Source organism: Oreochromis aureus, linkage group 7, assembly GCF_013358895.1.
Source record: "Oreochromis aureus strain Israel breed Guangdong linkage group 7, ZZ_aureus, whole genome shotgun sequence".
Taxonomy (NCBI): Eukaryota; Metazoa; Chordata; class Actinopteri; order Cichliformes; family Cichlidae; genus Oreochromis; species Oreochromis aureus.
Window position 1 is genome coordinate 62,113,481 of NC_052948.1, and position 124,006 is coordinate 62,237,486.

Sequence of the window (124,006 nt, forward strand, 5' to 3'; positions counted from 1 at the left end):
CATGTGTATATATGTGTGTGTGTGTGTGTGTGTGTGTGTGTCCAGAGTTCAGCTGAGACTGTGTCCTTCGCCCTGCCAGGCTAAGTAAACAGTCTTCCAGCCAACCCAGGTGGCCTTGAATAGAATGGGAAGAACAGTCTCCACACAGTCGTTATCACGGTGTTGTTGTTCAGCTCCAGCCTTGAGACCACAGCTGGAGCCAAAGGGGTATCCGCATGAAGTGATGGTGGTTTTTACTTTAGTGCAAACAACTCATATGAATTTCAAAGCTGTTCTAACAGTCCAACACTGGTCTCTCAATCTCCCGTTGGAGAGCCGTGAGCTTTCTATGATGTTATCCAAACTTACGTTCCGTGATGTTGTCATTCTTGTGCTCAAAGAGCAGGTTCTGAGAACTCACGACCGCAGTGCGCTTCCCAAGATGTAATCCAGTTTGCACTCAGAGGTCTTGTTCTGAGTATTCACGGCAGCCGTAAGCTTCTCCAAGATCTTATCCGTGCTGCACTCAATGAGCCCATTTTGAGAAACTCACGCCTCGTCCCATCGTTTCAATCCCAGCGGGCAGCCTTGTGGGGGTTTGATCAGCCGATTCCGCTTTCTTTAATCTTTGATAAGCCAGGGCCAAGCCAGCTCCGATCAGCCAGAACCCTGTTATCATGGTTCCGCATAGGTAGATATCTTCAGCACTCAGGCTCACCCGAGCCCAGACTTCTCATTGATAAGGGGTGTCAGTTGTATTCAGAGACCAGTTGATCAAATCCATAATTCTTCTTTTAGGTTTTAGAGAACAGACTGTGAGAGAGTGTTCCAGGGAAAAGTAATACAAAAAACACGAGACTAGACAAGGACACAAGAGGCTAAGCAGGGAAGCTAAGGGAGAGGAGGAGGAGGAGAAAAAAAAGTGTGACCGCCTTCGTCAAGAGCAAGACAAGAAAGTGGAATCGGAAGAACTGTAGATTTTGACCAGTTAATTGAATAATCTGAAACTCTTGAAAACCAGTTATTAGTGTAATTACCTCAGAAAGGTTGGTTTGTGAGTTTTGGAGGAAAAGTAACACATCATCCACATCGAGACTGATTTTATGTTCTACGTTCTTACATTTTATGCCATTAATTGTTGTAGCCTGTCTAATTGCTGCTGCTAGTGGTTCGATGAAAATTGCAAACAGTGAAGGGGAGAGTGGGCATCCCTGCCTGGTGCCCCTAGGAGACAGAAGCTGGAGGATGTCTGGTCATTTTGTTCTGACACAAGCTGTTGGGGAATTATATAATATTCTTAGCCAGTTTATGAAAGAGTTTCCAAAACCAAATTTGTGTAAAGTTGCAAACAAAAATTTCCAGTTAACTCTGTCAAACGCTTTTTCTGCATCTAGAGAGAATATTGTAGTTTCAATGTTTTTACTGTATGAGTAGTCTATTAAATTAAGTAATCTATGTGTATTTGTTGATGAGTGCCTACCTTTTATGAAACCAGTTTGGTCAGGATGAATTAAGAGGGGGGTTATTTTCTCTAGTCTCTTCGAGAGAGCTTTGCAGATTATTTTGAGGTCTACATTTATAAGGGATATTGGACGATAGCTTGAGGGAAATACAGGGTCTTTGCCTGGTTTTAGCAAGAGACTAATGTTGGCAGAATTCACATTTGGTGGTAGTCTGCCATTTTCCTTGATTTCCTGCAACATTCCGTGGAATACTGGTGCCAAAATTGTCCAGAATTCTTTGTAGAATTCTGCAGGGTAGCCGTCTGGACCTGGAGCCTTATTATTGGGCATACTTATCAGGGCTTCCTGGAGTTCACCTGGCGTCAGTGGCGAATCCAGTGCCATTGCTTGACTGTCTAGTAACTTTGGAAGAGTTACGTTGTCAAGAAACTGATCAATTTCTCCGGCTCTTCTTAAGGCAGGGGCTCTGAGTTACTCGTCACTGGAATATTGAGTAACTCTCATTAGTATTGCCTGGCTCTATAGCAATTCTGTTGTTCCTGTGCTTGCCTTCGACTAACCCTCGTCTCTGTAAACAGGTTTATTTGGATCGCCCTTTTTGTGACCCCTGGACCCCGTGAGTGAAAGTGAGCTGCTTGTGTGGACATTGTTTGGACGAGGAGCTGAGCGAGTACGAAGACGTGTGTTTCCCCAACCTGTTGACCCCCGGGACCCTGGTGTTTCTCCCCCTTCCCGTGTATATAGCGCACCAGAGTGAATAATAAAGATCTGTTTGAACCGTGCTTTCTCAGTCTGCGCCTGAGTCTGTTCCACCACTGTGACAGCTCCACTCCAATTTCTCTCTCTCCACCTTGTGACCAGTTGCTCCTTCCACACACTGCTCGGGGAACACAGGGATGGGTCCGGGGATTCTGCATACAAAGAAACGCGCGTTAATATTCTGCGCACGGGCACGAGAAACTTTGGCTTAGAACTTGTTACTGACGAGAGTTTAACAACGATCCAGCGCCAAACAGCAGACCTTTCCCCTCTTAAAGACCAGCTGGTCTTGATGAGGTCCAGGTGTTCCCAAAACAGGAAGGTGTGGGCAGAGGGCGTGAATCCACCATGAGTTCCGCCCCGGCAAAACAGGAGAGAGACAGAGAGAGAGCGAGAGAAACAGAGAGCGAGAGACGGGAACATAATGATCAGCGCCTTGCTGATCCCCCAGGTTGTGACATGTCCTTGTAATTCTGCTCCTAAAGCACAAAAACTTGAACAACCAGAGACAGAAACAAAGCAAGATGGTGTCTTCTGATGTTTTTACCACCAACTCCTCTCTTAATGTCGGCACATGAAGTAGGAAAGTAGATCATGAAATAGCAGTGTGAGGCCGGCAGATCACATCCTCCAGTGCAAGGGGAGTTTTTGATGTCCATCACAAACATTAATGAAGAAAAATAGTTTCACTTTTCATTTAAACTAAGTGTTGAAGACTTGTTTTTAACACAGGGATTATAAATGTGCATCCTGTGAGCCAGAACCACCAGTGGTTCCAGTTTAGCCTGCAGGATGCCTTAGCAAAGGATGGAGATGTATTTATAGCTCTTGATACATTGTTTGAATCCTAAAGACATAGTTAGTCATAAAAGACTGCACAAGTAAACCACTGTGATCTGCAATCTGTAATGAAAGCAGTGGAAATTTACTTTATTTCAAATGTTCTTCTGACGTCACAGATGAGACATTTTATACTGTGGATAATTGTTTTAGCTTTTTTAGCTTGGGTCTGTTTTGACTCTTAACGAAAGATAAAAATATTGTGTTTTATCTACAACTTGAAAAATGAAAACTGTTCAGCTGTTCATAGGAGAGATTTCTTTGTTGGCATGATACAAAAACAGCCTTAAAGGTAATCTTCACAGACACAGAGATGACAGGCTCTGACGAATGCTTGAGTTAAAGAATATATCTGAGATCAGTACTTATGAAATTGATTGTATACAAGACAGGAAAAAGCCCATCCAAACCCCTGAGCATGATGAAATGCAGCACGCAGAGGCAGGTGAAAGAACAAAAGGTGAGCACAAGAAACAAACAGATGACCTGACAGCTGAAAAGGAAGACGCAGGACTTTATACACATGTGTGGAACAGATGAAGCAGACAATCACGGAGGGCCCGAGTGGAAGCTCCGCTATATGTTACTGTAGGGTCTTTACCTCAAAATATAAAGTACATTGAATTGAATTGAACTGAATTGAATTGAATTGAATTGAATTGAACTGAATTGAATTGGATTGGATTGAATTCAAATGAACTCCCTCATCAGTGTAGTATATATCATGCATATCCAAAAAATACATAAAAGTATGCAGTACTTGGTTACTTATAGCATTGTATTGCTATTATTGTCGAGACCCCTTTATCTATAGCTGACCTTTGCCTTTGCTCGTGAGCTCTGGGTGGTAATAAAGCAAATAACTGTGATGCTCTTGTACTCCACCAGGCTACTGCACCTGGACTTCCACAGAACGATCTAAAAGAGGCAGACTGGAAGCAGTGCAGAGGTGCACAAAGAGACGACCTTGAAGGGAAATCAAGTCTAAAAAATAGGTATGATTTTTTTTATTTGTATGGGCAGTTTTCCACTTTGTAACCACACATTCTATTTTTTCTAAGAATGTTTTGGGCAGGAGAAGTTGGAAAAGGTTACCAAAGATACTGTAAAACATATCCTTCAGTCACTTTGCATATAAGCTCTCACATTCAGTCTGAACACACTTTCATACATCTGACTGGAAGGTTTATGGCGTTAATTTGCTAAACTGGATTAACATTGGCACATCCCAGCTTATCATGAGAGCTGACATGAGATTTTAACCCTTTTTGTTGTGTGCACATACAAACTTTATCCTTTTGGAAAATTTCAGGTTCAGCTCACTTTAGCTCCGTCTTTTTGAGTTTACTTCACCGTAGCACCATTACAATCACGTTAACTGTTTTACTTTCTGTGCAGCTGATCATGGACTACGCTGAACGTATCTTGACGCTTACCACAACCATCAAAAATCAGAATCAGAATACTTTATTGATCCCTGGGGGAAATTATTTTTCGTTACAAAAAGATGGCTGACACTATTAAGTCCAATAAGGAGCGCTGCAGAATAATTGCAGACAGAGTCCAAGCTGTGGAAAGGCTGGTTTTAAACATCACACAGAGTGATCCAAGCCAAATCTCTGATGCGGTAAATGAAACTGAAGGAACTTTACACCAGCTTGAATTCTGCCAAGGATCTGATAGCAAAATTCTCTCAAACCAAGTCTGTTAAGACCTTCTTTAAGGCTGGAAGCATTGAAGAAAAGTTCAGCGAGGTGAACCAAAGGCTCACAGAGAACTTCCAGGTCCTTTCTGGTGCTCTGCAGATTGAGCAGACCAACATGCTGCAAAAGGTGTATGAAGCTGTTTCAAGACAAAATACTGAGGAAGAGGTTTGCAGTATGATGGCTAATACTAGTCTCACACCCCCGATGTTTCCCCCTTCTCCAGTGTCACGCCCCCTATATCCTGAGCTTTCTCCCACACCTTTGTCCAGTCCTACAAGTCTTATACTTCCCTCCATGCCAGTGTCTGCACCTTTTGCAGCCCAGCCTCTCTACAATACTACAACATCTCCCTTTATCGTTACCAACAACGTAGCCTCCACACCTGTTATTCAAGCCGTTTCCCAAGGTCCAGTCACCGGCAACGCGAACACCATGCCCGTAGAGCTGGGCGATAGAACGATAACGATATGTATTGCGAAATAACTTTTTCTCGATAGAAAAATTAAACTATTGCGATAGGCCTCATCTCTCTTGTCCTCTTAAAAAAAAAAAAAGAACAGCCAATCAAAATTAGGTAGCGCAGAGCCGAACCAATCACAGCCACAGCGTCACGTCACTTGACTTGTTACGTACAGCACAAGTGCCAAGGCGCACATGTGTGTTTGTTTGGGAAGCAGCCAGCCAGGCTGCCCAGGTAATGGAGGAAATGAGTTTGCCAACTAGAGAAAAATCAACCGAGAGCGTGAGCAAAGGTTACCGAAGAAAAAACAGATGATGGTTCCAATGCTGGAGAGCTTGTCGAACGGAAGGGCCACAGAAGTTCCGTAGTGTGAAGGTATTTTGGCTATTTCAAGTCTGACAAAAAACAGAGTAGCGCGCACTGTAAATTGTGCCGAAAGCAAGTCTGGAAATAGAATAAAGCGGTGCATGCTCAATCTCTGACTGAAAGCGCTAATTCGTCATTCGGCTTTTGTCAGACTAAAGTAACTGTTAAAACTGTTTGAAAAGCTAAGCTATACAACAAGGAGAGATCGAGAATTTCCTTTTAGTTCTCAGTTTATTTGATATTGACAAAAGTTAGTCAATTTTGTCTGTTCTTCTGTAAAACAAACTAAAATTTATTTTTAGAATTAAAATTTTGTTTCTAAGTGGAATTGACAATTTAGTGGTCTGTTTTGTTTGTTCTATTTTGAAACTTAAACGCTTTAGCCGCTGCCTTTTGTGTAGTTTGCAATATTTGCCTTTATTTATCTGAAACTGAAGTCTCATGTTCCTTAAGTACATCTACCCTGTTGAACTTATTATGGGAAATAAATATTTAAATCAAAACAAGCTGCTGATTATTTCACATTTTACTTGTGAGCAACGGCACATTTAAATCTTACAAATATAGTTATTTGGCTTATATCGTGATATATATCGTTATCGCCTGAAATGAAAAAAACATATCGTGATATGAAAAAATCTTATATCGCCCAGCTCTACATGCCCGTCATCAGAACTGTTCGCTCAAAACCCACCAGCTCATGTGGTCAAGAAGCCATTTTAAGCTAAAACAACACAAAGGTTTCGCTAAGGAAGTTTGTTTCACTTGTTTACAGTTAAGAATGAAACTAAACATAAGACTGGAGTCAAGGTCAATTTGGGACCATCTTGCAATGGGTTCACATAAAATCCACACGAGTGAGGCAATTCACAGTTTTATATGTGAATTATATAACGTTAAATTACTATTAAACAAATGACTAAGTATTTTAGACTTTAGTTTACTTTAGCAATATTCCATATAAATCAGGTATCATACAAAAATAAAAATAGCTTCAAATACAGTCATGACAACAAAAGAATATGACTTTAAGGACTTAACAACATTACTTCAGTTATAGTACACCAGCATCTCTGACACATTAGCACTAAGGGAACACTGAATGACCTGCTGGTTTTTGTCCATAAAACTACTCATCTAAGATTACCACAAAGTAAAAGATCTCTCAGCAAAATTATGCAACATTTTAGGCACTATTGCCCCGATCAAATCAGTGAGCTGGGAGTTCTACAATTGTTACTTAAGTATATTGTGTTTTATGAAAAATTAAAATTGTTGAGCTGCTGACAGGAGAACTTCTTTGCTTCCATAATGCTAAAACAGCTTTACCTTTCTGGCAGTCTTACAGACACAGTGAAGACTGATTCTGAGGAATGTGTGACTTAAAGATCATGTCAGAGATCGACGTTTGTGTGCAATCGCAAGGTAGAAAATCAACATATTTCAGATTGTGAACACCAGCAGTCTTCTCCTGCTTCTTCCTCCTGCTCCTTTCAGGGGTCTCCACAGCAGATAATCTGGCTCTGTGTTCCCCCATCCCCAGCATCTTCCTCTCACACATCAAACCTCTGCATGTCTCTACATCAGTGCTTCCCAAACTTTTTCCAGCCACGTACCCCTTGAGACATGTCACCCTCAGCCGCATACCCCCTGCTACGAACGACTCTTAGTGTCTATAAATACATTGCAATACCGCACGCATAAAAATAAATACTGCAGTCGATTATTTCTCACCACCAAATGAATTTATTAATATATTTCAGTAATGACAGAATTTTAATAACGAACTTTACTATTTAATACTAGCAGTTTGTATCAAAAGATTTATTAGAATTCACCGTTTTGTCGAGAGCATAAAGGCCATATATGAACTTTCATTAAAGAGAACTTTATTTAATGTGATGGATGTGCTTGAGCAGAGGCACACAGCTCTTCAATGTTTGGCTAAATTTGGGAAAGGCTGAGTCTTAAATCGTTTTCCACACAAAGTCTTGCTCTGTATTTTGTTTTCATGTTTATTAAAGCAGAAAATCCCCTTTCGCGTAAGTATGTGGTGGCGAAAGGCATCAGAGTCTTGACAGCGCGCTTAGCCGTCTCTACATCCATGAATCTCCACCGAGGTTTTCCTCTTTTCCTCCTGCCTGGCAGCTCTGTATTCGTCACCCTGCATTCAATAAATTCAATGTCGCTCATTCTCAATTTTTACTTATCTTAGCTCATGATGTGGATTTAGAGAGTTTCTATCAATCTGATTTTCACTGAAGGACACTCCTCTTCACACAGCAGTGTCATGCCTGTTGTTGAAAACTGGAATGAAATGAAAACTCACTTTTGTTAAACATTTATATGACCTGCACGACGTTGTCACAGGACAGAGAGGTGCCACAGTGACCGCCCCCTGCTGGTCATTCTGCGTTTTTATACTCTGTATAATTCATCCTCTGCCTCAAACAAGCCGTCTTAACTCCTTCAGCTTTAAGCCACTTTTCTTATGACTGGCTGCCCTTCAGAAACTCAAGGTTTAAACAGGAAGTGGGTGTGGCTTGTGTGCCTGAAATTACCATTCTCCCTCATTAGAACATCATAGAGATCCAAGAGTAGAATAAATGTGTTCAAGGAAATGGCTCCTTTTAATTTTCGTTAAATAAACAAAATCTAGACTAAAAATAATACAGCTTACATTTCTATGATAAACATATCTGATCAACATATTTGGAGGACACACTGCAGCCACATGGTCCCTCACCTCCAGCTCCACCTCAAAGCTCTTCAGAGGAACTGACAGAGATACAGAATTACCATGAATACATAAACCATACGTGTTTTACAACCAGCTGGCTCACAGATTATTTTATCTGTTTATTTTGTCACACTTCAATGATCCTACATTTAGCGCTTCTCAGCCTCCTCACATAGCCTAAACTTATTTCTAGCAGCCAATCAGAATCCCCCAAAGGACACAGCTGGTGGTTGGTGGTTAAAAGGAGTGGAAACATATCCAAACCTCTACAGGTATGTCATCTGGACCAACTACCTGTCCACTCTTCATCCTCTCTACTCTTCATGCTCTTCATAGCTGTCCTAACTGCCTTTTTACCGATTCTGCCCATCCTGATTCACTAACTTTCCTCCATTTGTTATCCTCTTTCTATAATTTTCTCGACTCATCAGCTCATCAAAGTACTCTTTCCAACACCATATACTAACTGAACAAATATACTAACTGAACAGTTTAATGACTCTAATCTGCTGCACATCCATTCAGACTCAGGCTTTCTGCATGGCCGGTTGATACAAGTCCTTCCTTTCCTTCCTTACTGTCCAACCTCACATGAACATCACATTCATTATAAGGATTTTCCTTTGCCATCGCTCTCATTGCCAAGTCTCCCAGTAGTGCTGTCTACTTCCTTCTTTTTCAGCCTCTTCCTTTAAATACTTTACTGTACTTCCACCACCAAGTTTCCTTGCCTTCTCTCCTCTGTCCAGAGAATACGACAAACACCTTCTTGGCAGTTTCCCTCACCACTCCAGCTGTACTTTCCCAGCACACAACAACCTTGTTGTTTATTCCTGCATGACTGCACGTTCTTAATAAGATGACAGGAGAATATAGTTACTTCAGTAAAATTATTAATATGACATTAAGATAATACATTACAAGTAAGAAGCTGACATTTAAAATCCTAATTAAGTAAAAGTTTGCATGTTATCATGAGTATTATATTTATCTTTATTATTTTATACTTTATAAATATTATCAGCATAAAACTCTGGAAAACTTTGAGTAGTTTAGCAGCCTAGCAGAATTGTGACAGTGAGTAGAACTGAATATGAAGTAAAAATATGAGCCTTTTTATTGTAAATATTAACATAATATTTAATTATCTGTTACACAGCTTTTTCAGATGTTTTGGGGGAAAAAGAAGGTTTGTAAACCAACCACATTTAATGAGCAACACATTCACAAAAAGATGAGCAGCCCAAGATGTCTTAAGGAAAATAATAGGAAAGGTTTTCCACATTTATTACATCTACAGATCAAGGTCGATCTATGAAGGCACAAACACTTCACCTGCAGTCTGATTTGGACATTAAACAATACGACTGACAAAATTATGAACTTTTATTTTACTGCATATTGATTGAGGAAGCCATATCCTTCCACTGTTTACTAAAATATGTCTGCAGTTTTCTGTGTAAAACAGTTTTAGATGTTCAGAGTTAAGTGTCATGCCTGAGATACTCGCTCACAGATTTGCAGTGACTTGTTAGCAGACTCTAAAGAGCATCTGGGGAATCTGCTGCTGTTACCTACAACGAGCCAATCATGAAGGCAGTCCTCTCCTCAGGGACCTGCTATTGTAGCGCCTCTACTCAGGATCAGTTCAATATCAATTCAAATAGAGACCCTCGACATCTAACTAGGTTCAGAAGGAGGTTTTAATTTGGGACTCACAAAATGAGTTGGCTTGGAAGTGAACAACTGGCACCTTTATTGCCTCAGTACAACTCATAAACACATACAATCACAGTCAACCAAATTGCACACTAACAGTGCTTTTTAAGGGTGAATAGATGTAAATCAAAACAAAATAAAATAAGACACTGAAACGAAAAATCTTACACTGGACTGTATCAGAGCACTCTTGAGTTAATAAACAAATTAAAAACCTTCCTGAAGTCTGAATTGTCCTTTAAAGTTTGTTGAAACCCAAACAGGCGTACTGTAAGGGAAATGTCCCTGTGCAGACCCTATTACCTACTGCCCAGGAAGGACTAACAGTGCATAGGCTTATCTGAAATTCAAGGTAGGGCTTGAATCAGTTCTTCTGGCAATTCCCATAATCCGATCGCATGGCTGGTCACACCATTTCACCATCATCCAGGATCTCTTTTGGACTGGGCTCGCCATCAGTGGTTCTCCAGAATCCTTCCTAGCAGTTCAAAAAACAATCAACACAAACAGTGCACACCCATGAATTTCCATTGCATTTTGTGCTCATTAACCTCTTTTCCTCCAAAAGGATATTATCAAATATTATCCAAATACTTAAGAATCTACTTGGATTCCAAATGTATTATTAACAAATGGTATTTCTTTTAGCTTTATCAAGTAACCACAGTTACAGTTACAAATTATTTTATCACAATTATGTCAGAGTAAAGAACATAAGCAGCTGAAACAGTAATAACCACTGTTTACAATGAAAGTTAGACTTATTATTCTTACATCTTAACAAGCAAATGCAACTTAATTTACAGTTCAAATACTTTTAAAACCTGAAATGTGCTGTTTCTATTAAAACTGAACCATTTTAATACAGACAGAGCAAGTACTTATATTTGAATACCTCCCTGATTGTGATGTGGCTTGGGGGGCACATAGCAGCTAGCATCACACCTAGCATCGGCAGTAACATCTGTAGCTTAAAACGTTCAACACTTACACCACACTGTATGAACAACGAGATAAATAAAACGACACATAGCTCCCGACTGTTTGTTTTTCAAAGGTTTCTCAGCTTAATCGGCTAGTAAAATAAGCTTAACAGGAAGCTAACGGAAGGATTTGACTCACCGGGAATTTCCAACACTGACGTTATTCCCTTATTGGTCAGAGTTCGGGGCCTAATAAAAGAGTAGTTTAGTAGCATTGATATGTAAAAATAATTTGGTCTCATTAACTGGTTTGCAGCACCGCACACCGAGATATTTTCTGCCCGTGCTCACACACACACTTGGAGGTCATTTGAGGGAAGCTCTCACAGGAAGAGACAGACAATGCTTCCTGCGCACGAGACGCAAGGTCGTCGTACCGCAAGACTGCATTAAAGCGCCCCCTTGTGACAATAGTAGGCTATAGCTTTAGATGACAAAACGGGGTTTGTAGCCCTGAATGTCGCACAGGTTACACTGTGCTATCAAGTTGATTGACCATTACACAACTTAAATTTAGTCCCAACTTATCACATATGATTAGGTGGTGTATTTGTGAATCAATACAAGTTTGTGACATGTTCTTTTAAACGACTCAAGCTAATAAATAAACAAGACACTGTGCTACATCGAGAAATATAGAAACCAGGTTCATTATTGCTGCTCAACAGTAGCCGGGGGTGGAGCTTAGCAAATGCGTCAGACGCTTTTAGAATGCTTTTTGTTCAAATGAATGTTGTCATAGCATTTATGGGAAAAACACATTTTGAAGAATGCTGGCAGAGCTGGTACATGCACTTTGGATTACAGAGGAGGAAAAGAGAGGAGAGGAAAGAAAGAAAAGATTATTTTCAGAGGTAAGGACCGCTTGGCAAGTGACAATTGCTAAAGTGGAATTATTAAGGGGACATGCAGTGTCCACGTTAATGTTAAACTTTTCTAAACACAGTGTGGAGGGACCTGTACACTGTTGGTCTTCTAAGGTACCTTCTTCCTGCATAGTGTGAAATGCTTTAAAGAGTAGAATTTGATATTCGCTGCATGTATGTACATGTACATGGGTGCTCACATTTATAATTCCTTTGTCATACTATTAATAGATTGAAACCTTTTGAAGATTGCAGTAAGGACCGCTCGGCAAGTGACATTTGCTAAAGTGGAAATGTTAAGGGGACATGCAGTGTCCACGTTAATGTTAAACTTTTCTAAACTCAGTGTGGAGGGGACCGGAGTGTTTTTGTGGCGTGGGAGTGGCGTAATCCTGTGCGCGTGCAGGAGCAGCTCGGAGTGGCGTAATCTGATGCGCGTGCGAGAGGTGGCCCGGATTGAGTGGTGGGCTGGGTGTGGCCCCCTCTCGTGCGCGTGTAGGAGGGGCTCGGGGTGGCGTAATCTTGTTGCGTGTGCGAGAGATGGGCCAGTGTGGCAATCTCTTGCGAGCGTGCAGGAGGAGCTCGGAGTGTGAGGTTCAATGCTGGAACGTTGAACCTCCTCCCCCCCCTCCCGGACCAGGTTATGGATCGTTCCTCAGTGGGTTTGTGAGAGGTGGCCCGGATTGAGTGGTGGGCTGGGTGTGGCACCCTCTTGCGCACGTGCAGGAGTAGCTCAGAGTGTGAGGTTCAACGTTCCAGCGTTGAACCTCCTGAATCCCCCCTCCAGGACCAGGTTAGATGCCTTCTCGCGCACGTGCAAAAGGGCTCTGGGTGGCGTAATCTTGTGCGCGTGCGAGAGGTGGTCTGGATTGAGGGCGGCTGGGTGTGGCACCCTCTCGCGCGCGTGCAGGAGGGGCTCGGGGTGGCGTAATCTTGTGCGCGTGCGAGAGGTGGTCCGGATTGAGGGCGGCTGGGTGTGGCACCCTCTCGCGCGCACAGGAGGGGCTCGGGGTGGGTAATCCCGTATGCCTGCGAGGATGGGCCGAATAGGAGCAGCGCCCTTTCACGTAGACTTTCCTGAGTGCACGTGTGAGAGGTGTTCCGGATTAAGTAGGGGCTGGGTGTGGTGCCTTCTCGTGCGCATGCAAAGGGGCTCTGGGTGGCGTAATCTTGTGCGCTTGCGAGAGGTGGTCCGGATTGAGGGCGGCTGGGTGTGGCCCCCTCTCGCGCGCGTGCAGGAGCAGCTCGGAGTGGCGTAATCTGATGCGCTGCGCGTGAGAGGTGGCCCGGATTGAGTGGTGGGCTGGGTGTGGCCCCTCTCGCGCGTGTAGGAGGGGCTCGGAGTGGCGTAATCTTGTTGCGTGTGCAAGAGATAGGCCAGTGTGGCACTCTCTTGCTGCTGCAGCAGGAGGAGTTCGAGTGTGAGGTTCAACGCTGGAACGTTGAACCTCCTCCCCTCCCGGACCAGGTTATGGATCGTTCCTCAGTGGGTTTGTGAGAGGTGGCCCGGATTGAGGAGTGGGCTGGGTGTGGCACCCTCTCGCCCATTTGCAGGACGAGCTCCGAGTGGCGTAATCTTGTGCGCGTGCAAGAGGTGGCCCGGATTGAGTGGTGGGCTGGGTGTGGCACCCTCTTGCTGGCTGCAGGAGTAGCTCAGAGTGTGAGGTTCAACGTTCCAGCGTTGAACCTCCTGAATCCCCTCTCCAGGACCAGGTTAGATGCCTTCTCACGCACGTGCAAAAGGGCTCTGGGTGGCGTAATCTTGTGCGCGTGCGAGAGGTGGTCTGGATTGAGGGCGGCTGGGTGTGGCACCCTCTCTGCGTGCAGGAGGGGCTCGGGGTGGCGTAATCTTGTGCGCGTGTGAGAGGTGGTCCGGATTGAGGGCGGCTGGGTGTGGCACCCTCTCGGGCGCGTGCAGGAGGGGCTCGGGGTGGCGTAATCTTGTGCGCGTGCCAGAGGTGGCCCGGATTGAGCGCGGAGTGGGTGTGGCACCCTCTCGCGCGCACAGGAGGGGCTCGGGGTGGGTAATCCCGTATGCCTGCGAGGATGGGCCGAATAGGAGCAGCGCCCTTTCACGTAGACTTTCCTGAGTGCACGTGCGAGAGGTGTTCTGGATTAAGTAGGGGCTGGGTGTGGTGCCTTCTCGCGCGCGTGCAAGAAGGGCTCGGGGTGGCGTAATCTTGTGTGCGTGCGAGAGGTGGTCCGGATTGAGGGCGGCTGGGTGTGGCACCTCTCGCGCACGTGCAGGAGGGGCTCGGAGTGGGTAATCTGATGGACGTGAGAGGTGGTCCGGATTGAGTGGTGGGCTGGGTGTGGCACCCTCTCACGTGCCCAGGAGGAGCTCGGAATGGGTAATCCCGTATGCCTGCGAGGATGGGCCGAATTGTATATGATGACGTGGGAGTAGCGCCCTTTCGCGCATGTGTGAAAGGGCGCTACTCCCACGTGTTTTTCCTGTCCCTGCAGGAGCAACAGGAACAAGGAGTAGCAGGACCTGCCGGAGAAGTATGAGCAGCATTCGTCACCTGATGCAAGAGACAGGAGCAGCAGCCATCATTAATAAATGCAACTAGGGCTGGGCTATATCATACCATTCATGGTAATACCGGTGTAATTTTGGGCAACGATAGGAAAATGAAATATCGCGATAGAATATGGGTAAAACGCGCATGCGCAGTGCCTTTGTTTACATACGCACATGGCGGCGACGCAGAATGAGAAGAGCGAAAGTGGATCGTTAAATGAAACGAATGAACCAGAACGGGTTTGTAAAAATGCTGCAACTTCAGTGGTGTGGAACTGGTTTAGCTTTCGTCCGTCAGATACACAACAAAGCACTATTTTTGGTAGCGCATGCTAGCGGGCCGTCGTTATTACCGTGTTGTTTGGAAAATACGCCACACTTAAAATCAATCCTTTGATTTTTCTGAAAATCGACAGTGCCCCTTATAATCCCGCGTGCCTTATGTATGAATTCTGGTTGTGTTTACTGACCTCGAAACGATTTTATGTGGTACACGAAAATCTGTCAAATGTTTTAGTACGACTTTGCTAAGCTACGAACCCGCACCGCTTCATGGATTGTCGGAGCATTACGGCTAAGGCAGGAGCCTCGCGGAGTGATATGTACTGTGCTTCAACATAATATTACCGTATTGTGTGTGTATAACCTCTTTTTAAGTTTTGTGGATATTATACATGGTTATGCTGAGAATATGTCGGCCAATTTACACTGGAAATGCCTTTTGGTTAAACTGTCAACAAGGAATTTGCACTGTTAAATTTTTACATAACTTTAATGCACATAATAAATAGCTGCTTGTTTAAGTGAAAATACATTGATGAGGTTTTTTGCACTAATAAAGTTGTGGAGTTGTAAAGTATTTTGTCTAGTGTCAATTATATCGTCAGTTATATCGTTATTGCAAATTTTCAAATGTATATCGTGATAAATATTTTTGGTCATATCGCCCTGCTCTAAATGCAACATCATATCAAACTAACAAAATCTATACCAATCTGTATCATTCATAAAGTTGAAGTTGTGTCAGTGTTCTTCAGTGTTCAGCACTTCCTCAAAACATGAAGAAATCCTTTCTCCTTACAAATATCTCTGGCTCACAGTTTTATGACAACATGATTCTTTGATTAAAACTCATTGTTTAATTTTATTGGTAAATATTGACCCTTGAACCACATCTTCACACTACAACAACACTGGGCTCTTGGCCCACGCACCTGTGTGATTGTCGCCACCTGCTGCTGGATCTGGCTGATTCTCCCATTTGCTATTTAATGCAGTGGCACTGAGCAGTTCGCCGCTCGAACGTTGACCCTCCTGAATCCCCCCTCCCAATGTTACCTCTAAGCTGTGCGCGTGCGCAATTGCGCACTGCTGGCACGGTCTCTGCGCACAGAAAATCTGCATTGCGCACAAAAAAAAATCTAACCTGAATTGAAATTAAAATTAGAACTTTAACAATTCTGTTTTGCAGTGTTAGTCAGTAAGTGACTGGCTGCTCCCGTATGGGATTAGAACGATGCCACCTTATCCCATAGCCCAGCCAATAATGCGATTCACATTCGTATATACGCAGCTAATCAACGTCGTTGACAGGCCACGACAGCGTCTTTATGTGCCGACACCGGAGTTTATCTAGCAAAGCGGCGTGGCTGATGTGGAGTGAAGCCACGTTAATGACAACGTGTACAAACATTGGAGATGTGAGCAGGACAGAGAGAACAATTGACGGGAAAAGTGTGGACTTTATACCAGTTTTTAAATTGTGTTGATAGGCCACGTAAACAGTAGCGGTTTTAGATACGGGCGACACGGGCGGTTGCCCGGGGCGGCATCGTGGTGGGGGGCGGCATCACGGGCATCGGCAAAAAAAAAAAAAAAAAAAAAATGCTCGTACTCATGCTGCCCCGACGTCATGCCAGCGCATATTGGGAATGGCATAGGCACCGATCGGTTTTCTATCGCCCATTTGCTGGGAGTAAGGGCGCCCTTCGTTTGCGAGGTGCGCTTGCTGCTTGAGGCGCAGAGAGGAGAGGGCGGGGCGGCGGGGGATTCTCTGACCGGCTGGAGCAGCATCTAATAACCAACTCGCAAAATAAAACAAAATAAAAACAAACCAACAAACACGAAAACACCAGACATCATGATACAGACTTATAATTTACACCGATGTTTTTTCGAAATTCTATACGCAAAAAGTGAGCGCAAGAGCCCTCGGTGCGCCTGCTCGCTGCTGAAGTCAAAGTAAACTTTATCGTCATCTCCGCTACATACAGTCCAGTATATAGAGAGACGAGACGACGAGGCTCCAGTTACAGCAGTGCAAGTAAACAAACAATAAATATAAGAAGAGTAAGAAAATAAATATACACTTTAGGACTCGGGGTAAAGGGATCAATAACAATTTAAAATTTACAGTTTGATGATTTAAAGTCTCACACACAACCCGTCGAAAGGGGAGGGGTCGGCTGCTTCCAAATAGAGCACACTTCATTCATAATGATGTAAATCCAAGCCCATTATGTTTTCATGATTTGAATCCTGGGTTGTGTGAAATCTCAGAAATAACCCCTAGACAAAGTGAATCTGTGAACTAAGGTGTAGGTGTGTTAGATCATGTTGTGGTGATCCTCGGGTTGAGGGGTGGGTGTTCATACTGGAGTGCAAAATTAAAACCAATGGAAGATGGACAAGAAAAGTTCAAAGCCATCAGGTGCTCAGTTTAGAAAAAAGAGAAAAGAAGAAGAGGAGAAACGAGCAAAAGATACAGGTAAACAGATGTGTCATTGGATAATGGCAGGTCATCCTGAAACAATCAGAATCAGAATACTTTATTAATCCCTAAGGAAATAATGTGGGTTACAGTTGCTCCAAGAAGAAATGGTAAAAATAGTAACAGTAACAGACTAAACTCCAAACAATACATTATGTTACAGATTTTAATATTAATTATTGTCAATTGTTGATTTGTCCTGTTCTCATTGTATGACGAATTATGATGGCTGTTTGGTAGCCGTTTGCATACTATGCATACCCTCTCTCTCTTCATATGTGTGTGTGTGTACAACAGCTTTATGTTAATGTACAATCCTTAATATGTTTTGTCTGTGTGTGTGTGTGGGGCGCCAGAGGGAGTGTTCGCCAGGGCGCCAAACAGGCTAGGACCGCCACTGCACGTAAAACCAGAGTTATGATAAAAATATCTACAATGTTTGTTTTTTTCCTGAATACTATCGTTGTTTATATTTACTGCGGGAAGAAACGGTAAAAACCACGTTTTATAAGGAAAACGCTCTCCGCATGTGAGCAAAAACAAAACCAAAACACCCCTATTCCTATTGGTGGAAAAATGTGCAATGTGGACCAATCAAAAAATGATATGGCAACGTGGCATCTAGTTGTTTAGGAAGGGGGGGGAAGTTTTAGGAGTGATGGCGGTGTTTTGAGATGTGAGAGATTTGCAACGTTTAGCACAAATCTTGTGTAGTTAGTGTGTAGTTAGTGTGTAGTGTAGTCAATAGTTTTGTTGTGTGTGTCAGAACAATGAGGCGGCTGCTGAATGTTACAGGTGTTACAGGAGTGATACATCTCCTGTTGTCAGGCCTGCAGGTATCAGGCTGTTGTTCTCCTTTATCTCATAGTGGACAGAAATTATTTTTTGGAGTGGCACAAATAATTTGTGTGGCATCAAATTTGATGCAGAACAGCTGATTGTTCTGTAAATAGTTTGAAATGTTTATTTAAAAAACCGCCTTGGCTGCATTATTAGGTAAAGAGCTGCAAAAAACTCAGTTACTTTTTTGAAGAAGTAACTATATAATTAATTGCCCAACATTGCTCATTATATACTGTATTTTGCAGACAGAGAGTTACAGGACTCTCTCCCAGACTACAGACTCAGACTCATAATACAAGTCAGCTTCATATATATATATATATATATATATATATATATAGGGATGGGTACCGGTGTCCGGTGCCATGTTCTGACATAAACGGTAGTAACCAGACCGAAAAGCAGCGCACATTTCGGTGCTTTATTTCGGTGCTTTTTTTTTTTTTTTCCTGAGCCAATTCTAGCCAATCATTTTACGTTTCCGAGGATAGTAGGCGGGCCAGGTACGCACGTTCTTTTAGAGCAGAGCTACAGATTAAAAATGCCCAAGGCAAAGCGATCAAAAGTCTGGCAGTACTTCTCAGCAAAGATGCAAACTCAGCAGCCTGCAACAAGTGCTTTAAGCTGATACTGTGATACTGTCAAAGGAGGTAACACCTCAAATCTGATGAAACACCTGGCGACGCATAGCGTTTTTTAAAAGCCGAGAAATGCTCCGTGTTTGATAGCTTACTGCGAGACCTCACACCGAGCACATCTACTGCGGGTGTGGTGCCTGTTATCGGACCGGAGTTAGCAACATCCCCCAAAACCCGAAGAGTAGAGTCCTGGCCCCTAGCCCTGTCAGCGTAGCAGAAATGATGAGGATGATGATGGCAGCAGCAGCCGTTCTCCTCTGCGTGAGTAGCTTCATGTTGTTCGTGTGTAATTAACGCGTTGAGTAGGCTAACCACGTTATTACATTAATGCATGTAAGGTGAACTAGCAAACACCATCGTAGTTAAATGCGGCTGTCTTCTTGTTTGATGGCAGATACTCCCTTCACCCTGGCCAAAAGGCTAAAATGACCAAAGAAAAGTGGAAAACAGCTAAACATGAGAGGTTTTGGACAAAGTTTGTATTTTTTTCCATTGTTTAAGCACTGCTTCCAGCCAAGAGTGATACCATATATGCCCTATAGCTGAAGAAAAGGCTTACATTGTTATCTTTTACAAAAAACTGCTAAACATGAGAGGTTTTTGGACCAATTTTGTGTTCTCCATTCTTTAAGCACCGGTTTGAGCACCGTTTAAGCACCGGCACCGTTTCAAAAGTACCGGTTTGGCACGGTATCGGATAAAACCTAAACGATACCCATCCCTATAGATATATATATATATATATATATATATATATATATATATATATATATATATGTGTTAAAAGTCCGCTTGGTCACTTTAACTGTTTAGACTACGTTACCCATGATGCACCTCGGTATCTGTACTTCCGGTTGGGAACGTGCTCGGCGCAGTTCTGCACAGATGAGAGGTGTGTCGGAGGTGTCAGAGGATTAACGTTTTTCCTTGCATTCCTGTGTGTGTTAACCCTGTGTGCGTGCTTATCATGTGAGTATTATAAGATGAGAGTGATGATTGTTTGACTTTATCGCTGTAATCTGCTCTGTGTAATTTGCTACGTAAGAAGCTAGTCCCGTTGCTATCGCTAAGCTACGTTGTTGGCCTACTACAGGCAGCCTTGGTTGCAGCTGATATCTCATTTAATATACAACCTACGGTCAAGCATTGTGGTTGGAGGTGGATGTAACTATTTACTGTGTTTATTATCTGAATCGTCGTAATCTGTGGAGATCCTGTTTGCTAATGTTTAAACCAGCTAGAAATTCATTTATGGTCTTAGGGTGCCATCTAGTGGCCATGAGGTTATGGCAGATCATATAACCTTATGCTGGAAACCCACAGTGCTGTATAAGCGGTACCCTGCTATTCATAGGGGTTAATACAAATGTTTGTTCTTTCTGTTGACAGATGACCACACACTCATATACACACTCACACTCCCTTTACCTGCATGTGAATGCTGTAATGCCATCGCTTCCCCACCAAAGCTGTACATCCTGTTGATGTCATCTGCCACCTCCTTATTAAAGTTATTTGAACTACGTCACTGTGGAGTACCATTCCTTCTGACCGAGGACGACTCAGTTGAAGCGTGATCGGCAATCAGTGCAAACATATATTACAAGTGGTCCTTCGAGCCGGATCGCCTTGGCTGAGTTAATGAGATGGCAAACCCTCAGGATAGAGGTGCATCAAGTAGCCCCCGTCCAAAGCGGGAGAAGAAACTTCCGGGACATCTGGTGGACTATGAGCACAACCTAACTGAGCCACCCGAGCCATCTAGAGCTCCAAGTAGTTCAAGCAGCTCCGATAATGAAGAGGAAGAGAGATGGCAGAAGATGGAATCAGTCTGGAACAGTGTCCTCCAACATATGACTCAACTGCAAGTGTCTATGGAGGAAACTCGTGGAACACTACTAAAGCGGGTGGAGCGTTTGGAGCAGGCTTCTAAACCTGGCAGTCCTCTTCCCCCAGAAACAGGAGCGTTAGAACAACGCCAACCTATTTCCTCCATAACAGAAGTTGCACCACTACAACCTAGCAGTGAGGTGTTACATGAGACCACAGAGCCACTAACTGTGCCAGTAATGCCCTCAGAGCAGGACACCACAACACCTGTGAACATGCTGACGCCAGTGGAAACGTCTGCTCCATCACCTCCTCGTAAAGTGAGCCTTCACACTCAGCCAGTGCTGCACCCTGCCACTTATGTAGCCGCATCGACGCCACTTAGGAGACCTGAACGATGCACTGCTGAACCCTTCTCACGTCAGCGATCGGAACATCATCTCCTTATAAACAGGCCAGACCAGGTGCAGCTATTACATCCTGCATCCCCAGCTGATCAGCCACTACAACCTGCTCATCTTTCAGTACACCAGCTATCACAGCCTGTGGACTCAGTGAGTCTGCGGCAGACGTCACATCCTGCTGCTCCCGTCTTCCAAGCCAGACATCCAGCTAATCCTGTGTACTTGCAGCAACCACCACATCCTGCTGATCCTACCTACCAACCTTCACGTCCACCAGAACCTGCGACCCAGCCATCACAGTGGGCAGAAGCTCATCGCCCTGTGCCCAACATACTGCATCCTGAAGCATTGCCTGATCCAGCTGGCAAATACTATGTTCCTTATCCCTCAGGAAGTAATTATTCATCATCTTCCGCTGCTGAACACCATAATCCACAGGTGGCCACAACTTCCCCAGCAGGAACGCCTCTACCAAACCTGATGGAGATGATGGTGGCGTCTTCATATGGCATTCCAAAGCCTAAGCTGGTGATCTTCAGGTCGGGCAGAGAGAGTGACTTCGCCTTATTAAAGAAAGGGCTGGACAGCACCTTAGGGCCACATTCTCATCTGGGAGAAGATTACAAGTATCAGGTTCTACTAGATCATCTAGAGCATCCCAGCGCCCTACAGGTAGCCAAGCGCTACATTCACGACCGCACTCCCTACACTAGTGCAATGAGGGCGCTAGAGCAGAGGTATGGACAGCCAAGGCAGTTAGTCCAACGTGAGCTTAGCACTATATTAAACTGCCCCCTATTAGAACCGGGACTCTCAAGCTATTGAAGACCTGTCTCTGTCTGTGTCCAGCCTGGTCGGGCTTCTCAGTACCATGGATGAAGTAGCAGCCAGTGAGCTCCATTGTGGTTCACATGTGGACAGACTGCTTACCAAGCTCCCCCTGAACTACAGAGACAGCTTCATCGAGTACTGTATCACCCGGGGGATCATCCGCACTGGCAGCAGCCGAACGTACAACATGTACGACTTCTCAGAATGGCTCGAACGGAAATCCCAAGTCCTTCAGCTATCCAGACAAGCCTCTCAAATGCCCCCTGACAAGCCACGTCCAGAGAAAACCCTACTCAAAGCCTCAGCAGGGCTCAAGCCACACAACAAATCTGCGTCCATCTACTACGGCCCAAATCCAGCCCAAGCCAAGCTAAAACAAGAGGGAGAATCTACAGCTCCGGATCCGACAGTCCAACCTAAGAAGAGACAGAAGTTCAAACCTTATTGTCCATACTGCGAAGGGACAGAGCATTATCTGAATGGCTGTGATGGATTCAAAAGGCTAGACCTCAAAGCTATGGCTACCTGGATTACCGAGAAGGCCAAATGCTGGCGCCAGGGCGTAAACATTCTCCAGAGCAGTGTACTCTGAGGAAGCCGTGCAGCACCTGTGGTGACCAGCATTTGTCGGTGCTCCATGACCTGGTTGAGGCCAAGAAGCGGGACCCTAACATACTAACTGTGAGTACCAGTATGGTTTACCTAGACTATTCAAGTCACTCAGGTCGAGTTATGCTTAAGGTAGTACCAATTCAACTACATCATGGTGGCAAATCTCTGGACACATTTGCTGTGCTTGATGACGGCTCAGAGAAGACTGTTGTGCTTCCTGCGGCAGTCAAATCTCTAGGTTTGGAACAGGAGGAAGCAACACTCTCACTAAGAACTATCCGTCGAGATGTAATCCAGATGGAGGGAGGCTTTGTCTCATTTCAGGTGTCACCAAGGGCTAAGCCCAAAGTGAGGTACAAAGTAACACATGCCTTCACAGCCGACCAGCTGAGTCTAGCTACTCAGTCATGTCCAGCTGACCAGCTGAAGAAGAAGTATCTTCACTTGCAGAAAGCCCAGATTGAAGGATTCAACCAGGTCCAACCTTTGGTGCTGATTGGCTCAGATAACGCTCATCTCATCACCCCTGTCCGCCCTGTCCTTCGGGGTCGCCCAAAGGGCCGGTAGCCGTCTGCACCAAGCTCGGATGGGCCATCCAGGGGCCGCCAGTAGTATGCCTACATCTGAGGGGACCTGCAGTGCCTGAACATGTGCCTTTCTCCTGCAGAGGCCCTGCATCAAGATGTGAAGCGTTTGTGGCAACTAGATGCTTCCCCCTACAGGACAGAGAAGGAGGTCACACGGTCGAAGGAGGACAGAGAGGCGGTAGCTATGTTGGAAACAAAGTTGCCAACAGAGTTCCCGGCATGCAGCGAGGCAGAGCTCAGGAAGACTGCATTCTGTGGGCACGCTTCTGTATCCCCGACCTTACCGGATCCAACACAGTATGCCACACTAGATGAGCTGATTGCTGCTACACATCGGATCCTGCACGGGCGGCCGACACTCCCTATTACAGCAGCGGAGCAACTAGAAACCAAGACCATGCTGCTTCGCTCGGCTCAGACTGACAGCTTCCCAGAGGAGGCCCGAGCCCTCCAGATCGGTCACCCAGTCCACTCAGACAGCCGTCTTAGCGTGCTGTCCCCTGAATATGACAGTCTGACCAGTCTCATCAGAGTCGGAGGCCGCCTCCGTCGAGCCGCCGACTTAGATCCAGACAGTGTTCATCCCATTGTGTTAGCAGCTGAACATCCCCTGACCAAGCTCATCATAAAAACTTATGATGACCAGCTCCTTCATCCAGGTGCAGAGAGGCTGTTTGCGGAAATACGGCGCACCTATTGGATTCTCAGAGGACGTCAAGCCATTAAGAAACACCAGCACCAGTGTGTGGACTGTGTGGAGGAGATGGCGCCTCACCTTCTACACCAAAATGGCTGACTTACCTTCATCACGGCTGAGACTCTATAAGCCCCGTTCTGGTCAACGGGCGAGACTGTTTTGGGCCGCATACACGATAAAGATAGGTCGAGAAGAGAGAAACGCTGGGGAATTATCTACAAGTGTCTTACAACCAGATGCGTGCACCTCGATCTCCTCCCTAGTCTTGACACCGATTCCTTCCTTATGTCATTACGCCCGATTTATCGCATGCGCCGAGGAAAGCCATACGAGATGTGGTCTGATCGAGGGACCAATTTCAGAGGTGGTCACAGTGAACTCCAAACGGCGTTTGAAAACATGGAGCCTGACCTCAAGCAGCAACTAGCCAAGCAAACTATCAACTTCTGCTTCAATCCCCCACACTCTCCTCATTTCGGAGGAGCCTGGGAAAGGGAAATCAGAGCAGTGAAGTCAGCTCTGCAAGTAGTCCTGAAGGACCAAGTTGTGGCCGAAGAAGTCCTACTCACAGCCCTCATAGAGATTGAGGGCATTTTGAACTCAAAACCACTCGGCTATGCATCAGCTGACATAGCTGACCCAGATCCCATCACACCAAATCTTCTCTTGATGGGGCGGCATGATTCAGCACTGCCCCAGGCAGTTTACGGCCCCTCAGGTACTCTTTCAACCAGAAGATGGAGACACAGTCAGGTCATCAGCGACCACTTCTGGAAGCGGTTCATACAGAACTATCTCCCAGGACTGCAACTCCGACAGAAATGGAGGAAGTCCACTGACAACATGGCCGTGGGACAAGCTGTTATGATTGTGGACGCTAATCTGCCTAGAGGCCTTTGGCCTGTGGGTACCATTTCCCAAGTTTTTCCAGGGACTGATGGCATTGTCCGAGCTGCCGAAGTCAAGGTTAAAGACAGTATCTATGTTCGCCCGGTAACTAAGCTGGTGGAACTTCCCAAAGTTCCTGAGGACTCAGATGATACTGTTTCAAAATAGAAGGACTTTAGCATGTGTGTATTTCCATATAAATACAGGGGCGGCTGTTAAAAGTCCGCTTGGTCACTTTAACTGTTTAGACTACGTTACCCATGATGCACCTCGGTATCTGTACTTCCGGTTGGGAACGTGTTCAGCGCAGTTCTGCACAGATGAGAGGTGTGTCGGAGGTGTCAGAGGATTAACGTTTTTCCTTGCATTCCTGTGTGTGTTAACCCTGTGTGCTTGCTTATCATGTGAGTATTATAAGATGAGAGTGATGATTGTTTGACTTTATCGCTGTAATCTGCTCTGTGTAATTTGCTACGTAAGAAGCTAGTCCCGTTGCTATCGCTAAGCTACGTTGTTGGCCTACTACAGGCAGCCTTGGTTGCAGCTGATATCTCATTTAATATACAACCTACGGTCAAGCATTGTGGTTGGAGGTGGATGTAACTATTTACTGTGTTTATTATCTGAATCGTCGTAATCTGTGGAGATCCTGTTTGCTAATGTATATACCAGCTAGAAATTCATTTATGGTCTTAGGGTGCCATCTAGTGGCCATGAGGTTATGGCAGATCATATAACCTTATGCTGGAAACCCACAGTGCTGTATAAGCGGTACCCTGCTATTCATAGGGGTTAATACAAATGTTTGTTCTTTCTGTTGACAGATGACCACACACTCATATACACACTCACACTCCCTTTACCTGCATGTGAATGCTGTAATGCCATCGCTTCCCCACCAAAGCTGTACATCCTGTTGATGTCATCTGCCACCTCCTTATTAAAGTTATTTGAACTACGTCACTGTGGAGTACCATTCCTTCTGACCGAGGACAACTCAGTTGAAGCGTGATCGGCAATCAGTGCAAACATATATTACAATATATATATATATATATATATACATACATAAAAGAAAGTTGTGTTTTCAAAATTGGAGTTCAAGTTATTTTTACTTCCAATAGTGTTAACATACTACACAGGTCATGAACAAGATTTTTTAAAATTTTCATTGTAAGTGGGCTAAAGCAGTTAATTAAAAGTAGTCAAACATAAATGTAAATGCTGTGATTTGATTATTTTAATAAACCATGTAACTTGGATGGATTCGATGCTGGCGTAACCACAGTGCACACGTCTGCTGTTGCTCACAGTGGTTTGTGTGTTCACTCAGACACATGAAAAATTAGAGGAAAATTGCCCCCTCCCTGACCAGGTTACGGTCCTTTCCTGAGTTTCCGGTGTGTGGCAGCGTTTGTGCTGAAGAGAAAGCGTGTGTGTTGATACCCCCCTCTCCCTGGAGCCCTGGACCCCCTCCCAACTAACTGTACATACATATAGCACTGAGGTGTTCTCCGTTGTAAATAAATGTCTTCTTTTGTTTGCAAAGAACTCTATGTGTAAGTCCGTCCGGTAGCCATGACAGTGTTGTTCAGAAGAAAAAGGAAAAGAAGAAATCTACATGGGCCAAATCTGAGTGAGGCTAGTTTGTTTATTAAGGATGTGCTTTGTTTCATACAGTCAAACAAAAACAGTTTATTATGCTTTATTTAGTGAGGAGGAAAAGATTTGGGTTTATGTTTAAAGGGGGAAAGAGTTGCTAAGGTGAAGTAAAATCAAATAAAGACAATGTGGAAAGGGAACATGATAAATGTCAGTGTTACACATTTAAAATATACCACCATTCGTCTGTGTTTAAGTATCCTAATATCTTAGACTGTATTTAAATACACTGAGATATTAAATGAAAACGATCCAGCACTTACGTACAGATATTTTTCACTCCATCAGACACTTGTGTTAAACAGATCCTTTAATTTTAGTGCACGTTCTGTAATGTAAGTACAGAAAATTAAAAAAGTAGCTCTTCTGATGACATTTCTGGGGTCTCCTCCTCCTGTGTGACCAGTCATAACATGTATCAGCTGCTCGCTATCATAGATGGTGTCCAGAAACAATAGGGACTTTCTAAATAACTGCCAAACTTTCTGTGGAAATCCTTTTCTTGTTGTGTCTGTGTGTGTATGAGACAAAGAGACAGTTAGCTTCGCTTCACATGAGTGTTCTTTCTGAAAAAGTTCTAAACTTTGGTCACTTAATTTGAAAATTTAAACTCTTAATCTAATCCATATTAATTCTATGTGAAATTAAATATTAAATTGAGTGTTTAGAGCAGTCTGAAGCCTCAGTATTTAGGTTAAAGGAAATACTTGTACAGACACAGACCTTTAATTTTTTTAAGTGTGTGGCTAAAACACGGCTGACCACTTTTGCTACACTTGCTGAGAGACTGAAACCGTTATTAATCAGGAAGCCTCCATCCCCCACAGTGATTTCTACTTCTGCTTCCAGGATAAAGCAGTGTCATCCAGGCCTGTCAGAGGAGCACAGAGGACCAGGCAAGGCGTGTTTATCTGTCAGACAGAAACAGGAAGCAACGAGGAGCAGTGCCACAGTTCAAGGCTACAGAGGCGGTTTCATTTTCTTATAGCATTCAAGCTCGGCACACACCTGCACAAAGACAGGCAGACTGGATTTCACAGGTAAACTAGCTTTCTGCTTTCCTCTTATCTTTCTCTCACAGCAGGTCTTTTCCCATTTGATGACTCTGTGAAGAAACAAGTTTAAACCTTTACAAAAATCTGCACTTCCTGCTCTGTAGTGATTCTGTTGTGTGTATGTCAGGATGTGTGTCTACTCCAGGGTCGTTTTTTCTTGTTCTTTGATTTTGTTTAAACTGAACTCTCAGTGAGAATTTGAGGGAAATCTTCTCTGTGAGTTTCCGCTGCAGCACAGTTTTAACTCCTTCACAGAGGAAGAATGAGGGGGACTACGTCAAAGTGTTGGACACCTGTTACTTTAAGATTTCTGTTTGAGGCTGGATCAGTTTAAGAATAAAGATCACGGTTCAGGTAAACAAAAATCATTAGGTATTGTGTAAGAGCAGTCAAAACAGAGAAGTTAGAGAAATCCAGAGGGACTACATTTACAGGCACGCCTGTGGTTAAGTCTGAAAAAGTCTAAATTAATTCAATAGTTTTCATTAGCCATTTTTAAAATGATGATTGGTTTCTTCATTTCAGTTTAGTTTTAATTCATTCCAGACTCTGGAAATCGATGCGTCAAGTTTCTCTACAAAAAAATACTAATGCTTAAGGAAAAGATTCTAGATCGAAGTTAGACCTGTTTGATTTTTTCTTGTTGCTTCAACTCATTAATAATAAATAATATTGTACTCTACTTTGATTTTTTTTTTCAGTTTCAGTTTATTCTGTATAAACTATCCATCCTCTCTGTCTCTTTAGCTTGTCATGGACTTTGTAGATCCCATCCTGTCCATCGCCTCACAGATCTATGACCTGGTTGAGAATGTGAAGGCCAATAAAAAGCGCTGCCGACGTGTTTGTAACCGAGTCAAAGCCTTGGAGGAGCTGGTGAAGTCCATCAAACAGACGTCTCCAGAGGTAGAGAAAGCTCTGAGAGAACTGTCCGTCACTCTTCAATCAGCACAGGAACTTATCAGAAAATATGCCTCAGCCAATTTGGTGGAACGCATCCTAAACTCCAGCAACCATGGAGACGAGTTCAACAGTGTGAACGAACGGCTCAACGATGCCTTCCAGGTGCTGTCTGGAGCTTTGCAGGTGGAGCAGGGGAACATGCTGTATGAGGTATTTAAACAGACGACCAGAGAGAAAGAAGATCAGTTGGATGGGAGGGAGGACGACGCAGAACTGAAGACATGTGAGGGGAAACTGATTATGGATTTGCTTTTGTAGAGAGATTTGAGCAGGAAAAAAATAACTGCTTGGTCTCAAATGTGACACTTGTCTGTTGTTATGCAGGCATGAGTGGACCAAGAGAGCAGGATCTTTACCAGAAAGTTTCCTAATTTTGTTTACAGCTAACAAGTGTGAGTCTATGAAGAGGACTGAAAGTCAGACCCACAATCTTAAAATGAGTTCTTAAGTGAATTGGGAGCCAGTGCAGCTGGAGCAGCAACAGATTTGGTCAGAAGCCTTGCAGCAGAGATCTGAACAACCTGCAGACAATCCAGGGAGCTTTTGCTTAGACAAGTAAACAGTGAATTACAGTAATCCAGATGTGATGAAATAAATGTATAACTAACAATTTCTGGTTCAGAGAGTGACATAATGGGACTTAACATTGCAATATTTCTAACGTACAAGAGTGAACCAAAGATTTGAAATGAGCTTCCAAAGTGAGAGAAGAGTAAAAAGTTACCCCAAGGTGCTTGATACAAGATTTAGCACAAATATATAACTGAATGTCATCTGTACAGCAGTGATAACAAATGTTCTTTAAGGTGCTAAAAATGTGCTGAAGAGGCAGCCAATCTAAGATAAATAATAAGGCCACCAATACAGAGTCTTATGGTACACAATAGATACTTAGAAACAGACACAGAACAGAAAAGCATCTTTCAGATAGAAAGTAGATGCACGCATCCAGTGTTTCAGCCTATCAAGCAAAATGTGATAGTCAACAGTATCAAAAGCAGAGGTGATTCAATTCAGTTCAATTTCATTTATGCAGTGAAAAAAGGACAACAACTTTCGCCTCAAGGGGCTTTATATTGTAAGGTAAACTCTACAATAATACAACAGAGAAAACCCCAACAATCATATAACCCCCTATGAGCAAACACAAGACAGTGGGAAGGAAGGAATCTGCTGCAACTGGTTGGGGTGAGGGGAGGGAGAAAGGACAAAAGACATGCTGTGGAAGAGAGCCGGGGATTTATAATTACTAATAATTAAATGCAGAGAGGTGTATAAACATTTAGTGAGCGAAAAAGGTGACTGAAGAAGAACACTCAATGCATCATGGGAATCCCCGGCAGCCTACACCTATTGCAGCATAACTAAGGGAGGATTCAGGGTCACCTGGTCCAGCCCTAACTATATGCTTTAGCAAAAAGGAAAGTTTTAAGCCTAATCTTGAAAGTAGAGATAGTGTCTGTCTCCGAATCCAAACTGGAAGCTGGTTCCACAGAAGAGGGCCTGAAAACTGAAGGCTCTGCCTCCCATTCTACTTTTAAATACTCTAGGAACAACAAGTAGGCCTGCAGAGCGAGAGCGAAGTGTTCTAATAGGGTGATATGGTACTACAAGGTCATTAAGATAAGATGGGGCCTGATTATTTAAGACCTTGTAGGTGAGGAGCAGGATTTTGAATTCAATTCTGGATTTAACAGGAAGCCAATGAAGGGAAGCCAAAACAGGAGAAATCTGCTCTCTCTTTCTAGTCCCTGTCAGGACTCTTGCTGCAGCATTTTGGATTAACTGAAGACTTTTCAGGGAGTTTTTAGGACATCCTGATAATAAAGAATTACAGTAGTCCAGCCTGGAAGTAATAAATGCATGAACTAGTTTTTCAGCGTCACTCTGAGACAGGATATTTCTAATTTTAGAGATGTTGCGCAAATGGAAGAAAGCAGTCTTACATATTTGTTTAATATGTGCGTTGAAGAACATGTCCTGGTCAAAAATGACTCCAAGGTTCCTCACAGCATTACTGGAGGCCAAGGTAATGCCATCCAGAGTAAGAATCTGCTTAGATACCATATTTCTAAGATTTTCAGGGCCGAGTACAATAACCTCAGTTTTATCTGAATTAAGAAGCAGAAAGTTAGCGGCCATCCAGGTCTTTATGTCTTTAAGACATTCCTGCAGTTTAACTAATTGGTGTGTGTTACCTGGCTTCATAGATAGAGCTGGGTGTCATCTGCATAGCAGTGAAAATGTATGCTATGTCTTCTAATGATGCTGCCTAGGGGAAGCATGTATAATGTAAACAGAATTGGTCCTAGCACTGAACTCTGTAGGACTCTCCATTTACATGCACAAATTGGAGTCTATTAGATAGATATAATTCAAAACCACATACATCATGCTCTAATCACTGTAATGAAATATTATAGTTGAATGCTGCACTGAAGTCTAGCAGGACAAGCACAGAGATGAGTCCACTCTCAGAGGCCATAAAATCATTTGTAACCTTCACTAAAGCTGTTTCTGTGCTGTGATGAGCTCTGAAACCTGATTGAAACTCTTCAAATAAGCCATTCCTCTGCAGATGATTAGTGAGGTGTTTCATAGTTCTGTTTCAGTAGAATAAGCTCTATGAAGGCCATATTGGCATGTGTCAGGTATACTGCATTTGTCCAAAACAGCTGTAAGCTGCTTAGCCACAGCCTTTTCTAGAATCTTAGCAATAAACTGTTATTTTGAGATTGGTCTTAACCTGCCAAGAAGTGAAGGACCAAGCTTGTTTGTTTTTGGGAGTTTTTTAAATCGGTGGATGACAGCATTCTTTAAAAAGCATGGATTTGGCCAGAGAGCAGTGAGGTGTTAAATGGTAAATGGCCTGTATTGTATAGCGCCTTACTAGTCCCTAAGGACCCCAAAGCACTCTACACATCCAGTCATTCACACACTGGTGATGGCAAGCTACATTGTGGGGTGCACCCTGGGGCGCACTGACAGAGGCGAGGCTGCCGGACACTGGCGCCACCGGGCCCTCTGACCACCACCAGCAGGCAACGGGTGAAGTGTCTTGCCCAAGGACACAACGACCGAGACTGTCCAAGCTGGGGCTCAAACCGGCAACCTTCCGATTACAAGGCGAACTCCCAACTCTTGAGCCACGATCGCCCAATAGGTGTTGATTATAGTGAGCACACAGGGACCACTAGACTGAAAGAGATTTTTCAACAAAGATACAGATAAAATGTTGAAAACAGGAAGATTTTGTTTTAAAGAAAGTTTTCACAATATTGGGAGGTAAAGCAGAAATAACAATATCAGTAATGTTTTCCAATCAGATCCGAGAGTTTGGATGGGGAATCAGAGTATGACTTTCTCTGTGTTTGCTCTTCAGTGCTCCTGGACTACATGAAGGATCAGCAAGAGAAAACCAACACCATGCTGAAACAGTTTGAGCATCTTAAAGTCAACGTGGAAAAAGTCGTGGAGATGTGTGAGTACAGTACATATAGAGTTTCATTATGGATAAACACAACTAAATCTGAAAAAACAAAAGTCCACCTGGCCCGTCAAAATCAGATGAATTTCTCATCTACAGACCCTCAGAGTATGTAGGGATAACTTTGACCATTGTGATCTATCAGTGTCTGAATAAACTGCAGCAGTTTAATGTCTCCCAAGGACTGGAATCTGGATTTTTGATCACTGGAGGAAACTCCAAAAAGGCTCATACTACCATGCATTTGGGCAAAAAACCCCAAAACAAACAGGCAATAAAGTAACAAACTGCAGAGAGCACCCACTGATCCCAAGAGCCTCTGTGACACAGGCTCTTTTACATTTAGAGATAGTTGTTTGGTCTGTGAGTGGTTTATGTAATTTACTGACAAGTTGTATAGCTTTTCAAGTAAAGAGTTCATTTGTCTATTTTTTTTTCTTCTTTTTACAGTGAATAAGCCCAGCATCACTAGTGTGGACATCCGAATGATTAAACCACAGGAGCTAAAGTATGAACATCCCAAAAAGCCCTTCATGAAAACAGTAACCTCAGAGGTCTACAAAGGAGAATATCATGGATTCACAGTTGCCATCAAGAGATACATCGACCCTGTAAACACCAACCCAGGGTCTGTGCCACAGTTCAGCTGCATACTGAGAAAAAAAATTAAATAAATTAAGTAAGCAGTTCTATATAGTCAGAAGCCACCAATGTACTTAAATTCATTTGCAGATTCTGTTTATTCAGAAATACATTAAAACATAGGCTAGAAGAGAAATCTGTCTCCTAGAAACAAGGATTAAAGAATAATTTGATCTGAAGGAGTTGAAACTAAACTTAAATTTGAGTTTAAGCATTAAAATACTGTTTATGTGTATTTACATCGGTATGTATTCATTGTCACCATAAAGGGTTTTTTTTACCATTTGCAGAAAGGTGCAGTCCATTTTCAACAAAGAAGTCGACACCATGAAGAGATTTGAGTCGCCCAACATCCTGCGAATGTTTGGTATCAGTATCCTGGGTGAGAATGGTGAGTTAAATGTAGCCTGTCAGTAACTTGGAGCCTGACTGATATCTGCTGCAGATAGACAAAGGTGGTAAAACTTAGAGTCTGTAATGCAGAAGTCCTTACTTTTTACCAGCTGATGTTTGGCAATATATGGTCTCGTGCAAATGTTCTTATTGAAGTATTCTGGTGGCATCCTGTATGTCATTTGGTGCCGGTAGGTACCCATGTCAATGCTATCTGTCAGAGATGATAAATCTCTTGCTGGGAACAGTGGCATGGAGCTTGCACAAGCACTTTGTAACAAAACCACGGCAGACCCAATGATGTTTGCATGCTTTTTAGCATTAACTGTATTTACACACTCAGTCGCTGTTTGCAAAGACACAAGGCTGCAGCTTTGCAGTTGCCGATCGAACACATACTAACAAGAACTGACAGGACCCAGTACGGACTCTTTATGCCGGCGAGGCGTGATTGCAGATGCCGCTCAGGTGTGCCCGCCTCCCCTGCAGCAGCACTGCAGACCAAACCCCGCCACACACTTCTTTGTAGAAGTTCTTCATTGGTGAGAATTCAGTATAGGCACCTCTACTGAAAGATGTCAAGATTCCTGTTGATACTTGCCGATGCCCTCTTGGTTTTACTGCCACAGATAGCTGTAGGTGACATGATGGAGGCAGGCTGGTAGAAGTTGATCTTTCTAAAACAACAACACTCAAAGCATCAAGTACAAACCAAAAGCAAGAATCTGCAGGAACCTGAGGTGAAGAGACAACTATCTGACAAGGACTCAGGGAGAAGATGCAGACTGTATACAGGAACAGGGATAACAAGGCATAAGACATGTGTGAACTCAATCAAGACATTGTGGTTGTTTGACTGAGCATACGATAAAGACTGAATTGTTCTTGTTGTCCTGTATCTTTAAAAAAAAAAACAAGAGACAAGGAACTGTAGGATTGACTTTGGACGGTCAATGGCTATACCAAAGTTTTCTTATGTTATAATGTTTTTATTATAGCACACTGATGTCAGTTTTCATGTCCCCGTATATTGTTGTGAAATTTGGGTAAGATAAAGTTTTTACTGATTTTTGCATTTGGTGTGGCCTTGACTCGATTTTTATCTAAATTAAATCAACAAATGGACAGACATGCAAACAAACAAGGAAATAAGCAAATGGGACTGATTAAGTCACATGAGGAGCTGCAGTCCCCTTAAAAAACAAGTTTTCACAGAACTCTGTGCAGTCCTATGAAGACTTTCTGTAAAAATAAAACAGGAAGTAAAACAGGAAGTAAAATGAAGCAATTTTCAAAATTATGGAGGAAGTGAAAATTAGAGATTACAACAAAAGATGGGGAAAAGTTTGCTATGAACTTGTAATAACTTATCCTTGTGACTACCTGTAGGACCCAACCCTCAGTTCTTCATCATCATGGAGTACTGCGAGAAAGGAAGTCTTCGTCAGGTTCTGGACTCTGACTGCAGGCTGTCCTGGATCAGGAAAGCTCGTATGTGTTTGGATGCAGCACAAGGACTCTATCGGTCAGTGTTTCTCCTTTATTGACAAATTATTATATTATAAATAATTATTATAATTGCTTTTTTTAAATGTTAGAAAACACATTTAAAAAAAACTCAAAAGCAGAAAATATCCAAACAGCAGGTGAGTCGCTGTGCCTGAGATGAGAATGTGTAGTTTATGCACTAATGTTTTTAACTGTCATATTTTAGACTACACAATACAGAAGAAAAATCTAAGGTACACGGGTGCATCAACAGCAGCAAGTTCTTGGTGGCTGAAGGCTACACCGTCAAGGTACTGAGGGCAGTGCATGCTGGGATTCCTTGCAGTCCAAATTGAACAGCAGCAGCACTGATGATGTTGTTGTTCTTTTTAGCTCGGAGGTTTTGAGCTGGCAAAAACAGAGACGTCACTGAAAAAGGTGAAGAAATCTACAAAGGACGACGCAATCAGGTCCCTGTGCTACTACTCTCCCGAGAGGCTCAACAACATCAACCACCCTTACAGCAAAGAGTGTGAGATGTACAGGTGAACACCAACCTGGGATATACTTCCACTCACACCAGCGTTAAATGAGTTTTTGTTCAGTTGAAGTGATGTGAAAAAGTTTTATCCCACTTACTGGTTTATTATTTTTTGCACATTTGTCACAATGGCATGTTTAAAATGTTATATTAGACAAAGATAAGTTTAGCAAATGCAAAATGGGGAGTTCCTGTCCCAGTTAGAGGAGTTTAAGTATCTCAGGATCTTGTTCACGAGTGATGGGAGAAGGGAGCGGGAGATCGACAGATGGTTTGGTGCTGCAGTGAGGCAGACACTGTACCGGTCTGTCGTGGTGAAGAAAGAGCTGAGTGTAAAAGCGAAGCTCTCAATTTACTGGTTGATCTACGTCCCCACAAGCTGTGGGTAGTGACCGAAAGAATTGTAGTGACTGGATACAAGCAGCAGAATTGGGCTTCATCTGAAGGGTGGCTGGCCTCTCCCTGAGAGATAGGGTGAGAAGTTCAGGCATCTGGGAGGGGCTCAGAGTAGAGCCACTGCTCCTCCACATCAAATGGAGCCAGTTGAGGTGGTTCAGGTATCTGACACGGATGCGCCTGGGTGCCTCCTGGGTGAGGTGTTCCGGGCATGTCCCACCGCGAGGAGGCCCTGGGGCAGAACCTGGGACACGCTGGGGAGATTATATCTCTCGGCTGGCCTGGGAACACCTTGGTGTTCCCCCAGACTGCACCAAACTCACTCTGGGAACTAAATGAAACTAAACTGAATTAAAAGTCAAATTGAAACAAAAAAATAAACAAAGTACAAAAACTATTATATCTCTGATTTACAAGGTGGACCTGCTGGTGTGTTTCACAACATCATCTTGCTGCATAACTCGAGTGAGCTTGAGTTTCAGGGCATGAACTGATCGTGCCCAAATGCTTCATAAAACTTTCCTTCTAAAACGTTCCTATTTTCATTGTTGTCTTTCAGCTTTGGAATCGTCCTGTGGGAAGTCGCAACCCGTAAGAAACCCTTTGAAGGTTTGTATCTGCTGAAAATCAACTTGTCAAACTTTGCTTAAATGTATTATCCTGGTATTAAACACTTCAAATAAGGCAGGTGGACTTCATTTTCTTTTGGGAAGACATTTGAACTGTATTCCAAGAGCCTCTTCTGCTCTAAAAGCTGATCGAGCTACTATCTTAATGTCTCTATATTACTGTAGGGGCTTTACCTAAAAATATACAGTACCTGAAGGTGATTGTTGTGGTAGCTACAAATACCTGACACTCTTCATCAGTAGACAGAGGTGAAATGTCTTCACAAACCAAAAAGAAATCCAGTCGACTTCATTTTGAGTGCCTAACACTACCATGAACCTGGATCACTGAGAACTTGTGCAGTCAGGCATCTGTACCAAGTTGTCTGTACATGTCTTCCAGGTTTTTCAGATGCAGAAATTTATAAGAAGGTGGTTGAAGAGAAGTGCAAAGAGCCGTTTCCCGATGACTGTCCTGCAGAACTGGGGCAGCTAATAAACGAGTGCCGAGACTTCGATAGCTTCCAGAGGCCTTCAGCTGGAGGTGATAATAATAATAATGACTCCATCAGTATGTTCAATTATCTTTCTGTGACTGTCGGGGTTCAGTTCACTAAATTTCTAACAATATTTTGTCTTCTGTAGTACTGGTGGATAGACTGCGCAGTGTGGTGGCACAGTTAGAGGACCAATGAAACTCTTCATCTGCCTTTCTGCTGGCCAGGCTCATCCTCAGGGGAGGAAATGCAGCTTTGAATAAAACTGGACTTTAACTTGTGGGCCCCTAAATTGTATTTATATTCTACATGCAAACCATCTCATTTGGTTTTAGATTAAGTGACTGTGGACAGCAGAGGCAGATCAGTCCAAAGTCATTTTGTTTCTTGGTCTACGTACTTTTCTTTTTATGGGTTTCAGCACTGGTTTCTGTGCAGACAAAAACTGTTGTCTCGGACTCCCGGACCATCAGCACCGGCTCCCCTCAGGGCTCTGTTCTTTCTCCTCTGCTCTTCTCCCTGGACACCAACTGCTGCACCTCCAACCACCAGTCTGTCACACTAATTAAGTTTGCAGATGACACCACTGTTATCGGACTCATCTTGGACGGGGATGAGACTGCCTACAGGATGGAGGTTGAACGTCTGGTGTCCTGGTGCAGCCACAACAACTTGGTGGTGAACGCCCAGAAGACCGTGGAGAGACTGCAGCGTGTTGTGCGCTCTGCTGAGAAGGTGATTGGCTTCAGACTCCCATCTCTGCACCTGTACACCTGCAGGACACTGGGGCATGCAGCTCGGATCACAGTCTGATGGACCTGCTCCCCTCAGGCAGGAGGCTCCGGTCCATTCGCACCAGAACCTCTCGCCATAAGAACACTTTCTTCCCCTCTGCTGTTGGACTCATGAACAATAACCATAAGACTGTTCCCACCACAATCACATGACCCTATACTGTGTTCTCTCCATTTTTGCACTGATCATCACCTGCGTTCATGTACATATCAATCTGCTAAGCGCTTTTTATTTAAGTGTTTGTCTTATAGTATGTTTTGCACAGAGTACCGCAGCAATTTCCTAATGTTGTAAATCTGCTCAACATCTGGCAATAAACCCTTTCTGATTCTGATTCAGCTGCACTTCTACACTAAAAGTTATGGTAAAATGCTCCCACCTAGTGGTGAAAGTCCTCATCATCATTTGCAGAAAGTTCTTTAAAAAAGGCACCTTTAAAATACAGAAAATACTTTGAGCTTTGATCTGTTATATAATGGGACTCACAGAAGAGTTACTAAAAAGTAGCTTTTAGTATTACTTTTAGTGACAAAAAGCAGTACAGTTTTTTTTTCATGTCACGCTGATGTTCATGTACTCTGAGCCGCTCAGTCCTGCCGTTTGTCAAAGCCTGGCCTTTAGGCGCACAAGATTTGTAATGTGTTTTTCTGACCCAAGACACCTGCAGTCCCTTCAAACAGTAAGCATGTCTATGATAGCTCACTGTTTCTAGATATTTAGCAGCACTGATATTTTAAGTAGTGTTTAAAATGTTTATTTGGTTCACTCCTGAGAGTGTTTTGCATTTAATAAAGATCTTTTTAGATTTTTAGCTCGATACCAATTTAAATCTTTGAAATAAGAAGGATACTTAAGCATATCAGAACTCTACTTTTCCTACCACAATCTGTGTGTGTCATCTACAACTTTATGTACATTAGCGCTTTCACAGTGGTCACACTATCTTGCAAATTTGTAAGACTCTGTTCAACATTGACAGTGTCTTTTAACTCAAACAGGTAGGCTTTTGCCACTCCTCTGGGGTGAAGCCCTCCAAATGCAGAATCTTCTGTACTGCAGGTATAAAACGCCCATTCCACAGTGTTTTTGTCAGCCCCTCATCTGAAAAAGTAATATTTTTCAAGGGGAGAACAACATGAATGTTTCATTTTACACCCTACGCAAATATCTTAGTGGTGCAGTTGGATAATTGCATTCAGAACTGAGCATAGGGTGAGTTTGATAAGCTCCAAAACTGCTGTGTGCAACAGGCTGTCTGTCTCGTCGTGGTGCTGAAAGTTGTTTCCTGGGGCTGCTTCTCACCAGATGGAGATTCACAGGACCGCAGGCTTTTAGTGCTATTTGTCCACAGTTTTGGCAACCCAGTCGAGGTCTGTTGGCTCTCAGACATTGGTACAGAAGACATTACTTTTTTTGTCCTCCGGAGAATCTTGCACTCAACCTGATGGGGTTTTTTTTCTTTTTCAGAAATGTAGACCTATCTAGTCATCATCAGGTTTTATATCACTTGACTGTATGAGGAATGTGTAGTTTCATTTAATATTGGATTCTTTGAATTGTACATAAATATGAATTTTACTCATGGCTGGTATAAATGATTTGTGTGCGTATGCAGAATAAAATGTTTTCATGGATACTTTCATTAAAGCTGTAACAGGCACCAAACATTATAACTACCAAAAAACCAAAAACAAAACAAATCACAGATTTATTCAAAATCTGAGTAGTGGTATGCTTTTGATCTGTTTTTTGACTATTTGACTCTGTTTCCAGAGTCTATATCACATACCATCAACTTAATAATTACTTTCCTGGCTCTTTGAACACTCTCTAACATGGGCTAGTGTTTACAAAGACCAAAAGTTTGTCGGTGTGTGACATGATTTCCTTTACGGAAAGACATCAAAATTAAGGAAAATACATGAAAAATACACACGCCTTCTTTTTTTTTGACCTCCGAGTCGTGGCTTACATCCTGAAAGGTCTGTTTAAACTGTAAGGATCCAGGGAGGTTCCTCTAATTCACAGAATAGGGGTGAAAACTTCACATACTTTGTCTTGTTGATGTAAAAACAAATGAGAAATAAAACCCTGTGTTGCCCCAGGGCTTTTGAATCACAGAGATATTCGAAGATACTCCTTCACACACTCCCCTGCTGCCGATACTGTAGTAATACAGCGAGATTATTGTTTGTTATCTTATTGTCGTCTGTGTTTCAAAGACATTATGTTCTGACTTTATGGAGTTGCATTTTGCCCTACCCGTTCAAGAGTATTGTTAAAGTTTATAGTTATAGTATGTTTTTATAAATATATTTATAAAAGACCTGGGCTGCTTGGTGAAAAATGGGATCAGGGTTTCTCCCACACTGAGGTGTGGCTTGTAGTGAACAACAGGTTCAGCTTGATTCACAAAACGGGGGTTGAAAACGTTCTTTCTCTTACTGATGTAAAAGACAAAAACAATGGATACTAAGGCCCTTGATGAGCAGGGCTTTTGAATTGAGTCCTTTAATGCAGTTTCAATACACACATAAGATAACAATATTTTTTGGTCACGGCAGAAAGTAGAAGTTAAGAGCAGTAAATATTTAAAAAAACACAATAGAATAGGATAAGATGAAACAGAATAAAATACTGTACAAAATAGAATGTAATGTTACATTCTACATACAATAAATAAAGTACAATACAAGATAGTATAAAATGCTTTGTTATAGTAGGAAAAATTGCACTTGGTAATGTTGCACATCAGGGAGACAGTTACAATTGTGTATGGAATGTGTGTGTGTGGTTATCTGCAGGGACCATGTTGTGGAGACCTGCGAAATCTCTCCGTCCCACATCGTGGGTGCTGCAGCCTGCCACTGAAGGAGCTGCTCAGTGCTGTCAGGGTCTCCTGCATGGGGATGGCTTCCAGTGTTCACATTTTGGACAGAGAAGACAGATGGTTTGAAAGAGGAGTGAAAGAAGCCATTTATGTCCACTGTGAACACAATCTTTGAACAGAGGAAGTGGTTTACGACACCAACTGTCTGCCATCTATAATCCAGGTTTGAGATCCCTTCCCAGATGCCACTCACATTCTGGGCCTTTTGACCTCAGGAAATCACACGATAGGGTGGGATTAGGTTTCACAGTGGGTTTCCCCCAAAACCTTGGCTGATTGTGACCTACACCCATTTTCACACCTTGGCTCATGTGATTAGGTAAACAGACCATCAGGGGGTCCATGTCTCTCTCCACCATTTGACCTTAGAACTGAAGAAGCTTCTCTGATAAGAGGTGAAACTATGTATTAGATGCTTTTTTCCCTAAACACCAGTAGGGGACTGACTGAGAGAAATGCCTTTAGTCATCCACTTTGAGCATTCTGAACATTGAACATGGATTGTTCAAATCCATATTTTATTATTTTTGATAAATAAGTTTAAAACGATCTTCCTTTTATATTTTTATTTTGCTTTTCTTACTACGTTAGTATAACCACTGAATCGCTGATTTCACACTCTCACGCACTTTTTTATGAGCTTTATTGAACACACAATGAGTATACAACATACAAACAGATGAACTATACAAAAGAACAGAACATGAACATACAAAACCAGGGGTAAAAAAATATTAAATGAGTACACTCAAAAATTCACATATATATATTGTTTTGAGAGCCTTTTTGTTGGTTGAGTCTGATATTGATTGTATGTACAATTCCACATCCTTAAGAAAATGACAGAAATATGGTCTTTTATTAATAAACTTACATTTATGGATAAAAATTTTTTAGCTAAAAGTATTAACAAATTTATTATTAAAAAAAACATTTATCATTCTTCCTGGGGAACTTAAAGAAACAGAATAAAACATTCCCATCGTAAAGAAAACTCCCTTAAAATATCGACAATAACAAACCTGCTAAATTCCTTCCAGAATCTCTGAGGAACAGTACCAAAAAAGATGTGTCACAGTTTCTGGATGATCCCCACAGAAAGTGTATTTATGTCTACCCTCACGCACGTGTGCAGGCGAATAAAGGGGAAACCTTACTATTACTATTTTTAAATGCAAAAATTTGCCATATAATAATATAATACAGCGTTTCGTGATCTTTTGATTTTGTATTTTCCCGTCATTTGTTTTCTATTTTCATTCAAATTTGGAAAATAATTTCAGTTCAGAAAGATACAATTTGATACTGTGAAATCACACATCTGCTGTTGACCGGAAGATAATCGTCTTACTTACAAACGATCTTCGTCAGTGACGTAGCGGCAGGATGGAGCGGGCGGAGCGGACTGGCGCCGGGAGATTCGAGCTCTGAAGGCGGGTGTGCCTGACTGCATTAACCGCTGTGAGAAGAAGTGGTAACTCGTCAACACAACAGCTGGACGCTCTAGATTTGCGTCTTCGACTTGCTTCTGCCATGTTGCTAACTACTGTGGAAGTTGAGACCGGGATCGGCCGCTGTTAAACCCTCACAGGTAGGTGTTCGTTCCTAACCGCGCCGCGACGACTACCCGAGCACTGCACAGCCAAGCTGGCTAACAGCGCTAATAACGAGCCTACTAACGTTTACTTTGCTTTTTGCTTTTTTGTGTACGTACAATAGTTACCATTACCTTTGGTAATACACCAATATGTTTAAGCACTACATTAGAGCAAATTTGCATTAAAGCGTTTTTATTGAATCGTTCCTCTCCAATGCTAGCTAACTTTAGCTCCGTGGTTATCAGGAGGTAAAACGGAAATCACAGAAAACAACAGGTGTTCTCTCCAGATTGTATAACGTTGCTCTTGTGCCGATAAGTAACAATCAAGGTGAAGCTGAGTGGAGTTTGAATAGCAGTGACTGTTGGCGGTTTTCTTGCTCCGAGGCCTCGATGACCTCGGGCTTTAGTTCGGGGCTCAACCGAAGAAAGCGCCTGCGTCCCCCAGGGAGCGCAGCGAAGAGTATCCGCTGGAATGACATGGTAGACACTTTTCAGGAATGGGTTTTCAGCTGTTTGTTGATAATGACTGCTTTAACTGTAGGTTATTCACATTTTAGCTTAGTGATGCTTTTAAAATCAGACCTAACGTGTTTTCTAGTTAAATAATGTCTAATCTAAATGCTAGAAATATAGACTATAGATTAATGTAATTTATATTATACATAGTCATTTTGGTGTTCCCTACCCTCAGTCTGCTTCCGCAGCATGCCCCATGAATGGAAACAATGGTGTTCCAATCCTCCTCATGTCCACAACCAACTTTAAGTCTTTGCCACGTTAAGCTGCAGATAGATCTGTTTGCATCACCTAAGTTTCCCACCACAGTCTTGTAGTCTTCCTCATCACCCTTTCTGTTACATCCCACTGCTGCAGAATAATCAGACAACTTCTGAAGGTAGCAGGTCTCTGCAGTAGCTGAAGTCTGTGGTGGAGAGGTGCTGGTCCCTGCAGGGGCCCGGGTTGCTGACCACACTGTCCCCCACACACTGTGTGTGTCCACCTCCCTCATCTTTGCTTATCGCCTAGTAGAGTTGGACAGATAGTGTTAAAGTCACTGGAGAAGTTAAAAAATATTATTTAAAAAACAAACAAACATTTTTTTCTTAAACTGTGCTTGTTGGCTTGTCCAGGTGGGTGTAGAGATAGTTGAGCAGGTAGAGACTGCCTGAAGGGGGTCCATAAACGGGCTGATCATGGACCTGAGCTGGACCTGAGCTGATTTGTGCTGATAGTGCCACAGGTCTGTCTTGGGCAAAGCCACAAGGTATGTGACCTCCGTGACCTCTTCCGCTGCATGGGGACCTTTTCCAGATTCGGGCTTGTCCTGAAGATCCTGAAGAACCACATAGCTGGGTAGCACAAGCTGTGAGGACTACTGGCCCCATGGGGACCACTCTGGATCTAGTCAGCAGTGAGGTGACAGATGGGGGGAGGAGTTGTAAAATTTGGAAAACACAGTGAGCCTTGTGAGGAGGGGTGAAAGTGTATGGCAGGAAGGCTCAGTGTGGGAAAGGAGGGAGCTGCAGCCACAGGTTGAAAGCTGTTAAAGAACAGATTTGGTTCACTGGCTCACTCCACTACTCTAGGGTAGCCTCTCCACTCCAGACTTCACTCATGATGTGCTGCTGGACTTTCCACTCCATATTCTTTCTGTAGTTTTCATTGGCATGCGTTTGTTTTCACTTCCCTTTGACTTGTACATACGTTCTCACTGCTGAAGGCTATATTCTTTGCGTTAAGCAGGACTTTTGTTACCCCCCTTTCTTGTTTGGATAAGACTTGACAGTCTCTGTAGTTGAGATCTCACACCATCTCCTCATTCCAAGTTATCGCAGACTTCCTTCTTCTTCTTTTTTTTTCCCTTCTCTTTTTGTGCCTCTTGACTAGGACTGGGCCACATCATACCGTTCACGGTAATACCGGTATAATGTTAGGCAATGATAAGAAAATGAAATATCGCGATAGAATATGGGTAAAACGTGCATGCGCAGTGCCTTTGTTTTCATATGCACATGATGGAAAAAGCATCATGACAACGGAGAATGAGAAGGGCGAAAGTGGATCGTTGAATGAAACAGATGAACCAGAATTGGTTTGTAAAAAAGGTGCAACTTCAGTGATGTGGAACTGGTTTGGCTTTCGTCTGTCAGATACACACCAAAGCACATTTTTTGGTTGCGCATTCAAGCGAGCCGTTGTTATTACCGTTATTACCAAACCGATTTTATGTGGTACACGGTGCTCAAAAATCTGTCAAAAAATGTTTTAGTACGACTTTGCTAACCTACCTACGAAGCCGCACCGCCTGATGGATTGTCGGAGGAACCTACTATAGTCAGGAACCTCCCGGAGTGATACGTACTGTGCTTCAATATAATATTACCGCATTGTGTGTGTATAACCTCTTTTTAAGTTCTGTGGATATTATACATGGTTATGCTGAGGATATGTCGGCCAATTTCCACTGGAAATGCCTTTTGGGTAAACTGTCAGCGAGGAATTTGCATTTGCACTGTTAAATTTTTATATATCTTGAATGCACATAAAAAACAGCTGCTTGTTTAAGTGAAAATATATTGATGGGTTTTTTTTTTTTTTGCACTAATAAAGTTCTGGAGTTGTAAAGTATTTTGTCTCGCGTCAATTAAATTGTCAGTTATATCGTTATCGCAAATTTTTATATATATATTGTGATAAATATTTTTGGCCATATTGCCCTGCCCTACTCTTTACTAGAGGGACATAACTCAGGGTGAGGAGAATCGAGGTGTGATCTGTTTCCGATGGACAACCTGGTCAGGTGCACGAGAGGCACTAGAGTAGGGCTGCCACAAACGATTATTTTGATAGTCGACTAGTCACCGATTATTTTTGCGATTAGTCGACTAATCAGATCATGCATCCAGTGGATGTAAAACGTACAGCTTATTGCACCAGCATGCATCTGCTCTTGTATAACTATCATTAGCTTACAGCTTTAAGTGTTTAAGGTATGTGCTAACTAAAAATAAAGACAAGATGATAGTTTATTAAATTTTAATGAAATCTGCAGATTGTTTCAGTGAAGTTTAATAAACTCAGCCGTCTGCTCCTTGCTATCTAAAATATAACAGGACACCGGAGTATATTCTCGAGTATCTCACACTTCTGATAATCAGTTGTCTGCTTGACGTTTATTCAGCTGTGTAAAAACTATAACTTTAATCTCAGCCAAACCGATTTACTCAGGAACAAATAAAATACGAAAAAAAGCCAAACAATAACATTTTTAAGTTATCTAAGTGACTTATATATCATGTTTAACCTGAGTAGCGAAAGACGGCGGTGGGTTTGAAAACGATTTGCCGGGAGTCCGGTGTTCTCACCGGCTCTAGTGAGCCTACAACCCCGGCTAGCTATCGAGCTGGTGGGTAACAGACGTCTCCCAAAACGTCGGAGTACTTTTGAAAATATGTGGTGTCTTGATAAACTGAGCAGATATTTGAAGTTTACACAGTTACATTCTCGCCTGAAAACATGTTAAACGTTTATTTTGTGACCCAGAAAGAATAATAAGAGTAATATTAAAACTAACTAGCTGCCGCCATTGTTGGAATCTGAGCAGGGCTGCGCTGGGCTGCGCTATGAATTCTGGGACACAGCTCCTTCTTCGGGGTTTAATGGCAGCTGGCATCCTTGTACATGCAGTGCTGCCATCTTCTGTTTCAGGCCGTTATTACACTCTTAAATCCTACTACTTATTCCTGCGTCTTTTGTGATCTTACAAAGCTTCAAACGACGCGTCGACTATTAAATTAGTCATCGACGATTTTGATAGTCGACGTAATCGTGACTAATTGTGGCAGCCCTACACTAGAGATTTGCTTGTTTACTGTCCAGTGTGCAGGGATGAGTCATATTAAACATATGAAAGGTTTTGTTGTGGAATTTGGCTTTTTAAGGTTTTATAAAGAATAAAGTTTGCAGCGATCACCCAGTGGAAACTTCTATAGCAGAAGGGAAGTAAGGATTATTGTTATTATTTAATGAGCCACACAGCGCAAACTAGGGCTGAGCGATATGGCCTAAAATCCATATTGCGGTGTAATTTGAAGTATGTGCGGTAACGATATATATCACGATATATTCTTTTCTTCTGCATATATATGTCAAAATGACTGAACAGTATAGCATGCCATTTTAAGAACATTTATTGTGCAAAACCTTTCTTAAAAAATTTAAATTAACAAAACTTTTCAAATAATTTTTAAGATGTAACAGATCTTTTTCCAAACAATGTAACAAAAAATTCTTAAATAACAAATAAAAATGAAGATAAATTCTCAAAGATTTTTGATCAAAAAAATACAAGTAAAATACTGGCAAAACACAAGATTCTGAATTGTTTAAAATAAAGTGCAAAATGTGCCTTTGGAAAAGGCTCGAAAATGATCAGTCTGCTGGTGTGTAGGGCCACAAAGTTTGTGTTTGCAAGGCGCAGTTTTTGGCTTTCCTCATATTCCAAAACGTGCTTTGTTTTGAGATGATAAAACAAATTACTTGTATTCCCTTTCTTCGCTATTACTATTATTTGCAAATGATATTTTTCTGCTTAACTTCTGACTGCTTAAACCCAAACCAGGTCCATATGACCGACGTTGCTTCCTTCTTTATGCGCACCTCCTCCTCCTCCCCACCTGTAAGCTCCATGATAGCTTGCAGCCACTGCGATACTTTCAACCAAAACAGGCACAGCTTGATGACATCATCAACATGAGCTATTGCGGTAAAGCAGTATAGTCAAAATCTCTACCATTGGCCAAATTCATGTAGTTTCTACCATATACCGTTTATACCGTGTATTTACCCCACACTTAGACGTTTGGACGTGTTTACACATCAGCCACGATTAGTCTGCATGTAGTTCCTGACTAAACAGAAAATAATGTAGTTTCCTGTCTTTTTTTGTTTGTTTGTTTGTTTGTTTTTTAAAATTTTTGCTTTTTGATACACATAATGCTACCCTGCAGATGGAGGCCATGGAGGTAGACTCTCCTGTGGAGCTGCAGGGGATTGGGCAGCCAGAGGGTGGCGCTGCAGCTCCTGCAGATGATGCTGAGAACGCCAACGCTGCTCTCGTCATGTCCGACTCTGGCAGCAGCACTGAAGTAGACGAAGATGATGATGATGATGGCAGCGCTGAGGGACAGGCGGCAGCTTATGCTCCTCCAAGGCTTCCTGCCACTTGGGCGTTTAGTCAGAGGGCGGTGGGCGGGGCTACATCTACGCCGCCAATACGAAGGAGAGTCAGGTAAGCTGGACAGCACAGAAGAAACATCACATGTGTTTTGTGTGCTTCATCAAGGTGATAAACCTGTGTTTGTGGTGCAGGCAGGGCCTCAGAGTGCACTATCCGAGCCAGACTGCAGCACCCTCTAGAGGCTTTCCAGACTTCCTGCTGCGAGCGCCAGCTGCCGGCACAGCAGAGCCAGAGTCGGGCAGCACCACTGAGATTAGTGAGTCTGAGGATGAGGCAGAGGGTGAAGAAGAGAGCACGGCTGCTGCTGCAGAGCCCATCGACCCTGCGCCGCCTGCTAGGTCTGACCTCAGCGCCACCGTCCAACCTGCTCAACCACAGGAAGCCGCTACGACCAGTGAGTCTGAGCTGAATCCATTTCAAGAAATCACCCTGATTAAAGCTTTATCATGAAGCTGCAGTTGTGCTTATGATACATTAAGGTAACTAATGAGCTTCCACGATGATTTTTATCTCTGTTCAGACTCCACTGCCACGGCAGAACCCGAGAGGGCAGAAGCTCAAGTCCAGGATGTTCAGGTAGCTTTCAGACCTTTTTCTTTTGTGCTTTCTTGTGCTTTTTACACATGTAAAACTCTTTTTTTTTCTTTTTTTTAATACATTTTAAAATTGTTTTTAGGATACCTTTATTCAAAAATTATTTGGTTGGAAAAAAAATCTCAGGATCAGTATGCAGATACCTCTGAAGAAAAGTAATTTTTGCTTATATTTGCTGTGATGTTTGGTGTCTTCTTAAAGTGTGCTTGGGTTTACCACACACAGAGTCAGTTGGCCCTCAGTAGGTGGAGGGGCCTGGTCACCGACCATGGGGTACCAGCCCTCGCTTCATCCTCTCTTAATTGGGTTCACAAGCTCTGTGAACTTGTAGTTATCATCTGCAGTTATCTGTAACCACCATGACACAGATGGATTACACTAAAATTGTGTCTTTTAGGGATTTTCCAAAGTGGTCTCACTTGTTTTCATTCTAGCACCCACAAAAAGCAGGGTTTCTTTATTGTGTGAAAAACCAAGAAAGAAAAATATGTTCACCATCATCATTTTGTAGCAAGTGTAATCTTGTACAGTAGTCCTTGGACAAAACCAGCTCCGTACAACACCAAGTAACAGATGCGTTCTTTGATAAGTGTGCAGTTGGTCTTAAATTTCATTCCCCAACAGTCTTACAAATCCAACTTTTGCTTAAATATTAATAATTAATTAATTAAAGAAGACATAATGCCAAGAATTTCTGTCCAAACTACTTAGGCTTTATGTGGAAAATATCAACTCAAGCCTCACGTGATCCATTTCTGTAATGCCACTTTCCACCGCAAGATGGTGCAACAAGTAAATGCAAATGAAACACTTTGACAGACTAAAAAGAACTCGCATTCGCTGATAAAACGCTGTCCCCAGGTTTTTTTTGTTGTTGTTGTTTTTTGTTTTTAGGATAATTACAAAAAATATCATTAACTGTTGATCCTCCCTGCTTCCAGGTGTCCTCAGCAGTTCTGTCTCCCAGTGACGAGAATGAAGGCGACACCTGCACCATCTGCTTCGAGGCGTGGACGACGGCCGGCGAGCACAGACTCGCCGCTCTGCGGTGCGGTCACCTCTTCGGTTACACCTGTATCCAGCGCTGGCTGAAAGCTCAGAGCCCATCCGCTAAATGTCCGCAGGTGAGAAGGAAGAGAAATCCCATCGATCACAGGTGGAAGATCGAAGGTTAAAATATAATTGGTTTTTTTTGTGATTTTAGTGTAACAAGAAAGCAAAGCGTTCCGACATCGTGCTCCTGTACGCTCCAAAACTGAGAGCGCTGGACAACACGGAGCAAGAGAGCTTAAAGAAGTGAGTGATCGCCTTCTCTGCTTCAACGCACCTCCAGTGGGAAGAATCCTGAGTGAACTCTGTTTATAAACTGTTAAATATTTGCTTATGAAATGAAAGATAAACCATTAAAGAATCATCACTTTAAATTGACAGCAGCTGTCTGACCCTTATGATGGCAAATGAAGGAATCTGTTTGTAATTGGCAAACAGGGACTCTAAAAGATCTCTAGTCTTACATCTTATTGGGTCGCTCCTCCACCAGACCCACACAAAACTGGGATGGTGAACACGATGTCACATCTGTCACTGTTACGGTTTCACTTCGGCTGTTAGACCACCTCTCAATTTTCTCGATTAAGTCACAGATTGTTCGATTAACACTCAGATTTTGACTTTTTCTCTTCCTGTATCAGCGTTGAAGTGGCTATAGTGGCGACACCTGTTGTTCAGGAGAACACTGCAGTGACTACCTGCAGGTTTAGCAGCTAGCATAAACAAGCGACTGTAAGATCATGTTGCGGTGCCATGCAAAGCGAACAGTGCAGAGGGTGTACTGGAATCTTAATGGCATCAGCAGAAAAGTTGCTTTGCCATCATGTAAAAAAAAAAAAAAATCTAATTACAGTGACGATCACAGAACCTGCAGCCAGCTCACAGTTGCCTGTTTGACAAGCCTGAAAATGAAAATCAGGTCACGATGACAAAGCAAAAGAATGAATCTTTCAGTTTGTTCTTGCACACTCTTTCCCAGTCTGGATTCATAGGCCTGCTGTCAAAATGGCACAAATTATGAATAATTGTATAAGCCAACTTCAGCTGTCCTTGTTTGTGCTGTTCTTGTTAGATTTCAGTAGATCAGGATCAGTAACTATATAGTGACATGTCAGGTGGATTTAGACTGCGGGTCGTTAGTCTCATGACTGATTCCCAGCAACGTGTTTGTAGGTCTCTGGAGCAGGAGCAGTCTCTGAGGAGGAAGGCTGAACTGGAGTCGGCTCAGTACAAAATCAAACTGCAGGTCGTCACCAACAAATACGGGCAAGCACAGCAGGAGCTGCAGGTATTTCATGTGTTTTTGTGCTTGTGGTTCTAGTTAAACACAATTAAAGTGAATAAGTCTCCCTCTGCTTTAGTGAGGAATGTGATGCTAATAATCTGCCTTCTCTCCCTCGTACAGGAGCTGAGAGCCCTCATAGCCCAGACGAGCAGGAACCTGAATCCTGCCTCTTCTTCCACGTCCTCCTCCTCCTCCCATGTCCTCAGCCTGTCTCAGAGGGCGGACGGCTCCAGGTCTGCTCAGTACAGCTTCTCCAAGGCGGTGCTGGTGTCTCAGGCCGGGGGCTGCAGGGTTTTATCGTACTGTGAACCTCTGAGCTGCCTGCTGGCCTCACAGCCGTCGCCTCACACCACGCTGGTGCCCGGTGAGACATCCTTCCTTCCTCTTGACAAGCGTGATTCTTTATCGCTCAGACCAGACGCGAAGAACAGTTTCACCCCGCATTAGTTGTGTAAATGTAGTCGCGTTAGACATGCACACATATGAGAGAAGTTCCACTGATAGATCACCCGAGTTAGCGTGTGTGTGTGTGTGTGTTTTGAATCACTCAGCTTCCCCTTTTTCCTCATAGCCTTCCTCTTTTCCTCCATTCAGGGTGCGGGGTAAAGAAGGTCAGTGTGGTGAACATGAGGGCCAGTCAGTATGTTCCCATCCACAGCAAACAGATCCGAGGTCTGTCCTTCAACAGGCAGAACGACAGCCTGCTGCTGTCTGCTGCATTGGACAACACTATTAAACTGACCAGGTACGAGCACGCCAGCATCTCCAGCCTCACAGAGGGTTGAGTTGTGCGTGCCTGTGAGTTAATGTGTTGTTGTGTTGTTCCAGCCTGCTGACCAACACGGTGGTTCAGACCTATAATGCGGGTAAACCAGTGTGGAGCTGCTGCTGGTGTTTGGACAACAGTAACTACATCTACGCTGGCCTGAGCAACGGCTCTGTGCTCATCTACGACACAAGAGACACCAGCACCCACGTGCAGGAGCTCGTGCCGCTGCGCTCCAGGTACACAAAAAACATACGAAGGCAGAGCGAGTAAGACCAAAAGTTTTATTAAACCATGGTTTCACAAATTCACTTTACTAAAAACTTTGAATTGTGGGTGTGTGATGTTTCCAGATGTCCGGTGGCATCTCTGTGTTACGTCCCGCGGGCGGCGTCCAGCTCATTCCCATGTGGGGGGCTCATTGCTGGCTCTCTGGAGGGCGGGTGTTTCTGGGAGCAGGTGAACGAGGCCACCTACAGGCCCCACGTCCTGCCCCTGGAGACCTCCGGCTGCACCGACATCCAGGTGGAGACGGAGAGTCGACACTGTCTCGTCACATATAGGCCCGGTAAGACCCTGACCCCTCAGTCCCTGATAGAAAACCACAAAGTGTAGGTAAAAGATGGAGGCGGTGTCACATGATCTAAACTTTTCACCCTCCCATGGCACCTTTTGAGTAACCATCGTCTCCCCTGCAGGTCGCTCCAATCCGTCTCTGCGCTGTGTCCTCATGGCGCTAACTCGAACCCCTCAGCAGGACTCGAGTGAACTGCCCAGCTGTTCCTGCGAGCCGGTGCAGACGTTCAACGCCGGCTCGTCCTGCAAACTGCTCACCAAGAACGCCGTCTTCAGGAGTCCGGACGGAGGCGGGACGCTGGTCTGTGCCGGGGACGAGGCCTCCAACTCCACTATGGTCAGTCCTTTTACATTTACACTTGTCTGTTATTTGAAAGAGCAAATTATTATTTTATTTTTTGATAAATGATCAGCTTTTATTTTAATTATTTTAATGAATTTCGTATTTTTTATTCATATTTGTTTTATGTAAAATATTTGTGGTTTCCTTAGTTAAATTATTTTTGCATTTTTAATTAATTGAAATGTATAAATCTAAATACCATATCATTTTATTATTTATTTTTTTTTAAGTATTAATTGCTTCACCCAAAGTGGGTTTTTTTGTTGTTGTTGTTGTTTTTGTTGGGGGGGGGGTGTAATTTCAATTTAGTAAATTATATTATTATATTATTAATATATTATATTATATTATATTATATTATATTATATTATATTATATTATATTATATTATATTATATTAAAATAAATAAATGTATTAAATAAATTCATTTATTAAATTAAAGGAATCTATTAAATAACTTTATTTATTAAATGTAATAATTATTCAATTCCCAATTATGTTTTGTAATATTTAGTAACATCAAGTGTCCGAGAGTTTATGTAGATAGAATAGAATCCAACTTTATTGCCATTGCACGTGTCACAAGTACAAGGCAACGAAATGCAGTTGTTGTTTTTTTATGTCGCTTTTTAAAAAAACATTAAAGAAAATCAGTGATTCTTTTTTTTAACCCAGATTTTTTTCCTTGATTGAATAATTTTTTAAATATGAAATATTACCCCAAATTCTTTTTAATTGTGCTCGTATTTTGAGTACAGTTATTTTAATTGCTTGGTAAAGGTGTGCAAACTGTGGGTGTTCACAACAACCTGCTAAGAACTGAAGCAATCACAAAGGTTTTCAGTGCAACACCCTCTTTAGATCCCATTTCACCTCCACAGGCCGGAGGTTGCCACAGGGTCTCTGACTGACACTGAGGCCTTAGCTAATCAGTCACTCACTTACCACCTTACTCATGTGCTTGCATATTTAGTTACTGACCTACTTACGCAATTAATTATTTACTGAATGACTCACAATCACACTTACTGAGACTTGCTTATTTGATAGTTTAGATAATTTTTTTTCTTGAATGTTTGTTTTTAAAAGTTATATATGATCATTTCTGATGAGTCAGTTTCCACTTTTGACTTTGCCAAAGGTGTCCTGATTTTGTCTTTAGATTTTAAAATTGTATTAATATTCTTATTTTTTTCTTGAATGTTAAGCTTGAAGCTTAAATGTTTCCTGATGCTTCTGTCTGCTTTGTCATCTCGTTCTCCTTTTCCTCCTCAGGTATGGGACGCCGGCAGCGGCGTTCTGCGCCAGAAGCTACCGGCCGACCTCCCGGTGCTGGACATCAGCCCGTTTTCTGTGAACGGCGAGCACTTTTTGGCATCGCTTACGGAGAAAATGCTGAAGCTCTACAAGTGGGAGTGAAGTGGGAGGAGTGGGTGAACACGACGAGAGCAGAAAACCAAGAGACAAACCTCAGTCCTACGAGGAGAGGACGCCGGGTGTGAGCAACTGTGGGAAATTTAATGCTGCTAAACTTTCACCTGTGCGTTTACACCGCTGAACGGGTTGCTGCGAGTGATCGGCCTGAGGAAGTGTTTCGCGCTCATCGCTTCTTCTTTTTAAAGCGATTCAAATTACGCAGGCGGATCATTTCTGTTCACCATATGATTGTGATTTCAGGAGCCAAAGATCAGATTAATAATGTCTGTGTGTGAAAGAAAACATGAATGTAGCCCAAATTCGTCTATCTTTGTCATGAAAGTGAGTTCGGTTAGTTCAAGGAGGACTTTCCAACACCTGATGCTAAATTTATCAGATTTTCAGGGTTTCCCCAAAAATTCAACATAAGCCCCCCTTTTCTTTTCTTTTTTGTCCGCCTTTTAAAAATTTCAGGTTTTCATTTCTGTTAAACTCTGTCCGTCTCTGTGGCTCGTTATCGGAGTCAGATTTTATTTAGCCCTCTGACGCGGATCACAAAGTGCCAAAGTAATCTGCTGTCGTTTAAAAGTTTACTTTCTTTGTCTTTTTAAAGGAAGTTGTATATATGTATATTTGCTACCAGCTGTTTGTGTACGCCTTCAAAAGTTAATAAAAAATGTGTTATTTTTAAATAAAGTCAAAATGTCGGATTTAAACTGCTGTGTAATTTATTTATTTTTTAACTTGTGTTCGTATGTAGTATTTTTATTTTTTCCCCCAGATAATCTCAAGGGATTATCAGCTGTAGAAAAATTTCTTCTCCATTGGATTATCAGAAAACAGATCAGCTAAAATTATGATCCAGACTGATTTATGCTGAGGATCAAAGCTGGGTGCTGAACAGAAACTAGATTTAGTTTCAGATTGTGAGACTTGGAGTGTAAAATCGACCGGGAACAACCCTGTGAGTAGGTGTTGGTAGGTTTTACTGTTTCTCTGCTCTTTGACATTTGGTCTCTCATCGTGACTGTGGTTGCTTACGATGGAGACTGACCACCAGATCAGTTGTTAGGGCCTCCTACATGAGATGAATGTGCTGACTAGAACTCTGCGGCCTGTCGCCATGGGATGGTTCAGTCTAGAAACTTTCAGTTTTTCTACCAGCTGAGCAAATCAGCTAGATGCTGCCTTCATGGACTGCTCGTAAATCTTATCTTCTTAAAAGCTTTTTGTTGGAAATAAAATATCCGACAACAGCTCCTCTTTTAAGGCATTTTTCTTACTGTTTTTTTTTTTTTATTATTGTTTTAAAAAAAATTGGGCACATCAAAACTATGACAATATACATAATTTGTCAGGTTTAAACCAAAAGTCTTGCAAGCTGTAAAAACCTAGCTACATATAACAGTTCCTTTGTTTTGAAGAAAGTACACTGAACTACACCTACATTCTGCTTCAGACATGTATTAGCCACAAGACGAGACCACATCATTCCTGTTCAAAGTAGTGCTTTCAGTCATCCTCTGTAAATGCTTCCGGAGGCCTCTCATTTATCTGTGACTTATTGATTTATAGAGATTGCACAGACAGTAAAAACTGCATGCAACATCATTTCAATGCACGTTTGACTACTGTTTGTCTTTGTGTTATTCCTAAAATCTTAACTTTCTTATTAAAAAATATCCAGTCTGAACTCGCGGCTTGATTGATCCTGGGTGGCACATCACTTAAGTTTAAGTGGTTTCTTGTGTGCAGTACCACAGCTTTGGACACAGCTTATAATTTTTACATGTTTTCAGCTGTTATTAAAGGTACATGTAGTAAGAAAACAACATTAAAAAACCCTCTGCAACTAGCATTTTACTAGAAATTCCCACTCTAATTCTTTAATTATTCTTTAATTATTTTGAATTACTGTCTTAAGCTTGCCATTTCTAATTAGTTAATGTTTTTATGTGTTACCTTAAAGGAAACCGCAGAGTCGCTGTCTCACCCTATCCTTAGCACAGGGGTGAGATGGAGGCAGATGATCGTCTATGGTGACTCTTAAAGGAAGAAGAGTTCTGTTGATAAAGAGATCCACCATACCACTCCTGAGGGCTGAAAATGCCGAGCTGATGATATTTGAGAAACATTGAGGTATTGTGTCGGTTTCAATGCACACTTTGAAAGTTCCGCCATGAAAATACCAATTACAATTATTTATTTCCATAAAATCCACTAGAACACTTTCTCTGTAGCCCATTTTAAGACATGAATCAGTTGAAAGAGCTCTCAACTTACCATTACATGTGTGTTTCACGTTCACACACCAGAGTGACTGAGACAGTTGTGTTGTGTTCTTTAATGGAAAAAAAAAACATCCCCTGAAAACAGCCTGGATCCCTCTCCGTTCTCAGGCTGATACTCTGTACGTCACAACATTAGTAGCGCCCTGCTTTGAAGTCACACTTATGAATTTGAAATCAAATAAGTTATTGTGAGCTTAACAAATGCAGCAGTCTTGTGACTGAAAGGTCTTTAATCATAACATACTTCCAGGCAGAGGAAACATGACCAAATGTGCAGCTTAGATCTGGACTGGGAGGTGTAAACAGATCTCACCAATTAAACTGGAACAGCAGTCACTTAACTGCTCTGAACCACATTGTATAGATTGTTAGACATCAAGTTTTCACACACTGTTCACAGGTTTTAATTTAACTAATTAACTTTATAAAAGATTCAGCTTTACACTAAACTAATATGATAAAGAATGCCGGGAAGAGACATTTCCATGGCTGGATGACTCACAGCATGAACCCACGAGGACTTATTAAATATTTATGAACTATTCACTAGAAGAAAACAATCTGTCTGGAACTTTATCCTCAGTTCCCATATTTCCGACAGCTCCTGAAGGCAGCAGCAGGCTGACTGGCTCTGTGAAGATGGCGGACTGCATACGTGTTCCTCTGCTCCTGCTCTTGATGTGCATCTTTTTGTTTGTACATCTGATTCAAGCTCAAAACAATGCTATTAAGAAACTTATTGCCGGTGTCGATAAAATGCAGAACCAAGTTGGAGGTCTGGGGCTCGCTGCGGGGAACCCTGGAGTCGATGAGAGGAACCAAGGCGCTGGGGCCTCGCTGTCTCGGAGGCGCTCTACCGGCTGGAAGTTGGCTGAGGAGGCGGTGTGCAGAGACGACCTGACCCGGCTTTGCCCCAAACACTCCTGGAACAACAACCTGGCGGTGTTGGAGTGTCTCCAGGACAGGAAAGAGGTATATTCGCGAGAATGGTAGCTTTAATCCTGGAGAAAAATGCAGGGTGTGCCTGCAGAACGAGCTAAAGCTAGCTGCTAGCAACCAGACAACGTCACGCCAAACGCCAGGCAAAATTACAGCAATTTATGATTTTTTGTATCGTTTTTAATGTAACACCCTGTGCATGAGAGGACTCAAAACGTTTTCTTAGTCGTTGAAGTTTAGTTTTCAATTCGGCGTGCTACAGTGCCAGGAATGCAAGGAACTGTGTCTCACCTGAATGCTTCAAATTGGAAAAGTGAGACGTGGATAAGGAAAAAAAGAAACTGGTTACCATTTAAATAAAAGTTGGACTATTAACAGGCCGAATTTGTCAGAATATATTGCCGACACAGATTAACTATAAGCTTAGATCAGAGTATCTATAGGGATTTAATATTGGGCTAAAACTGGTGGATTGTTGGTGCTCTACGGAGTAGTTAAAACACCACGTATGTTTCGGATTAGCTAGCGGTTAAATGTTAAATTATCAAAGAAAATGCTCCTTTGCTGGTATAACAGTCCGCAGAAACCCAGCGGCACTCTGTGACGTGGACAGATGGGTAACCGGGTAACTTTTTAAACCGAGTGACTTTACATTAAAGCTGTTACCTGTTCGGCAGCAGTTGTCGCTAGCTCTGGTAGCCTTGGCGAGATGCTAACCCAGATAACGTTACCAAACCTGCTGCTGGGTGATTTTAAGATTTTTGACTCTTAACTTCAGACCCCGATGGTGATTGATAGGGGTGTTGTCCACCTAGTGTGCGGTTGTCATGTGTTAAAGATTGATATGAGACAGACTGAAGTGTTAGGACCTATTTTGTCTGATGGCTGTTGGTGGCCTGCCTGTGCAGCCCCGTTATTCGGACCCTCTGTGGTTTTGGGGTTGTGAGTGTTGACTTGGCGCTGTTAAAGGTACCTTTTGTAATTACCCCGTGGAAATGTGATTTCAGCTTTGACCACAAGAGGCAACATTTGGGATGTTCTTAGATGTGCACTAATCTAAGAACAACCTTCTTTTTTTTTCTTTTTCTTAACAACAAAAGTCATTTAAATCTAGCCTTCATGCTCTTGCAGTAGCAGAGGAGGCTTGTGCTGAAAAGGAACCAAAAAATGGTTAACAATAGAGTGAGACATTAAATTGTGATGTTATCTTTAGTTCTACTAGAAATAAATTAAAAAGTGTATGTATTTTTATATATATGTATCAATATGAAGATAACGTAACAGTTAACCTTTCTTACAGAGTTTTATTTTCTTTTAGATTATCACAGCAGCTGGAATTATGTACACTCGATGACCTTAATGACTGGCCTGGTTAAACAGGGAAGGTACCTGGTTTGACTAGCTGCATTGATGTCTAATCAGGGAAACACATTGAGATTATGGATAGACTGTAGGATGATAGTTTTAGTAAAATTAGGATAAATAATAAATCTCCGCATCTTTGGTCTTTGAGAAAAGGTGGGCATCTGTTTATTCCCTGCAAATAAATCTCTATTTCATTCTGAGAGGAAGCTGTATGCCTTTATAATACAATATGCAGAAAAAACGTTATGAGCTTTTTAACTTTAACATATTTTCGCTATCCAGGCAATTGTTGGCTCTGATTGTACATAATTTAAAGTAGTTTAAAAAAGGGGCATAAGGACTATTCATTACAGTGGACATGCTGCAGCTGGAAAGCACGAGGCCCTAATTTGCCAACCTACTCACCTATGAAATTAACTTAACTGCAGATCTACCAGTACATTCTTTTCAAGTCCAGTTAAAAATATGGATATCTTGCCTTTGTGTACCTTGTCATAGTGAGTACCAGACACCTTTCAGAGGAAGCTCGTTTCAGCTGCTTGTGTCCTCTGTCTCATCCTTTTAGTCTTTACCCACAGCTCGTGGCTGTAGAGAGTAGGAAGATAATCGGTAAATCCAGAGCTTTGCCTTCACATAGATATTTGTTCCTCTGCATGGAGCCTGACTGTACACCACTGTAAAAAATGAAGCATCTGAGAATACGCATTTATTTTTATTGGTAAAATGGTAAATAACACGTCTGGTCTCTTTTCAGCTCAGTGTGAGAGCTTCTCACTGTCCTTGTTTCCTTTCCTTTCCTTGCATCCTCATGCATCGATCAGTGCATGAGCACATTATTATAGTCATGCTGGAAAAGTACCACTCCTAACAAATGGAAAAACTACATGAACATGTGTTTTACATCTAAATTTCCACAACTCCAGGTCAAAGTACATGAGTTTAAAGCATCTAATACTGAAAAGCGTGTTTGTGTGTGTGTTTTATCTTTTGGATAGTGCCAAGCAAAGACCAAAGTCCAAGCATCACTATTTGTTTATGTTACCACCCACATTTTGATATCTGAAGGACATTAATGCAGAAACATTTACCTCACAAATATCACTTTTTTTTAATCATTGCTGTCACAAATCCCCTCAAATAATTAGATAATACAAAAAAACTATAAGAACAACAACAACACTGGCCTGTTGTCGTGATGCTCAGTCGAGCTTTTTGAGCTGGGATCAGATTGATGTCAGATATAAATAAATGTTGGATCGGTTAAATATTCAGTCAGGGGGAGGTTTCAGGCCGGAGGAGGTAAGAGGTGGAGAAGGGTGAACCGTGGATGAAGGAGAGTGGCTGTAGGTTTGATGGAATTGGAGGCAGAGGTCGACAATATTGAAATGTGTTCGAGCTGTGTGGTCAGTTTTAAAATGTAGGCGCTGCCCTGTTCAGTCTGTTCGTCCTTCTTTATTTTAGTGCCGCTAAAGCGACATCCTAATTAAATGTTCCCTAATACTCATCTTCTGTAATAATTAAGTTATTTACAGTTGGGTCTGTAATTTTTGGGCACATTTGACACATTTTTCATAAAGCAAGCAATCAAAATGTGATTATATTGTGATTATATATTATACTGAATGTTTTACAGTCTCTAATGAGTCTGAATCATTTATAAAACTCATAAAACCTGTAAAATTGCCTCTTAAATGTTCATTATTTTTAGAAATCTTACTGGTTATCATAAAAATTATATGAACATTAAAATTATCTTTAATAAATGAGATCTTTAGCTTTGCTGCCAGTGCTGCAGCAGAGGGTTCTAGTTTAAACTTAATCAGGTTGATGTAGTTGAACTTGTGGTGGCTTCAGATTGATTTGAGAGACTGTTAGCACCGAGTCGCGTTCATGGGCGCTTTAATTCATCTTCATCCAGGTGTGTTCCAGTGAGAGTTGTTTTAAGGGAAGTGTACTTCAGCTGCTGGTGATTTTGTTTAAGCTCATTCGACAGCTCCTTATGAGAGACCTGTTGGTGTGGCAGCTTCTGGCTGCTCGCTTTCTCTTAGCTCATTAGCTGTTTGTCTTCAGCAGATCTGCAGCAGGCAGAGGCCTCTCTCTGTACACTACAACAGCAGCTTAGAGCAACTAAGACGGGTCCTCTCGCTGTGGCCATTATCTGCTTACTCACAATCACAAGACTGCATCCTCTCGGCTGGTAAAAGTCATCCTGAAGTGCTTTGTAGCCTGCTTACGAAAAAATATAGGGCAGCGAGCTGCTTATAAGTAGATTTTTAAGTGGACAGGATTTGTGAGATGGTAAAAAATGAATTTATGAAAGAGTTTTAATATTGAAAATCAGTACAGATGGCCTGCATTCACCCAGAAGGCTGCGGTGTTGTTGTCTTCTTGTTGCTCATGTTCAGCATTTTAACATAAATTCTTATGTCAACAATTAATCTACTGTTTAGGCCATTTACATGTAAAAGTGTTCCGTTAAGAAAGTGCCACTTTCTTAACGTTTTCAGACAGAAATTTAAAAGTATATTAAATACCAGAAATTTTAAAACGTGTTTAAAAATAAATAAAAAGAGAAGAGATAAGAACGACACGAGAAGTGAGGAAGGAATAAAAACGCGGCCTCGCTGTTCTAAATGGCAGCAGGTCGATGATATTTTCTGTCTCGGCGCCGTCTGCAGCGATTTCCGGAGGATTTTATTTAATTTGCATCAAGACCTTTCCATTCCTTTTTAATGTCACTGAGAACAGTGTTTAAGGTCATGACTTAAATTAATGTAATAGATGAAACAGTTTGTCTTTGTCCACCCGCTACACACACAAACTCGCACAGTCAGAGGATTTGATGCTTGTTTGATCTCAGCTGAAGTGTTTTGTTTTGTTTGCTCTGACTTCCTGTGAATGTTAATACCTATCTTTGCTTGGAATAATGTCTTTGTGCATCTATGCCAGCTGATTGGTTCTTCACTTCTTCTGTTTTGGAAGGGGATGGGGGTTGTTTGTGTCAAATTAATGCTCAGGACTCCATGTGTGGGCTAAGACAGTTTATGGAGGTTTACTTGTGTAGAAAATGTTATTTTTAGGCCTGAATTTCCCCACTGTTGCTTTACAAGATGCTTCACTGTAAAATATGAAGCTTGTTGGGCCTTACATGTGTACTACTGCAGTATTTTTGCAGTTTAACAGGGAAAAGGGAGAAAATTATTAAGTGATTGACGAAGTGAAGTTTCAGAGATTAAAAAAGTAAGCATAAAGACATAAAATACTGCAGGCTTTTGGGCATTAACACAGTACTATCATGGAAAATCAGTGAGTGCTACCTGACCCCCTTAGAATCAGAAGCAAAATGCAAAATTTTACCTTCACAGTATTTGGTGCCTTTTATTTTCATCATGTTTGAACACTCATATCTTCATAAGGACAGGAGATATCTACATGAGATTTTCAGGGCTGAAAAGCAAATTTAATCTCTTTAAAAACTGCAAACAAATCAGTTTTGGTTCAGCACAGTTTGTGTTGTAAATATGATGGCATACCAAGGGTCCAGCCTCTTTGGTCAGCTCCTTGTTTTCTGTGCTCAGACATTGTGATAGACTTTGGGTTTCCCAGTCATTTCTTGCAGGGATATTTTTGTCCCGTTCTCACTCTGCTGACCGGACGAAGCAAATGACAGGAGGGAAAGACGGCCTCCCGAACCCCCAGTGAGTCTCAGTTCTGCTGTTTTCACGCTACGAGATGAACGCAGTCAGAACGGGCTTTTTTGGGGGCGGTGGCAGTGGCGGAGGGGGGTTCTGATATCTTGCCTCTCTACGCCCACCGTGCATACCCTGTAGCCTGCCCACCTCATGTGTGAAAGGCCCAGCTGGCACTCTGCAGGTGTGAGAGTGAGGTTGAGAGCTGCTTTTAGACTCGGTGCATTTTTGTGTCTCCGTCCTGCCCACTGTCAGGGCTGCTGCTGGTGGTTGTGGTTTTGTGTACGTGGTGCAGAAGGAGTCCAGAGGGCGGAGGCTCCAGAGGGCGGAGGCCCCAGAGAGCGAAGGCTCTGCTCCGGCCTGTCCGCTGAGCCTCGTCTTGTTCCTCCGCCCACCTCCATAATTACTAATTAGCACATTAAGGCTGCAGGAACCATGTTTACAACTGGATTGCTGTGTTTGATGAGTTGGCAAAGATCAGAAGCTCCACAGAATCCAATCAGTGCATTTTTGAATTCATTAATTAAAAAAAAGTCAGGATTAGATTTTATTAGCAGTGATGCAAACACTGTACTACAGAGCTGTCCACGTTCCTATCCTCACATCAGAGAGCAGTTTTTGTTTCTTTCCATAAAATCTAATTTATAAAACTGTTGCAATATTTCCCCCTTTTATAATCTTTGAATCATTCAGCTTCCATACTGACATATCATTTAAACAACGGTAAAACACAAGCGTCTTTAACCCGGCTGTGGTGGCACAACACAAGTAAATAAAGCAAATAAAGCAGTGATACCTCAGAAACTGAATTACCGCCTCTGTGCAGCTACTTTAATCTGATCTTTGATTATCCCAAACAAAGCGGGCAGGTTTTACTTTGTGTGAACACTACGCTATAAAAACTGAGAAGGTGCTCAACTGGCAGATACAACAATGTCGTCAACTTGACATCAAAGTTAGAGCCAGTACTCCTCCATATTAAAAGCTAGTTGGTGTTTTGGGCATCTGACTCGGGTATGTCCCGGGTGTGTTTCTGGCATATCCTACTGAGAGGAGGTTCCAGGGTGGATCCAGGACATGCTGGTGAGATTACATCTCTTGCCTGGTTTGGGAACACCTTGTCCTCCACCTAGAATGACTGGAGATAAATGGCTGAGGTAGCTGTGGGTGTGTTTGCATGGACCTGGATATGCAGCCAAAGATGGAATGTCGATTTAATATCAATAAGCAGAAAAATGCTGAATATTGGCCTCAATAATTGGCCTAACAGTACCACTAGCTTTATGTGATTTAGATATCCATTTACTTCCAGGGTTTGTAATGCAACACAAATAAAAAGCAGACTAATGGAATAAAGTTCACCGATGTTCTTGGAGCTGGTCTGTAATTGGACCTGTCGGAGTGGCAAATAAAGCAGTGATACCTCAGCAACTCTGAAACTGAATTACCGCCTCTGTGCAGCTACTTTAATCTGATCTTTGATTATCCCAAACAAAGCGGGCAGGTTTTACTTTGTGTGGATATTTTGTTCCTCAGCCAAGAAGAAGGAAAAAGGTTGCTAAGAAACATCATCCGGTGTTTCTGCGACGCTCCTTTCAGGTTCAGCATTGACATTTGTCTGAAAATGATATTTCCTACTGTTGTGTTCACACCAACAGTGATAATATCTTTATGAACACACACGTGCATGTTAATGTGTAGGCAGCGAGCACTCTGCTTGTTATCAGAAGCTTTGCGGTTTCCTACTGTTGTCTGCATCAGGATGTCATATTTAAGTAGACGTGATGAATGTTGGTGTTTATGAGGGAGCACTCCTCTGCAAATGTTTTCACTGCCACGTGTTTTATGACAAATATAATGGAGCGACGGCGCAATTTATTTAAAATCAAAAATTTTAAATAAAAGATCCATTCTTTTTGCATTGTTGCTCTTGTTTTGTCGTTTACTTTTGGATTTCCTTTACAGCTGTATGGTTTTACTGCCCCCCTCCCCCCTCCCATCAGTTATGGTGGGTTTATTTCAGCTCAAGACAACATGACAGGAAGAGAGAAGGATATGTGTTTAGTGTAAGCAGCTAACGTGGCCAACAATGACATCTGTTGGCTTCTCTCCTACTTTCTGTGGTCACATGAACGACATTTTAATGCAACCAGATTCACAATAAAGCCATTCTCACTTACATACTTTGCATATTTCTTATTGAACAACAGTGTTTAGCATGAAATAATGGCAATAGTCTCCTGTCAACACTAGAATGACCATTTGGATAAAAAGTTTGAAGTCACATGAGGCTAAAGTTTCCTGTTCTTTAAGCAGTGTTTATGAATACATCTCCAGGCTTCTTAAAGGACATTCAAATCTCTTTTTTTGGATGTTGGCTGTCTTTTGTTCTGTTCTCTGTCAAAATGATCCCACACTGGTTCAATAATGTTGACGTCCAGGCTCTGGGGAGGACAATCCATGAATGATACTGTTCCACTATGTGATTTTATCCATAGTGGAACAGTGTTTGGGGTCATCGTGATGTTTAAAAATGGAGCTGTGACCAATCGCAAGCATTCCTGGTGGTATTGGTTAGTGTTTCCATTGTGTTTAATAGAAAGCTGTAAACCAGGGGTGGGCAACTCCAGGCCTCCAGGGCCGGTGTCCTGCAGGTTTTAGCTGTGTCCTTGGATCCAACACAGCCGATTCAAACAGCTAAATTACCTCCTCAACATGTCTTGAAGTTCTCCAGAGGCCTGGTAATGAACTAATCATTTGATTCAGGTGTGCCGACCCAGGGTGAGATCTAAAACCTGCAGGACACCGGCCCTCGAGGGCTGGAGTTGCCCACCCCTGCTCTAGATACTTACTGTTATACCGCTCTCCTGACCAGTTTAACCAAAAATGTCACGTTTGGATTAATTGCTCCAACTGATCTTCAGTCCAGTTCTTGTGTAATCTGACGTGATGTCCACCCTTCCACTCAGAGCTGTAGCTATTGGCTGTCGCTCTGGTGGTAGAGCAGGTCACCTACTAACCGGAAGGTTGGTGGTTTGATTCCAGTCTGCATGCAAAGTATCCTTGGGCAAGATACTAACCCCATGCTGCTCTCCGATGCATCCATCAGAATATGAATGTGTGTGAATGTTAGATAGGAAGCACTTGGAAACAGCTTAGAAGAAAGTGCTGGTGCGAATTGGTGTGAATGTACAAGTTGTATAAAGTGCTCAGAGTAGAAAAGTTCTATATAAGAAGCAGTTCATTTACTTGTTACCGTTTGTGATCTGCCTTCAGTGAATCTTCACAAAATGAATTGAAACTAGTAAAAAGGGTTGTATTGTCTTTTACATGTAGACATAAGACTGGTTCATCCCTTGAGTTAGGAGCCTTTTTTTAATGCTTGAATGATACAAAGGCCTGGGTTAAGCGACTTATCAAACCAAAAACAGGCATTTCTCTGAAAAGGGCGAGGTACTAGGACTGAACTGAAATTAAATGGAAAAATGTCCAACTTTGACAGAACTTCAGAAGTCTTGGAGAACCATATCTTAAGACCAGCTTATTAAAAAGTGGCTTGAGACTTTTGCACAGTATAAAATTGTGTTTTGAATCATCATTCTAGAAATTTTTAAGGGGGCAGTTCGCCAAATGGCAGATGTTAAAAATGTTCCCTGGTGACAGAAAAGGACGACTCTGAAACTTTTTACATTTCAAATAAAATTGTACAGTTTATTTTTACCCTGTAACTCATTTTAAATAGTTCAGGTGCTGGTTTTTTGCAGGTTTTGTGTAGAATCTGTTTCTTAATGGCCACAAACAAGGAAATGCAGTTTTCAGTGAGTATTGCAACACAGACTCACTGAAACCCCCCAACTTCCTTTTCTTCCTAATGATAGTGATGATGATTTTTATTTTGGTCAATGTTTACAGATTTTACTGGTGGTGAGGTTTCACGGTGACACTCCCGAGGGCTGCGTAAATGCAGAAGAACCGAGTTTTGTGTAAATATTGTGGTGTTATTCTGGCTTTTAGAAAACTAATTCTTCAACAGTTATGGCTGAAGCATGACAAAGGAAATTTTAATAGGTGCAATTTCCTGTTTTTAAAGCTCTCTGCTGCTCCTCACTGTGTGATGAGGTGTCAGTGTTTTCTGTGTGAAATCGGAGGTGGTGGTAACGCACACATCAGTCACATTCCTGGCCCAAATACTCTGTCTGCCTGTTTGGTCTAGAGCACATCCTCTGCAGATAGCCGGTTAAAAACTTGAAGAAGCAGTTGAAACTTTAAAGTGGTTGTTTGCACTGGTTAATCTTTAACTGGCCAATAAAAATCCACCACACACAGCTTACAGGATGCAGTTCCTTGTTTGCTCAGGCTGACTGTTTCGATCTGTTTGCTTTCTTCTTGGTTGGCTCATGTCCACTGAAGGGTTTCGTTTGTAACACTTTCTCCTGCTGCGCTTTCTTCACGCACAGCCTGCTTTTGCTGATTCTTGTTTTCTCTCAGCAGTGTATGCAAATGTGTTGAGTTTTAGTTAAGCATTATTTTTACTTGTTTCCAGTAAACAACTACTTTCCTCCCCACTGTTGTCTTGCATGTGAATTTAAACTAAATAACTGAGGTGGTGTCAGAAATGGCCACCCCCCCCTCAGGATTCTCCTTTTCTCTCACATCATGTCATTTTTCTCCTATCTCTTCCTCTCACTCGTTTCCAATTATAGCTCAGCCTCACACCAGCTTCCCCAAGACAAAAGGAGGAGAGCTGATTAAGTTTAATTTAGCTGCAGCTGTTAAATGGGAAGGCAGCTTTAGCAGATTACTCACATTTGGCGAGCGGAGCCTTAAAGCTGGCAAACAAAAAAGCTGAACATCTCAAATATGTGAATGGGTGTGTCTGAGGAGTGGGGAGGGTTTATTTACTCTGGTGTTAGATCACAGTTGTAATGCATGTCCAGCGAGTCTGCAAACTCAGAGATGGATTCAGGTCAGCTGCACGTGAACACTTTTTGAAGCGATCAGAGACAAAGCTGCAGAGATGTCCACATCACTCACATTTTGTTCTGCAACTGTGTGATGGGATGTTTAGCTGTTCAGTCCACCTTTGGTCCGAGTTCGTGTAAAGGAGGGGGTTTTCCCCTTAGCCTAGAAATGGAAGGGAAAAAGTGGAAAAACAAAAGTCCAGCAGTGTTTGATGTGGCGTCAGGCTGTCCAACTCTCTCCAGGTTTCTCCACCCAGCTTTGTACTGCTGTATGTTGACACACACACACACACACACACACACACACTCACACTCACACTCACACTCAACTTTCCAACAAAGCACTGATGGTCAGGAAGTGGGAGAAATATTGAAGTCTTAACGGCTCAAAAAAAGAAAGCAGCTGGACTGCTTTAGGGGGACTTCACAAGACTGCCACGACCTGGATGACTGAGCAGCTACAAAGATGAGAAAGATTAAACCAAACTGGATTTTCTGTCCTTTCTAGTTTGGCAGCATTCATAACATTTAGATAAATTAAACTCAGCTGCTTGTAAAACTAATTTCTTGCGTGTGCTTTCACTATTATGATCTGACAACAAGAACTGTAAGCTCTTAAATCTTTCTCCTGTGTCCAAAACAAAGATCTTTATGGATATAGATAAAAAAATAATAATAAAAAAATCATGTACTCTCTGTGCAATATTTACTTTAATTTTGTATATATTCATTTTGTTTTCTTTTTTTCTTTTATGTTTTACTTTTTTGAGACTTTGATCTTGGTAATACTTTCTTTAAAGATGGAGCACATTTTGGGGTTAACCTTAAACAAAGGCAGATATGAAATGTAAGAGTGAGATCAGAGATCAGATGTGACATATTTGGATGCAAACTATAATGTGGTATTTGGATGTGTCGTATACCACAGCGTTTCCTAAATGCTGACAATACAAACAAAGGCAGTTTAACTTGAACCCTTTATGTGAACCGCACATCTTGATGGAGGGGATTTTTCTGTCTGTGTTCAGACTGCAGTACGTTGTGAATGGTTTGCGTTACTGTGATAATGGCGAGTATCCCTGAAAAGCTCGTTTTCACTTCCTTCTGAAACCAGTTCAATTTTGTGTCTGCCACAGAGGGTAACAGAGGTACAGTCGTGTAAAAAGTGTTTGAAATGGGCGCGTTCCAAAAAAACCCAAAACGGTTAAGCATAGTTTTTAAGATTTTATGCAAGTTTGACCTTATTTGACCTTGACGAAGAGGTCAGATGTCCAAAGTAACGTTGCATTTAGTATCGCCGCATATCATTCCCTGTATCCCCTCTGATTTAACAAAAAAATGAAAAAGCAGAAAAGTGGCATGTGTGGGCTTCTTTATAACGTGTGTATTTTAAGTGAAAACACTGTGTGATAAATGGCTAACAGCATGGCTGACAAGGCAGTAACCAGCGTGGATTCACAGTCATTTTCGCGCTCCTCACGAGACAAGCATTAACCCTGCGCTGGCGATTATGCTTATCTCAGCCGTCCGAAATGAGCCTCCAGAAAGCAGCGGGTGATGTCACCGTAGCCTCATCCATCTTTTCCCCTCTCTGGGGACTGAACTCTGCGATGTGAGAGAGGGAGGGAGATCGCTCTCACTTAGCTTTGTTTTAATTGGTGTCAGTTTGTAGATGCTGCTTGTTTTTCTCGTCCTGCTGTTCTGCGTCAGTCTGGTTCACATTTACAAACTGAGTCATCCCAGTGCTCTTTAAAACTCGACTGTACTATCGTGTACCGTCTCCCCCTCCCCCTCTTCACACTGCACTGTTTGTGTGAAGAGCATTGTCACACCAGTGTGTAAAATACGCTGTAAAAAACAGCACACAAACACACTGGCAGTTTATTCCTAGCTGACTGTGGCTACCATGTGGTAAATGGTCAGAAAGTCTTTGGTCATTTGCAGCACTGTTATTTCACAGACCCACACAGTGAGTTTTCCTCTGGTCGAGGGCGGGGGCAGGAAGTCGGGATGGGTCACCTCGGGTCAAAGCAGAGCTGCAGGAAAATGCCTCAGTGACCGCACTGAAGCAAGAAGCTGAATGCCTGAACGCACCGTCCCACAACTCACAAGATTGCAGTGGATTATGGGATGTTATAGATTGCAAAATTTAAGCCATTAGGTGTCCTCTCTGTTTAGTCTCAGATATTCAGACCCTATAATTAAACTTTCTGAGGAAGCTAAACTTTTTTTTTTTTCTCTTCCTCTTTCAGGACTCTGAAATCGCTACAGAATGCAACCATGTAAGTGTGGGGTTTTTTCTTCTCTCTCTACCCTCACACTTCACCTCCCAGCATGCACTATGATGTTTATGATGCAGTGATTTTCCACTAAAAGTATGCACGAGTTTGGTAATGATTCACATAAACAACCGATAGCCAGCATCAGTACTACTACTTTTTTTCCCCCCAGCCATCCAGAAGTTTGACCAAATGTTTTTCACATTAAATAACAGAAAGACTTTGTAATATAAAATGATTGACATGTTAAAATGGGTTTTTTAAAAATTTTTATTTGGCCTGTTTTTGTTTTTTTGTTTGTTTTTTTTTTCTCCACTCTGTCCTTATTGGTGTAATTGTCATACCTCGTATCTTCTCTCCCCCAGCTGCTGTGGAACTATAAGCTGAACCTGACCACAGACCCAAAGTTTGAGTCTGTAGCGGTGGAGGTCTGCAAGACGACCATCTCTGAGGTCAGTCGCTAAAAACAAATCTCTGCAGCTCAACTTGACGAGCTTCATTCGAGCCTCCAAACGGTCAAAAGAAACATCGGATAAAATGGCAAATTTGGAAGTTTTAAGACAGATGTGATGTTGGAGTTGAGTTTAAAATCAAGAAATAGAGCTGTCAGCAGAGTGTTAAGAAACCGCAGCCAGTTTTTATGTCCAAAATGTAGAAGAGATGTCAGAGGAATCTGAGCCGGGGCTGGTCGGTACTTATGTGTAATACTACAAGGTGGTGGAGTTAGTCTGTGTAACCTTTATTGACCAGTTAAGTCATTAAAGCCGCTTTTCCATTAGTGCCCACTCGGATCGGCAGGTTTTCACTTACAATCGAGTAACGCGTAATAGCAACGCTGCCGAGTGTCCTATGACGTAATTAGTATGTGACACGAACGCTACAACATAGGTGGACGTCGACGATATCCCTGCTGCTCGGTCTGTGGCTTTCCGTCAGACTCGGGGAGCACGGGTTTCAAAAATGGCGGTTTTGATTTTTGTGAACGAGGCGTCACTCGATGAGTCCAGCACGCAGTCTGACATCACATTTGATACCTGTTTGAATTGCTTTGGAACCCCGGCCGAGCAGGTACTATTTTAGTACCTGATACCAGATACGACAACCTATTAGTAACTAGGTACTAATGGAAAACGGGCTTTAGATCACATCGTTAGTAACTCCACGAAAAGTAAGTGTAAATGCGTGACTGGTTTTAATATTAAAGGAGCTGCTAAAAACAAACAAATGTAAAAGACTCTTCTGTTCGTCGCTTTTTAGTTAACGTCTCACTGGTTTGGAACATTCATCCATCACAAATAAATAATAATAATGGCTCAAACGAAGGCAAATGTGTGAATCCACTTTTCTTTTTCCTCCTTTCATCGTCTGCTTGTGTTCAATGCTCTCATTACTGTTGCGGTAGTTTTGTGTTTGTTGGTCTCTGTGCTTTGGGTCAAAATCATACATCATAAACTTTCAGCTGTTTCCTGATCTGGAAATGATGGGTATGTTGAAAATATGAGTGGTTAATTGGATTTTATTTATTTAGTTTTAATTAATGGCTGCAGAGGGACAAACACATTTTTTTTTTGTCATTGAAAGGTTGTTACACAGCACTGAGGAAAAACTGCTTACAGGTATTTCTTTGCAGTCCTGGTGGTTTTCCTTTGGAAGGGCAAAATCTGTTCACGACCCTCACCAATGTAAATCTTAAGTATGAATTACAGTAAAAGGTCCAAATCTCAAAACGATTGGACTGCAGCACCAGGTAGCACGAAGAAAAGCGCACAGAAACAAATAGAGAACTTTTAAAAATGTATTTATTTTTTTCAATGACAATCATGATTTCATTGAAGATATTTGTAGGAAAAAGGCCATTGGTAAATTCAAGTCTAAAAATCAAGCTAAACCTGAGTTAATCAGAAGTGTTCAGACCTTGGTGTTCTGGACAGGTGACATGAGGTGCTTAAAGGCGTGGCAGGTTTATGTTTCAGCTCTCACCGAAGTGTCGCCGTCGCTTTTCTCCACTCAGATTAAAGAATGTGCCGCGGAGGAGCTGGGGAAAGGTTACCTGGTTTCCTGCCTTGTAGATCACCGTGGCAACATCACCGACTACCAGTGCAACCAGTACATCACCAAGATGACCACCATCGTTTTCAGCGACTACCGGCTGATCTGCGGCTTCATGGACAAGTGTCGCGATGACATCAACACGCTGAAATGTGGCAGCATCAGCACCGGAGAGAAGGTGAGGAGAATTGATGTCACGCTTGTTGTGTTTGACTAGTCCTGTTTGGTTATTGGTGGAGAGGCAGCTGATGTGCTTTGGAGCAGGTGGAGTAACATCTGTGTCGCTGACTCGTTGTTTTTGGCTCTTATTTACACTCATGTTGTTAGATGTATAAATAATGGGTTTATATTCAGAAGATTTGATTGATTAGATAATTCTCTACTTTATTTTTCTTCTATTTTTAGGAGATGGAGATGAGATTGTAGAACTTGCAGAAGAAATTATACCTGGTTGTCAGGAATCTTATGTTGATGTGTCCAAAAAAACTGCAGCACCAAATGGACTGCTGCACACACCACAGTTGAATTAGTTTGTGCCAAATGAGCGCTCCCAGATGCCTCAGGATGTGTTTCTGATGCTGGAGGGTGAAATTGTGGTGCGCGACACGATGAATGTTGGGCAATGTTAGCTCACCTCAAATGGAAATCACACAGTTGTAGCAGACTTACAGCAGCGATTTAAAAATGGCAGCCTCTCTGGAGGCGTGTCGACGTGTCAGAGAAGATGACATGAGATCTAACTAAGCTGTAGCTGTACATTGAAGATTGTTTATAGTGCTGCTTGTATTTTTTACCAATCTGCTGGATTTTGGTCGGAGAGCAGATAAAACTCAAAGTGGACTGAGCTCAAATGAGAAAAGAGGAGTTTGTAGCAGCTTGTCAGCGAGCAGAGCGAATCGATCTTCTGCTGAACGTGTTTCCCTGCCACAGAGCTCCATAAGCTCCTCAGACCCAGACTTATTACGGGATATCACGTTGGCACAATTAGAGCTCAGAGCAGATGATTTATCTGTCAGCGGGAGTGCAGTCGGTTTCATTATCAGAAATTTGTCACAGTGCGGCTCTGAGTGGAGATCGGACAGACCATGTTGGCACTTTATTTAACTTCTCGCTCACTGAAACGACACGAGGCAGCATTGTTTATGAACTGATTCTCAAAATGAGATAATGTGTTATTAATTCAGCTTTTAACTTGATGTTAAACTTTAAAATCAAGCTTCAGCTCTTTACTTTAAAATGCTTGACGTTTTTGTAGGGCTGTGAAATTAATCAGAACTTAATTTCAGTCACTATTTGTCTTCCACCTGTTGTTAAAACTAAATGGCTGAGATAAAACGACTGTTTGCACTCTCCTGGATTCCTGAATGTAAAACAATAAAGCCCATCTGGACTCTTATCTAGTCCTTGATCTCGCAGGCTCAAAAGACAAAGGAGGAAGCAAAAACTGAGGAAAAGGAGCGCACGTAGTAGCGAGTAAGCCCATTGTTTTATAGATGAGGTGTTTGTGTGGATTTGGACGGGAAAGCAAACCCTGAGTCTCCTGAGCATTTAGCAGACAAAGAACAAACGTTTTTCAAGAGCAGAAGCACAAAAAGCTGCTGAGACTGTGTGTAGTTTATTTATTTTTTGCAGCTGACCTCTGTATTTGGTGATATCTCACTATATGAGGCGGCCTTACACAGATGTTTTGGCTCTTCGCTGCACCACGAGGACGGCCCGGCTTCTTGTAGATAGCTCGTTGATATCATTTCTTGGCTTATCTGTAGAGTTGACAAAGGAGATGAGGTTTGTGTGTGTCATCGAGAACTGCATGACCCCGTGTGCATGTTCTCTTTGACACATTGCATAATAGATGGAATAAATAAAAATAAACTGGTGCTGTTCAATTCAGTTTACACCAACTCCAGTCAACTTTGAATAAGTATAAAGGAGACGTTTCAAATGCTCTAACTTGGTTTGAGCTCTGTCATGAAATCAATATCCTTAGTATCCTTATTTTCCTATTATATTGTTTTATGTACTTTAATAATGAAGGCTTGTAGAGCAAGGCCACTTTTGACTCACAAACTAAGTGCTCAGCCAGACCGAAAAACAGGAAGTTTTAGTGCACAGGCCTATTAATAGGTAAGACACAGAAAAGAGGAACTTTCCATTTAAGCAATGTTTGAAACTGTGTGACGTGTAAAGTACCAAAATAACACCTGTATGAGACACAGCTTATGATTCTAATGTTAGAGCTCTTGCAACTGGCGTTTGAGCTGTGCAGGGGTCTCTCTCTTCCGGAAGATGATTGAATAAAAAGAAATATAAATGTTTTTAACACACTATGAGTCGGTTTTCTCTGTTCTATCATGGGGACAAAAGGACCGGGGTTTAATACCTCCCACCTTTCCCACAGACTGATATGAGCCTTTACCCACAATGCATTTCTTTTAAGTTTTCTCTGGTAAATGATGAGAAAAAAGGTCAAACATCCATCGAATGCTTGTTTCTGTTCCTCACAGGCAGGAAACTGCTGCACTTGTAATAATTCATGATATTGGGGCACAAAGCTGGAAAAAATAAAGTGTGAATATCTGCTATACTAATGAAGTAATCCAAATTAAAATAGTAGCTGCTGTCTGGAAACGAATCCTTGTCATACTGGAGCTGAGCCACACTGGCAGTAGTAACTGTGGTACCTTTGCCCTCCTCACAGGACGTCCACTCTCAGGGTGAGGTGATCGCCTGTTTGGAAAAAGGTTTGGTTCGTGAAGCCGAGGACCAGACAGGGGCGCACGTCATCAGGGAGGAATGTAAAAAGGCCATCATGAGAGTCGCCGAGCTCTCCTCCGACGACTTCCACCTGGACCGCTACCTGTACTTCTCCTGCAGAGACGACAGAGAACGCTTCTGTGAAAACGTAAGAATCCTTTATTCTAGAGCTAAGAGGATTCTTTTATTTAATTATTTTAAATTGATCAGTAATACTCTACTTTTTTAAAATATTGTATATCCTATTTAAAAAAACCTGCTAAATTTGTATTATTTGTAAGCTGAAGTACCATCTAACTGGGGTCTACTCAAATTAACGTCCCTTTGTTTGAAGATGAGCTAAAATGTGTTTCTCTGAACGTGCAGATTAGTCGAGACTATATGACGTTGGCACGAGAGGTTAACGATCAGAAAAATCCAGATGTTTTTATTTACTTTGAAAGTTAGACTAACCTTTAAAGTGTGAGGGAGAAATTACTTTGTGGACATTAAAATTAAAATGAACTTTACTGGAACACAGAACCTGACAGTATCAACTATCCAACTACATTATTAAATATTATAATGGAAGACATTATTCATTTGTTACTTGTTCAAAAAAAAAAGTTCTTCAGTGATAAACTATAAAGAAAGATTGCATTTTTCCCACATTGGTTTCTTTTCACTGACTCCAGAACTGAATTGAAAGTTGATGTTAAAGACGTCATAGTACTCATTATCTGAGACTGCAGGCTCGTTTGTGGTTCCTGGGACATTTAAAATTAGAATGTGAGGTAGAGCCTTCAGCTTTCAGGCCCCTGTGCTCTGAACCCAGCTCCCAGTTTGGATTCAGCAGACAGCTGCTCTACTTTTTAAGATTAAGCTTCAGTCTTTCTGTTTTTTGATAAAGCCTATAGTTGGTTAGTTAGTTGCCGCCTTCTGTGTCACATGGGATAAAGAGAAGTTGTAGTTGTTACTTCACATTAATAAAGCACCTTAAAATGACTGAATTTGAAAGTTGATGAACTTTTCCCCCTTTTTTAAAATTTTTTTATTTTTATTTTCAGACTCTGGCCGGGGAAGGAAGAGTTTACAAATGCCTCTTCAATCACAAGTTTGAGGATTCCATGTCTGAGAGGGTGAGTGCCATTTACTGTTATTTACAGAGAGTTTTTTTTGCTCTACGAAATACTTAAAATGAAGCTTTTCCATCTCCAGGTGAGGGGAAAAAAGTCTTATAGCATTGATGGTTACAGAACAATAAAGTGTACAAATTGTGATGCATACAGCCTTCTTGCAGATTAAAAATCAGACTCGATGAGCATTCGGTTGTGTAATAAGTTTCTGTGTATGTTGTGTGTCATCAGTGCCGCGAGGCGCTGACCACCAGACAGAAGCTGATTGCTCAGGACTACAAGGTCAGCTACTCGCTGGCCAAAGCCTGCAAGTCGGACCTGAGGAAGTACCACTGCAACGTGGACACCAGCTTGCCCCGAGCGAGGGAAGCTCGCCTGTCCTACCTTCTGCTGTGTCTGGAGTCGGCCGTGCATCGAGGTGAGCAGACCTCTATCTGTCGCTCTCGGCTCCAGCAACTAATTAAATGTCCCTTTTTGTTTGTGTGGCACTCAGAGGCCACTGAGAGCTCAATTACATGTCAGCCACTGCTCTGTTTTTTTTCCACTACGAACCTGCTCCTGTTTATTTTTGCTGAAGACTAGTCTAAGGCAGACAAAGTCAAACTGTCAAGTTTGTGTGAAGGTACAAGGTTAGCTTCATTTAACCTCAGAAGTCAGTTTCCAGGTTGGTTCCTCAAGTTGTTTTTTGTGACGTGTTTGAATATTTTGTGCTTAAACAAGATACCACAGCTACAGTGTGTGTGTGTGCGTGTGCGTTTCAGGTCGTGTGGTCAGCGGCGAGTGTCAGGGTGAGATGATGGATTACAGGCGGATGCTGATGGAGGATTTCTCTCTGAGTCCTGAGATCGTGCTGCACTGTCGCAGTGAGATTGAGAGTCACTGCTCCGGTCTGCACCGCAAAGGACGAACGCTGCACTGCCTAATGAGGGTCGGCCGAGGAGACATGGGCGCCATCGATCCTAGCTGTCAGAAGGCGGTGAGATGGCAATTATAATATTCACTGTATGGTTACAGAAACATTTTCATAGATATCACTTTACAGATTTACCTGCATGAACACAACTCTGTTTGACCTGCGCCCATCATATTCCTACATGTCCCAGAATGTAGTAATGTCTTGCTTACACGTTTTGATTTTATTATGATATTTTTTCCATCCACAGCTGCAAACATTGATCCAGGAAGCCGACCCCGGAGCAGACTACCGCATCGATCGAGCGCTTAACGAGGCCTGTGAGTCTGTCATCCAGACTGCCTGCAAACACATCCGCAGTGGCGACCCCATGTGAGTCCCCGTGGAGGGAGAGGGATCCAGCAAATAGAAATCATAAAATTTGGCACAGTAGAAGAAATTGCAATGATCGCACCTGGTGTATGATCATGTGGATAAAACCTGAAGAAGAACCGATCTTTCAAGGTCTTATGGCTGCTGTGCCGTGTGGATGAGATGTGAATCTGTTTCTGTTTCCTCATCCTGCAGGATCCTGTCGTGTCTCATGGAACATCTGTACACTGAGAAGATGGTGGAGGACTGCGAGCACAGACTGCTGGAGCTGCAGTACTTCATCGCCAGAGACTGGAAGTAAGTCCTGCCAACAGGCTGAAGAAAAAGTCTATTTTCGACATAATTGAGGTTCAGATAATCATCTTCAATTTAGTATATCAGTTTATTGGTATTTGGTAATTGATCATTTTAGTTGTATTGCATTTTAACAAGGCTGCTGTAAAAGTATTCCTGGTTAGTTGATTGCCTCTATTTAATACTGCGACCATAGATGGTATAAAAAACACTTGTTTGTAAAGTGCTGATTGGAAGCCTTGAGATGAGGAGTTTTGCTGTTGCCATCTGCTTCGAAGTTAAAGTTGACAAATGAGGATCTGAGGTGTTTGCTAACGACTTATTTGCTAACTTAATGTTTTATTTGCTATGATATGCAATGAGTGACTGAGCCCATAAAGTCAGCAGGGAGGTGTTTAGACAGGGTGGTTTTTCTCATAGATGTCTGTGGGACTGGAAGGATTTTTACAACCACAGGCACCGCCCCCTAGTGGTTATTTAAAAAAGAAAAAAGAAAAAAAAAGAAGTAGGTTTAAGGCAGTTCTGCATTGGTTTTACGTTTCAGAGCCAGGATCTTCGTCTATCTTTTATTTCGTCTGTGCTTTTGCCCCAAAGACACAGCTCCAGGTATTAATCTGCCTGTCACACCCTGTGTCGCTGCTTAGGTTGGATCCGATCCTGTACAAGAAATGTCAGTCGGATGCATCCCGACTCTGCCACACTCACGGCTGGAATGAGACCAGCGAGTTGATGCCGCCTGGTGCCATTTTCTCGTGCCTGTACCGCCACGCCTACCGCTCTCTGGAGCAGGGACGAAGGGTGAGTCTCTGCCGTTGATTTAATCTAATGATTAAATGTGAAGACTACAGGACTTGGAGATCTCCAAGCGCTGTTTTAGATTCGTTAATAGAACAGTTTGTTTCAGGAGAGGTAACTGTAAAGCACAGAAACCTGGCTTGCAGGGCATTCATGCAGCCATAGGAGCTCTGTATTTACATTAGGAAAGTAGACTAATTTTATAAAGAGAATGTGCTCTGTGGCTCAGTGAAGTGTTGCCTTAATTGTGGCACTGCTTACACTGTAGCAGCAGTATTGCAATTAATACAGTGTTAATTTTGTTTTCAAATGACCACTGCAATTTGGACATTTTTATGCCAAATAAGCGATTTACAGGGGGAACGTTTTGTATACTCCCAGTGGCTTGAAAGGCCTCTGAATTCAAATTAGTTAAAAGTGCATTTTTACAGTTTAGGCTTTTTAAATAAAAGGTCATTTAAGTTGCTGAAATCTTCCTTGCTTTAAGTTTTCAGTGTCTGCACAGCTGTTTCTGTTTTTGTTCTCAAGGTTGTGACTTATCTGTAGGCTCAGCCTAAAAGTGCAGATACATTTCAGGCTCACAGAAGATAAACAATTGTTTAGTCTGATGAATTTCTGCCAAATGTGAAAAATACTGGAAATGTTTGCGGTTTGAAGGAGGTGAAGACAGCTGTGACGAATTAAGATGAAGTGACTTTAATCTTTATTTAATATAAGCGCACGAAGGTGCTTTAAGCCTGAACTGACAGCAACTTGCATGTGTGAAGAGGTAAATGTAAGGTGACATATATATATATATACGGGAAGTCTCTGACCACAGAATGCTCTCGTAGTTCCCCAGTGGTGAGTCTGAAGCGGAAAACCACGGTTCGATGGTGAGTACCTCTTACTGCTGCTGATCTTATGATGCTGCTCGCAGAAATCGCATCTTGGATGATCACTGGTGGTTTGTAGAGGAGAAGTGATTGTGCTGGATAATTCCCACCCACTCTCAGTGCATGTGGGAGCTGGCTTTTAATTGCTGAAGTGAGCTGCTGAACCCTGAAGTGAAGAATCAATATGACGATCCACTTACGGAAATCTTGGTGATGCTGATGATTCAGCTGCAGCAAAATTAAGCCTTTGATTAAAATAAGCAGTGTAGCAAACGCTTGCTGTATTTAAAGTGATACTCCACCCAAAATGTGTTGTTCCAGTCCCGCCGAGGCTTGTAACAAGTTGTGTGAAATTAGTTAAACACCCTATGATGCTAAAGAGAGAACCTTGCTAATCAAATTACCCTCTGTGTAGCATCTGGCAATGGTGAGGAGGAAGAATTCCCTTTTGACAGGAAGAAACGTCCATGAGAACCAGGAAGTTGTAAAACGCTGCAGTTCGTAGAATGTCCACTTGAGGCTTGAGTGTAGAGTCAGTCCCCATAGACTAAACATGTTGTAAACATGTTTACAACCTGCTGCAAAAAATGTTTTGGCCTGTATGGGAAGTTTCACACACCTTGAGCAGGTGTCTGTGCTCTAGCGGTCATTAATATCAATGCATTTTAGTAACCTGGGAATGTGCAGCTGCAGTACAAGTACGGACTAGAGAAATACAGTGTGACACAATCAATAAATAGCTTTTTAAAGAGCTCAAATATCACAAAGACCTGTATACAGTGCAATGCAGTGCAAGGCTGATAACGAAGACTTGATTAGTAGAAAGGCAGTGCTACTCTCCGCCATTGTCGTCTTTGTTAATGAGAAGTAAATGGAGGGCGAAAAACAAGTGCCACAGAAGTATTAATGTTTAATGTCCATATCACACTTTTTAATTTTATCTGTTAATATTGAACTAAACTTACAAATCTAAAGGCTTTTGAGGATTAAATGTGACGGACAGACGCACTGAAAGTCTTGGGTGGAGTATCATTTTACAGTGTCCGTGACTAATAACAGCTGATACTTTGGTGGGTAATTTAATGACGATGTCGTCATCCTCCTCCTCCTCCTGCAGCTCTCCCGGGACTGCAAGGTGGAGGTGCAGAGGATTCTCCACCAGAGGGCGCTGGATGTGAAGCTGGACCCTGAGCTGCAGAGACGCTGCATGACCGATCTGGGGAAGTGGTGTAGCGAGAAAACGGAGGCTGGGCAGGAGCTGGAGTGCCTGCAGGACCACCTAGACGACCTGGTTGCTGACTGCAAGGAGGTGGTGGGAAACCTGACCGAGCTGGAGTCAGAGGTTAGCTTGTCTCCGTACACTGCAGTTCCTTTAAAGCGTACAACGTGCAAAACATTAGGCACAAACATGAGACAACTGATGTTTCCAAGGCTCATTTGAGGCATTAAAACTAGTAAAATCAAAGGAAGTAAGGGCTTGAAACGATTTTTGCATAAATTTGCTGTATGTAGTTAAATGATAGATGATTAAAGACTTGGCCCTTTTTATAGGTGTTTATAAACCAGTTTCCAGTTGTCTGAAAAGTTGTATTATTTGCACTGAAGCAGGTGGGGCATCAACATGATAATTAACTCCTCAGTACAGTACGCAGACATTTTGGACTGAAATAGTGAGTTTGAGCTGTCCTACTCTGGTAAAAGCAGGTTAACCTGAACTGACTGAAGTCATTTTATTGGGTTTGTGGTTTCCATCTGCAGGATATTCAGATTGAGGCGCTGCTGATGAGAGCTTGTGATCCCGTCATTCAGGCCCACTGCCATGTAAGTATGAACTGATGAGCACATCTTCCTTCAAGCTTCAATTCTTTGGGCATTTTCTGTGTTTTTTGGTTGAATATACTAAGTTTGGTTGAGAATCTACAACAGCCTCCAAGCAAACTGATGTTCCTGTGACTGAAGCTGCGGTGGGTAACGTTTTTCCTTAGCGGGTCTGAAGTCCTGCCAAGGAGGATATTTTGCAGTTCAGTTAATTTTTTTTTTTTTTTTTGCATATGTAACAGCAAATTTAAATTTTCTCTTGTGGACAGTCCCCACGCTATTATTTTGAAAATTCTCTGCAAACTAACAGTCTCCAGCCTTTCACAACTCATGTTTTCCTTCCAGTAGGTTAATCTTTTCACAGTTGTGAGACAGTCAATTCCAAACCTCCCCTCTTATTTGTCGCCACAGATGTGTTCTCTGGTTTATTAATATATATATGTGCTTCTCCTTTTGTGCCCCCCTGAAGTTACAACTTTTGACTTCTTAAAGGGGTTATTTGTTTGTTTTTAGGATGTTGGGGGCTGGACTGAGATGGTCCCTGACCTGGGTTTTCCCATGTGTGGTCTAAGTTCTTGACCACAAAACAAAATTTCAAAGTTTCTGTGTTTGGCCAAAGCTGGCTCAACACGAAGAGCTCGCTGAACTTTGCTAAAATGCTCATGAACCAGTTCTCGTCACAGGTTATTTTTGATCAGATGAATAAGAAGGTGACTTTTATCTTTTAACTCACTTGAACCATCTTGCATTTATGCAGTGTGCAGGAAATTATTAAGGCACTTTAGAGGTGAAGCACATTTTTCACAGCTCTTTCAAAGCATCTTCTGCTAAATACAGCATGTAGATTACTTTTGTCAGCTTCAACATATTTCAGAGGAAGTTGTCGCTGATTTCGGTCTTCCTTCTCTTTCTCTCTGTCCGCCTGGCAGGAGGTGGCTGATAACCAGATCGACTCTGGTGATCTGATGGATTGTTTGGTTCAGAACAAACACCAGAAGGAGATGAATGAGAAGTGTGCCGTGGGAGTGACACACTTCCAGCTGGTGAGCAGACTAATGGAAATGTGTTGGCGCAGGAGTAGAAGAAGAATGAGCTCCTAATGTTTTGTTATGCAAAATCTTATCAGTTTAAAAATGCTGTAATATTTCTGCAGCTTCTTGAATTCAGTAATAACCAACTGCTCTGACTGCCCTTCTGCCCGTCCACAGATTCAGGTTAAAGATTTCCGTTTCTCCTACAAGTTCAAGACAGCCTGCAAGGAAGACGTCCTCAAACTGTGTCCCAACATCAAGAAGAAGTAAGACACACGCAGAATTGAGCAAAATCAGCCATAGAAGTTATCGCAAATACAAAAAGCACCAGTATTTCCAACAGTTGACTGGACATGTGACCATAAAATATGAATCTACTGTCTGACTGGGTTTTTTTTTTTTCGTCTAAACATAGTGTCAATTTTTTAGGTGTTTGTGTTAGTGGTGTCCAGTCAGATACTCACAGTCCTGTTAGCCCTGCTGAGGTTTCCAGCTCACTGTGTTTCAGAGTGTGACCGATGGCTGAATTATACTGTGAGCTGCCAGCAGCCTTTTTCCATCCAGCAGTCCAAACACTGAGGACAGTTTCACAATATGATGTAGGATATTTTTTAAAGGAAATTATCTGGATTCACGAGCCTTAGAACCACACCCAGCACTGCTCTGTGATCACTTCTAAGTTGTTGTTTCTGGGTTTGAGAATGTAAATGTTGTAGAAACTTAAGATTATAACACTACAGTTGGTGGAAATGTATATTTTTGCAGTGATGTTGACCACTCAAAGCTCCTTATACTCCATGCTACATTCACAGAGATCTTTATTCTATGCATTGGAGCCATTTAACTGCATTGCATAATTAGTTATGGTCTATTTGGTGTCTTGTGGTGATGATGATACTCACGTCCATTTGATGTCTGTGAAAACTAAATACAGTGACGTATGTTTATGCTGTCAGCTGGATTTTATTGCCACTTCTGGTTTTGGTTACTTTTTTTGCTCCAAAGCTTTTGCTTTTGTGATAAATCATAATGCTCAAGTCATGATGATGAAAAAAGAGCCTTTAAGGTTTGCAAGTGTGAACCTGTGGATAGATCTTTACTGGTTTCCTGCAGTTTGTCTTCACATCACTGAGGGTCTCTCAAGCAGTCTGTTGCTCACTGGATCTTCTCACCTCTGTCACATGGCAGACATGCTGCAGGCCAGCAGGGGTTTGCAGTTAATATTGAAAGATGGGTTTTAGACAGGATAATCTGAACATAGTGCTGGATTTGCAGACCCACTTCAGTGTCTGTTGCATAGGTCTGTTTTTTTTTCTACATACAATATAGGTTGAAAAGTGGGCTTCAACAGGAAGTTCACCGAGGGGGGAAAATTTCACCACTAGATGTCAGATTGCAGATTGCAGCTAACTGAACTCTGCTATCTTAGTCTTCCCGATTGAAGTGCGTAGTCTAGTTACGGTGGCTGCTCTAGGACAAATAGCTTTGGCTGCCATTCATCTGTAGTGAGTGCTGGCTGCCAGTTCGCTGTTTACATCAACTGCTGTCTATTCACTCTGGAGGAGGCTGTAGAACGAGTGTATGTAAGATCGGTGGATCTTGGACACTTGGAATTGGACATTAATGTATATTTTTCCTATTAAATGAACTCAGAAAATGACCGACTGCACCTTTTTAAAGATGAAAGAAGCAGTAAGAGACGTACAGGCAGCAGCTGCAGTGGACAACTAATTATTTACCCCTCTGTTTCACTTTGAAGCTGTTGAAGCCCACTTTACCAACTGTTGTTCTAAATGTGTTGACACTGCCCCCTGGTGACAGTACACACCTACAACATGTAGCTGTAACTTGGTGTGAAAGCTTTGGGTTGGACAAATTCACACCCATGCTGGCCACTAAACTCCACTCTGTCTGTCCAGCTGTGGTTTCCCCCAAAAACGTATTTGGTGTAATTTGCTTAATCAAGCTTCGCTGTTACTCTGCAGTTTATTCTAAGACAGATCTCTCTACTTCTTTTTTTTTTTTTTTTTTTTTTTTTTTTTTTAACAAATTAAAACTTTAAATTGGACACTTTCTTCTTTTCCTTACTTTTTTCTCATCTGCTGCTCTAGTAGGTGGCGATTAATATGAAGCATGGCCAAAGTTTCGCTCGCACTGCGTCGTGTCGTCCTGTGTTGTTAATACTGAATCCGACTGGTCGGGTGAACCTGTGACTTCCTGTCGTTGTCAGGGTGGACGTCGTGATCTGCCTCAGCACCACCGTGAGAAACGACACCCTGCAGGACGCCAAGGAGCAGCGAGTGTCTGTCAAGTGTCGTAAACAGCTGCGGGTGGAGGAGGTGGAGATGGTATGTTCGCTTGCTCTCTGTCACAGTCGGGCAGTGTAACGTCCTCAGGTTTGCTGTCAGTTAGCGAGATACCGCCCAGAAACGTATGAAACAGCCCAACATGATGTTAAAAGAAATGATTTTAGAACCTTTATTTTTAGGCTAAACATGCTTGGTTTCTGTGAGTTTATAAAAGAGATTTAAGAGATTTAACCCGTGTTTGTAAAAACAGTTAAAATATATTTCTTTATCAGAATGCATGTGGAAATGATTCCAGTTCACAGGAACAGCAGCTGCAGTTTTATAACACCTTTTTGTGCAGCACATCACACATGACTGACAAACCCAATAAGACACAAGAAAGTGAAGAAAAATGGTCTAGAAGCAGTTAAAAAGAAATGAAATATAAAGTAATGGTTGGAAAAAGTGTTAAGAAAACAAAACTGCAATATATAATGATAGAAAACATGCAGAACAAAGACTTAGGAAGCCAAAACATTAAGATAAAATAACACGTTGATACCCTGATGTCAGTAGATGCGTATTGAAATGTAAGTAAAGTAAACTGAGATGAGCAGATCTAGTTTATGTTCCATTCACTTTTCCAATCCTGGAGTAAAAAGTAGCATCATAAAGCGAGCAGAGATCCTTCATATCTTTAAAGTTTTTATGTTGTGTCTGTGTTTCCTTTAAATTCTCCAAATCTGCCTCAAACGTCTGCAGTCAGAGGACATCCGTCTGGAACCGGAGCTGTACGACTCCTGTAAGACGGACATCAACAAGCTGTGTCAGAACGTGGCCTTTGGGAATGCACAGGTCAGCACGCACGCACGCACGCACGCACACACACACACACACACACTCTCACTCTCTCCACAGTAATTCAGCACAGATGATGGCTAATGAGTATGAAGGATCCTCCTGAGTTGAACCTAGAACATTATCTTTGCCGTACGCCCTTCTGATATATTTAAAAACAACCTGTAAACACTCTGTGCACCATATTAGAACCAAACTTTAACCACCGCCGCCACAGTGCAGACAAGTGTTTCCTTAACACTGAATGAATGAAGGAGGAGCCGGCAGCTTTAAAACCTAAAATAATTTTACTGCCAGTAGATTTTACCTTTAACTTTTTTGGGAAATCAGTAAAACTCAATGTATGAATGTAAGAAGTTGAAGAAAATTTTTAAACAGTCTGAAATGTACAAAAACAGATTTATTTATTCATGTATTTCTCTATTGGGTTCATCTCTGCAGGTTATCGAGTGTCTGAAGGAGAACAAGCGTCAGCTTTTGCCGCGATGCCACCAGAAGGTCTTCAAGCTGCAGGAGGTGGAGATGGTTGATTCTGAACTGGACTATCAGCTGATGAGAGTCTGCAAGAACATGATCAGAGTAAGCAAGAAAAGAAAAACAAGATCAGTTTCCTTCACTCTGAATTGTGGACATGAATCTTAGGATCAGGACTATTTCTTAGCGAGTAATTCAAACCATGTAGCAGCGTGTTAATGGCTAACCTCATGTTGTGGATGGATCATCTCAGACGTTGTCTTAGCTGAAGTCTTTTCATCATCAGCATCTTGTTTCTGGGTTATGATGGTGTTTGTCTGTGCCCATCGCGAACGCTTATCCTCCATCTTCTCTGTGCTGTTTCGTAATTTAACGAAGAATAAAACAGTTTTTCATCAAATGACCAGAAATATCACAGACTCGTTATCTTATCCTCTGGTGTCAGTGGCCCCTCAGGGTCTCTTTTGGTTAAAAATGGGCCTCGGGGTGTGGGCGCTTCTTTAATTGTGGGTCCACGAGTGTTTGATGTTTGTTATTGTGATGGAGCCGAATGTAACGAACTGTTTGTGTTCAGCGCTTCTGTACAGAGTCGGATGGGAAGAACGTTCTTCAGTGTTTGAAGCAGAACAAGAACAGCGAGATGATGGATCCCAAATGCAAGCAGATGATAACCAAGCGACAGATCACCCAGAACACAGGTACACGTACACACGTACACACACACACACACACACACACACACACACACACACACACACACACACACACACACACACACACACACACACACAGGCTCACTGTTTCTTTTAACAGGGCTATGAGATCAAACACGAGACAAAGAGGAGACTGTGACTCAGTCATTTACATGTTTTTTGTTTTTTTTGTTATACCTCCAAGAATCTAAATTTACAGATTTCCCATTTATTAGTAAAAGAATAAACAGTACAGCCAAAACAAATACCAATTATTATTTTATTTGACCTAAATTATTTGCACCAGTCTCATTTCAGCTCATTGTGAGAGTCTTTATAGTCTCTCTGGATTCTCCTTCCTGCTCTCAGTCTTGCTGTGAGTGCGCATCTATGCACACAGTGGAGCAAGAATTGCTGCATTATAACAGTGAAAATATCAAACACCGCTAATAAAACATTATAGATGAAATACAGTAGAGTAATTCAATAAAAGAGAGCTAAACGAAATGGGAAAAATTAATAAGAATAAAGCAGCTCAAGTCTAAATAAGCCGAGGTGAGAGAACAGATGAAGCCTTGCTTGTTAGTATGAGATCAGATTTTCATCTATTATGCTTTTGTTTCCAGACTACAGGTTGAACCCGGTGCTGAGGAAAGCCTGCAAAGCCGACATCCCCAAGTTCTGTGACTCCATCCTAAAAAAGGCCAAGGATGAAACCGAGCTGGAGGGTCAGGTCATCTCCTGCCTTAAACTTAAATACGCTGACCAGGTGAGAGCCACGGCTGACTTTACCAAACCACAGTGTTTAGTTTCACACCTCACATCCAGGTTTTTCTATTGGCTCTCGGGACGCTGCTTCACTGAGCAAAAACGTTCAAACAGATTTTATTTCAACAAATATGAAACTGTAATTTATTTGTTTCATCTGTTAGATGTTGGTCGTACACTTACAGCTAAGAATAGTTGGGTCGGGGGTTATTCTGCTCATTTCCAGGTCTGTACTTTTATTCTTTGACTCTAATGAGGCAGCTCCTCAGTTCACCCTCTGATTGAGAAAAGCTGTTTAAGTCCCTCCGCCTTAAATCAGCTTTCTTCTTATTGGTTGCCCATTGTAAACAGAAGGTTTGAAGAACCTCTATGCCTGTGACATTATTTCTGACATGTCCTGATTGTCTGAGATCATTAAGATCCCAGAGAAGACAAAAGACTCGGAGCTTCTGGCTGCTGAATAATTTATTTGAAACTTCAGACATGTTTAATTTGAGCAACCCCCGATCTGCAAGCTCAACAAGAGCAGACTTCATTTACATAGAAAAGAAGCACCAGCTATGGAGTGTTGCACTCTATACACACAACTTTTAATTAATCATAATAAGATGAGAAGTGTTGGTGAGTCTGCCTGTAGATGGTGAATGAGTTATTTGTGGAATAAAAGTTTATTTGTGTGTGTGTGGGGGGCAGCGTTTGTCTCCTGACTGCGAGGATCAGATCCGGGTCATCCTGCAGGAGTCGGCGTTGGACTACAGACTGGACCCTCAGCTGCAGATCCAATGTGCAGAAGAGGTTTGCTGCTCTTCACTTTCACACACGCACACGGTTTATTCTTCCCATCACTCCATCCTAACTCAGGTTTTCATTTTATGTCAGCGCACAGACGTCATAATTATTTTTATTGGTAAATATTTAGGAATAAAAAGCTGGAATCAGCTGACATTCACTGTGATGTAGTCATGTCTCCAGCAGGAGGTGCCAGCTGCTTGGTAATAATTACTACACAGATATCAGCGGTAGTTCAGGTTCTACCTGCTCCTGGGTTCTTTTGGATCATTTAGAGGGGGAAACATGGATGTGACCTTCCTGTGCACCTTTACATTTGAAGGCATGCATGCAAGTCTTGGGAGTAAAAAGCAGCCAAATAGTTTCATGAAAACAACATAAGTGCTAAAATTGAACACAAAGAGTAAAAATATGAATCTCTTTTATGCACATGTGCCGCTCCTACGCTTCGTTCTGTCAGAAGATGTCGAATAAACGATGACTGGAACGTGACTGAGGCAACAGGTTTAAGAGAGAAATATCAGAGTTTAAAAATATGGATTATTGAAAAGATGCTGAGAATTCAGAATGTGACTCGCAGTGAGCAGGCAGGAGCTCAGAGGGGCTCTGACAGCATTAATGGCTTTTTATTGATTATTGTGTGTTTGCAGATCTCCAGTCTGTGTACAGAGGAGGCAGCAGCTCAGGAGCAGACAGGACAGGTGGAGGAATGTCTAAAAATCAACCTGCTGAAGCTCAAGAAGGAAGGATGTAAGAAGGTAAAACAAGCTCACCGCTGCCTTCACTGACCACTCAGACAAACAGACCATTATTTGGATTTCAGGTTCAGCTTCCAGCGGTAGATGCAAAGTAATCGTCTCTTTTATGGTTTCATTTTCATTTCCGAACTTTTATTCTTATAATAGAAATCAAGCGCACCTCTTTGAGTTAGTGATGTAACTGTGGCTCTTTTCTGGCATCAATGTTTAAATGAATCTTTTATAAAGAAAAGGAGGAATTGCACTACAGAATCAACTCTCATGATCCTTTCTTTCTAGAAGCTCTTCAAACAACACATTTCTGCTCCTCCTCACCCCCTCCCTCCTCTCCTACTCTGACCCCGCAGGAGGTGTTGAACATGCTGAAGGAGAGTAAGGCGGACATCTACGTCGACCCCGTCCTTCACACGGCCTGCGCTCTGGACATCAAACACCACTGTGCTGCCATCCCACCCGGCAAAGGACGCCGTAAGTCAAACTCACTCAGAAGTCATGTGACTTAGACATGAAAAACAAACGTCACAGTTTTTATTTCCGTGACTGGCTGCTATTCGGAGGTCGTCAGAACAAAAGAAGGGCAAACTTTGCATTGCAGGAGTCAGCAAAATTAATGTTGTTTTATTTATTTTTAATCATGCAGAGAAAAAGGTAGCGCAAACAAACTGCTTCTTCTGCAAAACACATAAACTACAATCCACGTCCAAATCTTTCACAGGTCCAAGAACCTTTTTAAGTCCTGTTTGTCTTTACGTTTATTTATATCTAATGGAAGTTTTGTATCACATTAGAAATGTCGTGCCTGATGGAAGCGCTGCAGGACAAACGTATTCGTCTGCAGCCCGAGTGCAAGAAGAGACTTCAGGATCGCATTGATATGTGGAGCTACGCTGCCAAGGTACATGCACCGAGCAGGGAAACACCTGTGACACACGTAAACACATTTGAGGAGGGCGGAGGTCTGCAGGCCCCTCTGCAGGTGCTATCAATCAAGTTCAGCATAACCAGGATCGCGTTACATGATTTGGCTTCACTTAATCTATCACAGGATCTTCCAAGAGTGGGGGTGCTATTTTCCAGACCTCTGACTGGTGGTGATTTTGTGTGTCTTGCTCTGTTATTGTCAACATTCCCTTATCCAGAGTAAGTTAGGTCTGCAGCATAAGTTGCCATGGTAGTGGTCGTTAAAACCAGCTTTAGGTTTAAACCTGAAAACACAAGTTAAACCTGAAGTTGTCGCCTTTGACCTTTTTAAGTCAGTTTTAAGAGACTTATATTTTGAAATTGATTCAACATGCTTTTACTTTATAATTGGGCAATTGAACACATTTTCATTTTTTATTGAAATATTTTTGAATAAGTAATTTGCACAGAAGTTCAAAGGTGCTTTTATTTTTCCTGGCTTTTAAATGAACGTTGTCTTTCTCTCTGCCGCCCACCAGGTGGCGCCTGCTGAGGGACTTGGGGACTTGGCCATGCAGGTGATGACGTCGCCGTCCAAGAACTACATCCTGACTGTGATCTGTGCCGGTGTGGCGCTGCTCTTCATGATGGGGCTGCTCTGCGGCAGGTTCACCAAGCGAGTCACTCAGGAGCTGAAGGACAGGTAGACTCCGCCCCCTCTGGGGTCAGGACATAAGAAACGACCGCAACTGAAAAGGACCTCCTCGCCATTTACCCCCTGATGCTCCTTAAAGTCCACCGCATCATCTTTACTTTCCTTCTACAAGCTTTTTCACCCTCTCTCACATGACAGCTGGGGGCATCTATGTGGGAATGACATTACCCACAATCCTACAGTGGAACCGGGCATGATCAGCAATTCCCTCCACCTGAGCTTTTTCTTTTTCTTTCTCATCCTGAGCTGTCATTCAGAGATTTCCACACGTTCTTATCTGATATATCTGGAGTTTTTTTTGTTTGTTTTTTAACTCTTTCTCTTTTTGCTGTTGGTTTAAGGGGGCAAGGATAGGTAGGGGAATCGGTAAGGATGTAGGGTCAGAGGTCAACGGTTAGAAGTCAAGGTGGTGGGAAAAAATGAAATGCATAGGTGTAAATGTGTAGAATGCAGGGTGGGTAAATGCTCATGTGTAATAGAGCAGTTTAATGACTCCAGTATTTTATTGATAAGAGTGTGTGTTGCTGTGAAGGTGTGTGTGTGTGTGTGTGAGTTGCGAGTGTGTGTTGCTGTGAAGGTGTGTGTGAGATCCAAACTGTCTTTATGCCGCCAGATTCTTTTTCTCCTTCTGCTTAAACAGGTTTTTGGAGTTTGTTACACCTTTTTTTTTTTCCTCCTCCTTTTTTTGTGCTGATTCATATTAGATTTTATCGCCAAGGGACTGCCAAGTGGGCGGTGCCAGCCAGCCCTCGACCGAGCCACAGATAAAGAGGCGAGGGTGGGGACACACAGAGTTGCACCTCACACACTTTGGCCGGCTCGCTACAACCGGAATCACTTGTGGTTATTTTACTTGTTTTTTTTGTTTTTGTTTTTCTCCAGATGAAGGAGAAACTTCAGCAATCCGGTGTCTTATTTTCCCCAGCCTGTGTCATAAATGCACCGTGTGTGTCCACCTCCCATCATTGCCATCTTGGGTGGGATCTTTTTTTTTTTTTTTTTTTTTAAACATCAGACTCTGCTCAGACTGGGGTGGAAACCAGACGTTTTGATTGCTGCCCATCGCCGCGCAGAGTGGCTGTCGGTTTTGTGCTGGTTGGTACGAAAAAGCTGAGAAGTAATGCAGGAAAAAAATAAAGACAAAAAACAAACAATTCTAGATTACTATAGAGATGTGAACATTTTTGTGTAAAGATGATACTGGAATCATTGCACATTTTTCGTTCTTTTTTTATATCTATAAATATATTGTTTTGTCATAGCCTTATTTATTTGTTTACTAATTTTTTTTTTTTTTTTTTTTCCATCTATGATTTGAATGTTCTCTGGTTGCCTTTTCTCCAGCGAGACTATCTTCTTCCTGCAGTGGGGGTGGGAGCAGGGAGAGGAGAGGCAGGGGCGGGGGGGGAGGCAGCAAAGGTGTGAACACCTCCAGGTGTCGAACTCCTCCAGGAGCTGGTGGATTTTCACGTTGGGACAGTGCAGATTTTGAAATGCTGCATGCTTCCAGCTCCGTGTTTTTATTCTTGGGCTTGACAAATAATCTTTATTTGCTTCCTACTGGTTGACTGTTTCTCCTAAGCAAGAGGTCTGAGGAGCAGATGGGGTGAGGCTTCTGTGCCTGAGATGACCATATTAAGGATATCCTCTCTATGACATCATACACATCCAGGATCTAGAGCAGTCTGAAGCCCGAGCTTTCCAGTTATTGTACATACACTGGCCTCATTATTAGAAACATTAGAAATTTTAACATGAACATCCATCAGTTCAATAGAAGTTGTGTAGGTTCACCTGAGGCAGTGTCGAGCAGCAAAATGCAGTTCCGCCAATGTCCACTTGAGGCCGACTCCAGCATCAGTCAGTCGCCTAGACTCCCAGGTCAAAATGTTCAAGGTTAACACAGAAATAAAAAAGCTTGTTACAAAAATCATTTTGGTCTCTGTAGATGGTTTCTCTTTCACAACTGCACACGGGGTAAATTCATTCATAGCTCACCTGGTCCGACTTTGTGAAGACTTAAAGTTAGGAGTGTGGGTGCTTTGAGGGTGTGCCAACACTGGCAACTAATTGGAATCACTGAGCTCTGGAATGTTTCGGGTGTCTTTTCCGATGATGATGATGATGATGATAATGAATATGGCTTTGGTGTGCAGTTAATTCTCCTAACAAACCGTCCAACAAGTCTCTGCTTTAGTAATCGTGGTGTTGTCTTTATTTTTTCGCTTGTTACTTGCCACTAATTAATCTGTTACTGTAAAGTTACTTGTCTCAACAGCATGAAACAAAACACGAGATATTGCCAGGCGCATACCAGTTTTTACCACAAGATGGTGCAACAAGGCAAGAGATTAAGAACATGTTCTTAGTCTCTTAAGGGAAGGCAGAAACATTTCAGTACACCCCCTGGTAGAATTCTGCCCCCTGGTGGTGAAAGTGTTACAAATGTTACCTTTAACACTAACTGGCAGGCTATGCACACCCACACGGTTTATAACTCTCCCCTCTCGTTCAGATACGGTCACTTCTGCCTCTGAAAAAGCAAAAACACTTGATATTTCAACATGCCAGAAAACAAAAGTGACATCATGGTGGCTGCATCCAGTTTTTATATATGGTCTGTGGTTCTGTAGAAGAGGACGGATTGCTCGGAGGGTGTGTTTGCGACGCTCAGCCTGCAGGTCGATCCTGGAGGAGGCGTTCAGTCTCATATAAACCCGTGTGAGCAAACACTAAATCGAGGGCCTCTCCTCTCCCTGCGTGAGCCGATCACGTGTACGTGTACGATACTGAGTGACAATAACTTACTGTAAACTACGTGTACCGTTCCCCTTCTTTCTAACTGTTGAAGCTTGGCATGCGAGCGCTGCCCTCCCTGCTTGTAAATGAGACGTTCTGCTTCATTGAAATGCCTTTTTTCCATCAGATTTTTGTTTGTTTGTTTTTAAATCAAAGTGTGCCTAACCGCCGTCCCGCTGTACAGGACATCCCAGACGACCTGTTGCACCCAACAGAGGGTGACGTGTGGGCGTATTTAACCGTGTGAAGGAGCGGGAAGCTGTGCGGTCTGTGTTGTAACGATAAAGATCTTTTTGTAAAACTCTCTTGTTTGTTTGAATCCATTGAGCTCCTGATTGGTTTGTTTTCTTTGTCCACTTTTTTTTCTTTTGTTGTTGTTGTACAGATGAAAAATTGGACAGTTTGTTAATAATAATAATAATAAAGTCTGCAAGGTTTCTACTCCACTGTCTCTTTATTTCAAATCCAGCTCAACCAGAGTTTACATTGTGAAATGTAATATCTGTACACGTGGTAATACTTGAGACCAGCACTAAAATATTTAGTGCTTTTTTTTTTTTTGTGCATCCATATGAACTTTGAGGAAATGTTTGATTCCAAGCAAGACAGATGTTTGTTTCTGCAGTGAGGTATTTGTGTGCCTGACATCTGGATGTAAATGAACAGGAGCCAGAGCGGGTGTCCTTGTATCTTCTGTGACAGAGCCCATAATCACTGTGATTGCATATATGAAATATTCTTTTTACCAGTGCCAGTTACTCCAAAAAGATACTCACGCTTGGTGAGCTTGTAGGACTCATTTTCTTTGCGCTGTCTGCTTTTATAGTATGGAAAAATTGAGAATTGTTAAAAATGGATTTTGGTTTCTGAAGTGATATTTGTGTGGCGTCAATAAGTAAGGTTAAAATGTTTTCTAAACAGACCCTTACATTTAGGAAATAAGTTTACTATTTTTTTTAGGTAATTATGGTAAAATTTTTCTTTGTTTTCACATCCGTTTGCAGGTCTTCAGCTCATTTTCTTTTTTAAACTTAAAAAAAATATATCCCAATTTCAATTTAAAAGGTTAAAAGTTCTCATCTTAAGAAACCGCTGTGTCTAAAACATCTGTGTGTGGTGTTGGAAGAGACAGCAGCTCAAGCCAAGTGAGGATTGGGCTGTACTTTCATGTAGTTCCAATTTGTACCACAAGGTAGAGCTGTTTGTGGTGTTTGTTTAACCAGGCACATCATTAAAAACACTTTATATACCACACTGCCTCGGGGAGATAAAGCCTCTTGAGACTAAAACTGTCTTCTTGGGGTGAAAGTTTAAGTTTGCAGTGGGCAAATACAAAAGGAATCAACGTAAACCAAGTGGTGGCGTCTTTCATTATCGGATTGCAGCTCTCAAGCAAAATCACGTCAGTGGCCTCAAACATCAACATGCAGACAGTTGCAGTGCTGTGGCTTCGCTCTCATCTCCAACTATAGAATCTCTCGGTTGCTCGCTGCACAATGCAGTACAAATTTAAGCCCCAAAACGTGAATGAATGCAGTGAAACTTCCTCTGAATTAAAGGACATGTTTTGCGGTTGTGCAAACTAAATCACACACAGTACCTTTTACGTTACAGCCCACCATTGTTTTAGGCATTTTGCTGTAATCTGGCTTCCCCTCTGCAGCCTGCGGCTCCAGTGTTTTTCACTCTGGTCTCTCCTGCTTCTATTTGTGAACAGCACTGGCTCCATTATCCAGAACAATAGACCTTCACTCACAGAATGAAATGGTGCACAAAAGCCGGAGCATCCAACATCGATGCAGCCATGAATCCACCTGTTTTCCCTTCAAACTGTGGGGGACACAAGCACTGTCCAAACTGAGTACTGGGTGACATCACCTGTGTGTGCAGCAGTGAAGGCCTGAACGAACACATCTGGGTGCTTTGATACACTCTCAACTGAGAGTAGATCTTCCCCTAAGAACAGTTTTCTGACTTTCACACTAAGTTTTGTTAGGTAGGACAACGTTTTAGGTGAACATGGATGTATCTGAACCATGAAAACTAAGTATTTTGAGTGCCTAACTCTATCCTGCAGATGAACCTGGAAGTAAAGAGCATAAAGGTCTAAGTGGGATGTGAATAAGCGTGATAGTCTTAACTTGTGTCTGCCTGGTTTCCCTCCCTGACACAGGTTTGAGTTCTCAGTGGTGGTCCACTTTTCCTGAAACACTGGTATCTTTTCTAAAACTCTGCTGAACAAATCTGGCTGATGTAAGGTGCGTGACTCTTGTGCTTGGCGGTGTTTTGATTCGTGGTGCATTCGTCTGGCCGTTGCTGCAAAGACTAACAGAATTTCCAGGAGGACGATAAATGTGATTTACGTATTTTCTCAATTTACCGAGCATTTCCTCATCTTTGCATTAAACTGGCTAAAACTACAATAACCAACTGCTTTGAATAAATGAGACCTTTAAAACCGCCTACATATTTCTGGGGTGTTTTTGATACGCTACTGAGCTGAGACCACAACAAAGTAGTTAAAGATGTGAAAGTATGAAATGATTCCAATTAAACTAAAGAAGGGAAAATAATCAAATGCAGTGAATGTTGTATTCCATCATGATATTCCCTTTGTCTCATGGTGTGAATGGGGCTGATAACATCTGTTCTGCGCTGTGCTCTGTCTGTGCTCTGTGAGACTGTCTCTGCAGGCATGCAGGGTAAACATACATGTCTGCGTTTGTCCTGCCTGTTTTTATGTGTTCTGTCTGACCCGTGGAGGCTTCGGGCCGTCTCACAGAGCCGTGTTAAATTCTTCAGCCCTGCAGACCGAAACATGTGGAAGTCACAGACTGCACAAAAGACAAACTACAGATTATCATTTTAACATTTCGAGACAAAAAACACACCTTCCAGCGTTATTTACAGCTTTTAACTCAGCACATGTTAAAGGCTGACATGACGTTGAGGTAAATATGTTTATTCTGTAGTTTGGGGAAAATAATAATACAAAGTTTGCAAACATGTATGAGCAAAGACTTTGAAATTTTAATACAGAGAGGGAAAATGCTGAGTCATGCACAGCCACAGTGTACAAGTATCTCTCATGACATTATCATCAGGTAAATCATATGATTCCCGTATAACCCTGCAAAGCCTGAATCATGAAATAATTGCAAGAAAATTGCATATATGTGCTTTATAACATTTTTTTCTATATCCAGCATTTTGGGGCAATTTATTTAGGGACAAAAATCGTCACACTGATGATGTCTCAAAAACTCATGTATCAAATACGATACACTTGACGTTACAGGGTTAAATACTCTTCTAAGTATTTGAATAATTGAAAAATCAAATAAAACAATTGCTTAGACAATTTACAGATGGTTGGATGTGCTAAGCTGTGTTAATGTTTGGGGTAAAATGACATTTTCTTCATTATGTTGGATAAATTCTTATGGTCCTACAGAGCCCCAAAATGTTTTATGAAGGGAACACTTAATTAACTTGTTCCCAAAAGACAATATCTCGTTCCAGATGTTCTCATTTGTCACAAGAGAATACCAACAATACCAACAATACAATTACCCTGTGCAATAATTAAAAACAAAATCACATCAATACCTCCTGAGAACAAGATAATGAACTTGTTCCTGCAATTTATTTAACTTGTTCAAATGGTGGATAAAAGTTTCTTATCTCCTGCACACAGCTGGTTCCCAGAAGTTGTTTGATTTCTGCACACGAGTAAAGGTTGAGGTTTATAGTTTGTCATCGCTGAAGTCAAGGTTGCTATCATGTGGTTAAAGTTAGGAAACAGAGTCACTGTTTTCATGGGGAGAACACACTGAAGAGAGAAATCCACAACATCCTCAGGACAAGAAAATATTAAAACACAAAATGCCTCATTTTTCTTACAGAGTTTGAGAAACCTCTGAATAAGTGATGATATCAGCTTCAGATGTTTGGACATGTTACAGAAACCTTTGCAGTGTTCATTTAGCTCAACCACCCAGTAAATAAAATGATGGATGGTTGAATGGATGCGTTGTTTGTGAATGAACTGGAAAACAATAACCACAGTTTTAAACATGAAAAACAAATTTGGGTGACACATCCGTGCATTCTCTATAGATGTGTTAGCCAAATTTAAAGTGACATGAACTTTGACCTGCAGTTTTTCAGAGGTGATGGAAGCACTTTCTCAAACATGTAATTTGCGCAACCTTTAATTAACTGGTTTGGCTGAATTTGTGCTCCAGTTCACTGACTTTTGTTTTGCTTCAAAGGTCACTGATTCTCCTCATTTCCGGCTCCATGTGTTAATGACGGCATCCACTAGAGTAGCTCTGTATGACTGAAGGTAGGTTTGGTGTAAACATGAGTTTAAAAGGCAGTATTAAACCTTTTAATATGAACTAAACCCAAAGAGAATGTACAGGTTGTACTCTAACATGCATACTTAGCATGGTGCACTAAGTAGCGCCAGTGTAGCGTAGCATCCTAGCAATCTGAGTCCAAGTTAGTGTTAGCTTTCTACAGAAATCACTTTGGTAGCTAGAAGAGGACAGACTCTTAAAAACGAACATGTAACAAACATTAGATTAGTTAGAATGTTTTTTTTTTTGTTTTTTTTTAAAGATTGTCTTTCAGTATAAAATAATTTAAAATATACGTCAAATTGAAGGATGCGATGCTGGGTGGGACCCAACAGAGTAAAGGGTCTTTATAAAAAAAATAATTTCTTATTAAGGCAACTCCCTCTGATTGGCTGTCCTTCACAAAAACAAAAGTGTTTGAGGGGCTTAAGATGACCATATTAGGAATATCCTCTCTCGGTGACATAATTTCAACAGTAGAAAAAAAACAACTTTGTGAAGCCTGAGCCTTTGTCTCACGAGGTTTACTTCTATATGTGCTGACCTCATTATCTGAAACTTATCTGGTTATGTTCAAAAACAACATATTACACATATATATATGTAAAGAAAATGAGGCAGAGCAGGCCCACTTCAAAATCCTAAACACTAAATATTAGGTCTACGTGAATCTGACCACGTTACGCTCTATATACAAAATTCATATTTTTAAAAAGAAGTTGAAAATTACAGTGAGTCACCTACAAAGAGGTCAAAAACACTCAGTGGTTCCACATCCACTCTTCATCCTGCCCTGAAACATCTTCATCAGTACAGTCAGAGTTCAGCTTATCTCCTTCTACAAACTCCGGGTAACCGTCATCACTCCTTTCTAAAACTCGTACGGAGACACGAACAGGGTGACCTTGGTGAGGTAGCGGCCCAGCAGGGTGTTGTGCTCCAGCTCGCTCATCTCCACCTCGGCCTCTAGCGTGGCCGGCCCCTTGATGGGCGTCACCAGGAGGAGGGTGCCCGTCTGTCTGCCCGAGCGCTGCACACTAAAGTGGCCCCGGCCGCGATCACCTGCGAGGCCGAATCGCAGCGTGTCTCCCAGCACGCGAGCGGCAGACACCCGAAAGAGGATGCGCGGGGCGGACATGTTGGACACTACAGAGAGGAAGTGGAAGGAGATGGAGTTTGGTGCCTGAGTGCATGCCTTGTCTCCCAGCATGCACGGGTTCCTCTCACACCGCCTGAAGGAGCACAAAGAGGGAAACATTATTGGTTTTTAGTTATTCACAAGTTTTAGTCATTGTTATGGAACAACTGGCCAGACTGTCCTGACTCTAAGATGAACGAGTACAACAAACAGCAGACCGAGGCTTCAGGGCTTCAGCTGCCCTCAGCAGCACTGAATTGGGCAAATGGAAGAAAACTGAAGAAGAAGATTTCGACATTCTCAATTACAGAAGTACAACTAACTAACCTGTGATCAAAAACATTTTCTAAAACTGGCCAGACCATCTTTTTGGACCTGTCCAGACAGCTTACAGAATAGCGTCTACTTTTAAAGCACTACCTGGACCCTGTGATTTCATCTCACACCTGAAGGGTTATTACAATCATAAAGAGTCCACCGTTCCCAAGCCTGAATGTGGCGTATTAGTAAACAACCAAGACCTCATACATTCACATGCACTGCTTAAAAAATTCAAAGTTCAAAATCAAATCAATTTTATTTATATAGCACTTTAAAAAACCCAAGAGATCTGAAAAAAGTGGAATGTACTCATGTGCCTTCCTGAAGGAGTCACATCCCCTGTGAAACCTCTGTGCATCCAGGTATCGCCTCAAGCTAAACCATTCCTGTTTTTGAGTTTTCTCACGGTTGCCTCTCTACTGCACCCGTTGTTAACTTTTAACACCAAAGCAACTGACACTGATCAACAACCAGCTGTTTCTTAACTGACCACATCCATATCACAGAACGACTTGATGCTATATTCTAATAAAAAAGTGTTCCTTTAATTTTTTTAAGCAGTGGACTTTTTGGCATTCAGATTTTGCAAAATGAACTCCAGCTGTGAAACATGTTAGTGGAGCATCACTGAAGGGATAAGTTAGCTGATGCAACAAACCAGACAAGAAATGAAGATTAGAAAGAGAGAGAGAGAAACCTCGGCAAGAAACCTGTTTGGATGCTTGACATGATCTGAAAAGGGTGATTTATCTGTAATTTGAGAGAAGTGCAGATTATTAGTTAGAGAACATTAATTGTTAAACTTTTCAAGCTATCGTTTTGTCTTTGTGATGACTCCTTTGAGGGCACCCATTGGATTTGAATTACTCTTTTCACTTCCTGTAAAATGCTTTTATATTCATCATCCACTCTGTGACGTAAATATATTTTAATCCAATTTAATCTGATTAGCTTCAGCATGCTAATGCCTCATACCACATAAAGCTATACTTCATGGTGAGCTTGTGAGTCATAGTTAGCAAAACAACATCTGAGGTCAGTCTTGGGTCAAAAACTTCTTCTACATCTCCAACAAAGTGTGGTTGCGGTCTGGAACGCATTCATGTATTCTTCATCCTCATCGACTTCCTGTCTCCTCTACAGTAGAATCCAGTCTGATTGTTTATGGTTCTCCAGAGACGCCATGATTGTTTAGTCATCCCCAGAGTAATCTGTTAAAATCCTGAAATGATCCTAGTCTCCTGAAATGATACCCTGCTCTTGTACTCACTGGTAAGGACCTGCTTTTCTCAGAAATTGACACAAACACTGAAAGTGAACACATGATTTTGTTTGTTATATGCTGGAGAGAGTGCAGGCGTACTCTGCACCCTCCCAGATTCAGAGTTGGGTTTGGGACAGTGTTTTTTGGACTGGTAACATACATCGCTGAATGTTAGTGATATCTGTCATATATCTTCTGTCCCAGTAGTGAACGTTCATATTAAACATAACAAAAGTTGAGTAATAATAACTCAGTATATGTACAAGTAACCTCTGTGAGCCATAAGCTCAGATGTTCTGAAACATGGACCACCTCTAAACTCACAGTTTTTATGTATAGTTTTTTCTCTAAGTGGTCAGAGAGAGGTTATCCTTCATATGGTCATCTCAGTTACAGAACCCACAACCATACATGCGGTTTAAAACCTTTACTATGAGGGACAGCCAATCAGAAAAAAGATGATTGCCTGGAGTTCAATTTTACAAATTTCAATTATATTTTTTATACAGCGCCAAATCACAAAAACAGTCACCTCAATGTGCTTTATATTGTAAAGGTAAAGACCGTACAATAATACATACAGAGAAAACACCAACAATCATATGACCCTATGAGCAAGTGCTTTGGCGACAGTGGGAAGGAAAAACTCCTTTTTAACAGGAAGGAACCTCAAGCAGGAATAGGCTCAGGAAGGGGCGGGGCCATCTTCTGCGACCGGTTGGGGGCTGGGGTGACTTAAAACAGCTCATTTCAGACAGAGCATGAATGAATGAAAGGTTTATTTTGAACTGTGAATCATGCAAATCTTAAAAAAATATACTTTAAACACGATTCTACCTCAAGAGGCTTTTGTTAATATTAATATTTGACCCATTTGTAAAATGGTATCAAGTGTTGATATTTTTTAAAGGTTTTGTATCAAAGTCAGAAATTCTTTTGTGATGGCACTAATGTGAGGAATTTCACTACATACAGTCTTCTTTCCTTCCTCTGCTGCCAGTTGTTCTAGTCTTATGCCAAATGATTCTTAGTTTTTAATTGATGTGTTAAAAGTTTATAGTTTTAATACTTCAGAGTAAAGTTTCCACTGCACATCTTCTCAGAAAACATTTTGGAGAACCCTTGAACTAAGCCAAACACCCTGAGTTTTTTGTGACCAAAACACAGGAAACAGATGATACAACAGCTGTTTTCTGCAAACGTTTGTCTTGAATTTGTGGCTTGCTAAATCATCTTTATCCAAGTCCCACTTTAGCTAGCGTGTCCAACAAAAGGCTCGCTCAGATTATATGCCTTTGACATCCTCTTTCAAATGGAAGATGAATGATGGGGAGCTTTTACAATACGTTCTCCCAATGGTTTATTTTTTCTTTAGGTGGTTTTCCCCACAAAGAAGTGATCAGATCAATCCTCATAAATATGATTCTCCTCACTATCAACCCGGCGCTTTGATGTGTAATAAATACATTATTTGCTTTTCATGCAGTTACTGTATTTACTGTATTTGCTTTGCAGTTTCTTGGGTTTGACTGGGGGAATGCAGTTTGGCATCCCCATGATTCCAGGTGTGGAAAAGATTTAAAAAGTACTTAAATAATCTGCTGTGGTAAACACGTCCAGTGCTGTAAACACGTTTCATGGTTCTTGACCGATCAGCTAACTGGAGCCTGAAAACTCAGCAGTTCATGTAAGGCCAAACCTCAGCCTGACTCTCAGCCCAGTTTCTGCCAGAGCTAAGAGATGGGTGGAGAAGGGAAGTGGTTAACTGTGAGGTTGAGGTCATTGTTTGTCAAATATTTCTTTATCGCTGTCCCTGTCATTGACTTTATGTCTGATTCTTTTTCTTCTGAGGTGACAGGTTTATGGTTTTGATTGTGTCTTCGTGTTTCTGGGTGCTGTTTAATTGCACTCGCGATGTGTGATTTAAATTGAGTGTAGTTCAGGGCAGTCATTCTTTTAACTGCTTGTTCGCTAGTTTCAAATTCAGGCTCAGAGTTTTGTTTTCATTCACAGTTGTTGGACAAATACACAAAGTCCACAGAACTTGGATAAGTTTCCAGATGTTTTGCAACTCTCTGGATTGCCTCAAACAGCATGTGGACTGATTTTTGACCGATGGGACCGATGTTTTTGTTTTTGGGATCAAATCACGCTCTAATCTTTCTTTATTCAAGTCAATATTAGTGAGTCCCACTCACACAGACTTAGAGGCTGGTGGGCAATCATTTGGCAACCATCGGTTGATAAGAAAAAGGGTCTAGTCCTCGACCCACTGCTGAGTGGTTGTTGGGAGTTGCTTGAAACTGGTTGCAAACAGGTATTTGGTGCTGTACCAAAAACCTCCTTATTATTGCTTAGGCGGCTGGCAGGTTGCCTCGGTCACCAGTAGTTGCATGGAAGATGCCAGCTTGTCTGTAAACCATCACAAACTACTTGCCAAGTAGTGCTGAAAGTGTGAAAAGTGAGCCGCAAACTGGATATTCAGACTGTTTGCCTTTAAAGTAAATAGTAAGATTTGCAAACTTTCAGACTGTACAAACTAAAAGTTTTTGTGGAGATATGGAGACACAAACAGGACACAGAAGGTAAGATAGAAGAGAACAGCTCAGGGGAAGGTTGAGGAGAAAAAGGGCGGTAAGTACTCTTACATGGACGATGTTTTGATGTACGTTGCGTTTTTCATGCGAGGACACTCCACCGTGACACACTGGAAACCTCCGTAGGTGTTTACACACAGCTGGTCTGCTGTGCAGTTGTGCATCCGGTTTTCACACTCATCAATGTCTGAATGCGAAAGGTCAAAGGTGAGAGGTACAACTACAAGGGCGCAGATATCTTAAACATTCCCCAAATAGAACAGGATGACCTCTGAACTCTGACCTGTGCAGCCACGGCCGTCTCTCGTCAGGTCGTAGCCGGACGGACAGATGCAGTGGAAGCTGCCGGGTGTGTTCACGCACTGATGGACGCAGAGCCGGCCGGGCTGACCGAGAGGAAACAGATGGCACTCGTCGATATCTGAAACAGAGACAAACAAAATTCTAGTTGATTAATCGATCGGTTGATTGAAAGAAAATTTACGTCCAACAATTTTGGTTCTCAAGTGAAAATATTAAAAAGAGATTTCTTTAACTGCTGAGAATGATCAGCGTTTCATTATGTGGTGGTTATTGGTACAGAATGATCACCTGTGCAGATGTTGTTGTCACGGCCTGATATGGTGAAGCCCACGTCACAGGTGCAGCGGGTGGAGCCCAGGAAGTGCGTGCAGTGAGAGGGTCGTACTGAAGAGGAGGGAGAGGATGACGTGGGTGATTGGTGAGAAAGTGAAGTTGCTGAAGAGGATGCTGACAGAGCAGCAGAAGCAGGAAATGATGATGAAGAGGAGGTGGAGGAGGAGGGAGAAGCGGGAGAGAAGGAGGGGAGGGAGTTGGCGGTGCTGTTGAGGCCTGAAAAGAAAAACCAGGTTTAAAAAAACAGAAGCACAAAACTTTGAAGCAGAACTGTGATTGACCTCCGGAGACTCACGTCTGCACATGGGCTGCTGACCGCTCCACTTCAGAGACTCCAGACACACTCGGGTCCGAGGACCAATCAGCTCGTAGCCGGACTTGCACAGGAAGTGGACCTCGTGTCCGATGCCAAACACCCTGCCCAGTCTGCGGCCGTGAGCGGGGGGATCCGGTTTGGGGCAGGATGCTGGAAGGCAAAACATTTACATTCTGAGATCATCTTAATCCACCTGCTGGGCCTCAGAAAAGTTATACACCAGCTCAAACCCTGTGGTCATCTGGAACAGGCACCAGGTTATTCCCCAGATGTTTTTGTCTTATACTAAGTCCTGCCATTGATGACAGTCTCCACCTTTTCCTGATGGGGACCGTGCCACACGAATGACAGACAGGACCACATAGTTCGCTCATTACACTCTTTATTTGGTTACTGGTTCTGTCCACACACGGCTGCAGCTTTTCATCTGCGTCCCACACACACACAACAACAACCTCAGGTCCCGGGATGCAGGGGAGGCGTGATGATGGAGCTCCGGTGTGTCAGCCTCCCCTGCAGCTGCGCCATAAACCATGCCCCACCACTGGGACACTACACCAAAAACTTCTCCCACTTTTACTATTTATTCTTACCGATTTTAAAGACGGCCATGGTGCTGTTGTGCAGAGCACTAATCTTCTTCTTTAGGGAGCGCAGGCCCTGCTGGTAGGATGTCTCATGGACTGCCAGCATCTTCTCCACCTGCCGCAGCGAGTTCAGCAGATCGTGGGTGGGTGGACACTCCTGTGGGGGCGGGATGAGGAGCGGTTAGAGAAGGCCTCCCTCCATCTAATCTTTGTCTTTTTGGCACTTTTATAATAAGCCGAGTAAGTTCTGGGGCCAGAAATCCAAAACCATGAGCTGACTCAAGCTCAAATGTCCACATTGGATGTGGGTTTATACTTCTAAATGACTCCTGTCACAATAAATATTCATTAATTACTATTAATTCTATCTTTAGGCCCAAATTATGATGAAAACATTAAGTTTTTCCAAGGTTGTAATAATTTGTTTGGCTAGAGGCAGAAGAGGACCATCACATTCTGTTTGCAGGTGTGAGGTCTGCACACAGAGGTGAGGTTTTTCAGAGCTGCAGTTAAGCCTGGGCGAAAACTGAACCAGAAGCGGCCGCTCACCTCACAATCACTGTTGAAACACAGCTTAACTCGGCACTGCTGCCACACAGCCAACTTGTGGTTTGTGTTTTCAGTGTTTGGAGGCGTTCCTTTGGTTTCTTACAGGCACTGAAGACTAAGGAGGGTGAACCTGAGCTCTGCGTGCTGAGCTGCAGCTACTATGTATTTAAACAGACTTTGGTGTTGGTGTGAGTAATCGAACTCTAACGACAATAAAAACAAGAATTCGTTCCTGCGCTTTGATTGATTTGACCAGGGCTAAGCGTGTGTCATAGTTATTGAATTTTTTTTTAATTGTAGTTTTTTGGACATTATTTAACGTTACACAAGATTAAAAAGTTCAAAGAGCTCCACTTGATTTAAATTTACCTGAATCAAATTCAAGGTCATGCTCCTGTGCACCTTTGCACTGTTTTCATTGCAGCTGCTCTCAGCAGAACTCCTAATGTGTCCTCTTAAACTTTCTGCTTCTAGCTGGATCTTCTCCAACATGTCAGAAAGATGAATCTTCAACTTGATCTTAATTTTTTGAAGCAAACAAAGCTACAGTGAGAAGATGTGTTTGTGGTGCCTGAAATTCCAGTTCAGGTCATTTCTGCTGAATGTTCTGACTCAGAAACATCTGAATATTACAGACGCTGAGAAAATGATGAACATGTGCCCCTGCTGCTCTTTGCCTTCAGGTTTGAAAACTGGATTCTTGAAAACTGCTCAGTTGTAGTTGGAGACCGAGCTGTCAACATCAGCGATGACTGTCTGCATAAATGTTTAATTCAGTTTGAAAAACGAGTTGATCTTTGCATTAAGCATAGAAGAATCTAAAAATATCAGCCATGCTTGAAGCTCTCTGGTCAGGCAAGAGAAGATGATTATGAACATTATATGGCCAAATTTACGGAGCTAAATAGATTTTTTTTGTATATCTATAATCGTAGTGTGTGGAACTGCACTTTGTGTCAATGAATAATCTGAAATATATTTTTAATTAAAAAAAGATCATGATTTTTCTCATGATGAGATCATGTTCCAACTTTTTTGGCTCTCTAAGAAATAAAACTTGGATATAAAATCATTTTGATCTCAACTTTTACTCAAAAAACATTTAGACCCAAAATGCTGACTTAAGTAATTAGATTACATGTAAATTTACCATGTAATTTTGTTACATGAATACAATGTAAAAATAAATAAATAATGGAACCTGGCCAAATTAAATTTACTTCATTTTGCTTAATGATCTTTTTATTTGAACTTTATATGAACTTTTGATTTCATATATTTCATTTGCATTTTACTCAAAATTGTTCCTTCATAATTATGAAGATCAAAAATCATTTTTTCAGTGCCCTACTACTTACAGAGGGGTCAGCTTATATTTTAAACATAGTTCTAATGCATTATTTTAGCTTTAGGGGATGAAAAAAAATATTTTTCAGGAATATCATTTCCAAGACTGGGAACAGCCTAAAAGCTATAAAAGTAAAATGCAAACACAATAAGAACTATTCTAATGTTTTTTATTTAACCAGAAAAATAGTCGTAATTTTTTTCCTTACATTAAATTACATTGAAGACATTCATTACATTGACTTAGTCTTATGAGACCTTTGGTCCAAATATATATGATTTCATGTTTTTCCTATTTTTTAATAAAAGCATGACCAAGTCAGACACTGGTACTAACCTGAGCAGAAGAAGAATAAATCTGATGAAGGCTGATCATCATCATCATCAGCGTAACGACCCCAGCAGCCTTCATCCTGGATAAAAGCTCCATCTTCATGATGATCCGTCTTCAGCTCCTCTGCTGCGTCCTCAGAACTGAACCATCTCTTCTCCTGCTCTTTCTTTTCGAGGGCACTTGCCAAATTTCTCCTGCGCTCCCTCACAACCCTCCCTCCACCTCCACCTTCACCTCCACCCACCTCCCTGTCAGACATGTTGGAGGTGGAAGCTGAAGCCAGAGGAGGAGGAGAAGAAGAAGAAGGAGGGCCCACATCTGGAACATGCTGTCCCTTCTTTTCTTTTTTTTATAAACCATCAGCAAATCCAGAAATAGACTCAAATTATAAGGAGAAGTCAGCTGGCAGTGGTGTCTTTTAATCATCCCCCGTTGTTGGGGACTATTTCAGATTCGCTCTCCAGCTCAGGAATGTGGCTCCTGCTCCAATTACAGTCACTATAAAGCCCCACTTTTTTTTTTGAAACCCCAAACTTGCCTTGTTGCAGCATAATGTCATGTTGCCCCTAAATGACAAGGCAGCGATATCTGAGGCTGAAGCCCCCGCCTCGGTTATCCGCCACTCAGAAGGAGAAAAAAAAGAGGTGTAGAGATCCTGGAAGAGATTTTAGAAAAGACCCTGCAGCTGCTACAAGTCCAAACTTCAACTTAAACTCAGAGTCATATATAAGGTATGATAATGGCAGAGTATGCATGCACACTATAATCTCCTATACAGCACTCTAAACACATGAAAATCCCCAAAAGGAAAAACACATCTGCTGAATTTGGAATTATAACGTTTAATTGGAAGCAAATAAAAAAGATGATTGAACCAGACCCCATCAAACAAGGCCTTGAATTTCCTTGAAGAGCCTGGAATTTCATGTGCAGTGAGTGCAGAGGGACACACACTCTTTCACACATTTGGTAAAAACACAAAACAACCATTTGCACAGCTATAAACCGTCTTTGTGGAAGATTATTGGAAAAAACAAAACGAAGCACATTTTGATTTTTAACATGTCTAAAATTATCATAATTAATGTTGGTCCAAGTTCAGCATTGCAAGTGACCATATTGTTATGATATCATAGTTCTGTGATGTGTAAAAAACAAAAACACAAACAGCCAATGTCCACTCAGGAAAACATTGAAAATAAAAGGGTGTTAGGGTTGGGGCTGGGGGTCGGGATGTGATTATGGTTAGGGTTATAGGGCTATAGTTAGGGTTAAGCTCTTTGGGTTAGGGTTTAGTGTGTGGTGTAATGGTGTTTCCACATCACAAAAGTATGACATCACAGAAATGTGAGTGGTCACTTGCAATGCGGAATGTGGACCAACATTAAGTTTGATTATCCGGGAACAACACCGACATGGAGATATCAGATTGGGCTTTCCTCATCAGCGACACATCACCAACGACAGCCTCAGACCTCCTGGAAAACAGGTGGAGCTGTGAAACACTCACGGGAATGAAGTAAAAAGCTCATATTGTCATCTTTTTTTTCCAGATTTTAAAAATTTAACAGATTTTTTTTTTTACAGAAAGAAATTTGTTAAAATATTAATTTCATTGGTTTTCTGGATTGCTCTCACAAAACAGCATCTGAGTGGAGAGTTGTTGTTATGTAATTTTTTTCACGCCATGTCTGTCTTTTCGGTGTTTTGTGATCCTGTGACTTCAGTTCTTAAGCATTATAATCTTAAACTTCTAAAAACTAAACAGATGTAGGGATTTTCGACTAGAACAAATGATGCAGTCCTCGTACTAGTGCCATCATCATGCAACACCATCAAAGTGTTATATTTCTGACACCACAGGAAATACATGCTTTTATTCTGGGACTTTTCTAGAACAGCTTGATTCTTATAATTATCAAAATAATACTTCATCTTTTTATCGACTTTAGAGCAGTCCCGCAGTTTTTTCATATTAGCTAAAAAATATATTTTTTAGCTCCTTTCTCTGTGACAAGATATCGTTCTCCTAATTGTTTAATGTGAGGATCCACCTTGGTCACACTCTATATGGCAAAAAGTAAAGAGAAGAAGAGTGAGACAAAGTTAAATGTGGTGAAAAAAGGTAAGTTATCCTAAATCTTTACTGAACACCACAAACAAATCACACTTGAACTTTTTTTAAATATATGATTATCACTGGATTTTTTTTTAAAAAAATTATCTTAATAATACAGTAATATTAACTCAGGCTTTTAAGTCTAGATTAACAAAAAATACCCAGGATTGGGTGGGGGGTGGGGTACAAGCCAGTGTACTCCTAGTGTCAGTCCCAAGCCCGAATAAATGGAGAGGTTTGCATCAGGAAAGGCATCCAGGATAAAATCTTGTGCTTGTGCCAATGAAAACTGAGCTACTGTTGGAAGAAGACAAAGGAAGAGGAGAGGGGGAAGGCATGTTAGGAGGCAGTGAGAGAGCAGGAAAGTGTAGAAGTGAGACTAGAGACTTGATGTAGGGTCTATGAGCAGAGAGACAGCTGAGGGAGAGAGCTGACTGATATTGGATATTGGAGCAGACTTCATTGGACATGTAGCTGAAGGGAACAGGTGATAAGGAGGTGTTGTGTATTAGTTGATACAGGCTCTGGGTGGTGGGGAAGAATTGCTAGATGGCTGGATAAGAATGGCTGTCGTGATGAGGGAAACTGCAAAGAAGGTGTTTGATGTCTCCTTAGGACAGAGGAAAGGGGACAAGGAGACTTGGTTTTGGACTGAGGACATACAGGATCACTTAGGAAGAAGTTAGCAGAGAAAGAGCAGGATAGTCAGGGATTCAAAGAAAGTAGACAGGAGTACTGGGAGGTGATGTGCACAGTGAAGAAAGACTGAGGAAAGCATGGGCAGCAGGTTAGGGTGGTTGATGATAGAGACAGAAATGTGCTAACGAGAGAAGAGAAGAAAGTTAGAGAGAGGAAGATGGGTGGAGGACAGTTAGAGAATCAGGAACTGCAGAGGGTAGGTAACAAAAAGAAATGAGGGCGGCTATGGAGAGGATAAAGAGTGGAAAGTTAGCTGATCCATATGACATACCTGTGGATTATTGGAGATATCTAGGAGAGAGGGAAATGATCTATTTGACCAGATTGTTTAAAACAACCTTGGAGTACGAGAGGATGTCTGAGGAATGTAGAAGTGTACTCATACTGATTTTCTTAATGGTCTTGCCCTTTCTTATTTGTCTGAGCTGCTCCACCCTTACATGCCGTCACATTCTTAGATCAGCTAACCAGGTGCTTTTAACTGTCCCAAAGACATTTTATAAATCCCGAGGAGACAGATCCTTTGCAGTTTTGGCTTCCAAAATGTGGAACAAGTTGCTCCATCCCTTTCTGTTTTTAAAACTCATTTAAAAACCCACCTTTTCTTCTTGGCTTTTAACCCAGTGTGAGTTGTCATTTGTCTTAAACTTCTTACCCTTTTTATGTACTTGTACTGATTGTTGTTTTATTTTCATTCCCCTATTTTTTATTTTTGTACAGCACTGTGGTCAGCTGTTATGTTGTTTTTAAAGTGCTTTAGAAATAAAGGGAAAGTGAAAGTAAAGTGAAAGTGATGATCAGTGAGCAGCAGTATGGCTTCGTGCTGAGAAAGAGCGCTACAGATGTCATGTTTGCATTGCGAGTGTTGATGGAGATGTATAGAGAATGTCAGAAGGAGCGTCACTGTCTTTGCGGATCTAGAAAGCATATTATTGGGTGCCAAGAAAGATGTGGTGCTCCGTCAGGAAGTCGGGAGTGGCAGAGAAGTCTGTGAGGCTGGTGGAGGACAATCTGCCGTGCAGAAGGAGGAGAAGAAGACCACAGAGAAGATTGATGCATGTTTTGAAGGAGGATATATGGAGGGTTGGTGTGACAGAGGATGATGGTACAGACGGAGTGAGATGGAGGCAGATGATCCAATGTGGTAACCCTTAACTGGAACAGCTAAAACAAGAGGAACAAGCAGTCTGGCTTGACAAATTATGGATGTTGGTTGGTGTCCACCAGGTGGAGCTTGAGTCTTTTCAGAAAACCAAAGAATTCAGGTCTCCTCACAAACATGTGGCACCACCGCACTTTGGAAAATGATAATTTACTTTGGCAAAGTTGCTGATTATAGCTTGAAGCTTTGATCCAAACCACATGAGAACTGAGAGTTCTGAAAACAAAGATGATTTACTTACGTTTGTCTTTTCAGGCAGAAGCAAACTGACGGGTGGTTTTCTGTGTTTCTGATGTTTGTTTGAGGTTTTTGCTGTTGTTTCCTTATTGTTTCTGGATACATATTGCAACCAGTCAGTTTCTGGCCTGTAATTTTCTAATACAGCTTGCAGGGACTCCATGGAAATAAATTGTGTTTAACCAGGATTATATGAGTTTTGACATCTGCTTTCCAAGTGTGTCCTGCCCAAGACAGGAAACAGTGGTGAATTATATAAACATAAATTCACACATGAAATGAGTTTACAAATGTGGATGACTAAAAGAGTAAGATGCAAAAACACTTCAAATGAGGGAATGTGATTGAGAATTGTTTTTGGTTTGAGGCTACAGATTGTTTTCATGTGTTTGAAATGAAGCTACCTGGTACCAAGACCTGAAGCTTGTTCCATTTTAAAAACTGATGGAGAGTCCAGGTATTTAGCTTCTAGGCTGGGCTGTGCATTTGGAGATGATCCTGAGGGTCTTGATCCATCCTGTAATGATGTGAGTTGTTAAAGATCACATGGGCCAAGACGTTAAATATTACCCTGACATCATGTGAATTATTGAGGTCATATGGGTCAGGATAGGTGCAGATGCAGAGCCGGGTCTTGTCCTGCTGAGGTGGATCTCCTATGTTGTGCCACGTGCTTGTGGAGTGGTTGTTTGGTTTCTCCTTTGCAAATGTCTGAGTACTACTTACTGCACTACATTGTTCAGCTTGTGTTTGGGTGTTTCATCCCAGGGTGTTGCTGGGTCTGAAGTGCACTGGGATTTTGGAAGTTCCTCCTCAGAAAGGTCAAAAGAAATTGATGGGATTAGACCAGCGGTCCACAATCTTTGTTGCGCCACGGACCGGTTTAATGTCAGACAATATTTTCACGGATCGGCCTTTAAGGTGTCGTGGATAAATACAACAAAATAAAATGATATGAACAAGACGGAAACTGTGGTATTTTGTAAATATAAAAATAAACGTGAATTCACTGTCTAATTGTGCAACTTTATTAGCAGGGTCCACCTGAAATGCGCCAACAATATTGAGAGTAACATCCTCCTCTCTCCCCTTAATGCTCTCTGGTCGCTATGGTAACGCGTAATATTTCTTTCAAAGTAAGACAAACAACTACAACACGGGAAAAGACCCAGGGAAACCAAGTTAACGATAAAAACCTTGAAAACCAACTCTCGCGGCCCGGTACCAAACGACTCACGGACCGGTCCGTGGCCCGGGGATTGGGGACCACTGGATTAGGCAATGTCTTCAAACCTTCACATCTTCATGAACAAGGAGTCCAACTGCCTTCATTTCAAGTCCATAAGGCTGGCATGACTTGGATGAGTGAGAACTAAATGGACACAAGTTACAGACTGTGAACTCAATTTTGCTCTCTCTTCTTCAGATGCAAACATTACTCATAGACTGTGACACAGTCACATTACATTTAAGATTAGTTATATTTGCTGTGATGCACAGAGGAGGACAGCTCTGTTTTTACCCCCTAAAGTTGGGACTGTAAATCAAAATTTAGCTTCTAGGCTCCTTATTTGAGTTTCAACACATAAGATATGGTAAACCCAACAGTGCCAAAGTGGTGATTAAACTCCAGAAGTGTTGACCCACACGATGACTGTCACAGTGGCCTTCAGATGAATCAGTGGGGAATCCAGCCCAGAAGACATACACTAATCAAGGAATCCAAACACATAGTTTCTTTTTGCCATTTTTGTAGTTAAATGTCAACTCATAAAACATTGTGCCGTGAAAAGAAACAAAGTCTTTCTAACCAGCCCCACCAACATTTCTTTTTTAAATTTTTACATGAATGGTGGAGTAAGTTTGTTTGACATCCACCAGGTCCCATCAATCTACCAGAGGTTGGTAATGGCTTTTGTTTTCCACAAATCTAAATAGGTACATTTTCAAAAACCGGATAATATTAGCTCGCAAATGACTTCTCATTGATTCAATTAGCATTGCAGTTTTTCCATTACGGGAGCTCCAAACAAGCAAAACTTCTTTAAACAGGATTGAACTTAAACTAAACGAACCTTAAATAGTTGGGTTGTTAATGATTTGAGGGATGTTAATGGCTGGGGACTTACGGGTGGAATTTCTTACAATTTTTGTAAAACTAACACTAGCCCATCATTGATACCTGTGAAGTGTAACCCTTCACAGATGACTACATGTTATGATCTCTTTGCATATTTCATTTTATTTCTGTAACATTTCAGATTTCTAAGACATTTCTAAACTCTGTAAGCAGAATCAATCATTTTATGCATTTAGGGTTTTTTTTTTTTTGGATACTTTATCTTCTGTTGCAGATTTCCCTCCTGCATGCTGACTGTGTGTGTGTGTGTGTGTGTGTGTGTGTGTGTGTGTGTGTGTGTGTGTGTGTGTGTGTGTGTGTGTGTGTGTGAGAGAGAGAGAAAAGCTTTGCAGGTGTGATTTTGCATATTTTCTATTTGGCTCCACTCAGCAGAGAGATTAGCAGCAGGTAGAGTGACAGGTGGATTAAAATGGACCGCATCTCTGGCTCGTGTAAAAAAATAAATATTAATTAGACCTTCATTATAGAGCAGTTAGTTGAATTGTCATTGCAGCAGTGCTGATGGTTTAACTCCTGTGTTGAGGTTTTTCTGTTCATGGCATTAACTGCAGTAAATGCCATTATTAGACAGCAAAATATTAAATTAAACTTTAAATGAAATAAAAACAAAAACTTAAATTGAAGTGTTCCAGGTATTTCCTACTGGAAGGAAGACCTTAAGGCAGTCCCAGAAATGCTGGAAAGATTATATCTTTTGGCTTGCCCATCCATCCATCCATCCATCCATCCATCCATCCATTGAGACTGGTGCGCCCAGGATGGATGGATGGAAAATTTCACACATCTATCCATGCATCTATTTTCTGCTGCTTATCCAAAGGAGCAGCAGTTTATAAGAAATGCCCAGCTCTGGCTTTCCCGGCTGCCTTCTCCGGCTCTTCTGGCAGAACACTGAGGTTTTCCAAAGCCAGCTGAGAGACATCATCTGCCTGATTCTGCCCCTGATTCGCTTCCATTTAAACACACCTGAAACACCTCACCTGGAAGACATTCTAGTCAGATGAAGAAGCAGCTGAACTGAATCCTTTCATTGTAGGAGCAGCTCCGCTCAGAGGTCCTCGTCATTGCCTGAGCTCCTCACCCTGAGCCTGGCTACCCTTCAGAGCGAGCTCATTTCCCCTGCTTGTTTCTGAAAGTGTCTCGTTCCTTCATTCACTGCCCAGAGTTTCTGTCTAAAGCTGAGTGTAGGAACATAGAATGAGTTTTTGCTTCGCCAACCTTCGACCTTGAGCTACGTGAACTCCTCCACTTGGGACAGCAACTCATCTCCAGCCTATAGTGGGGCTTCATCCCGTTCCGGCCAAGAATCACAGCTACAAAATGAATAAAACTGCTCCATCTGAGCGTCAATCCAACAGATTTTTTTAATCTGCAGCTTCTCTACAGACAAACGCATTTGATTTTTAAAATTAGCCCATAAAATTAGCCTTTCTTGTGTGTTATCTCACACCTCTTGTGGTCTGATGGGTAATTGCTCATTGAAATGCATGTGGGGAGGCCGTTAGCCAGCTGCTGACATGAGGCTGACTCCAAGATAAATAAAGCAACCCAGGAGACAGCCCTGCTCTCCTCATCATCATATCTTAATTGGAAAGGACAGCTTTAATTAAAATGAAACCATTTAATGTATTTTGTAATTAAAGATGAGTTAGATGGCGACTGCTGGGTTGGGCCAGCAGGGCTGCTGAAACAGAAGCAGGCTTTGATTTCATCAACACATTAGAGTTAAATCTCCTATTTATTCTTTCCTTAGATAAAAATCCTCCTGTTAGGAATTTAAAGACATCAAATTCTGAGATGGATTATGGCTTGAAACATTAATTCAGAAGAACATTGGAAGAAGCAAAAACTGCAGTTCCTCTAATTTCCACTTGAAGCTCCAGCAGTGAGTTGGTTCCCCTAGACTCCCATGTTAAAATGTCCAAATTTTACAACAGAATTAACCATCTTTAACCTGGCTACAAAAAAACAGCTTAGTTTTCATTATTAGGGGTGTGGCCTCTTTGATTGACAGGTGGATGGTGACCCAGCTGCTAACTGCAAGGCTTCACCTCAGCTAATTGGAGCCCCTGGAACCTCTGGAACATCTTTTTATGTGGATATCATCTGGAGGTTAAAATGGTGACTTCTGGTTTCCAAAACACAAAACATGATGTTGAAAAATGGGTGATGTTACATTTATTAGTCCCTGAATCCTCCCTTCCTTATGCTGCAATAGGTGTAGGCTGCTGGGGGATTTCCATAATGCATTGAGTATTTCTTTTCACCCACTATGTGTTGATAGACCTCTCTGCATTGAATCATACTTGTTATTAATCTCCGGCTCTCTTCTACAGTATGTCTTTATCCCGTTTTCCTCCCCTCACCCCTAACCGGTCGTGGCAGATGGCCCCGCCCCTCCCTGAGCCTGGTTCTGCCGGAGGTTTCTTCCTGTTAAAAGGAGTTTTTCCTTCCCACTGTCGCCAAAGTGCTTGCTCATAGGGGTTCATTTGATTGTTGGGTTTTTCTCTTACAATATAAAGCACCTTGAGGTGACATATGTTGTGATTTGGTGCTGTATAAATAAATTGAATTGAATCTTTCAGTTTACTATCAAACTGTAATTAATACAGCTCTGCAGCTGCACACTGGCTCAGTGTAATCATATTTGCACTGTCTAGAAAATGCATTCTCTATATATGTGGGGGAATAATTACAAAACTCAAATAATAATTATCCCTTTTGGTTTGCGATCACCTCCTCCCAGAATGCAGTAGTGTTGCTGAACAGAGGGTTTTGCTTTAACAGGCAAAAAAACATGCACTTCAATTTCTGCTAGCCTTCAACAACCTTGCTTTCATCCACTAGGTGGTGTGACATCTCCACCAGCCAAACACTGAGGCTCACCTGCCTGCTGTTACAGCAAAAGGTACACAACAAATGGAAATACATCTTAAACTTTAAAGTACAAGTTAAGTGAAATGTGCCTTTGAATAATATTTCATTCCAGGCAGCTTCCACTGATTCCGCGCGTCCTTCTCTACAACACTTGAAGCAGTGAATTCACATCTTTCTCTTTTGCATGCACACTCACTCTTCCTCCCCGCTTTCCCGCAGACAAATAATTTGGTCCTGCCTCCTCCATCCCTCTGCTGTTAGGTGGTACAGCCCACTGCCATACTCAGCAGTCAGCCTCTCTCTCTGAGGAGGAGGATATAGAGTCTCTCACACTCTGGTTTTATTTCTCTCCTCCTCTCCTTCTCCTCTTGCTATGACCCATTTGACAAGCGGCTGCCACCAAGACCGATGTGAGTAACAGACACACGCAGACACAGAGTTACATGAGTGTGTTTTTGAGAGAGTGAAGAACGATGTGGTTAGGGTTCACCGGGAGTGCAGTGATGTGCAGGTGTGCATCTCAGGTGTGACCAAGTGTTCATGTGATGGAAACAACTCGTAGAGCGAGAGCAGGGCTGAAAATAGATGCTTTGCCCTTTACACTGATGTGAGGAGTGGGCTGAAAGAGCTTTAGATGTGGCTCAGGAGGTTTAGCAGGTCATCTACTGATCGGAAGGTTGACGGTTTGATTCCTGTCTGCTTCAGTTTCCATGTTAAAGTATCCTTGGGCAAGATACTGAAACCTGAGTTGCTTCTGATGCGTTCATTGAAGTGTGTATGTGTGTGAATGATAGATAGAAATAAAGCACTTAGACATAGAGAAAAAATGCTTGAATGAATGTGTGTGTGAAGCAGTGAATGTGACATGTTGTATAAAAGTGCTTTGAGTGCTCGAGTAGAAAAGTGACATGTAAAACCCAGTCCATTTACATGAGGAAAAGTGGTCTCAGCGTGTATTTCATTCATCTGTGAGTGTGTTGATGGACATGAAATATGTGTGCTTGATCTCATTCTTCACTGAAAGACTAAATTGTGCCTCTTCATCGCTCTAAAGTGAGATGCTGTCACATCACTTGTCTGAATCGGTGTCTGTGCAGGTGTTAGACAGCATTCAGAAACACAGTGCTGTTTCTCAAAATCAGGAATCAGCCATTTATAGCTTTTTTAAGCCAGGATGTGTTTTTTGTGCACATGTGAACTTATTCAAGAAGTATTGTGGATACGGTCTGCAGCTGATTTCAGCTTCTGAACATGCTTTGTTGGTGCAGAACGTTTTAGACACAGCACAGACAGAAACTAGGTTACTGTTAAAATAACGTGAACATGGAAAGTAATAACAGTTTTTTGTAAAAAATAACATTTTTCATGTAAGTATCATAATCTTTAAGGATTGGTATGACTAAAGGCGGCACAGCAGTGATGAATCTCAGCTTGTCTGAGCCTCTTGTTGTCCACATGTCGAAGAAAACAAACTCAAATACCTCCCGATGGTACTCAAAGTGTTTGTGTGAGTCTAAAATATACCAAATACTATTCACATTCACCTTAGAAGAGACACAAAAAGACATGAAAATGACCAACATGTTCTGATCTCAGGACCTCAGATTCTGTTGTTCTGTCAGATGTCTCTGGTGTCTCTGACTCACAGGTAAGGCATCCTTTGGTGTTTCTGCTCTGACACACCCACTCAGAGATAACAGGTTCATTTATATTAAGAGGGTTTAAATCAAACTTTCTTTTATAATCTGACTTTTGGCTAGGTTTAAGACCTGAAAACTACCTGGTTAGATTCAGGAAATGGTCACGGTTTGGGTTAAAATGTTCTCCTTTGCAGCATTAACCATGCATGTTGGTGCTTTATTTGGAGATGCCAGCAGTTTTTACATAAGCAAAAGGTCGCAACACCCTGAGAGTGAGAATGGGCTAAAACAACAGTTCATTCTGGTGGAGCTGCACCTCTGTCTGGTCCTTTTGAGTCTCTGTTTTTCTGACTTCTTTCCAGCAAAAAGAACAAAGCTCTCGCTACAGCAGCACAGGGGCAGTGACTCTGAGGTCCTTTTCTTTGTTAAACACTCATCTAATCATAACAGATCCAATCAAGCTGTCTCCCCTTGCGACTCAAAACTAATTAACGATAGTTAAGCTCATGGTTGTGTTGATTCATCCTTGAAAAACATGTAACATCCTCACCATCCACACTCACAGATCAGTGTCACAGTTTGTACAAGTGGTGTGAATGTGGCTGAAGAGGCTGTGATCATCTCTAAAATATTTGGGACTCAGTAACCTTTTTAAACAGATGCTGAAGGCATTAAATCAAAAAAATCCAAAAATAAAGCAAAAGTCAGGACACATGAAGTTTGTTTAAGTTTAACACAGGGTGGAGAACATGACAACAATGTGACTTTTTCGGTTTTGATAAATGATTTTAAGACGTCAACCATCTTCTGAAAACCTGAGCTGTGACACTGAATTTTTAGTGCAGCAGGATGAACATCAGAGACATAAAGTCACAAACTAATGAAAGCAGGATGCAGAGGAGATGAGGAGATCACTGCAACAGGAAACTGAATGGATCTGTAATCGGCACACCGATCATCCAGACTGACGCTGTGGATGAGAAGCTCCTGTTTTATTTCTTCCTTGAAGACATTAAGGAGCTGACAGATGGGCGCTGACGGCTGTGTTTGTCTGTCACATATAGAATTAGGATGTTTTTCTAATGTATGTAGACAGTAATGTACGCATATTGTCACTTTAAGGTAATTCATGTGGCAGTACGATAGCAATATACCGCAGAATAGTCAGCAATTCAACACTGTATATGATCACACAGATTACACTAAACATCAAAGTCAGCTTGGTATGTGTCAGCCATTCCCACCATATTTTCCTAATCTCTCATAAACTGCCATCTTTATGACGGATAACAGTTACATAAATTGATTTACTTCTATTTGAAATCAGTTCATCTTCTTCCAGTGGCTTGAAAGGTGTGAAAAACTAAATACTCTGAAAATATGAAACTATCTCAAGTTTGATATATTTCACATTTTTTACCCTATTTTTACCCTGGGTTATATTTTTGCAGTGGGTGCATCCACAGATGAGGTCAACTAAAACCAAAAAACCAGCTCAGTTTTTTGTCCTAAAACATGAGTTGCTTCACTGGATTCACACTTCTTCTTTATGTTGGGCCCTGGTGCAGGCAGAAGAGGCTCTTCACTTCCAGTCACTAAAAATATGAACAGAAGTTTCATCAAGTCACAAAAAAAAGACCCCGTGCAGACTAAACACGCCACTTTTGAAATGCTCTTGGTGTGATTTAAATTCGTGTGAAATAAAAAAGTATCTGAGAGACATGCAACCATTGCATCCTGGGGTACCTCTCTTTAATTCTTATGATTGGCTGACCCTTGCAGATTAAAGGCTTGGACATTTGGTGGGTGGAGTCTCTCTACTCAGAGCCAAAGCTCTGCCCCTGAGATGACCATATTAGGTACTTCCCCTTTTTGTGACGTCCCAGAGTCAATAATAAAATAAAATACCAGTCTGCAGCCCGAGCTTTTAACTCAGAGAGATCACTCTACATACACTGACCTCATTGGTCATATTTAATATGAACAGCCATCTTGTAGTTTTACAAGATGTTAGTGAGATCTACTAGGATATATGGCTTGGAGAAAGACAGTTTTCAAGCTGGAGATGTTAAGATCTTCACTGGGAGTGATCAGGATGGACAAGATTAAAAATGAGTACATCAGCTGAGGTTGAGCGGTTTCGAGACAAAGTTGGAGAGGAGGGACAGTAGAAGTGTTGGACAATGGATGAGGAAGACCACAGAGAAGATTTATGGATGTAGTGAAGGAGTACATGTAGAGGGTGGTGACGCAGAGGAGGATGCTAGGGATAGGATGAGATAGAGACAGATGATCGGCTCTGGCAGCAATCGAAAGACAAAGAAGAAAACAACACTGGAACACGAGATATATGACAGGAAACAACCAGAAGCAATAGGTCCCCTTTAAAGACTTGATTTGACCTGATGAGTAAAGTTTTAAGGCTTAGCAGAAACAGTTTCAATTTTATTTATATAAAACCAAATCACAACAACAGTTGCCTCAAGGTGCTTTAAGATATGTTAACCTTTATTAGTTCCACATGTGGGAAATTTGTTACATTTACATTGTAAGCTAAGGATCCCAAAATTATACAGAGAAAATAGAGAAAACCCCAACAATCAGATGACCCCCCCATGAGCAAGCACTTTGGCAGTGGAAGGGAAAAACGGCCTTTTAACAGGAAGAAACATCTGGCTTCCCTTGCCCCCAAACAGCTGCAGCAGGCATGCTGTGGAAGAGAACCAGAGATTAAGAATAAATAATCATTAAATGCAGACAGATGTATAAACACAAAGTGAGTGAAAATGAGTAAAATAATAGTATTATTAATAATAATAGTCAAAAGTGGCTATTGATCCCAAGAGTTCAAAGATGTGAATTTCATTCCAACTTTAAAAAGTAATTTTATGAGCTTTTCCTCACCAAAAATTATGTCTGTAATCCTCATTTTATTCTCTTAGAATTATATTAAAACCTTTTATTACTAAATTCGGAGCATTTAATAAAAAGTATTAAGTTGTGTTTCGTGTCAGACTGTTTTAAAAGCAACACACAAGCTTCTGATTAATGTTGAGTGCAATACAAGTGGCCAGTTGTTTCATCAGTGCAAAATGCAGATACAGGTATTCTGCTGATAAAGGCTCATAAACTGTTTTAACTGCTGAAGCAGCCATCTACATTCCACAGAAAATGTTGGTGTTAGTTAGCCTAGTATACATTTTTGACAGCCCTTTTTGCTGTTGCTATTTTGATGAATGTTGTGTTTTTCATGAATCTGATGGAGGCGGACAGACCATCATCATCACCGCAGAGCGAACGGACGCTCTCTGACAGTTCTTCAAAAACTTAGACAGACAGACAGAAAGAAGCAGCCTTATTGGCCTCATCCAAACGCCAGCACCCGCCCTCTGCTCTGCTCTGGATTTCCTGCCAAACTCTGAAAAGCTCGTCCCTGAAAACCAATAACCACGAGGGTGTGAAATTATCTTGTCATCGCTCTCTTCTATCCCTCGTCTCGCATTTCTCCTTTTCTTCTCTGTCTCCACCCTATAAAGCTTATGTGCCGGCCAAACAATGCAATGCAATATAAGCAATGAAACAGCAGTAATCACTCAGTCACCCGTTCAGCGCGCTGCAGGCACTGTGGCGACCTGGCAGCCTTATCGATCTCTGGTGGCGGGAACGATTAAAGGCACCCCGGCAGTTAACAGATGGTGAGTGACGGCACTCATAAACCTCGCACTAAAAGACTAATGTCCTACAAGCTGCATCCGGCGTGCCAGCAATAAACAACCCTGCCGCAGACTGTCAGCGATACGAGCAGGGAGAGAGGGATGAAGGGAGGCGACGGGCCACCTGCTGTCCCGCCAAACATGGTTTGACATGCGGGGGGTCCTCGGAGCCGAATATGGAGCGCTGATGGAGGTCGTGGAGAGACAGTCTGCTCTCAGCTTTCAATTACAAAACCCAAATGGTGCCTGAATGGTTCAAATCTGAAGGAAAGAGGACAGACAGAAACCCAAAGGAATACTTTGGAAGAAAGATACTTTACAAAAATACAGCAATTATAGAAAAAAAGCTTGACAATGGCGTAGAAACAATGGCGTAGCTCCATGTATGCTAATGTTGGTCGAGCTGACCACCTCTTCAGTTTAGTTTGAAAAATCTCAACAATTAATATCTTGCATCTAACAATTTAGACTAGATTCACACTTAGGTGTCTTTAGTTAATTGTCATGACAACAGCAATTAATCATGGAAAGATAAGCGTCAGTTAGCAGTTAGCATGAGCCAAGCTGCCTGCACGTTACTGTCGTTGTTCATATAAAACAGTCTGATTTCTCAACACAGTGATAGCTTAGGGTAGGGGTGTCCAAACTTTTTTCACTGAGGGCCACATACATACAAATATAGGAGGGGCTGGGCCACTTAGTAGAAATTAGGTATATAACCTTAACTGTAGTGTATTAAAGTTAGAAAAATCATTTAAAAGTGGTCAAATATGTTATATTGTTGAATATAATTAAAGACAAAACTGCCTTCATCACAGCTTTCCATAAATGGATCTTTATTGATTTATTCAGAAAAAGCTTTGGTAGCTCATTCTCAGAACAGCAGCCTCAGATTTCTTCTTGGACAGAAGATTTACAGCACAGAGAAAAAACAATAAAGGGGAAAATGGGACGGGTACATTTCAAGCTTGTTATTTAAGTTATTAGGCTTAGCAACACACCTATTAACGTTCGTTTGAAACGGTTATCAACATTAACAGACTGAATTGGACTTAATAACAGGAGTGCATATAATTTTAGTAAATTATTCTGGTGAGTATCAGCTGCGCTGGGTATGTAAATCGGCCCATCCAGCTGCGGTGCTGATCGCCACTCGTGCAAAAATCCGGACAAATGTCACTTGATCAAGGAGCAAATCTGCATCAGATGAGATCAGCTGACTTTGCGTGTGCGTGCGCTGTGCACAGCGGTGTGTACTCTGTGTGTTAACAAGAAAAACGCATATAAGAAAGTGGTGCGCAAAAGCAGGGTAGTGACAGAATTGATGCGCATTATTGATATTTGAAGCATGTGTACCTGCACATTAACACACGGGTACTGTGGAATATATTTTTTGCTCGTGCTCTCGTCCACTCCCCGCAAAAAAATTAGCAGCTGTGCGGCGTCTGTGGCATCGGTGCTCGGATCGCATGCGATGGAGTAAAAATCAAAAGCACAGTTTTATCAGACAGTTGCAGTTTAATGTTGGCTGACAGTCTTCAGTGCGTCGCACAACTGTATTTCTGGACACGCTGACGTTGTTGAAGTCCTGCACTGTTTCCGGGCACATTATTTCGGTGACTTTAACGAGGCCGTGTTTTATGAGGTCTCCATCTGAAAAAGGCTTGCCATGTCTTGCGATGAGTTGGGCGACCTCATAGCTGCTATTGGAGCCTTTTCCTGGAGAATTTGAGCACGAAAAAAATACTGTTGCTGACCCCGCAGGACAGCTACCCTTTGCTTTAATTTCTAGTCTCGCTCAGCAACAGTGTAGGATGCATAGGCCTGATGTTTGGTTTCATAATGACGTCGTACATTACACTCTTTCATAACTGCCACAGTTTCAGTGCAGATCAAACAGACACACGTCCCCTTGAGTTCTTTGAAGAAATATTCACTCTCCCACCGTGTCTGAAATTTTCTGCATTCACTTTCTACCTTTCGCTTCTTTGGTTCTGCCATGTTTGGTAACTTGGGGTAAATTTCTTCTGTGATTGTCCTTTTTGGTGGAGCAACTGCCTTGATCAACAGTAGCTCCCCTGGTGTTAAAACTAAGAAGTGCAATACACTCAAGCAAAAGTTGAAGTGTGGGCCATATTCTATTCTATTTATAAAATTACTTGAGGGCCAATTAAAAATGGACCACGGGCCGCATTTGGCCCGCGGGCCGGACTTTGGACACCCCTGGCTTAGGGTGACCAACCGTCCTCTTTTCCCCCGACATGTCCACTTTTCACGTTCTGTCCGGGGCGTCCGGGGGGATTTTCGAGATGGATGAAAATGTCCGGGTTTTCCCATAGGCATACAGAGGACCCATATGTGCGACTTCGTCCCCGAACTGCTCCGTTGTAAGTGGTTGTTCCGCGCTCACAGACGGGACAGAGTGCGCAGCGGCGCACTGAAAGATGCCACAAGATGCCAAAGCGCAAGTGCATCTTTTCAGACAAACTGCAAAACAAATTTCCCTTGTACCATCCCTCGGAATAAATCGGAGGCGGAGTGCAGTGTGTGCAGAGCTGGCAAATACGTTTGTGTGTCCAACAAAGGTTTAAAAACGTATAAACAGGGGTGCATATAAGTGGTCAAAATAAAAGACGCGCACCAGATAAGAAGTTGCAACGCGCGTTTGCGTACATATAACAGGCTCTGTTTTTGTCCGCTAGAGTGGGATTTTCACCGCATATTCTGCACCACATCTCTGTGCGTTCATCATTTGTTTGAAGCCAGCTCACTTTCTGCAACCACTTTTCCGAGAATACGCGCTTCTTTTGCGGTTCGGACTCCTGACATTTCATTGGAGGTGGAGGAACACCAAAGTAATTGCTTAAAGGAGCTTGCTTCTTCGACATCTTTAAGAGTTCTAAACAAATGTCTGTCCTCCTCCAGAAAATCTGATGTACACAAATGCGCGTTGCAACTTCTTATCTGGTGCGCGCCTTTTATTTTGACAGTGAATGCGCACCTGCGGACCACTTATGTGCACTCTCCATATAAAGGCGAAAATTCATCTAGTAAGTTGACTGAGTTCTTTGTTACACCTGGGAAAAACGAGGATGTTGTTGTATCTGCAGCAGAAGGTGCACTGGCATTTCATACTATGAAGCGTCACAATAGCTACAGACCCATGGATTGCACTTGTGTGTTGCTAAAAAAAAGAAGCATTTCCAGACTTTAACAAAGCAAAAAAGTGCCCGCACCAAGACTGAAGCTATTGTCAATGGTGTCATAGTGCTACATTCAGTTGAAGTCACTCTTTGAGCTCTTAATAAAATCCAGTACTGTGTCATTTGACTGGAAGAATGGTGGCGTGCAAAAAAAAATTAATTGAGGTTAGAAACGCGAATGTTAGGATGCCTGGGTCGTTGACCCGGGGCTTTTGAGTTTATTATATTATTTATCATTTCTAGTCTTTGGGTTTCTTAGAGTTCCGTCTTATGGTTTATGTCTCTGTGTTCTATAGTTGCTCTGTCTCCCCTGTCGGCTGTATCCCCTTGTTAAGTTCGCGTCTCTGTGTTATGTTTCCTGTTTTACTTTGAAAGTCCGTGTTTCATATTTGTGTATCTGGTTTTGCTTTCCTTGTCTCGTTAGTCCTGATTTGCCCCAGCTGTGTTTCCCTCCTGTTGCCCATTCCCTGATTGCTCCCTCTATGTATTTAAGCCCTGTGTTTCAGTTTGTCATTGTCGCGATCTACCCTTAACTTGCTGTGTGTTTTGTCTACGTAAGTGTATTTTGTATTCTTAGTTTTGTTACACTTTTGGGTTCAGCATTAAAGCTGTTTTGAGTTCACGTCTGTCTCCGTAGTCTGCACTTTGGGTCCTCTTCCTGTCTGCACACAGCCAACCTTAACAGCGAAATGAGACAGCAGAAACCAATACCTCACTGGTCATTTTTCTTATACAAATGAGGCATTATTTCTGTAATGTTATTTAATTCTAGAGGTTTTTAAATTATTTTTTGCACTTGTTGACTTGTAAAAGCCTATAAGACGTTTTTATTTCACCATTCATTTACCGCACAGAGAAGGCATTATTTAAATATGTTACATTTTTCTTTAAGCAAACAGTATTATTAAAATTCTTCATGACTGGGCCAAGTGTCCTCTTTTTTGGAAATCAAAATATGGTCACCCTATGATAGCTTCTCCTAGATTTTAATGCCAAACTACATGAGCCATTGCCTCGTCTATCAGAATATTTACATGAGGCGAGCAGTCATTGTGAATAGGATTTGACAGACTGATGCCTGCAGTGGCTTTCAAAAAAACGTCTGTCTTCCATGCAAACTATAGGACACATGACTATCTGCTAGTGACCAACGCAAGTGCAAGGTGGTGTTCAGTATAGCAAACTTTACTTCTTTGCAACCAATATCACACTATCGACTGCCAGCAACCTCTTGCAACCAATCACCAACCAGTCTTAGAATATACATTTTTCCCTAGACTGGTGGTTATCAGGGGGTCACTGAACACTGTCTAGGCCTAAATAAGTATATACAGTAAATGTGGCTTTAGCACTTAATTTCATGTTGGCTGCCAACTGGCTGGGGAACACA

The 124,006-nt window shown here is 42.0% G+C and overlaps 5 protein-coding genes and 1 long non-coding RNA gene across 11 annotated transcripts; 4 read left to right on the forward strand and 2 right to left on the reverse strand.

The window, feature by feature from the left end:
• The first annotated feature begins 19,518 nt into the window (after positions 1-19,518).
• LOC120441092 (pollen-specific leucine-rich repeat extensin-like protein 1) lies at positions 19,519-22,313 on the forward strand. Its single transcript, XM_039614769.1, has 3 exons — positions 19,519-19,625; positions 20,046-21,627; positions 21,740-22,313. The coding sequence occupies exons 2-3, from the start codon at positions 20,303-20,305 to the stop codon at positions 22,311-22,313; spliced, it is 1,899 nt and encodes a 632-aa protein (XP_039470703.1). The 5' UTR covers positions 19,519-19,625; positions 20,046-20,302.
• A 1,668-nt stretch (positions 22,314-23,981) lies between these two features.
• LOC116325245 (mixed lineage kinase domain-like protein) lies at positions 23,982-37,366 on the forward strand. 2 transcript variants are annotated; one of them, XM_039615061.1, is made up of 12 exons: positions 23,982-24,909; positions 27,017-27,207; positions 27,970-28,408; positions 31,568-31,666; positions 32,123-32,300; positions 32,605-32,705; positions 34,097-34,232; positions 34,422-34,506; positions 34,589-34,740; positions 35,692-35,741; positions 36,144-36,284; positions 36,386-37,366. In XM_039615061.1, the coding sequence occupies exons 3-12, from the start codon at positions 27,976-27,978 to the stop codon at positions 36,433-36,435; spliced, it is 1,425 nt and encodes a 474-aa protein (XP_039470995.1). In that variant the 5' UTR covers positions 23,982-24,909; positions 27,017-27,207; positions 27,970-27,975; the 3' UTR covers positions 36,436-37,366. The 2 variants fall into 2 exon arrangements, with proteins under 2 accessions (XP_039470995.1, XP_031601942.1); XM_031746082.2 differs by lacking the exon at positions 23,982-24,909 and adding an exon at positions 25,779-26,141.
• A 3,875-nt stretch (positions 37,367-41,241) lies between these two features.
• rfwd3 (ring finger and WD repeat domain 3) lies at positions 41,242-53,508 on the forward strand. Its single transcript, XM_031746089.2, has 13 exons — positions 41,242-41,513; positions 46,532-46,812; positions 46,893-47,155; positions 47,282-47,337; positions 48,297-48,479; positions 48,560-48,651; positions 49,579-49,693; positions 49,811-50,054; positions 50,285-50,435; positions 50,519-50,695; positions 50,810-51,024; positions 51,155-51,369; positions 52,652-53,508. The coding sequence occupies exons 2-13, from the start codon at positions 46,532-46,534 to the stop codon at positions 52,793-52,795; spliced, it is 2,136 nt and encodes a 711-aa protein (XP_031601949.1). The 5' UTR covers positions 41,242-41,513; the 3' UTR covers positions 52,796-53,508.
• On the reverse strand, positions 51,260-56,950 carry LOC120441148. The gene is made up of 3 exons (XR_005613821.1): positions 56,689-56,950; positions 54,755-54,837; positions 51,260-51,395 (listed from the first exon to the last, which is right to left on the reverse strand). It is a non-coding gene; the product is annotated as an uncharacterized LOC120441148 (long non-coding RNA).
• On the forward strand, positions 55,353-91,799 carry LOC116325248 (Golgi apparatus protein 1-like). 5 transcript variants are annotated; one of them, XM_031746084.2, is made up of 28 exons: positions 55,353-56,055; positions 68,290-68,319; positions 68,682-68,768; positions 70,328-70,543; positions 73,064-73,267; positions 74,166-74,237; positions 74,466-74,652; positions 74,996-75,210; positions 75,398-75,519; positions 75,715-75,816; positions 76,458-76,611; positions 77,442-77,483; positions 78,601-78,825; positions 79,242-79,304; positions 80,231-80,344; positions 80,510-80,598; positions 82,563-82,680; positions 83,383-83,475; positions 83,920-84,057; positions 84,527-84,650; positions 85,271-85,413; positions 86,106-86,207; positions 86,852-86,959; positions 87,307-87,427; positions 87,748-87,854; positions 88,399-88,562; positions 89,279-89,352; positions 89,457-91,799. In XM_031746084.2, exons 1-27 carry the CDS (start codon positions 55,618-55,620, stop codon positions 89,340-89,342), a joined length of 3,642 nt encoding a protein of 1,213 aa, XP_031601944.2. In that variant the 5' UTR covers positions 55,353-55,617; the 3' UTR covers positions 89,343-89,352; positions 89,457-91,799. The 5 variants fall into 5 exon arrangements, 4 of the variants coding, with proteins under 4 accessions (XP_031601944.2, XP_039470987.1, XP_031601946.2 ...); XM_039615053.1 differs by having other exon boundaries at positions 89,279-91,799; XR_005613820.1 differs by having other exon boundaries at positions 55,354-56,055; positions 88,399-89,352.
• A 2,520-nt stretch (positions 91,800-94,319) lies between these two features.
• LOC116325241 (fibulin-7-like) lies at positions 94,320-104,951 on the reverse strand. Its single transcript, XM_039615062.1, has 7 exons — positions 104,830-104,951; positions 102,603-102,753; positions 101,989-102,159; positions 101,649-101,909; positions 101,341-101,478; positions 101,109-101,244; positions 94,320-96,969 (listed from the first exon to the last, which is right to left on the reverse strand). The coding sequence occupies exons 1-7, from the start codon at positions 104,926-104,928 to the stop codon at positions 96,609-96,611; spliced, it is 1,317 nt and encodes a 438-aa protein (XP_039470996.1). The 5' UTR covers positions 104,929-104,951; the 3' UTR covers positions 94,320-96,608.
• Between the last annotated feature and the right edge of the window lie 19,055 nt (positions 104,952-124,006).

Excerpts from the sequence above, each read along its gene's own strand:
- rfwd3 (XM_031746089.2), top strand. The coding sequence starts at position 46,532 with ATGGAGGCCATGGAGGTAGACTCTCCTGTGGAGCTGCAGGGGATTGGG. Across the intron at positions 47,338-48,296 it reads CTCAAGTCCAGGATGTTCAG|GTGTCCTCAGCAGTTCTGTC; the intron begins GTAGCTTTCAGA and ends CCCTGCTTCCAG. Across the intron at positions 50,055-50,284 it reads TCACACCACGCTGGTGCCCG|GGTGCGGGGTAAAGAAGGTC; the intron begins GTGAGACATCCT and ends TCCTCCATTCAG.
- LOC120441092 (XM_039614769.1), top strand. The coding sequence starts at position 20,303 with ATGGCAAACCCTCAGGATAGAGGTGCATCAAGTAGCCCCCGTCCAAAG. Across the intron at positions 21,628-21,739 it reads ATGAGGGCGCTAGAGCAGAG|CCTGGTCGGGCTTCTCAGTA; the intron begins GTATGGACAGCC and ends GTCTGTGTCCAG.
- LOC116325248 (XM_039615053.1), top strand. The coding sequence starts at position 55,618 with ATGAACTATTCACTAGAAGAAAACAATCTGTCTGGAACTTTATCCTCA. Across the intron at positions 56,056-68,289 it reads GTCTCCAGGACAGGAAAGAG|GACTCTGAAATCGCTACAGA; the intron begins GTATATTCGCGA and ends TTCCTCTTTCAG. Across the intron at positions 87,855-88,398 it reads TGTGGAGCTACGCTGCCAAG|GTGGCGCCTGCTGAGGGACT; the intron begins GTACATGCACCG and ends GCCGCCCACCAG.
- LOC116325245 (XM_039615061.1), top strand. The coding sequence starts at position 27,976 with ATGGACTTTGTAGATCCCATCCTGTCCATCGCCTCACAGATCTATGAC. Across the intron at positions 32,301-32,604 it reads CCTGTAAACACCAACCCAGG|AAAGGTGCAGTCCATTTTCA; the intron begins GTCTGTGCCACA and ends TACCATTTGCAG. Across the intron at positions 36,285-36,385 it reads CCAGAGGCCTTCAGCTGGAG|TACTGGTGGATAGACTGCGC; the intron begins GTGATAATAATA and ends TGTCTTCTGTAG.
- LOC116325241 (XM_039615062.1), bottom strand. The coding sequence starts at position 104,928 with ATGAAGATGGAGCTTTTATCCAGGATGAAGGCTGCTGGGGTCGTTACG. Across the intron at positions 101,479-101,648 it reads TGACAACAACATCTGCACAG|ATATCGACGAGTGCCATCTG; the intron begins GTGATCATTCTG and ends TCTCTGTTTCAG. Across the intron at positions 101,245-101,340 it reads AGACGGCCGTGGCTGCACAG|ACATTGATGAGTGTGAAAAC; the intron begins GTCAGAGTTCAG and ends TTTCGCATTCAG.